We start from the raw sequence: 144179 nt of genomic DNA on the forward strand, positions 1-144179 counted from the left end.
TTTTTCATTGTTTTATGAAAATATCACTTGTCTTATATTTAACCGACAGAAGGTCTACTGTGGCACAAGTCACAGAAAGTTTTAATAATGGTTATGAGAGGAATGTTTCACGATACACAGTGCACCACACCCTGCTGTTTATGAGGCTACATAGTCCACCGTCGAAAGCACCTACAATGGGTACGCCAGTGTTGGAACTGGACCTTGGAGCAGTGGAAGAATGTCCGATGAATCCCGTTTTCTTTACATCACATGGGCGGCCAGGTACGTGTGCACCGTTTACCTAGGGAAGTGATGGCACCAAAATGCACTGTGGGAAGACGTCGGTGTAAGAAATGTGATGCTCTGGGCAATGTTCTGTTGGGAAACCCTGGGTCTGGCCATTCATGTGGAGTCAATTAGACACGTGCCACCTGCCTAAACATCATTGCAGACCAGGTACACCCCTTCATGGCAATGATATTCCCTGTTGACTGTGGCCTCTTTCAGCAGGATAATGCGACCTGCCACAGTGCACACATTGTTCGGGAATGGCCTCCAGATTCCCAGATCTCAATCCGATTGAACGTCTGTGGGATGCCAGATCCATGCCAGCCCCACCTAGCAACTTACAGGACTTGAAGGATCTGTTGCTAATGTCTTGGTGCCAGATACCACAGGACACCTTCAGCGGTCTTGTAGAGTCCATGCCTCGGCGGGTCGGCTCTGTTTTGGCGGTACACAGAGGACCAACAGCATATTGGCAGGTCATAATAAACTAAAAACTAAATATTTTTATAATTGTTTTTTCATAGTTTAATATTAAAAGTCTGGGACAAGGCTAAACCAGTCAAATCAATATATAAACAGTATTTGAAATGTACCAAAGTGTTGAAGACCTCGTAAAAAGTTTACCATTTAATTTCAGTGTCGCCTTCATATAACAAAAATAAAAAAAGTTTAAATCTGTTTGTTTTAATAAAAATCGGACTCTATCATGACAGTGCCTGAAGATGAAGAAACATCCATACATGTGTAGAAGCAAAATGCAGTTTCACAATATAAAGAGGGCGAAAACAGGCACACAAAAAAAAATCCCATAGACTTACATGGAAGGAGGGACATGAGCCATATAGACCAGAATATTATAGAGACTTTGGGGTGGGCTCATTTGACTAACCACCTAGTAACACCCCAACAACCACCTACAACACCCTAACATAGTGGCGGCAACTTTGGGCAAAACTTTGTAGGCACAGACAATTGTGCAATGCTGTGTGTGTATATGTGTGTCAGCTCCCTAAAAAGCATTTAATGACTCTTGCAGGAGTTCGTTCTTCGCTCTGCCTATCACCCCATTACCAACAAAACGCTTTTTCAATCTGCTCAACAGCTGTGGATCTCTCTGATTTTTATTCACGAGAATGTCCCTTTAGAAGTGTGTTCCCGCTTCTTTGTATCAGAAATATAAAATACCCACCCACTTTTGTCATGTTCGATTTGTTCTCCTCCAAGTATGACATGATACACCTCATCTGGTTTTAGTTAGGGTGGGGTACCCAGCTGAGAAGAAATGAACACAAATGTTATTACACAATCGATAAAAGCCGGCACATGATAAAACTGGTTGTTGATTGGACCTACATGATGCCATGCTAAAATGTAAATGTTTGAAATTTTAATACATGTATGTAAATTGCAACATATTGATTGTGAGTTTGGGTTCTGGTGCAAGCCTCCCTCATTCACTCGCTGTCGTTGCTGGTGCATAGCTTGTGAACGCCCCCAGCATCTGTTATCAGGGCTATCAATGGTACAGAGGTGGCCGGATGACCGCAGTGGATGGTGAACTGTTAATGAGCAATGGTTTGGACATTACATTACAATTATCTGTTGCTTTTTTTAATGCCAATGGTAATTGTTTTAAAATAGCTGGTCATCAAGATTTGACCACTCATGAAGATAAAAGCTGAAAGGCTCAGAGGCCTGGTAGCAAATTGCTAAGAGTTAGTTAAGTAATATCACATGAGCAAGAGTGTGATATGGCCCTACATCAGCACTGCTGTGATTCGGCCACATTTAATTACAGCAGTGCTGATTTAGGGCCATATAGCTTGATTGCGAGTGTGATATTGCTTCAATAAACAAGTAAATTTAAGGAAATTAGGAAAAACCGAGTAAGGTCATAAAAACGCTTTTGTGCATGGAACTACTTTCTTACGCTACGGATCAGAATCTGCCGTTGCTGGTTCAAAACAAACAATGCATCCAAACCTCCATTAGTAATTCAAAAAGTTATCTTCAGAAATAGTATCATGGCTTGTGCTGTTTCTAACAAGTTATTGGATAAACAAGGATGGATTGATGGGTGTGTGCGTGTCTATGTGTCTGTGTGTGTGTGTGTTAGAGAGACAGAGAGAGAGAGAGAGAGAGAGAGACAGAGCGTGTGTGATCACCTGTTGCCACTCCCAAGCAGAGATGCAGTCAGCGTTCTGTAGGTCAGCTTTCTCAGTGGAAAAGTAGTGTCCAAGCGGGAGTATTTCTCCCTATTTCGTGGCAAGAGTCATTCACTATAGAAGCGATGTCCTCCACCATTTTAAACAGTGTGTATCCAATGTGGAAACTCCGTAAGCACCTCAAGTTCTGTAATCAAACGGTCCATTGTGTCTCTCAGCTGCAATAATCCTTAATCCTGAAATTGTTCATTTAAAGCCATTTAAAACAATGTCCTAGCTTGAGTAATGTAGTGGTATTACGAGCGATCATGGAGCGCTGTTCTATGTAAACAATGACTAACGGATTCACTTTACGTCACAAACTGGCTCATATTACACACAAAATCTTTTGCCACCACCTGCTGGCTAACATATGTTATTTCAAAAAGAAAGTGTTATGAAGGTAAGTGAGGACCCAAAAGCGGTGTATGAAAAAACAGAGTCTTTAATGAAGCTTAGTAGATAATGTCAACACAAAGTCTTCTCCTTGAGAGGAATACAAACAAAAACAGCCCGCCGAGAGGGCGATAACAAACAGCATAAGCAAGTGCTTCCTACGAGCTGGAGTAAGTCCACGGGTAGTAGACAGGGCAAGTGGAGAAGCGACAACAGGCTGCGGGTCTCTCCCAAGGCAGAGGGTAGCTGTAGAATACCACTCTCTCGTGGCGTCAGGTAACTGGGCACAGAGATAGGAGATGGTCTTTAGCGGTGAACAGTTTAGTGACGCGGATGCCAACAGGACAGGACTCTGGACAGAGATAAACAGGGCTGTAGTAGCTTCTAGAGATAGTATCACTGAGTGAGAATCCGACAGAGAATGTAATGAGAGCGAGGAGAGAAATAGAGAGCTAATCAGAGGAAAGAGGGAACAGGTGGGCAGAGGATTAACGAGGAACTCAGGGAAGATGAGAAACAGCTGGAAGGGGAGGAAAGGAGAGGGAATAATAACATAAAACGACCAACAGAGGGCGACAGAGTAGAGGGAAAGAACAGAAGTGAGACATAACATGACAAGACAGGACAAGACATGACAGTACCCCTCCCTCAACGAGCGCCTCCTGGCGCTTCCGAGGAGGAGACCTGGCGGCGACGGAGGAAATCATCGATAAGTGAACGGTCCAACACGTCCCGAGAGGGAACCCAACTTCTCTCCTCAGATCCGTAACCCTCCCAATCGACCAGAAATTGATGACCACGACCCCGAGCGCGCATGTCAAGAATCTTGCGGACCCTATAGATAGGAGCGCCTTCAACACGAACGGGAAGAGAGGGGGGACAAGTGAGAGCGCGAAGAGCGGGCTTTACACAGGAGACGTGAAAATCTGGGTGGACGCGGCGCAGATAGCGGGGGAGAATAAGTCGCACCGCGACGGGGCTAATAACCTGCGAGATGCAGAATGGACCGATGAAGCGCGGAGTCAACTTACGCGAGACAGATTTAAGGGGAAGGTTGAGGGTGGAAAGCCATACCCTCTGGCCGCGACAATATCTGGGGCTCTTAGTTCTACGCTTGTTGGCCGCCCTTACAGTCTGTTCCCTATAACGGCAGAGAGCCGATCTAACACCCCTCCAGGTTCGCTCGCAACGTTGGACAAAAGCTTGAGCGGAAGGGACGCTGGAGTCGGCGATTTGCGACGAGAACAGCGGAGGTTGGTACCCGAGGCTGCTCTGAAAAGGAGACAGGCCGGTAGCAGACGACGGAAGCGAGTTATGGGCGTATTCTGCCCAGGGAAGTTGTTCGGACCAGGACGCGGGGTTACGGAAAGATAGGCTGCGCAAGATGCGGCCGACAGTCTGATTGGCCCGTTCGGCTTGACCATTAGATTGAGGGTGGAAGCCGGACGAGAGACTGACGGAAAACCCAATTAGGCGACACAACTCCTTCCAAAACTGGGACGTAAATTGCGGACCTCTATCCGAAACAATATCAGAGGGGAGGCCATGAATCTTGAAAATATTCTCGATGACTATTTGCGCCGTCTCTCTGGCGGAAGGGAACTTAGTGAGGGGAATAAAGTGGGCCGCCTTAGAAAATCGATCGACGACAGTGAGAATGACAGTATTGCCCGCCCGGAGGCCGGTGATGAAATCTAAGGCGATGTGTGACCACGGCCGAGAGGGGATGGGAAGTGGTCTGAGAAGTCCGGCCGGAGGAGAGTTCCCGGATTTAGTCTGCGCGCAGACGGAACAAGCAGCCACGAAACGACGCGTGTCACGTTCCCGAGTGGGCCACCAAAAACGCTGGTGAATGGAAGCGGCGTGCCCGAACGCCGGGGTGACCAGCCAATTTGGCCGAGTGAGCCCACTGAAGAACGGCCAGGCGGTGGGGGCGGAACGAAGAGGAGGTGTCTAGGACAGGCGCGGGCGAGGGAGTGAGAGCGAGCTCGTTAACCTGCCTCTCTATTCCCCAGACAGTTGACCCAACGATACGGGCCGTAGGGAGAATCCCCACGGGGTCCGTGGAGACTTCGGGGAATAGAGACGTGACAAGGCATCGGGCTTAGTGTTCTTGGAACCAGGGCGGTAGGAAATAACGAAATCGAACCGGCGAAAAACAGAGCCCAACGAGCCTGGCGGCGTTGAGTCGTTTGGCGGAGCGAATGTATTCCAGGTTCCGATGGTCAGTCCAGACGACAAAAGGAACGGTCGCCCCCTCCAACCACTGTCGCCACTCGCCTAGAGCTAGGCGGATGGCAAGCAGCTCACGGTTTCCCACATCGTAGTTACGTTCAGGCGGCGACAGGCGATGAGAAAAGTACACGCACGGATGGACCTTGTTGTCCGAGAGAGAGCGTTGGGAAAGGATGGCTCCCACTCCCACCTCTGACGCGTCAACCTCAACCACGAACTGTTTAGACAAATCAGGCATAACAAGGATGGGTGCGGACGTAAAGCGGGTCTTGAGGAGATCAAAAGCCCCCTGGGCGGAACCGGACCATCTAAAGCACGATTTGACAGACGTAAGGGCAGTCAGGGGGCCGGCCACCTGACTGAAATTACGGATGAAACGTCGATAAAAATTTGCGAAACCGAGCGCTGCAGCTCGACGCGCGACTTAGAAGCGGGCCAGTCTAAAGCGGCTTGGACCTTAGCAGAATCCATCTTAATACCCTCTGCAGAAATGACAGAGCCGAGAAAACTAACGGAGGCGGCATGAAAGGTGCATTTCTCAGCTTTAACGTAAAGACGGTTCTCTAAAAGGCGCTGGAGGAGGCGACGCACATGCTGGACATGAACTTGGAGAGACGGAGAGAAAATCAGGATGTCGTCGAGATAAACTAAAACAAAGATGTTTAGCATGTCTCTCAGGACGTCATTAATTAGTGCCTGAAAAAACGGCAGGGGCGTTAACGAGGCCGAACGGAAGGACCCGATATTCAAAATGCCCTAACAGAGTGTTAAACGCAGTCTTCCACTCGTCCCCCTCCCTAATGCGAACGAGATGGTAAGCGTTACGCAGATCCAATTTGGTGAAAAACTTGGCTCCGTGCAAGATCTCGAAAGCTGATGACATAAGAGGGAGCGGGTAACGATTCTTAACTGTTATGTCATTCAAGCCTCGATAATCAATGCAGGGGCGCAAGGAACCGTCCTTCTTCTGCACAAAAAAAACCCCTGCCCCGGCAGGAGAAGAGGTGGGGACAATAGTACCAGCCTCGAGAGCTACGGATAAATAATCCTCGAGAGCCCGACGTTCGGGAGTCGACAGCGAGTAAAGTCTACCCCGGGGGGGGTGGTACCCAGACGAAGTTCGATACTACAATCATAAGAACGATGGGGGGGAGGGAAGTGGCCTGGGAACGACAGAACACCGTCCGCAGATCGTGATACTCCTCCGGTACCCCCGACAAATCACCAGGCTCCTCCTGAAAAACAGAGACAGAGGATACAGGGGGAACAGCAGACATTAAACATTTAACATGACAAGAGACATTCCACGAAAGGACAGTATCTTTAGCCCAATTAATAGAGGGATTATGTTGAACTACCCAGGTATGGCCTAAAACAATGGGGGCGAAAGGGGACTGAAAAATAAAAAAAGAAATGGTCTCGCTGTGATTACCGGAGACAGTGAGAGTCAAAGGTAACGTCTCACGCTGAATCTTGGGAAGGGAACTGCCGTCCAGGGCAAACGGGGCTGTGGGCTGACATAAGTCCATGAGAGGGATACCATGTTCTCGAGCCCAGGTGTCGATCCATGAAGCAGCCCTCCAGCCAGAGTCCACCAACGCCCTGCAGGTGGCAGCAGAGCCAGTCCAGCGGAGATGGACAGGAAGAGTGGTGCAAGACCTCGAAGGAGAAACCAGAGTAGTAGCGCTCACCAGTAGCTCTCCTCTTACTGGCGAGCACTGGCTTTTACCGGGCAGGAGGTCACGAAGTGTGCAGCAGAACCGCAGTAAAGGCAGAGACGGTGGGTGATTCTCCGCTCCTTCTCCTTAGCAGAAATGCGAATGCTCCCCAGTTGCATGGGCTCGGGAACCGAGGCGGTGGAGGAGGGTGGTAGTGCAGCGGAGAGGGGTGCACAGGAGAATGTGGACTACTGGTCGCGAGCTCGGCGACGGCGATCGAAACGCCTCTCTAGGCGAATAGTGAGCTCGATCACGGCATCCAGACGGGAGGGTACCTCTCGGGAAAGAATCTCCTCCCTCACCTCCATGCAGAGACCATCCAAAAAATGAGCGAGCAACGCCGGCTCGTTCCAGTCACAGGAGGCTGCGAGAGTACGGAACTCAATGGAGAAGTCAGTAACAGAGCGCTTACCCTGACGCAGGGACGAAAGGACCCGGGATGCCTCCTCCCCAAAAACAGAGCGGTCAAATACCTGAATCATCTCCTCCTTGAAATCCTGATAACAGTTAGTACATTCAGCCTCCGCCTCCCAGATGGTTGTTCCCCACTCTCGAGCCCGTCCAGAAAGGAGAGAAACAACGTAGGCGATACGGGCTCTGCTCTGGGAGTAAGTAGTAGGCTGGAGAGAAAAAACCACGTCACACTGGGTGAGAAAAGCACGGCATTCAGAGGGCTCACCAGTATAGCACTGCGGGTTATTAATCCTGGGCTCTGGAGGCTCGGGGCCCCTGGAGGAGACCGGTGGCTCTGAACGAAGGAGAAGAAACTGCCTCGAGAGTTCGGTGACTTGGGCAACCAAGCCCTCAATGGCGTGTCGTGCAGCAGACAGCTATGCCTCGTGTCTGCCCAACATCGCTCCCTGGAGCTCGACGGTTGAGTGGAGTGTGGCCGGGGTCGCTGGGTCCATCTTGGTCGGATTCTTCTGTTATGAAGGTAAGTGAGGACCCAAAAGCGGTGTATGAAAAAACAGAGTCTTTAATGAAGCTTAGTAGATAATGTCAACACAAAGTCTTCTCCTTTAGAGGAATACAAACAAAAACAGCCCGCAGAGAGGGCGATAACAAACAGCATAAGCAAGTGCTTCCTACGAGCTGGAGTAAGTCCACGGGTAGTAGACAGGGCAAGTGGAGAAGCGACAACAGGCTGCGGGTCTCTCCCAAGGCAGAGGGTAGCTGTAGAATACACTCTCTCGTGGCGTCAGGTAACTGGGCACAGAGATAGGAGATGGTCTTTAGCGGTGAACAGTTTAGTGACGGCGGATGCCAACAGGACAGGACTCTGGACAGAGATAAACAGGGCTGTAGTAGCTTCTAGAGATAGTATCACTGAGTGAGAATCCGACAGAGAATGTAGTGAGAGCGAGGAGAGAAATAGAGAGCTAATCAGAGGAAAGAGGGAACAGGTGGGCAGAGGATTAACGAGGAACTCAGGGAAGATGAGAAACAGCTGGAAGGGGAGGAAAGGAGAGGGAATAATAATATAAAACGACCAACAGAGGGCGACAGAGTAGAGGGAAAGAACAGAAGTGAGACATAACATGACAAGACAGGACAAGACATGACAGAAAGACAGTAACTCTGAACACATATACACTTCAGTTTAGAACAGCATGAACACAAGCGGAGTGATACACACACACAGTGAAGTGTCCGAGTGCTGATGGTGTCACACCATCAGTGCTCATTGAACGTCTCTCGTCCAATTAGATTTGAGAAACGGAACTAACTGTTGTATATTTTATAATAAGATTCAAGATTTCCAAATCACTTCAATATCAGAACTCAGAACTGTCAAGCCAATGCTTTATATATGTAAAAGTATATATTATATATACACATTTGAAGAGTTTCAATTGCTCAAAGCAGGTGTTCTCTAAATTTAGATTTTAACCTAATTACCTCTTGGATTTTGTGTGAGCCATACTACTATGGACGGAAGAAAAGTAGAATTGTTTAGGAAAATAAAATGATTTCACGTGTTAGTTGTTGCACTACCCTGCTGAAAAGACCAGCAAAGCTACATATGTTTTGGATGTTAGTCACCAGCTTGAGATGTTGGTGTGCTGGTGTCCCTATCAGGCTTCTTAACCAAATGAACCAGCAAGAGTTCCTCGGTCAACCCGCTACAGAAAGACTATTCTGACCCTTACAAAAATTGACAAATATACGGTAAAAAATGTTAATATATTTTAAAAGACAATATATGTAGTTTTTTCGGTAAATTTTTGTTTAATGTAAAAGTATGATTTTCTGTATAATAACAGTAATAATGTATATTATGTTTAACAAGATAGTACATGTACTTTTACGGTAAATTATTGTTATAATTACGGTAAAAAACAATAATCGGCGTTCCCAGAATTCCCTGCGTGACCCATTACATTTCATGACATTTTATGGGAATAGTTATGTTTCTTCTTATTTTTAATATCAGTTATTTACTTTGGGGTGTTCTTTAATATATTTTATGTAGTTTAGTTTATGTTTATAGCATAATTGTGTTACCTGTTGGTGTTTAGTGTTTGTGTGAGTGACACTGAGCACCGTCTCTACATTCTTATTGGTCATTGCTCCAGGACGGGCCTCTATTGATAAACTTCATGTCATCTTGTGCACTTTTGTAATTACTACAGTGATCAACAATACATTATAAAGTGAAAAGCAGATTTTTACAGCTTCAGAAGGTTAATATCAAGTTTATCATTTAATAATATAAATGACGGTAATGCACCGTAAAATATACAAGCAAATTTACATACCGTGAAGCCTGAAACATGGTTACCGTATTTTTATGGTGAATTTCTGTCAACCACAGCTGCCAGTTTTTACCGTAAATTTAACAGGATTTTTTTTTAGGGGTCCTGGGTAACTCAGCAAGTAAAGACGCTGACTACCACACCTGGAGTTGTAATCGAATCTAGGGTGTGCTGAGTGACTCCAGTCAGGCTTCCTAAGCAACCAAATTGGCCCGGTTGCTAGGATGGGTAGAGTCACATTGGGGTAACTCGTGGTTGCTTTAATGTGGTTCTCGCTCTCGGTGGGTTGTGTTGTGCGTGGATGCTGCAGAGAATAGCATGAGCCTCCACATGCGCTAGGTCTCCATGGTAACGTAATCTGAGATTCGTCCCCCTCCACCCAGATTGAGGTGTCTCTATGCCCCACGAGGACCTAGAGCACTTTGGGAATTGGGCATACCAAATTGGGGAGAAAAGGGGAGAAAATCCAAAACAATTTAATAAAAGGATTGTTTTGTTTTTTACAGTGTACTCTGATGTCCATAGTTCTGCCAAACCACAGGAAGTAGCACAATACAACTGTTGTAACTTGTTATTAGCCACCACTGTCATAAAACAAGAAGTCTTAACAAAACAAAACAAAATAATTAATAAATAAATGACAAAAATGTCAGAATGACTGTGAAAACACACTGCTAGCATGATATCCCCTATTAATTAGGATTGTCCAGTAGAAACAATAACTGGAGCTGTAATTTAAACAAAAACTAAACAAAATGGAAAAACTTCTTACACTGTTTGAAGGAGATCCTATATTCAATTATATACATTTTACAGTAAAACAAAATAGCAGTAGCTGTAACTTGAACAAAACGTAAACAAAACAAAATTGTATAAAGATTGTGTAATCCTTTTAAACTGTTTGAATTTTCCAGAAAAAAAGCAATAGTTATAGCTTTAACTTAAACAAAACTTAAACAAAAATCAAACAAAATGACAAAGATTGTAAAAATCTTTTAAGATTAAGGTTCAAATTTATTGTCATTATGCAGAGTACAGGTACAATGAAATGCAGTTGTTTTAACATATCCCAACTAAGCTGGAGTCAGACATGAAACAGGACCCCTGGAGCAGATAGGGTCAAGAGCCCAACAGTGGCATCTTGGCAGTGCTGGGGCTTGAATCCCTGACCTTTCGGTCAATAACCCAGAGCCTCAACCGCTGAGCCACCACTGGCCCTTTTACACTGTTTGAAGGAGATTGCATAATAGACACAATAACTGTAGCAACTTTAGTATTTAGGCAAAAACTGTGGTTACCATGGTAACATTTTCGTAAAGGGGCTAACTCTCAGGTTTTGCTAGTGAACAGCATTGCTATGCTAGTCCAATGCTGACCACTGAAAGCAGCCTGGAAAATCATACTGATTCAAGCTGGTCTTGACCTGCTAGGCAACAGTTTCAAAATCATGTTAGTACAGTACATCTTGATTCATATGAGGGATGAACTTTTTAACCAAAGCGATTAGCATGATTGTAGACACAAGGTCATGGCTTCCTGCGACACACTAATTTACATATGAGATAAATCTACTACGCCTATGTGAGTTAGATGTTGATAAAGGGTGTTGTTTTATTCATTCTGATTAATCTTCCAGTTCCGTGTCAGGGTTATCAGTTTTTATAACTTAGTGTGATAACTTTTCCGGCCAGCGGTGGGATTTACACATGCAGAGGTTTTACATGAAAAGTTTTTAGTGAAAGAAATAAAGATGTACTGCCAGCTGGGCTTTTTAGCTGCACGTTTTATATCCATGTAATCATTTATACTAGCCGACGTTGAGGTATTATTTGAATAGCTGACATTTTCCATGCGTCCTGTCTGATTATGTACTAGAGAGGCTAATGAGAGACATCAAACTTGTTTTCTGTCCTCCAAGTTCGCGAGTTCCAACGCGAGATTCGTACTCCCAACTACCTTTGATGCCAGCAGTGAGCAATCATTGTAATTGGCCATGGCAATACTGATGAAACATTTCAGAGCAGGGGAAAAAACACAGGATTGGAAAATTGAATCAATATCATTAATCACATGCAGGAATCTTATATTAATTATGTCTGCTTTCGATTAGCATCTACGCAGACATGTGCATGGTACAGTTAGCATCATGTTCTCAGAATTTGTTCTCAGCTGAGTTCAGAGAGAGAGAGCTGGAGTATAACCTGGCCAAAGCAATTAATTACAGGCTGAGTATACCATACGGTCAAGGTTTGGCTGGTTAGACCCTGCTGGTTGCGGATATCCGAAAAGTAGGATGGAAGTGGATGACTCATTCATATTTCTGAGGGAAGCGCTACCAGTTGGTAATTTCTCTTACCAATCAAGTAGCACTTTCCTAATAAATATTACCAGAGATGGATTGACAGGGCAGTTTCTGAGCATAAGGTAGGCCCTAGGCGAAATCCTACTTGGAGCCCCTCTTAGACTGCTTATAGCTGAAAACTGTCCTGAGGACTGGCCATCAGGAGCACTGGGACTTTTCCTGGTGGGCCGGTATAGAAGTGGGCCACCCTCCCCCTGTCGGACTACGAACGGACTGCAAAATGATCAAGGGTCAGACGCTTAACCTTAAAGGAATATTTTGGGTTCAATACAAGTTGGAGTGGTGGTGGCGTAGTGGGCTAAAGCACATAACTGTTAATCAGAAGGTTGCTGGTTCGAGCCCCACAGCCACCACCATTGTGTCCTTGAGCAAGGCACTTAACTCCAGGTTGCTCCAGGGGGATTGTCCCTGTAATAAGTGCACTGTAAGTCGCTTTGGATAAAAGCATCTGCCAAATGCATAAATGTATCTGATGAATCTTGATTTCTGTTGAGGTACACAGGTGGTTGGCCCACTGCAGCCTCAGCTTTCTGTTTTTGGCTGACAGAATTGGAACCCAACGTGGTCTTCGGCTGTTGTAGCCCATTCACTTCAAGGTTCGACATGTTGTGCATTGTGAGATGCTGTTCTGCTCACCACAATTGTACAGAGGGGTTATCTGAGTTACCGTAGCCTTTTTGTCAGCTCGAACCAGTCTGGCCATTCTTTGTTGACCTGTCTCATCAACAAGGCATTTCCATCCACAGAACTGCCCCTCACTGGATGTTTTTTGTTTTTGGCACCATTCTGAGTAAACTCTAGAGACTGTTGTGTGTGAAAATCCCAGGAGATCAGCAGTTACAGAAATCCTCAAACCAGCCCATCTGTCACCAACAAAATCCATGCCACGGTCAAATCACTGAGATCACATTTTCCCCATTCTGATGGTTTATGTGAACATTAACTGAAGCTCCTGACCCGTATCTGTATGATATTATGCATTGCACTGCTGCCACATGATTGGCCAATAAGATAATCTCATGAATAAGAAGTTGTACAGGTGTACCTAATAAAGTAGCCAGTGAGTGAATAACCATCAGGTGATATTAGTTAATTCTGCATTCAGAACTTCTGGAAAGCTGGAATGATAAAGGTTTGTTCACTACAGATTAAATCAACTTTCATAGGGAGGATGTGATGAGATTTTGAATTGACTTTGGCATGGGTTTGCACTTTGACACCATGGGTTTCTTTCTCCCCTCCGGTACAGATATGACACAACAACAATTTCTTTAAGTCAGTCCATACAGCGGTTTATCAGATCCCAAACAGGCATGGACGTCCTTCCTTTTCATATTCTTAAAATAACGTGTTTGGTCCTCACGTTTAGGTTGGGTTGACTTTGAGTTGTTATTTCAGTAGTTGATGTGATTTACAGTGCCTCGCATTTCAACAGGTTTATGTCAAATGTTGACCTAATGATCCAAGTGATACCTCATCATTAGGGATGCACTGTAAAAAAGAGTGGTATCTCTCAAATACAGAAGCGCTTGAGACAACAACTACATTTTCCATTGGGATTGAGTCATTAAATGTATTCCTTTAAAGTCGACATGAAAGCAAGATTGAGAATATTTACTTGCTTAATACACATTCCTGGTCTTACTGTGCATCATCGATGCAAAAAAAGTGCAAAGAAAAAAAGTGTTTGTTTTCATAATGGTTTATTACATTGTAATAACTTGTAATAACCTATTAAATTACTTTCTCTGTGTCTCACATTGACTTAAAAAGCCAAAAGGTTTATGTGTGTTATATTGCGTCACATTTTTTTAGGTTTATGTCAAATGTTGACCAAGTGATCCCTCATCATTAGGGATGCACTGTAAAAACGGACGCATCTCTCAGAATACAGAAGCGTTTGAGATAACAAATCACTCTCTATTGGGTGAGCCACTCAATTTCTTCTCCAAAGCTAGAAAGCACACAGCCGTTACAATGATGGAGAAGAATAAATTGAACATGGCAGATTTTGAGTAAGGCAGTGAGAAATAAAACAGCAAAGCTCTTGAAGAAGCAGTTTTATGCATGTGTGTTGGCTCGAAAATGGGCAACCTCGTCCAATGTGACATGGTATTCCTAAGAGGCAGCTGTACCCGTTAGAATTTGTCTCTGAGCTGATGCCAGTCACAGAGGTAGCCGAGAAGTCATCCGAAAAGACATCTCTGGGCACAAAATGCCAACCATATTGCTTGCAATCAAAATACTTTTTTCTGAACACAAAGAAAGTTGTTTGTGTTCGGAACAACAGAATGTGAGTAAATGTTGACAGAATTGTAATTTTTGTCCCTTTAATTCGGCTTGAAAATGTCAAAGAACTGGGGAAGCTGAGAAAAAAATCCTACTGGTATGCAAATGCACCACGAGACGGGTGCGTGCCAGCCAAACTGGGCAACGTGCTTTTTGCATGTGCACAGGAGCAAAAACCCGCCTTTGAAACAACACTGTTTTTCTTGGCAATTGTCTCGGCATGGAAAATACAATGCAACATCTTGCTCGACACAGCAGAAGCGAACAGAAACACGGAGAAGCTCTTTTAACATGACATTGACTCTGTAATTCCCCTTAATCACCAACAAATTTCTTGTTGGATCTGGTCTTCACCTTTCTTCCCTCCCTTTATCTGAAGGCCTTGACATCATTTAAACATTATTATGCGTGTTCACTATGAGAAGTCTCATGTCATGAGAGACAGCGGTAATCACACACCTGTTGTCATAGCAAGAGAGAAATCACCGCATAAACAACCAGTGGTATTTTTCTAACGCTGAACTGGCTTTGACAGAACATGCGAGACTCTTGACAAATTGAAATCCAAGCTTATATGTCATCGTTTTATAAGGTGTTCTCACATGCATTGCAAAACAATCTTATTCTTAATCAGTATCTTCATCTAGATTTCCAGTAAAACTGTCTACAGTATGCATCCTTAAAGCAATTTAGCAGAGAAGTGAAATTCCATGAGATGATATGTCATTTTAAAATAGTTTGTAGTGTAAACCTATGCTTCAAGTGAAAAAGTCAAAATTTTCCAGTGGAAGGAAAAAGTATGTGAACCCTTTGGAATGATCTGGTTTTCTGCATTAATTGGTCATAAAATGTGATCTTATTTTCATCAAAGTCACAAGTACAGACAAACACAATGTGCTTAAGCTAACAACACTTAAATAATTTATTGAATACATCCCATTTAACATTTACAGTACTGTGAAAAAGGTAAGTGATCCCTTGGATTTAATAACTGGTCGATCCTCCTTTGGCAGCAATAACCTCAATCAAGTCACTCCAAAAGGTGGATTGTCTTTTTTGAAGCCATTCTGTGGTGGATTTACTAAGATGTTTTGGGTCATTGTTGTGATGCATCACCCAACTTCTACTGAGCTTCAGCTGTAGAAGTTGGCACACAGCCATCCTGACATTATCCTGTACGATATCTTGAGAAACTTGGGAATTAATTTTTCCCTCGATGATGGTAAGCAGTCCAGGCCCCGAAGCAGCAAAGCAGCCCCAAATCATGATGCTAGGGCTGGGCGATAAAACGGTATCTGTATTTATTGACGGTACACCTTTATCGATAACGATATAAAACATTTTCAATATAAATGCATTCAAATGTAAATAGACATGAAGTTTGGTTGCATGAACAACCCTCAAGCATGTGCCGTCCCTGGATCATAAACAGCCTGGATCATATGGCTTGATAAAGGAGCATGCTACGAGTGACAAGCATATAACAAGTTGCGTTGCTGTGGGGTTCGGTTGCTCCATCGCCATGTGACATCAGAACACACGAACACCTGTAACTAATTATTTCATCACTTTATCCGCTTTTGTTTTTTGGAATATGCAGCATGTCGTCCGCCACAACCTACATCTACCTCACCTCAACAAACAACCCACATTTGTTTAAATGTTATTTTGTTTTTGACTGTTAAACCTAAAATTATTTTTTGTTGGTATTAATAGAGTGGGTAAATTACAAATACATTGGTTAAATTCAAACCTTTTTTCTACTGGTGTTTGTTTAAAAAAGGTTATTAAAATATATCAATAATTATCGATACCGAATTATATGAAATATTATACCGTGATACCTTTTTTAGCTGTATCGCCCAGCCCTACATGATGCTGTGTGTTCTTCCCAAACATTTCAGCCCAAGTACCATCAGTCCACAAAACCTTTTCCCAGTAGTGTTGTAGAGTGTCAAAGTGGTCTTTGGCAAACTTCTGGCATGCAACAATGTTTTTGTTGGAAAGTAGCAGCTTCCTTTGTAGTGTCCTGCCATGGACACCATGACTGTTTAATGTTTTCCATATAGTAGACTCATGAACAGAGATGTTAACCAATGATTCCTACAATCTTTAGCTATCACTCTAGGGCTCTTTTTTTTACCTCATTGATCATTCTGCAGTGTGCCCTTTCTGTCCGACTGAGCAAATAAAATTCTCTTCATTCTGAGATAACCTTGGAGGAGCTTGGCGAGGTAATGATGGCCTTGCCTACAGGCAAGGCTCTGGGGCAAGATGGCTTTGCCACTGAGTTTTGTTTAAGATCTTATGCTACAGAATTGGCTCCACTATTATTAGAAGTTTATATGGAATCATTGAAGAATGAAAAACTTCGCCAACCATGACTCAAGCCCGGATCAGTCTGATTCTTAAAAAGCACAAAGATGCAAGCGAATGTAAGAAATACCGTCCAGTTTTCCTGATCCAGCTAGATGTAAAGATATTGTCAAAAATTCTGGCTAACCGATTAAGTAAAGTTATGACATGTCTTATACATATAGATCAAGTGGGGAGTTCTTCTGATAACATTAGGTCTTTCATCAATATCATGTGGTCAGTGGCCAATGATCAGACTCCAGTTGTTGCCATCTCACTTGACGTCGAAAAGGCATTTGACATGGTAGCATGGGATTAACTTTTTAAGATTTTGGAAATATACGGGTTCGGGAATACTTTTATTGGATGGATTAATTTACTTTATAGACACTTGTTAGCGCGGTACAAACAAATAGATTAATTTCAGATTATTTTACTCTGGATAGGGGCACCCGGCAGGGTTGCCCTCTTTTGCCATTATTGTTCTGTCTTGCCCTGGAAACATTAGTAGCCTTGATAAGAAGGGAACATGATTGGTGGGAGGGGGTGGTGGCGGGAGGTGTGATGCAGAAGCTTTTGCCTTACGCAGATGATATTTTATTATTCGTCTCCGACCCCATATTATCTATGCCTTGCTTACATAGAATTATTCATTCTTTTTCTAAGTTCTCAGGATACAGAGTCAATTGATCTATATCCGAAGCTTTGGATCTGACAGGGTACTGCCCAGTAACAGCTTTCCAGCTGTGAGCCTTCCAGTGGCCCAAACAGGGCATTAAAGTATTTGGGCATTTTATTCCCAGCAAATGTGTCTGATTTAATTAGAGGGGGGTTACTACACTCTGTGATCTTTATGAGAGTGGAGTGTTGAAATCTTGTTTCAACGTGCTCAACAATTCATGTGATAAGATGCGCGGATTGATGGTCTCAGATGCCACTACGCCACTACAAGTACTTAGTGCACATTGGGAATTGGGCGTACCAAATTGGGGAGAATAAAATAAAATAAAAAAAGATCCAAGAATTTTGGTTGAAGGTTTAGAGTTGTATATGTGCCATATTTGGCTCTCAAATTTTACCTTGCCCCAGACTCTATTTTGGGTGATGGGGCAGTCATAAATTTGGGGGATAAACATGTAAAATATTTGATTTTGACCAGTATAATGATTGGTAGACAAAATATTTTAAGGGGATGGAAGTCGGATGGAGCGCCCTCGTTTTGGGAGTGTGGAGATGGGTAGGGTGGCAGCTTTCGAAGAGGTGGCAAGTAGAAGGCTGGGGTTTGAGGACTTGTTAGTTAGGAAGTGGGGCAGTTATTTGCTGTTTTCGGTGGACTCCCATGGAGGGGATGTGGAGAGAGAAGTTTAGTTAATTATTTTTGTAAAAAAACTTTTTGGGGGGTATTATGATTTGCGACCACAGGGGTGTTCGTTGGGGGGTCAGGGTGGGGTTGGTGATAAGGGGGATATTAGTGGGGGTTAAATGTTAAATGTTGATTCAATGTGCATGTGTTGTGTTTTCTCTGTTGTGTATTTCTGAATCAATAAAAAATATTAATTGGATAATATAGACCAATTAAAGCTTTTTTTAATTATTATTATTTTATGCACATGAGTTGAAAATGAAATGCTCTTTTTTTTAACAGCCAGGAATGTTCTTTGCAATAATATAATGGTGCTGTATGGTTTATGTATTTATTGCACCCTCTTGTGGACTAAGGAAACAATGTCAGTTTAAGAATCAACTGACTTTAAAATTGTAATATTATTTAAAATAATTTAGAAAATATTTTAGGTAATAATTAAAATTTAGTTTCTCTGCCCTAATGCAAAGCAACAACTCTTGATCGTTGGTCATCTGAGATTCCCTTTTTGTGAGGCATTGTCCACGTCAACAGATGCTCAAAATGTTTGATTTTTATAATTCAAAGTAGCTCTAACCCACACCTCCAATCTCATTTAATTAATTGGATGCCAGGTTTGCCAACTCCTGATTCTAATTAGCTTTTGTTGACGTCATTAGCCTAGGGGTTCACATACATTTTCCAGCCTACACTGAATGTTTGAATGATGTATTAAATATGTACAAGAACAATACAATAATTGTATTATTATTATTAGTGTTATTAGTTAAAACAGATTGTGTTTGTTCATTAATGTAACTGAGATGAAGATCAAATCAGATATTAAGACAAATTTATACAGAAATGCAGGTCATTCTAAAGGTTTCACATACTTTTTCTTGCCACTGTTTCTTGTTTTAAGGATAAAGTTATATCAGAAGCAACTGCGTAATATATAAAGACTTGTTTTAAGATAATATATCTTGTATACAAGTGAACAAAATAAAATTTTCTTGTTTCGCTTCATTTTTTTATTACAATTTATTTTGTTTTAAGGATGTTTAGATATTTTTATTGCAAAGATTCTGATTAAAATAAGATTTTTTGCCGTGTGGATTCCAAAACACCAAGCGAAGAATGACGCATATTGATGTGTTCAAAAACAACAATGCATGACAATCTTTGTGCGACAGCCAGTGTAAATAACCCACAGCGCTTGTTCGCATATATAGTGACAACACATCCAGAATAAATTACCATAAGCAAATATTCACAGTACGTAGCATTTGCGCTATTATAGTGTTAAAGACATCTGGCCATTGTTTGTCATTTCTGTATCTATCTCACTTTTCTCGCATCTCTATCACTTCACAGCTGTCCAAAGAAAACACATTGATGCATGCTGAAAATAAGATAAACTCGGTTTCCCATCCATGAATCACCGGCATATTCAGAAGTGTTTGTATTTATAGTAGATGTGGACTTTTTGGACAGTGTGCCATGGTTGATCTCCACGCCTGGGATAGACCTCCATATTGTGGATGAGAGACAACTGACTTTGAGGGTTTGTGGAAAACTAAACGCTTCTATTTGTTTAAGAGGGATCTAGTCATGTCACATGTCTATATATTTCTAATGTCAAGGACACAATCACCATCAATGAAAAGCCATGGGAAAAACAAATCTGTGTGCAGACAATGACAGATTGGAAAAAAGATTAAAGCTGTTAAAACAGAAAAAAAACTATGATGTGTATGACTTATAATTATAAAAAGTGCTGTATTCTGGTAACAACAACACAGTTGACAGCCAGATTTGATCAGAGGTTCAAATGCAAAGTTTCAATACTGATAACACGAGTAGCACAGAAATAAATGAGTACAGTTTTTCATTTCAGGGGTATTCTGTTGTGTTGAGATTACACCTTTATAACTTTAAAGCAGCTTTAGTGTAACGTTGTTGCTGACAAAACAGGCAGAGACGATGAAGTTACGATGAACCCAAGTGCAGTTTATTTCTTCAAATATGAAACCAGAATCCCGAATTATAAATGTGAAAGGAAACAAAACCAAGAAACCATGGACCTAACTAAACCTGACAAAACTAGACTTGATATAACTTGACTATGCTATGACTAAGAGCAAAGCTTACAAGGTCTGGACTATGGCAAGGCTACAAGGCTACAAGGCTACAAGGCTACAAGGCTACAAGGCTACAAGGCTACAAGGCTACAAGGCTACAAGGCTACAAGGCTACAAGGCTACAAGGCTACAAGGCTACAAGGCTACAAGGCTACAAGGCTACAAGGCTACAAGGCTACAAGGCTACAAGGCTACAAGGCTACAAGGCTACACGTACAATACCAGACACCCAACAAAGGCAAACATGAGGGTTTAAATACACAAGACATGGATAACAAAGGCCAATGAACAAACAGAACTTTAAAATAAGATAACAAGACAATTAACTAAGACCAATGACAAACTACAACTGAATCAAAGTAATAAAACAATGAACCAATGAAAACCAGACACATGAACAAGAAGGGAAAACAGGATATGACAAGACTAGGAAACAGGAAATTAACAGGAAATTTCAAAATAAAAGTACACAAACTAAAGTCAACTGAGGCCCTGTCCCAAATGGCACACTCCGGACTTGTGGACTTCCTCAGAGTCCACACTTCGGTGACGTCATGTAGTGCAGACTTATAGGGCCCCTCACGCAAGTCCACAAGGGAGCATTGAGAAGTATTTTTGGGACAGACTAGATCGTGAAGCGTGGTTATTGTTGGACAGGAGCTGCAGGTTCGGTTCAGGGAAATATGCTGCCTATTGTTGTTGTTTTTACTATTGTGTTTATGAGATGGCTTGCCATGCAGAGAAATCACATTTATACGCTCCGACGTCAGTAGAAGACAAGATTATTTTTCATGCATACAAATGCTGATGTTATGCACGGAGGAAAGGGTAAGCAAGTAAATGTTACTGACTTTGTAGATAAACATATAACTTGTCAAAAGTCGTTAATGCATTAAGTCATTATTATTTGATTTTCTGTTTAATTTTCTTTTGTCTTTATATACATATATATATATATATGTATTTTACATTTTTTATGTGTACCTTGTTTTTTTTATGTCGTTTTTAATTTACAGGTTTAAATATCCATACTTCACTTACATATGACTCAGTAAAGCCCTGCCATTCGGTTCTATATAATGAATCGTTATGCGATCAGCCTATTATTCAGCCGCTATTACTATGTTTGAGACATCAACCACTGGTCGATGACCATAATGTTTGTATAAACTGTAGGTAACAACTGGTAAAATGTACACAGTCATAAAAACCATAATGATACTTACACTTAAATATTTTCTTCTCAGCCATGTTATCAATTGTCTGTGTCCGTGAGCGAAAGCGCTCTTCACACCAGTTGTCTGATTGGCCTTTCGCAAGGACTCCTGGGTACTTGAAGTGCGTGAAGCCTGGATCTATGCGGGCTTCGCGGAAGACCGCTTCAAGGGTACAAAGGGGGCGATGCTGAGCACACTTCAGAGCATTAAAATGCTAAATGGGACGGCCTACGGACTCGTAGACTCAGCGAGCACGCGCAATTTAAGTCCACGAGACCGAAAGTCCGCATGAAGTGCGCCATTTGGGACAGGGCCTGAGAATATCACATTTAGTGCACTTGTTGGTGGTACAAAACTAGGTTTGACAGAGTGAATTGGATGACAAGCTTTAATATAAACCTATATTCAAATATGAATAAAGGAGAATATCAGATACTAGAAGGGGGCAAGTGAAATAAAAAATGAGACCGATCACATCACACAAATATTGGGTACAATTGGGTTAAAGGCCACCCAGGGTAATAGGCAATTTTGGTTTTATTTTCTAACAAAACACTAAAACACTAAATAGCAAAAAAAAAAATTTTTTTAATTATATATATATATATAAAAAAAATCATTCAATGATGTAAGTTGTACTTGATTTTGACACAGTTGTAAATGCTGTATTAGTGTCTTTATCCTGAGCTGATCTTCTGACACACTGCCAAACAATTTTACACTTCTAGCTGCAACAGACACCCTCTGCGGAAATGATGCTTCCCACATAACAGACGATTCCCAAGAGCAACCCGAGACAGATGCGAGTTAAGGGTTGAGTGCCGCTTCCCCGTCCAAAATTCTCAATATATCTGTCGTTGTTTGCGATATAATGATTGCGATGATGGTTCTCCCCCGCACAAATACTAAAGTCAAAGGCGTAGGATGGAAAACTGTCTCATTTGTGACATGCTTACGATTATTTATCCAGAGGCATTAGCATGACATCACCATGACTGAATCATTAAGATCAAATGAGGCCTGTTACAAACAGCTGAGGAAATTCCTGCAGGGACTTCAATAAGCAATACTAGCATAAATTGCTAGTGTTTGTTCATCTCTGCGATAGCTATTCTTTTTGCTACTATATGAATGAAATAAAATGTAAACATGTGGTCAAATAAACTAGATCTTTACATTTTCCGAAGAATGTGTGGTGCTTTACCTTGCAAAATGCTGCACCGTGATACTAGGGTTTTTTGCTATGTTGTTGCTAAGGTGTTTTAACCTGTTTTACTTGGTTGCTATTCAGTTTTTAGGGTGTTCTGCATGGTGATTAGGTGGTTGTTGCTTATTGGTCAAAGTCAAAAGAGCCCACCCTCAAATATCTAATATATTCTGGTCTCTAAATATGGATCGGATCACTCCATCAGTTTAAGTCTAGGCAGGCAAAAATGTAAGGTCCTATTGCTTCGAAGTACTAGCTCACCTCACATTAACAAGCCTAGTGGTATAATTTATACTGTAATACAAACAGTGTAGGGTGAGTTATGCACTAATATGAATATTAATGACTTCTACATAAATATAGTCGCAAGCAGTTTGGAAAAGTGGAGAAAATGAGCATAATTGCCAAATTTGAAGGAACACATCTGTCAGGGTCAAAGTCATTTCAATATTACTCTAGTTATTTTGAAGGTATGACGTCCACCAATTTGAGTTTGTCCACCATTTTTAGTTTTCTGAAAACCTGTGACAGGGCGGAGGTCGGGGCTGGGTCATGATGCTGCACACCCGGACCCGTATCAGGCTAATTAAGCCACAGAGAGGGATAAAGGCCGACTGCAGACGGTGGTGCGAGAGTGAAAGAACGTTTACGGGCAGCTGACTGTCATGTGTATGTTTATGTCTTTTTGTTCAGTATTATATTAAAACTATTATTTATATTGTCAAGCTGGTTCTCGCCTCCTCCTTTCCCTTATATCCCTTTACACTGGTGCCGAAACCCGGGATGGAGGAGGGATACGCCGTAGTGGAGTTCTCGCCACTACCATCCACCCCAACGGAGCACTCGCAGCTGTCTGGTACTACGCTGTTACAGGAAGTACCCCCTATTTCAATTTTTGTTTCCCTCCCCCTGTCCCCTCCCAGATTCAGGAAGGTGAGGATGACCTGCCGGCAGACAGGGCATCGTTCATGCACTCCCGAAAGAGGAAAGGGGGTGTACGTCATGCTGGGGGCTCCCTGGCCTGACAGAACGAGGGAGGAATATGACAGGGCGTGATGCTCCACACCCGGACCCGTATCAGGCTAATCAAGACTCCGAGAGGGATAAACACCAACTGCGGATGGTGGTGTGAGAGAGAGAGATTGTTTACGGGCAGCTGACCGTCGTGTGTGTTTGTGTCTTTTTATTCAGTTTTATATTAAAACTATTATTAATATTGTCAAGCCGGTTCTTGCCTCCTCCTTTCCCTTATATCCCTTTACACTAAACTTTTTTTTACTGCTTGTATCATCCCTAGAGACCTTAGAAATAATTTTGGCTGTGGCCCAATTCACCAATATCTTCTGAAATATTTGATCAATTAATATGGTGGAAAAACTAGACAGATAAGAAATCAGAGTTTTCCATTTGACTTGGGATCAGAGGAAAAAAACGTTCTAGCCCATACGGTTGCGGAGATATGAGCAAAAACTTAAAAGTGTGTAGTATAGCGTCACCTAGGGTCGGATGGGTGTGTTTGTGCACCTGAGTAGTGGGGGGAATTTGGAACCATACTGATAAATTTGGTGTTTCTAGGACTTACGGTTTTCGCTGCCCAAATACTTTTAGGGCAGAACAGACCTTTGGTGCTTGAACCACCTAAGAATCCTTTTAAGGTTATAGCACAGACAATGCCCTGAGGTCTTCACCTATTTTACATGTGCACAATAATGCAAAGCAACTGATTCAGTTGCAGTTGTGTTCTTTTGAAAGGCATGCACTTGTAAAGTTCAACATTTGTTTATGCTTTCAGGAATGGTGTTGATTCAACAATTATGTTATTTCCTCAATTGTCTCAATCTTCATCATATCCACAGCGTGCACAGCGCTGTCATTCTAAGGTCACCCCATGACATTAGAGGTGTGGAAACGCGCATGAGCACAGGTAAGTCATGCTGCCGAGTCACAGTGCTGGCAGATAATATAAAGGAAACATTTTGTAAGCCTCCGGTATAATGGTGTTTCCATCTGCCCCACCCCCACTTTTCCTGTGTATTGCCTACTCGGTCGCATGATGAATACTTCCTCGTCACTCAACAGAGCTGCATGCATTAGCGATACCGGAGGTATTTATGGAAACATGATCAGGGGTGTTGAAACCACAATAAATGAGCAGATTTCTCTTTTGTTCCCACTCCTCGCGCACAGGAGACAATATTTAGGCCTCATTTTCCAATTGGCCTTTCTATTAACAAAGACACCGGTAAATTTAGACCCAAAGGCACAATTGGTGTGTGAACAGGTTTTGGAAAAATGTGAGCGTTGTTATATAAGGCATACACTTTGAGCTCCATTATGATAGCTCCATTCTTACATCTAATTATACATTTCTAGTGGAAAGGTTTGGACACACGTCACTGAATGCATAGTGGGTCTCAAAAGTACATTGGAATACGAAATCTATTTTAAACCTGGAAATAAACAGAAAGTTTAAAGGATTTTGGAAATGTAAAGAAAAACTTTTGAAATATTTAAGAAATATTTATTGGTCACTAATCAAAAAAAGTTTAATGAAATCAAATTTGTGACATGGACATGTTAACTCTTTAGTACAAAAGGTCAGATGTCCTTGCTTCCACTGAGCACACAAGATATCTTTCATAAATACTACCCAGATAGTGTAAAGTTTTTTAATGTTTTCAAGACAATTAGAAAAAAGAACTTAAAATATATTTTGATGTTTTATTTTTCATTTATCAAAGAGATAATGCAAAAAATCAGGACAAAGCTAGAAAAGGATTCATGACTTTTTGAGACGCAACTGGCTGTCAAACAGGTATTGAGCTTCACATAACACATAATCTACATTTAAGCTACACAGAAGTATTTTCTTAGGCCCTTATTGAGGCTAAATAAACATAACTCAAATTTAATTTAAAAATCATATCACACTGTTTGTGTGTTAAACTTGCTATAGTTTACTATCAAGCAGGGCTGGACTGGGAAGAGAAATCGGACTGGGATTTTCGCTGTCATTTTCTACATGTTGCGGCGGCGTTTTGTGGTTCAATCTGCATATCGTTTGAGCTTATCGCGACCCATTTGGCCCGTTTCGTGGCGACACCGCCCTGCTCGGTTTTCCCGATGGCCAGTCCTCTCCTGGTCGGCCCCAAAGTGCATCGGCCCACCGGGAAAATGCCCGGTATGCCAGATTACCAGTCCAGCCCTGCTACCAAGTTGTTTCTTCATCAAATAGTAATGTCAAATGTAAATCAAGACAATCGCTGAAAAAACAGCGCCACCTAGTGTAGAAATAGCATGTATAATATGTGTACACACATATGGAATACTGATAATTTTTTTATTTATAAGAAATAGATTGAGGAATACTAAAGAGATTTGGGCACAACTTCAGACATTTATTAGGCACAGGGGTGAAATGAGGTCCCGGGTCTCTAAAGACCCAAAGTATGCGTTAAAGGGTTAATGTATTGTGATTCAGAACACTGATATATTGTAATCTTTTACTCGTTTGTTTCTCATCTATCTGTACTAGTCTTTCACTGTGGCTCCAGCCTCTTGATTTACCCTGTCCTTCTAAAAATAAATGTTACTTACACATACCATATGTATGAAATGATTTATATGAAATGTATGCGTTATAACTTTTGCATCAAAATAAATCTGAAAAAACATTGTAATGATCGCTTGGCAATGACTGGTAGACGATGATGATGTGAAGGACCCAAATTTGACCATCCGCGAATACTCCCACTTCTTTTCGACTGTTGCCATCCACCTCGGCTTCGACGACACATCTCTGAAGACCATCTACCGGCTCGGGCTACCAACACACCGGCAGAGGGAATTGCCGGACTCCGGAGACCTCACGTGGAGGGAGTATTTGAGTCTGGTCTTGAGGGAGCTCGCTGCCGGGGAGCCACCTCTCTCGATCCCGGTTTCCGCCTCTGGGCTTTCCGTGCCGGCCATGGCCAACGAGCCAGCGTTGCCAGCTTCATCTGCCTGGAGGAGGAGGAAAAGAAGAAAGGCTTCTGCTCTCCAGTCTCCGCCTGCCACGGTCAGCGAGCCAGAGCCCACGCCCGCCACGGTCAGCGAGCCAGAGCCCACGCCCGCCACGGTCAGCGAGCTGTTAGCCCCCGATGTCAGTGAGCCAGCACCTGTCGCCTCAGCCGTCAGCGAGCCAGCGCCTGTAGCTTCCGACTTCAGTGAGCCAGCGCCTGTAGCCTCCGACGTCAGTGAGCCAGCGCCTGTAGCCTCCGACGTCAGTGAGCCAGCTCCTGTAGCCTCCGACGTCAGTGAGCCAGCGCCTGTAGCCTCCGACGTCAGTGAGCCAGCGCCTGTAGCCTCCGATGTCAGTGAGCCAGCGCCTGTAGCCTCCGACGTCAGTGAGCCAGCGCCTGTAGCCTCCGACGTCAGTGAGCCAGCGCCTGTAGCCTCGACCGCCCCTGAGCCAGCGCCTGTGGTCTTGTCCATCTCAGTGCCAGTAGCCATGACCGTCCAAGAGCCAGCGCCAGTAGCCATGACCATCCAAGAGCCAGTGCCAGTAGCCATGACCGTCCGAGAGCCGGCCCCGGTGGCCATGACCGTCCAAGAGCCAGTACCCCTCGAGCTTTCCAGGGCTCCGCCTTCCGAGCTTTCCAGAGCTCTGCCTTCTGAGCTTTCCAGAGCTCCGCCTTCCGAGCTCTCCAGAGCTCCACCCTCCGAGCTTCCTAGAACCCTGTCTTCCGAGCTTCCTGAGCTTTCCAGAGCTCCGCCTTCCGAGCTTTCCAGAGCTCCGCCCTCCGAGCTTCCTAGAACCCTGCCTTCCGAGCTTCCTGAGCTTCCCAGAGCTCCGCCCTCCGAGCTTTCCAGAGCTCCGCCCTCCGAGCTTTCCAGAGCTCCGCCTTCCGAGCTTTCCAGAGCTCTGCCTTCCGAGCTTCCCGAGCTTTCCAGAGCTCCGCCCTCCGAGCTTCCCAGAGCTCCACCTCTCAAGCCTCTCGAGCCTTCCAGGGCTCCGACCCTCCAGCCTCTCGAGCCCCTCGAGCCTTCCACGGCCCTTCTCCCCGAGCCTCCTATGGCTCCGCCTCCCGAGCCTCCTACGGCTCCACCTCCACAGCCTCCTACGGCTCCACTTCCCGAGCCTCCTACGGCTCTGCTCCCGGAGCCTCCCGAGCCTCCCACGGCTCTGCCTCCCGAGCCTCCTACGGCTCCGCCTCCCGGGCTCTCTAGGACTCCGCTCCTCAAGTCTCTCGAGCCTCCCAGGGCTCTGCCCCTCAAGTCTCTTGAGCCTTCCTGGGCTCCGCTTCCCGAGCCTCCTACGGCTCCGCCTCCAGAGCCTTCCAGGCCTCCGCCTCTAGAGCCTCCTATGGCGCCACCTCCATCGGTCCCGCCGCCAGAGCCTTCCAGGTCTCCGCCTCTAGGGTCTCCTCCCAGGGCCCCTGACCCTGTTCCTGACCTGTGGCCTCCTCCCAGGCCTCCTGACCCGGCCCCTATCTTGTGGCCTCCTCCCAGGCCTCCTGACCCAGCCCCTGTCCTGTGGCCTCCTCCCAGGGCCCCTGACCCTGTTCCTGACCTGTGGCCTCCTCCCAGGCCTCCTGACCCAGCCCCTGTCCTGTGGCCTACTCCCGGGCCCCCTGACCCAGTCCCTGTCCTGTGGCCTCCTCCCAGGCCTCCTGACCCTGATCCCATCCTGTGGCCTCCTCCCAGGTCTCCTGACCCAGTCCCTGTCCTGTGGCCTCCTCCCAGGCCTCCTGACCCTGTTCCCATCCTGTGGCCTCCTCCCAGGCCTCCTGAACCTGCCCCTGTCCGGTGGCCTCCTCCCAGGGCCCCTGACCCTGTTCCTGACCTGTGGCCTCCTCCCAGGCCTCCTGACCCAGTCCCTGTCCTGTGGCCTCCTCCCAGGCCTCCGGACCCTGTTCCCGTCCTGTGGCCTCTTCCCAGGCCCCCTGACCCTGTTCCCATCCCGTGGCCTCCTCCCAGGCCTCCTGACCCTGTTCCAGTCCTGTGGTCTCCTCCCAGGCCTCCTGACCCGGTCCCTGTCCAGTGGCCTCTTCCCAGGCCCCCTGACCTGGTCCCTGTCCTGTGGCCTCTTCTCAGGCTCCCTGACCCAGTCCCTGTCCTGTGGCCTCCTCCCAGGCCTCCTGACCCTGTTCCCGTCCTGTGGCCTCCCCCCAGGCCTCCTGACCCTGTTCCAGTCCTGTGGCCTCCTCCCAGGCCTCCTGACCCGGTCCCGGATCTGTGGCCTCTTCCCAAGCGCCCTGACCCAGTCCCTGTCCAGTGGCCTCCTCCCAGGTCCCCCAAACCTGTCCTTGCCCTGTGGCCAGCTCCCAGGCCTCCTGAACCTATCCTTGCCCTGTGGCCAGCTCCCAGACCTCCTGAACCTATCCTTGCCCTGTGGCCAGCTCCCAGACCTCCTGAACCTATCCTTGCCCTGTGGCCAGCTCCCAGACCACCTGAACCTGTCCTTGCCCTGTGGCCAGCTCCCAGGCCTCCTGAACCGGTCCCTGCCCTGTGGCCAGCTCCCAGGCCTCCTGAACCGGTCCATGCCCTGTGGCCAGCTCCCAGGCCTCCTGAACCTACCCTTGCCCTGTGGCCAGCTCCCAGACCACCTGAACCTGTCCTTGCCCTTTGTGCCCCCCTGGACTTCCTGCCTGCCCTGTGTGCCCCCCTGGACTCCCTGCCTGCCCTCTGTGCCCCCTTGGACTCCCTGCCTGCCCTCTGTGCCCCCTTGGACTTCCTGCCTGCCCTCTGTGCCCCCTTGGACTTCCTGCCTGCCCTTTGTGCCCCCCTGGACTTCCTGCCTGCCCTTTGTGCCCCCCAGGACTTCCTGCCTGCCCTCTGTGCCCCCTTGGACCTCCTGCCTGCCCTCTGTGCCCCCCTGGACTTCCTGCCTGCCCTTTGTGCCCCCTGAACTTCCTGCCTGCCCTCTGTGCCCCCTTGGACTTCCTGCCTGCTCTCGTGCCCCCCCTGGTCTGCCCGTCTGCTCCTGGTGTTTTTTTTTTATTATTTGTTTCTGCCCAGATCGTCTGGAATCCGATCCTTGAGGGGGGGCTCTGTTAGGCATACCTCGTCTTGTTTCACCGTTGCCCCTTTGTTTACCATTTTTGTCACTTTTGTAATGCCGTAGTTTTCACTTTTGTCCCTTTTGTAGCTCCACAGTCTCCCTGTTAGCGTTCGTGTTCTCATTCATTGTTTTCACCTGCCCTCGTTAATTTGCCATTGGTTTCTGTTTATCCCCTTGTTATCCTGTTTGAGTTCTGTTTGTTCATTGGCCCCTTTGTCCTATGTCCATGTATTTAAACCCTGTCTGTTTGTTCAGTCGCTGTCTATCGTTGAATGTTGTTAGCCTGGTATGTGTTCCCTGCCCGTTTTCTCAGTCTTGTGTTTATTTCCCCATTGAGGGTTTTTCTTTGTGTTTATTCATTTATCTGTTCCAATAAAGTAAGCTTGCATTTAGACCTGCTCTCCTCGTCTGCCTTCGCTGCCTCCGTTCGTAACACCCGTCTACCTGGAATAGGGAGGGGAAAAGGGGAGGGAAAAATAAATAATAAAAATGGGGGGGGGTATTTCCTGTAACAGTGTTGTCCCCCCCAAAAAAACACTGTAAAATTTAAACGAGAGGGAAAAGGCAAACGCAGAGTGGCAGTGAGAGAGAGATGAAATAAAACCTACTCGCCTGTTCTCCGATACACCATAGCTTGTTCCTCGGCCACTCCTCCACCCTCTAACGGACGACAGCCGTGCCTCTCTGGGCGGATCGGAGGCAGTCCTCCAGCCACTGGCGGACGGAACGCAGTCCTCCCCTGCCCCTAGCAGCGGTTCTCCCGCTCCAGGCGGTGGGCAGCGAGCCCCTCCACCCTCACGGTCAGCGGTCTCAGACCCCACCACGTTTCAGCGGCTGGTAGGGGACTCCTCCGCCCCTGGCAGCAGCCCTGACCGTTCCAGGCGGTCGGTTAGGAGCCCCTTCTCCCCTCGCGGTTGGCGGCCGTTCCTCCGCTTCCAGGCAGCCTAATTTACATATGCTTATCTGCATATGTAAATTAATAGTACAATTTAGAAATGTAAATATATGTATATATATATATATATATATATATATATATATATATATATATATACAAGCATAAAATCCTAAAATAAGTGCATAATTTTATTGCTATTACTTCAAAGAAGAAAATGTATCATTATCATCACCATCATCATCATCGTCATCAAAAATATAAATATAATTACACCTTTGCTGACCAAGAGGACCATAGGAGGGTTGAAGACCTTTTGATCTAAAGGCTTAAATGCATGAAATTAGTTTTTTAGGCAAATATAACTAGTGTTTATTTTAATGGGTGAGTTGAACTGGATAGTGAAACAGAAGCAGCCAACAAGTAGCCAGCGTACATGTGAATCCCTTCAGTAGTTTAAAAAGCCTCATGAAGTTTGTAGAGAGAATACCCAACTGTAATTTAGACAAAGAATGGCTACTTTGAATTAGCCCAAATATCAGATATTTTGGATTTGTGAAACACTTTTGGTTGCTACATAATTCCCATACCTCCATTTGTGTTATTTGCTTGTTTTAAAGACTTTACTATAATTCTAACATGTGAAAAATAAAGAATGAGTTGGCGTGTCCAAACGTTTGACTGGTAGTGTGTCTAACAGTTGCAGAGTCTAATGGGAATAACCCCGAGCAAAGCACACAACCTGAACATAAGAAGCATAAACAGCTGTTAGTTAAACAAAAATAAATAAAAAGTTGACTGACAAAAGTTATAAATAATGATCCACCAAGCAGGTTGCATTTCAGCTTTTTTCTCTCTCTCTTGACAGCTTATTTAAAACACCTGTCACTGATGCAATTTGCCCATGTATGGTCATAGGCCAATGAGAGAATTCACGTAATTCATGGCGCACATGAAACCTTCGACTTGTGCGCCGGTAATTTACTGCTTTTATTATTGCACATATTACCTTCCTAGTGGCACAACCATTTGAAATTTCCATGATTGTTGAAGACACACTCCACCCTGGAGCAGATTTATTTTCACACATCTGGATGAGATGTCTGTAATTTCTCCCCGCCCTGCCGTTGTTTAACTTGCTGTTCAGAGTGAATATGAACAGAGACCCGGGAGCAGAGAAACCCTTCCTCACGGCTCCCCCGTCTGCCTTCGGTTCAATGCTTGGAATGTTGGGAAAAGAAACAGCTTTTCAACAATGTTTGGGTGGTTTCCTTTGTGACTCGTGGTCACTGTGAGATATGTCAACCTGGCATGCGTTGGAGCTCGTGGGAAAGGCCCAAATTTAATGACAGCTTTAACTGTTATGAAGAATATTTTCCAGACCTATTAACACATCTCATGTCTCGTAATTAACCCTGCCAAAAGTCATTTGAACAAAACGATAGTTTCCATTTACAGGATACTCATTGATGCATAGAGATTATAGATATCAGTGTATCCCACGATATATAGCTTGCATGGGATAGTGTTGGAGGAAATGATGTGTGGATGGTATTTGTGGTGTTTGCTATTTCTCACACATAGGTCAGTGATTTAAACAAACCTTTAACCCTATGTATTAAACTTTGGCATGTAACTCGACTTTTGCCATTTGTGCTATAGACATAAATGATGCCTCAAATCATCCAGCTTGTTGAGGAAGAGAGGTGTGCTATTAATTCTCAAACCATTCTCAACCATACTTAAAGAGGGGTGAAAATTTCGACTTATTGTACATTTATGTACTGGTCTGAGCCATATCTAAAGACCAGAATATCATAGACACTTAGGCTGGCCTCTTTTGACTTGGGCCAGTAAGCAAACACCACTTAGCAACCACCCGGATCACCCTAGCAACCTAATATCAACATGCTGAAAACACTCAAGAACACCTTAGAAACTACATTGCTATGTCATGGCAATGATCCACAACACCCTAGCATCACGGCAGCGAGTTTTGCTAACATAGATATACATGCGTAGATGCCTCATTAGCAGCTGTTCCTGTGGTCCATGATACGTCGGTGTGGTGGTGGGGACATGGTTAAGTGCCGGTTTGCGAATGGAGAGTGAAATCAGGAGATGAGAACGGTAAGGATCATCACCTGGCAATGATTGTCTCTAACAGCTGTTTGCCATTGCAGTGAGAGTGGAGACGGCTTTAAGAGCGAGCCAGACGCCAGTCCAGACAGAGAGTGACGAGACACAAGCTTCCTCCTTTTCCCTAACTGTGAACTTTCTTACAGTCGGCGTATCCACCAAATTGGAAAGGTCAAGAGCCATTGGCGTAGAATTGATTTGAAGGGGGTGATATACCCCCAATCATGCATCTGTTCTGCTTTATATACTTTTTATCAATGCTGAAAATAATTTATTGTCATTCAAACAAAACGATAGTTCCCAATTACAGGATATGCATTGATGCATAGAGATTATATATATCAGTGTATACCACGATATAACTTGCATGGGATAGTGTTGGAGGAAATGATGTGTGGATGTTATTTGTGGTGTTTGCTATTGCTATTTTTGCTCACCCTATGTGTGATCACATGACTATTTCTCACACATAGATCAGTGATTTAAACAAACCTCTAACCCTATGTATTAAACTTTGGCATGTAACTCGACCCCTTACCATTTGTGCTATAGACATAAATTATGCCTCAAATCATGCAACTTGTTGAGGGGAGGTGTTCTATTAATTCTTAAAGCAACCATACTCAAAAAAGGGCTGAAAATGTTGACTTACTGTACCTTTAATTAGTGTCCTGAGCCATATCTAAAGACCAGAATATCATAGATATTTGAGGCTGGCCTCTTTTGCCCAAACAACCACTTAGCAACCACCCGGATCACCCTAGCAACCTAATATCAACATGCTAAACACCTTTGAATGCAAGATGCTACATCATAGAAACAATCCACAACACCCTAGCATCACGGCGGTGAGTATTGCATGCATAGATATACATATGTAGATACCTTATTAACAGCTGTTCCTGTGGGCAACGATACATCGGCGTGTTGGTGTAGAATTGCTGTGAAGGAGGTGATATACACTGTTATCTAATTGGAGGGTGGCTGTGGCTCAGTTGGTAGAGTGGGTTGGCCACTAATCACAGGGTTGGTGGTTTGAATTCTGGCCCACATGACTCCACATGCTGAAGTGTCCTTGGGCAAGACACTGAACCCCAATGGCAGGCTAGCACCTTACATAGCAGCTCTTCTGCCATTGGTGTATGAATGTGTGTGTGAATGGGTGAATGAGTCACAGTGTAAAGCGCTTTGAATACCGATAATGTTAAAAAGGCACTATATAAGTGCAGACCATTTACCATATCCCAATCATTCATCTGTCCTTGTTTTGTTTTTTATCAACGCTGAAAATTATTTAGTATGAATTAACCTAATTTAAGCTACATTACAGTAATATGTCAGCCACAAATTCTGTACTGATGAGTTTGAGTCAGTTCATTAATGTGATTTAATACTGGCCCACTACATAAACAGACTTCGAGCGGAGCGATGATATCGCTTACTGAGGGGCAAAGTCAATTACAGTACAAGTAGATTTAAGGTTACTTTATTTTTCCATTGTGCATTAGAGCTGTTTTTCGTGGTTGTGAATTCATGCACTTGTTTTCACGTCAGTTTTGGAATCAAATTTTTTTCTCGCATATGTGACTCCCTTTAACGAACTAGAAGAAACTTCAGAGACTCAACTGGAAGGAAAATAGACATGAAATTCTTTGTCTGCCTGCACACATCAGTGACTTTGGACTCTTGGATGAATGCAGAGTTTCCAAAACGTACTGTATTTCATCCAGACTTCAAAAAGTAGCATAGAAGATGAATTTGCTGTGCAGACACTTAAGCATGCAGGGAATTAAATGGGAATGCAATCAAACTCCATACTTCATTTCAGTGTGATTCAAAAAACATCAGTCATGGATGTGAAAACTCACCGTGGAACCACTTAAGACGGACCCGAGGATCCTGGGAATGCAATTAACAGAAGACGCAGAGGGATGCATGCAATGCACTCGCTCACAAACTCACTTACAATTAATGTCTGTAATCTCTGTCTCTCATACACACACCAACACAGAGGCATGATTTGATACTAAGAATGAGAATGGCAGAAACATTGGGTTCAAGGGTTCATAGGTCATATTTCACCCCAAAACCAAAAGAAAAATAGACGAAATGATCTATATTTTGCTAAAAAAATAAATAAAGCCAAGACAAAAATATGAGCGTAACCCAACCAAAAATTGACCCAACCATTAAGATTTTCTGCCTAATTATTATAATATAATTTAAATTAGAATGTACATTATATCATGCGAGTGTTGTTTTCAGAGGTGTTTTAAAAAATCTTAATCGTCCTAAAATCAGCTTTTTTTGTTCTTTAAGCAAAATGTCTTATTTTCCTTTGGATTTAGTTGTAAAATGTGACCTGGCCATGTTTTTGTGCGATTCACCATTAAAGTAGTCCTTTAAGATCTACATAAGATACACAGAGAGCAGAGAGCTAAGGGAGTCTTGACTGTAATAAAATTAGCCTATCATTTCAGCATCTTTCAGCATAATGGACTGATTTAGGGGCCTCTTTAAACCTGACCCTCGATGACCCCGTCCCCGTCTCTCCTGTTGTCTGTGTCTCTGCCAGCCAAACCATAGACACGTTTTATTCCGAGTACCAGATTTCTGCCCCGACCTGCCGACACTAAATATTTGTATTTCACTTTCTTGTGTAAATGTTTTGATTTAGACCCGGTTACTATTTTGATAGTCACAAGCTCTTTGTAGTGCTGTGGCTGCTGATGGATGACTACTTCTAAAAACTAATGCAGCAGCTCAAGAGAGAGGAGCTGTCAACAGCACGCTGCTTTTATAGCGCAGACTACCGGCAACTTCAGGAAACAGATTTCAGCCCCTACCTATTTCTGGTCCTGCCACATTACACACACAGAAGACTAAACATTTGCAGATACACTACAGTGGAAATTAAGGTGAAATTGTCCTGGGATTTTAGTTTCGGTCAGATTTTTACCATCATTGTGGGGACCAAATGTCACCTACGTTATGGAAACCAGCCAAACAGATTAATAAACATGCTAATAATGTGTTAATGAAAATGTAAAGATGCAGAAATGTTTCGCTAAGAGGTAGGGGATATAACATATCATTAGCTCAGTATTAAAACAATAGAAGTCAATGGAAAGGCTCTGCCATGATAGAAAATAAAAGTGTGTGTGTGTGTGTTTGTGTGTGTCACAACAAGACAAGTGAAGTTAATGAACTAAAGGACTGAAGCCGGTCTATTTTATCCATGTAATAAAGCCATATGTGATTTCAGTCAGTCAAGCAGTGGCATCTATTGGCTGAACACTGATAAAACACATGAACACAACTGATTTTGTGCATTATCAGTGCAGATGAGTGGTCTACCTCATGCTGAATAAAAATCAACAGAATTATATATATATATTTTAAATGTTTTACATAGTAACAACATTTATATGTGTATGTATATGTATATAATTAAGAAAACATATTTTTAATGGACACGTCTGATGTAGGCATGGTATTATTCAAGCAGACAAGGATATGATGTTATTACTAAAAAATATATATATTTTTGGTTTTGCATTATACATTTAAATACATCTATCTGTCTGTCTGTCCATCTATCCATGTGCCTTTCTGTCTGTCTGTCTCTCTCTCTCTCTGTCTGTCTATCTATCTGTCTGTCAGCCAGTCTTATTGTATCTGTCTGTCTACTGTATCTGTCTATCTATTATGTCTGTCTGTCTATCTATCTATCTGTCTGTCAGTCTATCTATCTGTCTATTGTATCTATCTGTCTAGTCTATCTATCTGTCTCTATTGTATCTGTCTGTCTATCTATCTATATGTCAGTCTGTCTATTGTATCTGTCTGTCTGTTGTATCTCTCTATCTGTCTATTGTATCTGTCTGTCTTTCTATCAATTTGTCTGTTTGTCTATTGTATCTGTCTGTCAGTCTGTCTGTCTATCTATCTATCAGTCTGTCTGTCTATTGTATCTCTCAGTCTGTCTGTCTGTCTGTCTATCTATCTATCTATCTGCCAGTCAGTCTGTCTGTCTATCTATCTATCTGTCTGTCTGTCTGTCTACCTACCTACCTGTCTATCTATCTATCTATCTATCTATCTATCTATCTATTTATCTGCCAGTCAGTCAGTCTGTCTATCTATCTGTCTGTCTATCTATCTACCTACCTGTCTGTCTATCTATCTATCTGTCTGTCTGTCTATCTATCTGTCTTTCTGTCTATCTATCTATCTATCTATCTATCTATCTATCTATCTATCTATCTATCTATCTATCTATCTATCTATCTACATACCTACCTAGCTGTCTGTCTATCTATATATCTACCTACCTAGCTGTCTGTCTGTCTATCTACCTACCTACCTGTCTGTCTATCTATCTATCTACCTAGCTACCTACCTGTCTGTCTATCTACCTACCTATCTATCTGTCTATCTATCTATCTATCTATCTATCTATCTATCTATCTATCTATCTATCTGTCTGTCTATCTATCTACCTACCTAGCTGTCTGTCTGTCTATCTATCTACATACCTACCTAGCTGTCTGTCTGTCTATCTATCTATCTATCTATCTATCTGCCAGTCAGTCTATCTATTTATCTGTCTATCTATCGATCTATATATCTGTCTGTCTGTCTATCTACCTACCTGTCTGTATGTCTATCTATCTACCTACCTACCTGTCTGTCTATCTACCTACCTATCTATCTGTCTATCTATCTATCTATCTATCTATCTATCTATCTATCTATCTATCTATCTATCTATCTGTCTATCTATCTACCTACCTAGCTGTCTGTCTGTCTATCTATCTACCTACCTACCTAGCTGTCTGTCTGTCTATCTACCTACCTGTCTGTCTGTCTGTCTATCTATCTATCTATCTATCTATCTGTCTGCCAGTCAGTCTATCTATTTATCTGTCTATCTATCGATCTATATATCTGTCTGTCTATCTATCTGCCAGTCGGTTTATCTATCTATCGATCTATCTATCTATCTATCTATCTATCTATCTATCTATCTATCTATCTATCTATCTATCTATCTATCTGTCTGCCTGTCTGTCTGTCTGTCTACTAAATGCTAGTAAACCCCTTTTAAGGATTACAAATTAATTTATACCATTTATACCATGCAGAATTATAATGCATTTAAAATATATTAAGTTTAAGTATCAATATAATTAAAATATATTAAGTTTAAGTATCAATATAATATCAGTTTATAAATCCTTAGGATTAAAATAATACCATCTGATTTAACAAACGGGGATGAATTGTTTGGTTTCGAGAGACAGGTTTACAAGTGGATTTCAGAGCAGATTTGTTTTGGTAATGCCAGGCTTTCTAGCAGATGCCAGAGCGTTGATTGTAGTTTGTAGCGGCAGGCTCAGCAGCAGATGTCAGAGCGGGTGATGATGGATCGGGTTGATCATGGCTCTGTCGAGGGGATTGAGATGGTGTCAGAGGATTTTCTCCTGGATTCCCGTTATCATTATTTCATCTGTAGTGCTTTGGTCTTATTACGCTTATGTTTTTGAACTTTGCTTCGGTAAGATTTCACATTTTATATTTGTTATAATTGAAATGGAAGAATGTCTGTTGGTCGTCTGGAATAAGGAAGTAGATGACATGGAACAGAATAAAACAATAATGATTCAAGTCTGTTTATAATTTATTTATACTGATTTAAAACAAAATTATTCTGTTAGATTCGTTTCAATGTATATCAGTTTCAATCATATTACTGTTGTCTTTATCCTGACCCGTTTAAATAACCGTGATATACTGTTTATGTACCTTTAATCTCACACTCAGTGTGTTACTTACTGGAAATTATTTATTTAGTAACGTAGCCTCAAAACCTAGTGTCCTGCCTACTTGGACAGCATTTTTGGCCATCATAGTCCTAAAATCTAGTGAACTGGCCATTGTAAGTCTCAATCCTAGTGAGCTGCCTACTTATACTGCACTTTTAGGCACTATATATTTTCAAAACCTAGAAAGGTACCTACATAATCAACGTCTTTAGGCATCAAAGTGTCATAACTGAAGAAGGCTCAAAATTGCTGACAGCATTTGTGGACACCACAGTCTCAGAACCTAGTGAGCTGCCTATTTAGACAGCATTTTTGGTCATCATGGTCTCAAAACCAAGTGAGCTGCCTACATAGACAGCATTTTGGCCAGCATAGTCTCAAAACTTAGTGCACTGCCTACCTAGAATATTTTTTTTTTGGCCATCATAGTCTCAAAACCAAGTGAGCTGCCTACGACAGCATTTTTTTTTTGCCATCATAGTCTCAAAATCTAGTGAGCTGTCTATCTCGACAGCATTTTGGCCATTTTAAGCTTCAATCCTGTATGCTGCCTACCAATACTGCAATGTCAGGTGCTATATTTTTCCAAAACCTAGAAAGATATCTACCTAGTAAGTGTTTTTGGCCATCATAGTTTCAAACTCTAGTCAACTGTCATCATAGTCTCAAAATCTAGTGAGCTGCCTATCTAGACAGTATTTTTGGCTATTGTACATCTCAATTATAGCAAGCTGCCTACCTATTCTAAACTTTAGGCACTATATAGTTTAAATACTTAGGAAGGTTCCTACATAGACAATGTTTTTAGTCATAATAGTGTCAAAACCTATCATGGAAGTATGATGCTCAAAATTGCTGACAGCATTTGTAGCCATCATAGTTTCAAAACCTAGCGAGCTGCCCTTCTAGACAACATTTGACTGCACTTTTAGGCACTACAGTGCATTCAGAAAGTATCCAGATCCATTTTGTTTTCACATTTTGTTATGTTGCAGCCTTTTGCTAAAATGCTTTAAATATATATTTTTTCCCCACATCTATCTACACTCTATACCCCATAATGACAAAGCAGAAACCAGATTTTTGCTAACTTTGCAAAATGTATAAAAAAAAACTAAAAACTGAAATATTCAGCCATTTTCAGGTCTCTCCAGAGATGTTTGATTGCGTTCAAGTCTGTGCTCTGGCTGGGCCTCTCAAGGAAATTCACAGAGTTGTCCCTAAGCCACACTTGCATTGTCTTGGCTGTGTGCTTAGGGTCATTGACCTGTTGGAAGGTGAACCTTCGGCCCAGTCTGAGGTCCTGAGTGCTCTGGGCCTGGTTTTCATTAAGGATATCTCTGTATTTTGCCTTCAACCCTGACCAGTCCCCAAGTCCCTGCTGCTGAAAAACATCCTCACAGCATGATGCTACCACCACCATGCTTCACCGTTGGGTTGGTATTGCGCAGTTGATGAGTGGTCCCTGGTTTCATCAGACCAGAGAATCTTGTTTCTCACAGTCTGAGATTCCTTTAGGTGCTTTTTTTTGCATATTCCAAGCATACTTTCATGTGTCTTGCACTGAGGAGAGGCTTCCATCTGGCCACTCTGCCGTAAAGCCCAGATCAGTGAAGTTTTGCTGTGATGGTTGTGCTTCTGCAAGTTTCTCCGATCTCCACACGTGATCTCTGGAGCTCAACCTGATTGCTCAGTTTGTCCGTACGACCAGATCTAGGAAGAGTACAGGTTGTTCCAAACTTCTTCCATTTAAGAATAATGGAGGCCACTGTGCTCTTGGGAACCTTCAATACAGCCAAAAAATGTTGTAGCTTTCCCCAGATCTGTACCTCGACATAATCCTGTCTCTGACCTCTGCAGGCAGTTCCTTTGACCTCATGGTTTGGTTTTTGCTCTGATATGCATTTACAGCTGTGAGACCTTCTATAGACAGGTGTGTGCCTTTCCAAATCATGTCCAATGAATTGATTTTGCCACAGGTGGACTCTTATCAAAGTGTAGAAACATCTATAAAATGATCCAGAGAAATGGGATGCACCTGATCTAAATTTCAAGAGTCATAACAAGGGGCCTGAATACTTGTCAATGTGATATTTCAGTTTTTTCTTTATCAAAAATATATATTTTTTTGGCTTTGTTATTATGGGTTATGGAGTGTAGATTGATGTGGGAAAAATAATAAAATGAAGGGGTCTGAATACTTTCTGAATGCACTGTATATAGTTTCAAAACCAAGTAAGGTACCTACATAGACAGCATATTTGGCCATTGTCAGTCTCAATCCTAGTGAGCTGCCTACCTATACTGCACTTTTAGGCACTATACAGCTTCAAAACCTTCTGATGTACCTACCTTGTCAATGTTTTTAGGCATCATAGTTTCACAACCTAAGCTGGAACTATGATGCACAAAATTACTGTCTAGGTAGGCAGCTCACATGGTTGTGAGACACAGCCAGTGGGTTTCACATCACTCATCCTGATCTCGTCTGTGTTTCAGTGACTCTCACAAATCATCTGGAGAGAGGTAAGTGTCTCACTATTAACTTTACTCTGTCATAGCACATAAGACTCAAACCAGCCTAATTCATATCACAATGATTTACCTGTTGTTTAAAAACAAAGTGGAAATGTTATATTTAAACAGCTTAAGTTTAAGATTGGATTTACTAATTGTCAATGGGAAATATAGTACAACATAGCAGCAACATCATAAAAAATGAGTTCACACATTATACATACACATAGTGCAGTTAAACTGTGGATAACAAGCATGGCACATTAGCAGAGCGCATTAACTAGTGTTGGTGGAGTATATGTATAAACTCTTGGTGACTTGCCATTTTAATCCATGTATTAGTTTAATCTTCTGCACTTTCGCTAATCTTATGCAGTTATCTGTAATGTGGCAGCATATGTCAACAACATCTTTATAATTACTTAAGTTACCCTGAAGTGTGCTGAAAACATGGAATGTGATTTTTCTCCACAGTGGCCTATCTATTGATATTCCATGTGTGCTTTATAATGTTCTGTTGGACGTATTGGAAGGCCATCTTCACCCCACCCTCTACGCCATCTAAAAAGGTTTGTGTCACATGCTTATGCTTTCTGCTTGTGACACTTCCATAGCTCAGGATGCTAGATCATATTATGATCATTATTTGATGCCTATTATAATCAGAAAACACTTTCATTATGCTGTATGCCTCTACTGCCGTGACATCATCTTAAACATGACACAAACTGACCAAAACAATAACATGACCGTTAGCTGTTAGCTACTAGCTCATTGTGCTGCATAAAGCAGTTGTTGCATGGTGATTTTACACAAGTGTAACCGTTATACTAGTGTAGCCTGGTTGTTTTAGAAGCTTCCAGTAGCTGGTCAACTAAATAAAGTGAAGCTTTCAAGCAGAGTATAGAGTTAACGTAACAAAACGTACCATCCTCCATCGTGGATCAACGCAGTCCAGAGCACTCTCCCTCCCATTGCTCGCCGGTTAAGATAGCGTCCATTTGGTCGAACTACTTCCACTTTTCCTTGATAGTGCTGTAGGCACTTGAAGTTTTTTTACTTTTCCTTACACTGTTGGTAGGTCCGGTGGTAGCCGTGTGCGGCCAACAGCTGAGACACTTCCTGAGAGACTTTATTGTTTCGCTCATCGCTAACGAGTGGACCGTCTGCACCTCGTTTATTGACCACGCAGTGGTTTTGCGCACAGCCATTTCTTTTTTCACAATTCGAAAGTAATTTGAACAAATGATACTGTTATCGCTGTTGCTAACTTTAAAACTAGCGGGTTGAAGTAGTGTGTCGGAAATCCAGTGACGATTCTCCCTGACCAATCAGTGATCTGCAGGGTTTGACGTCACATTTAGTATCGACTCCGCTCGCTTGGTACTAAAAAAAGTATCAGGTACTAGGTACTATCCACAGTGGAAAACCCCAAAAAAGCGAGTTGAGTTGTGTCGAGTTGTACCGTGCCGTGGAAAAGCCCCATAATACTGTCTTATAAACTTTCTTAGTTCCAGTTATCATACACTGATAAAGAGCGATACGAGCTGGAGGAGAGACCGGATGTACAGAAGCAAATCCTCGCTGACATTGCCAAGAAACTCCCCATCTTCACACGCGCTCAATCAGGAGGTACGGTTTCATTTCACACACCTCTTGCCAAGTCTTAAATGTAAAGTGTGTAATATTTTAGATTTTAAAGGGATAGTTCACTCAAAAATTAAAGGTAAACTAATGATGACAGACTTTTCATTATTATAAGAGTTATAAAACCTCACCCTCATACAGCAACACGTAATTGGCAGTAAATCCAGCCATCTGTCATGTGTAAATTTGCACAGCAGCGAGGGGACTATAGTCATTTAGCAGCGTGTTGTGAATGGCAGTGTTTGGCAGTTAAACATGTGATCGGATGTAACTGCAGGCATCTGAACGTCTTTATCTCCATGTCTTCAGCTATCAGATTCTGTGATCGTTGTCAAGTGATAAAGCCGGACCGATGTCACCACTGCTCCGTCTGTGAAACGTAAGTCAACCCCCACACCACCCCCACTTCCTGAAAACAGATATCTGTACACAAAAAAACGTTCTTTATTTAAAGTTTAGCTCTGCAGTTGGACAACATGACCTGTTTTCATTCTCCACTCCTGTGATTTTATAGATGTGTTTTGAAAATGGATCACCATTGTCCATGGTAAATAAGATTTTATTATAAATTAAGTCGTTTTATGTTCTCAGTTCTATTCATCGTATGTCATGGGATACAGTATTACATTATGAACAGTTTGAAATTTGGTAACATGCTTGTCTTATTCACTCAGGGTTAACAACTGTGTCGGCTTCTCCAACTACAAGTTCTTTCTGCTGTTTCTGTCTTACTCCATGCTGTACTGTGTGTTTATTGCATCAACAGTGTTTCAATACTTCCTCAAGTTCTGGGTGGTGAGTTTTAGCAAGCAGGTTTAGCTCTAAAATGAACTGAGCTCTGATAAGTTTATAAGGCATACCTTATTACCTGTAAAACATGTAGATATTTAAAAGTTCATTTCTAGAATTTTTTTGGGTGATTCTAATTAAAATTAGATAAATATCTAGGTCATTTTTCATCCCAAAATCAGAAGGAAAAAAATAAATTAAACAAAAATTATAATATTATATATATATATTCATTGCAGTGGGCATAAAATCTCTTAAACTCTCATCCTCCACAATATTAGTAGACTGTGGCTATCATGATTTGCATCAAAACGGCAACGCCAGTGTTGAGCACCGCTATGAACTCACCATGAACTCAGTCAACAGCGTCTAAACAAAAACATCTCAATCTGAGTTTTGGTGATAGATAAGATTTGGTGTGCTTCTGTGGTTATTAAAATGTGACTTACATAGGCTGAACAGTACTTGATAATACTTTTAAATTAATCGCATGCATTAATTCTGACAGCTCTAAATATATATATGGATGGATATATATATATATATATACACTATACAGTGCATTCAGAAATTATTCAGACCCCTTCGGGGGTGTTTTCCCCACATTTTGTTATGTTGCAGCTTTATGCTAAAATTCTTTTATTTTTATATTATTTAATATATTTGTATAATAATTTTTTCCACATCTATATATATATATATAAATTGGTTTTGCTTAAAGAAAAAGCCTATCTTTAGAAGATTTTTTGGTATTTTGATATTATTTTCATGACAATTATGCACAAATGTACAACTTGTATACATCAGATTAGTATTTCTTGTAGTAGTTTCAATTTATGGTTATTTTAAAGGGATGGTTCACCCAAAAATGTAAATTCTCTGTATTTATTCAACCCTTATGCCATGTGTATGACTTTTTTCTTCTGCTAAAAAACAAACAATGATATTTAGAAGAATATCTCAGCTATGTAGGTCCATATAATGCAAGTTAATGGTGGTCAGAACATTGAAGGTCCAAAAGCACATAAAGGCAACATAAAAGTAATCCATAAGACTCCAGATATGAAAAAAGAATGTGAATCATAAAAAAAAAATAAGTATGTGAAAGTGGAGATTTTCTCACCCACAGTTATCATATTACTTATGCAGACATGGAGTCATATGGGTTACTTTTATGCTGCCTTTAAATGCTTTTTGGTCCTTAAAAGTTCTGGCCATCATTCACCATTCATTCTGCATTGTAAGGCATACAGAGCGGAGGTATAAAAAAATAAAAAAAAGGGATGGCAAGAGATGATTTTCATTTTTGGGTGAAATATCCCTTTAATTAAATGTATATATTATATATAAATAATAGTGTATACACTCACCTAAAGGATTATTAGGAACACCTGTTCAATTTCTCATTAATGCAATTATCTAATCAACCAATCACATGGCAGTTGCTTCAATGCATTTAGGGGTGTGGTCCTGGTCAAGACAATCTCCTGAACTCCAAACTGAATGTCAGAATGGGAAAGAAAGGTGATTTAAGAAATTTTGAGCGTGGCATGGTTGTTGGTGCCAGACGGGCCGGTCTGAGTATTTCACAATCTGCTCAGTTACTGGGATTTTCACGCACAACCATTTCTAGGGTTTACAAAGAATGGTGTGAAAAGGAAAAACATCCAGTATGCGGCAGTCCTGTGGGCTGAAAATGCCTTGTTGATGCTAGAGGTCAGAGGAGAATGGGCCGACTGATTCAAGCTGATAGAAGAGCAACTTTGCCTGAAATAACCACTCGATACAACCGAGGTATGCAGCAAAGCATTTGTGAAGCCACAACACGCACAACCTTGAGGCGGATGGGCTACAACAGCAGAAGACCCCACCGGGTACCACTCATCTCCACTACAAATAGGAAAAAAGAGGCTACAATTTGCAAGAGCTCACCAAAATTGGACAGTTGAAGACTGGAAAAATGTTGCCTGGTCTGATGAGTCTCGATTTCTGTTGAGACATTCAGATGGTAGAGTCAGAATTTGGCGTAAACAGAATGAGAACATGGATCCATCATGCCTTGTTACCACTGTGCAGGCTGGTGGTGGTGGTGTTATGGTGTTGGAGATGTTTTCTTGGCACACTTTAGGCCCCTTAGTGCCAATTGGGCATCGTTTAAATGCCACGGCCTACCTGAGCATTGTTTCTGACCATGTCCATCCCTTTATGGCCACCATGTACCCATCCTCTGATGGCTACTTCCAGCAGGATAATGCACCATGTCACAAAGCTCGAATCATTTCAAATTGGTTTCTTGAACATGACAATGAGTTCACTGTACTAAAATGGTCCCCACAGTCACCAGATCTCAATCCAATAGAGCATCTTTGGGATGTGGTGGAACGGGAGCTCCGTGCCCTGGATGTGCATCCCACAAATCTCCATCAACTGCAAGATGCTATCCTATCAATATGGGCCAACATTTCTAAAGAATGCTTTCAGCACCTTGTTGAATCAATGCCACGTAGAATTAAGGCAGTTCTGAAGGCGAAAGGGGGTCAAACACAGTATTAGTATGTGTTCCTAATAATACTTTAGGTGAGTGTATATTCTGTAATTATTAATTTTTTTATACATGTATATTTTAATATATATAAATTAGTAAATAAAGAATTATATATGTTCACTGTTTTATATTAATTTTCTATTTTTAAATTATAAAGATATCTTATAGAACATTGGTAACTATATTATATATTTGTAATATATGTATTATTTAATTGAAAAATACTACTCGTTGTCATATGATAAATGTTTCACGATAATATTTAAGTACACAAAGCAGTTCTTGCTTATTTAGAGTAAGTTAATGAGTCAGATGCTAATTCAGTAACCGCTCTGACTGATTCAGTGAGGTCATTCAGTGAAGGATTCGTCCGACTGATTCAGACTTGTGACTTGTTGGTGAGTGATTCATTTAAAGAACCAGATCATAAGAGTCACTTGTTCGCTAACCAGACTACAATAGTCATGTTTTGTGTTGGTGTATGAGTGCAGCCAGCGAACGTAATGCAACAGAAAGACATGTTGTTTTTTCAACTTTTTTGTAAAACATCTCATCACATTCAATTCATACTGCAAGCTCACAACTTCGATAAAATATAGTTTATTTGTCATGGTGCAGGAAACACTGGAATGAGGCTTTTTTGCATTGCAGTAATGAGAATGTTGTGGGGAAATGCACGTAATTGTCATGAAAATGATGCCACTATGCAAAAATCTCAATAGTCCTAAAAAACAGACTTCTTTTTCTTTATGCAAAATATAAAATGTTGTTTCCTTTTTATTTCAAGGAGAAATATGACCTTGGATATGAATAACATAGCGGTCGCTTAATCACAGTTGATGTTCTTTTTCTGTGACATTTGTTTGTTTTTTGTTCTCAAAAATGTTCGAACAATTTTTGTTTCTGTGTTTTAGGGAGATCTTCCCAATGGCCCTGCCAAATTCCATGTGCTTTTTCTGTTGTTTGTGGCTCTCATGTTTTTCGTCAGTCTCATGTTCCTCTTTGGCTACCACTGCTGGTTGGTGGCTAAAAACAGATCAACGTTAGGTGAGAGCCACTTTCTGAGTTCTCATACAAAATGTTCCATTGGATTAGAATTTGAAAGCATTTAAATAAAACGCATAAATCAAGTATTATATTCATGTGACTTAATGCTAAATTTTTCAACTTTGCCTATGTTATCAAATGTATTGTACATGTTAGACCTACATAAAGAGATTTTAAGTAATTTTGGTGTGGAGAGACAGACTAATGCAGTGTTCTGTATTGTTAAATGTGTGCGTGTTTTGTAGAGGCGTTTTCTGCACCAGTGTTTCAGAACGGTCCTGACAGGAATGGCTTTAATGTTGGGCTCAGCAGAAACCTCCAGCAGGTGTTTGGGGAAAATAAAAAGCTTTGGTTTGTTCCAGTGTTCACAAGGTGAGCTCATATCAGTTAACACTGCAGTGCAAATGTCACAATAACAGTTGGGCTCAAACACAATTGTCAATCGTACACACACTGGCATATTTGAAGTTACGTGTAAATGGACAGAAGTACAGCACAGGTGCAAAACTTTTTGCATAAAATTGGCAAGATTACAGCTTGATTGGGGCAGCTGTGGCTCAGTTGGCAGAGATTATCATAGTTTGGTAATATGAGGGTTAATAATCATTTTTGGCTAACCGTAGTGGTTATTCAGGCAACCCACAGATTAGTTGATTTTGAAAATATGTTAGTATGTAGTTTTGTATATCATTGATTTTTCATATGTTTCATATGTTCTGTATGAATTTGTCTCTATCATAGTGAAGGGGATGGGCACTATTTCCCCCTGCAGACCATGCGTGAATCTGAGAATCCTCTATTGGCCAATGAGGAGAAATGGACGGAGGACGGAGGATCTGATGAAGAAAGTGCAGGTGAGATGGACATAATTGCAAAGAGCATCCGACCTGATCTGGTGAATTAATCCGAGTTCATTTACACCAGCTCATTTAAATGTAATCTTTGTTTTGTGTTCATTTTGTGCTAGCATTTTGTAGTCCCAGTCAAAAATGAGCGGCCCACTAAGACTTAATAAATTAATTCGTAAGACCAAAAAAGATGAGATAGCCATGTGTTATATATCATCGGGTCTCTATTTGAAGAATGCAATGAGTACATTTGTTTTACTCAGAGGACAAACTGCAGTGAGTTTTAGTGTATGAAATACCCACAGACAGATAAATATAATAAACAGAAGTCTTTTTGTCATGTTTTTCTTATTACTTACTGAAACATATATATAACATAGAAAATGAGATATCATAACTTACAGCAGACTATCCCGATTCAAACAAGCCCAAACACAACATAATATGATGAAATATTCCTCAAAGAGTGTACATGGAAAGATGACACACAAAATGGCACTCAACAGGACTGGGAAGAGAAATCGGCCCGGGATTTTACATAGCAACTGGCCCAAAAGTTGTAGGGGGGGGTCCTTTTCAGCATATCGCGGCGCAGTTTTGTGGTTTGATCTGCATAATGCTGCGGCTCATTTTAGCTTATCTCGACCCGTTTCGCACCCGACCCACCAGCCGGCTCGGTTCTCCAAATGGCCAATCTGCCCCTGATCAGCCCTAAAGTGCGTCGGCCCACCGGGAAAATGCCGGTATGCCAGATTACCAGTCCAGCCCTGGCACTCTACACACTGTGTGCGTGCGTGCGAGCGAGTGAGCGAGCAGATGTCCGAGGACTCCTCTAAAGGATTCTTAATCTACTGTAAAGCATTGGGATGCTCATGAACACTTAATATTTCTGTATTTTGTAGTCTAATTCATTCATTTTTGACGGGGAACACAAGTGAAATAAAACCAAAAATGTTTTTTTTGGTGTGTGTTTTCAGATACCATATGTGAACTAAGTTAAGGAATTTTATTCCAATTTAATTTGGTAAAAAAAAGTTGTAAGAATGAAGAAGTTGTACACAACATAATCAATTAAGAGACATGCTTTAGTCAATCATTCTCTTGTCTCAGATTAAATGGTAAAGAAATGACTTCTGGTGTGCTGTTGCACTGATTATATGGTGTATTCAGCTATAGCCACTCATTGGGGATTTTGGGGTTCAGCAGTATTTAAAATTTAGTCATTTAATATCTGTAATAAAATGTTGAACAGTTGTTTCAGTTAAATAAATAGGAGAAACTAGGGCTACTTGTAACATTTTTTACCCTGCTAAATATTTCTCAGCATTGATTTATTTCTGTTAGTTTCTGTATAGACACATACTTTAAAGCTGCGACTGAACCTTTCTACCTTTCTACCATTTTTGTTGTAAATGTAAAAACAAAACATACAGTTCATTTAAAAAACTTTGACCCTATAGTAGAGCATGTTGACACACTTTATGGGGCAAGTTGTCACAGTGGGAACCTGACGTTTATTGACTCTAAGAAGAATACCTTTGTCTAAAGTTAAAAAAAAAGGCCCTTGTTCAAAACATTTGTATTTAAAGTGTGTCACATGCTATCAAAAAGCTTTTCAGCAATTAAACAATTCTTGAAACAGCTAATATTGAAAAGTTAGCTTACAAAAATACCATTGTTTGGCAAACAGAAATTGCAATTGAATTAAAATTGTAATCAGTGATTGCATAATTGCATGATAGCATACATACTGTACACAAATGAACAAAATGAATGCACATTAGTGATGAAACAATAATCCAAACAATACTTTAACTTCGTAAATGTAAACTTGTGTTTGTCGTCTGAAGACTTAAAAGTCTATAGACTTTTGGGACTGCTGTGGCTCAGGTGGTAGAGCGGGTTGTCCACTAATCGCAGGGTTGGTGGTTTGATTCCCAGCCCACATGACTCCACATGCCGAAGTGTCCTTGGGTAAGACACTGAACCCCAAGTTGCTCCCAATGGCAGGTTAGCACCTTGCATGGCAGCTCTGCCGCCATTGGTGTGTGAATGGGTGAATTCATCTAGAAGACAAAAAGTTATTTCTGTTAAATCAATATAATGAGCAGTCGATCCCCACTGGTTTCGTGGTAGATTTTATCAAATGAAATTGCATACTGTATGTGGAGTATTACTCTTCCCTATCAATGTTTTGTTTCAGATGAAAACGGCCCTTCACTCACCATCAGGACTGAATCATAATTATTGGAGAGGATGTCTACTAGGTAAGTATTGTTTTTATTATGAATCACTGTCATCATCTGAATCCATTTTTACTCTAACATCTGCTTCTTCTTTGTTTTTTTACTAGTGGCAACCATCACATATCAAGAGTAGTTTAAGAAAAGCACCCATGCTTGAATGAGACAACAGCATTCCAAATCCTAGATCATTCCAGGAAAGCATGTTTTTAGAGAGCCAAATATATTGGGAACATTGATTTTTCTTTTGACGCTGATTATTTAGAACTTGTGCTGAATGTTAACAAACATATGACTAATCTTTTATGAAAAGGATCAACTACAGCACAAAAACTGACATTATACATGATTCATGTTGTAAACCTGTTGGACTGTTTATTACAAATATACTGAGATGTATGTATATTGAGAATAGACACACAGCAACTGACGTATCTCTATTGTAAAATAGGATAGACCAACATGATGTATTTCTAGGACGTTTTCGATCAAACTCACGAAAACTATTACAAACATGTCCATGGCATATTACACCCCAACATCAAAAGAAACAAGTGAGAAATAATATTGTGCATAAGATCATATTTAGAACCATTTAAATGCATTGTGACATTATTATCAAGACAATTAATCATATTTTCCCAACAGTTCTTATTACCGTAATGCAAAAAAAATTATAAATAAATCTCATTCTCATTTCTGCAATGCAGTTATTTTAATTAATAAAGTATTGAAATAACTTAGTACTTTTAGCTTGTTTTATTTATGCTAATATAAACATTGTATTACAGTAATTAGAATCACCATTAATAATAATAATATTTAATGTATTAATAATAATTAATAATATGTCTGGATGCATTATAGTAACAAGAATTTTGTGTGGGGGGGGGTTATCATGAAAAACAATATGCACAATGCAAAACATCCATAATGGTTCAGAAATACTACAAATTTCATTATGCAATATATCATTTCTAATTTATTTTTATATTCATATTAGGGTGAAATGTGACTTGGATATGCTTTCATAAGATTCAGTTGTAAAGAAATGAATCCTATGCATTTATCCACTTTATACAATTAAATCACTGATTTTTCCTGGCACATTTATTTTATGTTTTATTCTTAATGACTAATTCGGACTGTGACTGTTTTCCTGTTGTTAATAGAGAGCAGTTTCATCAAATTTTTCGTTTGCATTGTGATGCAATATAAACATATTTTCATACCTCTCTCTGTATATAACTAGGAAGGGACTTCTGAGATCGGTATTGATTATGACTTAGTTGTCTCCTTCCATGTAAAACACAATACATGATATTTAATGTACTACATGGACATATAAAACCCATAAGGCTGTTTTAAGATCGACTGTGGAACTGTCTTGTGAGGTGCTACCACAAACAATAACATTGTTGTCCTGTAGTACAACAGAAATAGCAGTATCTTATTATGTCCTAAGTGGGTGAGTGACGCTTATGAAATGTGTCCAAGCTATCCTGTTTGAAAGTTATTGTATGTATTTTTAAGAGTCATGTATGTGTCTTCTTCCAATACTGTAATTGTAATGAATTGATTTGTTCTTCATATTGTTCTCACTTATGAGAATCCTAATTAGCCAATGCTTATTGGGTGATGCTTACTAAACCTGTCAAGAAAATGAGCCGCTCCTATTTGACTACAAAATCACAAGAAACAAAGAAGAAATTATATTTTTGCAAATAGAAAACTAATAGAAGATTCTTTTTTTTACATTGTGACATCATTTTCATGACAGTTACACACATTTTACACCCCCATTAAAAAATGACTGTAATTTAAAAAGTTATATATTATTTAAATTGTGAAGAATTTATGCACAACGTAGTATTCTTGATATCTTTGCAATAAGGGGAATAATATAAGTAAAACATCCAGACATGTTGCGATAATGAGAATTGGGATGTATAATGTGCTTAAGAGTCCTGAAAATAATGTTACAATGCAAATAAATATCAAATGTAGAGTTAATGTTCTCAAATGTAAACTTCATTTTCTTTATGCAAAATATAATTTTAGATTTTATTACATTGATTTGGTGTTAAATATGACCAATGATGTTTTCTTGACCGGTTTCGTTCTATTGCTCTATTGTTGATTTGCACTGACTTTATAATCTGAGGGTAATTATTGCTTTATTTTACTGTTTTCTTACAAACACATTTTTGAGACTTATTTAACTCCATATTCACTATATGTTCTGATTGTTATATGCTAATGTTTTTCCCAATGGTTCAAAATATGTATTGTTTAAATGTTCTGTCAGATCATTAAATATCAAGATTCTTTGCAGTCTTTTCTTACTTAGTGAACTTTACTTAAGCCAATTTTTTGGGAAGAACTAAGACTTAAAGGAATAGTTCACACAAAAAAATACAATTATATAATAATTTACTCACCCACATGCCATCCCAGATGTGTATGACTTTCTTCTGCAGAACACAAATTAAGATTATTATTAGAATATTTCAGCTCTGCAGGTCCTTACAATGCAAGTGAATGGGTGCCAAAATGTTGATGCTCCAAAAAGCACATAAAGGCACCATAAAAGTAATCCATAAGACTCCAGTTGTTAAATCCATGTCTTCAGAAGTTATTTGATAGGTGTGGGGGAGAAACAGATCAATATTTAAGTACAGTTTAGCATTTTTGCTAAAAATTCTTCTCCTTGCCCAGTAGGGGGCAAATGCATGAAGAATGTGAATCACCAAATACACAAGAAGAAGAAGGTGTAGTTAAAGTGGAGATTGACTGAGCAGGGAGGATAATTTATCATAAAAAGTGACTTAAATATTGATCTGTTTCTCACCCACACCTATCATATCACTTCTGAAGATATTGATTTAACCATGTGATTTCTGGCACCCATTCACTTGTATGGTATGGACCAAAATAACTGAGATATTCTCCTAAAAATCTTCATTTGTGTTCTGCTGAAGAAAGAAAGTCATACACATCAGGGATGTCATGAGGGTGAGTAAATGATGAGCTAATTTAAAATTTTGGGTGAACTATTTCTTTCAATCTTGAGAATAATGTCACAATACATGTTAATGTTCTCAAATGTAAACTTCATTTTCTTTATGCAAAATATAATTTGAGATTTTATTACATTGATTTGGTGTTAAATATGACCAATGATGTTTTCTTGACAGGTTTTGTAAGAATCGCTGAGGTTGATCAATGCTTCATTTTACTGTGTTTTCTTTCAAACACATTTTTGAGACTTATTTAACTCCATATTCACTACACGAATGTAACGCGTGTTTTTCCAGTGGTACAAAATATGTAGTGTTTGAATGTTCTGTCCGATCATTAAATATCAAGATTCTTAGCAGTCTTTTCTTACTTGGTGAAACTTATTTAAGCTTCATTTTTGGAAGAAATTGTACTTAACTCAAAGGTGCACTTGGTAACTTTGGTCTTTGTGTCATTTTGGACTGACACCTATAGTGGCTTGGATGCAGCATCGTTTAAAATCAATAGTTTTCAGTTTCAGATGACATTGTAGAAATGCAGTATTCACAGTCAGCCATGATTACTTTAATCAATGAGTGAAAGTGTCCAATATCAGGAGCGGTCACTGAGATTAAGCGAGAAGTGTTCGGCTGGTCGTGTGATTCTAACATGGCAGCCCCCATGTGCGGACCCTCTCCATGTAGAATAAAACAGCTTTTATAAGCTTACTTTTTATAAGGTGAAATTCTGCATAACATGGAAGATTTTCAGAATGACTCTTCAGAATGAAATTGCTTTTCTGAACACATTATTCATCATTCTTTTGAGTGAATTAACGTTTTTAGAAGGAGTCGCTAAAAGACCGTTTACGAAGCCTTTCGACTTCAATCGTCACTGAATGATTAGGTGTAATAATGACAAGCGGAAGACCATCTTTGTGCCATTCAGCACTTGGCTATCTACCAGGCGCTATGTAATTTACTTAGGAGGTCTAGAATTATCCTCAATGGCTGTATGTTGAATGAGATTGAAATGTGGAACAGATTGCAAAGGTTAGAACAGAACAGAGAGTTGGAGAATTTGTGATTTGACATTTCTAATGGCAGGATCTGAGGAAATTACATCGGTACCCAGCAGGACACAATGAACAGGATGCTCAGTGAAGACAATACTGAATTACTCAGCACTCTTTTCATGGCATGGTGGGAATGGATTTAGACCAGCTGTATCACTCGTAAATGGTATTATTCAATCTAAGTGTAAGATTGATCAAAATCAGCACTGAAGAGAGCTCAAAAAACTGCTGTTTCTCAAATAAACTTATGAATAAAATAAACTCAAATAAAATGTATGTCGTAGTTTACAAGCAGTTTGTCTATCTGTTACTGGTTAACGTGCTAACTCCCTGTAGTTGGTGCTGCTCTCATTTGCAAACTGTCATTATACACGTCAGATCTCATGACTTTGCACTCATTGACGTCTGTATATATTTAATATTGACATTCAAATTTGCTGCGGTTTTGCTTAAATTAAGACAGACATTTTAGTATGAGCTATTACAAATAAACATTGCTGTGAGCAGTGTCACTTTTTTATATATTCTATTATTAGGTGTTTTATAAGTGTGTATGTAGGCAAGTAAAACATTTTATGTAGTGTACAATGGGGCTTAAGGGACATTTGATTTTATTCTCTCCCAAAACATTAAAGAAATCCACAATTTTGTTTTTTTGCCACCTTAAAAAAATATTTTACATTTATGCATTTGGCAGACACTTTTATCCAAAATGACTTACAGAGCACTTATTACAGGGACAATTCCCCCGGAGCAACCTGGAGTTAAGTGCCTTGCTCAAGGACACAATGGTGGTGGCTGTGGGGATCGAACCAGCAACCTTCTGATTACACTTATGTGCTTTAGCCCACTACGCCACCACCACTCTTCCGTTATTATTTATTTTCACACAAATGATGTTGCTCCATCATTTATTAATACAATGATATTTATGTTTTCTATCTGGACACACTTTGTTCATAGAAAAAAAGCTAATTTTCCAAAGCAGAAAAAGGTTTATGTAGCACAGAAAGTATGTAGCCTATATACAGAAAAAACAGAATAATGTAAGCCTTGTGACTAAAAGCTAATTCACATTATTTTATTAAATGAAGAACTTTCCATTATTCAGCAAAAGAATGCTTTTAGTTTTCATTGATTCATTTAAAAACATATTTTCTTTATTCAGAGAGTAACACGAAGCTGAAAGAACAAGCAGTTCTTTATAAGCAGTTTTTCAAATGAAAAAACTTTGAACATGATTTTTACATTATTTTACAAATATCAATATTTCGATATTTTCTCTGTAACATAACTGAGAAATAACTTTCATTAATAACATTAACAAACATAATTAGTCCTAATTAGTCCTTGCCATGTTCTGCATTCAGTTTTCATTTGTTGCATTGAAAAGATGTTTTAAAGTATAATTATCCCCCGTATTGATGTGCATGTTTTGTATTCAGCATATCTGAGAAGCAGATTTGAATATATCTAACGCTTTATGAATGCATTTATAAAATCAACAATAAAGATCATATAAGTAGAAACATGAAACTAGTAAACAATAAACAGGACGTAAACAATACACACTTAAGCTGCTACACACAAAGAACAAGAAAGAACAGGAATTTATGAACAAACTATTCCTCATGAGATACCAAAAACTAAATGAGGAAATAAGTCTTAACTAACTAACTACTCACAAACTATCCAGGAGAAAAAAACAGGAAACAAGACAACAAAAATCTGAAATGGGAAACAGGATTCAATTAACAGCACCCAGCAAGAAAAAATGGCTTATTATTTATTAACCCTTAAAGTGTGCATGTTTTATCACATAGCAAATTGTATAATGTTTATTTATCTAAGGTCAATCATTTGTTTACTGTGAGTTGTAATACATTGTTTGTCTAAACAAAAACAGCTTCATAAAACATTGATTATTAAGTGTGATCTGATATTTTAGGCATCTGGACCCCAACTGCACATGAAACAACTATAAAGGTACTGTCGCTTTAATGACATTTAAAAATATCATATATTTTCAACTTGTATATTTTATTTGTCACTTAACAAAGTGTGCAATGAATATGATTAATATCATCAAAAGTGTTCAAAAACAGGGCGGTTATGAGATTTAGTGGGTAGTTATTCGGCTGGTCATGTGACCTCAACATACCAGCTCGACTGGATTCATCTCATCTGAGAAACTGTCTGTGTCCTCACAACAATGAGGACCAAAGGGTTTGTGTGGAATGTAGGGGGCGGGGCCGGGTCGGAATATCACGCGCCGATTGGGGACCGGGCGCGCGATATTCCGACCCGGCCCCGCCCCCCTCCGCTCCACACTTTGTTTACTCATTTAGATTTAGCGGTTTCTCCAAGTGAATCAGTAAGACGAGGTTGATTTACGGCAAGTTTCTGATTAGTTTCCGATCAAAAAAATAAGTCTTTGTCTGAACTTGATTCAGATTCTTGATTCAGTCGGGAACAGCTGTTCCACATGAAACTGAAATGAGTTTTCTGAACATAAAATTACTATGTAATCTCAATATTTGTGTAGAGGGAACCGAATTGAATTGAATTGGTAAACTCAATGATATTAGACATGTCAAAGTAACTTTTTATATACTAGCTAGTGATAGTGAATGTTACACATGATGGTGGTAAGCACTAAAGAGTGCAGCATGGTAACCATGCAATGGTTAGCCCAGGAATTGTTCAATAAAGAGAGGAATAAATATTATGCACCAAATGTCCTCATCGTAAGCTCAAGCGACACTCTTCACCATAACGGTAAGCCCCAAAAACTCATACATAACAGAAAAAACACATCAAATAACACTTTAAGGCATATTAATAGTTCAATACAAGTTAAGCTCAATCGACAGCATTTGTAGCGTAATGTTGATTATTATCACAATAATTAATTTCGTCTCTTCTGTCCTTGTATGTAGGTTACAGTGAGGCACTTACAATGGAAGTGAATGGGCCGATTTTTAGAGGGTTTAAACACAGAAATGTGAAGCTTATAATTTTATAAAAGCACTTGCATTCATTGTTCTGTTGAAACTCAAATATTATTTCAGCTGTAAAGTTGTTTAAACTGTAATTTTTACAGTCATTTTAATATTTTAGGGTTTGTTGACATTACATCAGCAATGAAATTGTAAAATTGGATATAGCCTAACTTTACACAAATATGGTTAGTTAGCGATTTTATCACACTAAAATCATGCTAACACACATTTGTTTACATCTTGTACTTTTGAAATAGTATTATTTTACTTTTAATAGTATTTATTCCAGACTATCGTCTACAAATTGGCCCCATTCACTTCTATTGTAAGTGCCTCACAGCAGTGGCGGAGCTAGGGGGGGTGGCCAGGGGTGCCAGGTGACCGAAGCCTTGCATTGGCCACCCCACTCGTAATTGCTATTTTAGTCTTTTTTTTTGTTGTAATTTTTTGGTACAATTTAGTTCTTCTAGTCGCCAAACCTCTCCGTCCCGGGTTTCATTTTACCCCCCACAGTCCAATGATATAAAAATGATGCCCGGACATTTCTGTGCCACCACAGACTGATGGCTTGCCCCTCCTGACCACCCATTTGAAAAACTTCTGGCTCCGCCCCTGCCTCACCGTAACCCAGATTTTTGCTTATTTAAAAAAACAAAAATGATGGACGAGTCCAAACTGATTTTTGTGGTAATCAACATTATGCCACACATGCTGGCAATTGAGCTTAACTTGTACTAAACCCGAAATGTTCCTTAAATGTTAACAATTATTCTCCCTGTCGAGTCCCATGCAAAGCATGATGAGAACTAGAAATCTCCTGCCCTGTTTCAGGTAACCAAACAGTAAATATTAATGTTGTCCCAACACAATTTGGTAACATGCATTTTTGGAGTAAAATGAACATGGCAAGATTCAGTAAACCTAACGGAAATGAAAGTTAATTGTTTTGAGTGCAGAAGAATGTGTGATTTGAGCCTTGACATTTATCGCAAAGGTCTTTATTATATAATTATATTGAGCTAGATGTTCAGAATAATTCCCAATGACATTAAGACGATAAATCATACTGTACTGTATATCTAACTTCACCATTAGAAACCACAGATGAACACTCTCGTGTCTAGAGGTACAAGATGCTTAATATGTCTCATTTTGTAGAACTGTGTACCATAATCATCTTTACAGTGTATTCATCACGGCTTTGTCAATGAGTCACAATTGCAACTATGCTAAGGAAAGAAGTTGGGAACAGATTTGAGATGAGATTGGATTGTTACAGGAGCTGCTAAATATATATTGCAACCTTGTTTAGAAGGATTTCTAAACACAAATTCAGCTGTCCTTAAAGTTTCCAAGAGAGGTCAGATCTTCTAAATCTTTTCTTACTTTAAAATGAGATTTAACAGATTCATACTGTGCTGTACGTGCAGTTTAGAGAGTTTCTATGGCAGCAGATTGTGTGCGCATTTAGTGTTTAAAGGTGTTAATATTTAACTTGCTCTTTGTTATAGAGGAACAATATGAAGACTGTGGTGTCCCTGATGTGATTGCTGGGCTACTCACTTGTGACACCTGTAAGAATCATCACAACTCTACATCTCAGTTCAAGGGGATATGAAGTCTTATGTCTCTGACGGTGTCATTTACTGTTCACTGTTGTTGACCATTAGTTAACAAGAACTATTGTTTAGAATTCAATTAACATAATATGACCAATGTATTTGCAGGATCTGGGACATTGTTTGTGCCCATCGCAGTCCAAGAGAGGGTAGTTCTTTTACTGTCTTGCATTGTTTGACCTTCATATTAAGATTTAACAGATGCAAGAATATTGCAATAATATGACCGACATATTTGCAGGATATTGATGCTGCTGCAGATGGCTGTATGCTAGGCTGATGCAGATGGCTATAAGGTCACTCATAATTACTGTTAATGGGTTACAATTTCAAATACACAAAATTATTTCATAATTGCTGACATGTGATTGGATTGTTCCAGTGCCTCAAAGTGCAGAGGATCTGTAATAGGGAACTACGCACGCGGCATCCAAGAGAGGTATGAATGTCACAATAACAATCGCTCTAAAATTACATTTACATTTATGCATTTGGCAGACACTTTTATCCAAAGTGACTTACAGTGCACTTATTACAGGGACAATCCCCCCCAGAGCAAGCTGGAGTTAAGTGTCTTGCTCAAGGACACAATGGTGGTGGCTGTGGGGATTGAACCAGCGACCTTCTGATTAACAGTTATGTGCTTTAGCCCACTACGCCACCACCACTCCACATTTTTACTACACTGGTTTAGGGTTGTAGTTTACATTGGGGGTAGAGTTAATATAATATACATTCCTGTTCACTGTATTATATTATTTGCAACTAAAAATTACAACTTGCTTTTGGCGCCACCATGTGGACATTTCGCCTGGACACTGGAACTCACACGTACCCATCTGTTCAACAACAATTCCAGTTTTGGCCACTGGGGGCAATGATGCAAATTTCAGTGAGCACAGACCAATTTCAGCAACAGAACTTTTGACATACTATCTGTAATGTAGCTAAACCATAATCAAAAACATAAACATGGACTAGACTAGACTGGACTGGACTGGACTGGACTGGACTGGACAACCAAACAACTTACATTAACAATACCTGACCAAGGACCATGGCAAACATGACGGTTTAAATACCTGGACAAGGGTAACAAGACAACCAATGTACAGACAGATCTATAAACAAGATAACAAGACTAATAAACTTAAACCAATGACAAACTAGAACTGATAACGAGTTAACAAGACAATAAACCAATGAAAACAAGACACATGAACATGAACATGAACATGGAGGAAAACAGGATATCACATGACTATAAAACAGGAAATCACATGACATGAAGCACATGACTATAGAACGGGAACTAGACTTCCAAAATAAAAGACTTGAACACAAAACATGAACAAAAACACATTAATCGTGACATTATTGCCGAATTCACAGTGTGATCGGTCTGGTAATTGACACACCTATCCAACGTTTTCCTGAACACGGAAATGTTCCACGATTCGACTGTTTTCAATTTCCGGTCTCCAGTGATTTCACTCCTATTGATGTATATTCTTAGCATGTAAAGTGATGTTTAGAGAATTACATTTGCAAAAATGGTCCAAAAAACACTTGGCTGTATAGTGCCGATAATTCACAGAGTCAAGATTTATTTTTTCAGTGTCTCACCTGAGTGTGTAGATTGTCTGAGCTTAGTTACGGTGATATCATTAAATACTGTGAGTTGTTATGATAACAACAGCACAATTCATCTTTACTCCCAAAAAATAAATTCAACGGTGGTTGTTCTCCATCTAAATCGCTCATTTTGGTAGTTTTTACATTGTGTCTCGAGACCAGAAGCAAAAAACAGATGATTAGAATCATCATGGTGCCGCCCAGTGGTTGCTCAGGAAAACTGTGGATAGATAGTATTTTATTTTATTTCTTTATAATGAATAACGGCTTGATGAACTAATCATTTGAGTAACTTTCTCAGACAAAGTGAGTGAATAGTTATAGTTGGGACATTGGTCCCGTGGTAAGCCATACTGCTAGTAAACATAGTGACCTGGATTCATATCCTGTATAATCAGGACACATTTTATGCTTTGCTGTATATTATGATGTATTTTTAACATGTCTATTGTAAACTATTTTGTAAATCACATACAGATAACACATCACATAAGAACTTTCTCATACTTTCTCAGAGTAACATTTATTCTTACCCATTGGTCAATTTGGCCTTTGTACTTGCTCTCCACCAAAAATGTCAGTGGTAGTGTCATGGGTTGTCAAACATACGACACTGTCATGCACAGAACCTTTGAAAAGTAAAAGATGCTATTATAACAATAATAATAATTTAAAAAATGCAGGTACTCACAAGGAATTGAACCCAGGTCTGTATGCATGATTAGCAAACACACTATCCCTAGAGTAACAGGCCTTCCATATGAACAGTAACAATTGTTTTAATCAAGCTATTGTTTTTTTTTATATATAAATAATAGTCATTTAAGAGTATAGGCCTATTGTTGGCACATATAAGCCTATGATGCTTTAGTGTTGCAAATAAAAGTCTTCCACATAAGATTTACTACTCTGACAAGTGTAATCGCCAGTTCCCATTCAAACCAATGTCCCATGTTAACACGGGCAACCATGTTAAAATCGCTCTTAAACTGTGTCAAATTCATTGGAACAGACATCGATCATACAAAGCGGGTTAATAATGATTCCAACATTTGTTATGATAAAAAGGTGTAAAATGACTTTTCTTGGCTCCTTGGCAATTCACATTGAACGGATCTGCTGAAAATCCAAGTAAAATTATTCACGTGCATGCGCACATCCCCAGTTAACACAATCCCCAGTTGATCCATAACACCGGATATTAAACTGAACATTTACAAGTGGTAAATATCAACTAAGAAGATGACCGCATTAGTGCCACCATGAAATTATGTTATCATCAACAACACACTGTTGCACACGCTAAATAATTTGGCTAAACTTTTCTTAAAAATTGTAAATGTGAGGGGGCCTAAAGACACTGACTATCACACCTGGAGTCTCGAGTTGGAATCCAGGGCGTGCTGAGTGACTCCAGCCAGGTCTCCTAAGCAACCAAATTGGCCCTGTAACTAGGGAGGGTAGAGTCACATGGGGTAACATAGTTTCCACATATTTAACCAATTAATCGGTTTGGCACTAAAAACACAATTTTAAAAAGTTTAGCAGGTGGAATTTTACATCAAATAATGTCCTGTTGTAGTATTCGTAATATAGCACAGAGTGAATAGAATATACAAAGCACTCCTTTTTTGTTTTCATCAGCATTTTTCATATGGTGCCATCTTTTCATTTTTTTCCTTTTTTCTTTTAAATTGGGGCTTTAATATGAAAACTGAGAATATACCTTTTTCACAGTATATTTGAAATCTTTGAACAAAAAGTATACAAGAAAAAAAGGTGAAAAAGTCACAATGCATTTTCTACTTAAAATGTAAATTAAAATCAATTAAAAATCTTGACCTTTATGGCAATTTTTATTTATTTTTTTATTAATGCTTAACACAATACACAAATAATAACAGATAACAGAATACAAAAACAACACCAAAAAAAAACAAACAAAAAAAAAAACAACAACAATTGGGGAATGATATAAATTAAATGTACATTATAAGAATTACATGACACTGAAAAAAGGAAAAGAATTACAAACAGATAATGTTTTTAAGGCTTTTTTGTTCTCAGACAACTTAATTGAAAATAGATATTTTTCAAGTTCTTTAACAAATATAAGAAAGAGAGGTTTGGCATTTAGAAATTTAGATTTATGAATATGGAATTTTGCTAGTAATAAGATCATATTAATTACGTAAAAATGATCTTTTTTAGATTTATCATAATCAACAAAGCCTAGGACCACATCCTTCCAATACAACACACATTCATTATAGATTTCAGACCTAATAAATCCTAAAACGACCTTTATGGCTAATGTACGACGACCCACTATACTACTTTTATTGGCGAAACTGCCGGAAATTACGTCACGCGTGACGTTCCCTCAGCCCTTCAGTGCAGCATGGCGCCGCTCTTGGTCCCGCTGAAATGTGGGTTTCACATCCAAAAGCGTAAATTATCGCTTTTACTACAGCAGAGCAGCACTTTTCACGCGTGGAGCCATCACGACCACAGAGGGGCGAGTAAACGGAAACACCTGAGCACGTATCAGGTACATTCAGCTCTGTCAGAGACTTTCATACACGAGACTGTCACACAAGGGCAGATGAATAAACTCTTAAAGAGATATACACATTCGTTTACAACTGCACTATTAAACCGTGCATTGTCAGATACAGGAAGTGAATTATAAATGCACTTTTGCTTTTGTTTTGTTGAGTTGTCTACTAGCTGTTGATTCATACTAGCTGTTGTTTGCTCAAGTAGGAAGTTGTTATGGTTCACGTGACTAATGAAATGTCAGTGTTTGTCATTAGTTGGGAATGGATTTCTATTGGTTTGGACCTTCAGTATTCTGTTCTGTACATTTTTAAGTCAGCCACAATATTATGCACTGTGAAATAACGTCTAGTACTGACAAAATCTTTAGTTTGAGAACTAGTTTTGGGTGGTATTTTGTATTTTTATTTGTTTAAAATAATAAATAATTATTTAGTTTTATTGTATTTACTTTATTTATGTCTCATAATTGACTTGTCATGGGTCTTATGATAAACTCTCATACTGCAGCATGTGTATGTAGATAATGGTGAATCCAACTCTCTGTCCACCTTATATCACAACAACATGTGACGAGCGACCCCCGTTTTCAAAGAGTCCTGTCTCAAACTCCATGTTAATATGACATTACGTTCAAGATAGTCTTTTATAACTTTTTAAAAAGTCATTGGTGGAGTTTATCATGGAGTTAAAAGTGTCCAGTACATCCAGTGTTGGGTAAGTTACTCTAAAAAGTAATTACTTACTAACTACTAATTACATGTTCTACAGTGTAATTAGATTACTGTACTAATTGCTCAGTGTTACGTTCCTGTATTGTGTGTGTGTTCCTTTGTGTTTCTCTTCCCGCTCTCTCGGTTACTTACGCTTTGCAGGTACCCGTGATTGGCCAAGTGACCTTTCAATCATCGTTAGTGCTGACGTCATCCCTTCTCGCTGTCGCCAATGGGAACAGGCCACTGGGGGAATAAGAGGGCACGCTGATGTTTCCATCGAGGGTCAGCTCGCTGAGACTCAGACCACGCAGCTTTCTGTTTGCGATTTTGTATACCCTGTTAAGACTGTGGTTCCCGTTCGATCTGTGTGATGCTGAATTAATGTATGAGTGAACTCTTCCTGTGTTCGATTCTCTGGTTTTTATGTAACTTGTTATACAGCAGACCGCTGAAGGTTACTAGTGCGGAGAGAGAGGTAGGCAGGTAAGCATGTCACGTGACATACACTGCAACACGCAGGGGTTTTCGTTTTGTTTACATACACTAGGTTAGGGGCGAGTGCCATTCCCTGTATTTTTGTTTTCTGATAGTTAGTGGAGATTAGGTAGGGCGTCTTGGACGCTGAAGATTATTTGTTTTCTTCTTTATTTTCTTAGTGAGGATCAGAGGTTATTTAACAGCTAGACTTCGTTTGGTTTTGTTATTTCTTTTCTTTGGCGCCGTCCACGTCTATCTTTTTATTTTTGTGATGATCAACTTATCTTACATAAATTCTGCATCCCTATATATATATCTATCTATTAATCTATGTTTGTCATAGATTGGTTCACTTCACTTTTGCCATTGACCTTGTTATACTGAATAAAGGTGTTGGCTTTTTGCACAGTGAGTTGGATTCTTGGGTCTTTTGTACAAACCATGGCTTATATATATATACCTCTTTAATGTCGCATCGAAATGTTGGACTCCCGAACCCCTAGACTAGTTCGGGGGTCGTAACAATTGGGGGCTCATCCGGGATATTTAACACCCATCACACGACATTGAGAGGAATATGTATGGACTGTGTTTGTATTGGTAGCAAAGTGATTTGTGCTAAGACTCTGTATTTTCCAGGGTAGCCGGATGCGTGGTATTTTGTTAACTGTGGTTTGGTTCGTAACGTTAGTAATGATGGTTTTGTTTAATCTACAGTCGTTTGTTGAGCATCCTTCCTTAGAGCAGTTTGATCATTGTCGAAAAGATGACTTACTGAAGATTGCGGACCACTACAAAATTCCTGTGGGGAGGCAAGCTCTCAAGAAAAATATTAAGAGTGCTATATTCGAGAGGTTGGTGGAGATCAACATTTTTCGAGACCTGGCGTAAATATTCGAGAGACCGGGCCACTTGGTGCTGGCGCTGGTTTCTAGTGAGGGGGTATCGGATCTAAGAGCGGAGCGAGACAGTTGCCGAGGTTGATGTCGGGCGGATACTAAGGCCGCCTTGCCGCTTTTGATCCGGCCCTCCCTGCTTCTGTTGGGTCTGGGAACGGGCTTGAGAGTCCGTCTGGCTCGTTTACAGTATGAGGCACAAGAAAGGGCCCAGGCGCATCAGGCTGAGTTGGACTTGAAGCTCGAAATGCACAGGCTTGAGGTAGAAGCTGAGAAGGAGGTGAAGCTGCGACAGCTGGAGCTAGAGGCACGGAAGGTGGCCTCTGAGTCGGCTGGGCGGTCACCCCGTGCTGAGGCTTCTGTGGCGGTATCTCTGGGAGATCATTCTCCAACCTTCGATGTTAGCAAACATATTGTTCTAGTGCCTCCATTTAGAGAAATGGAGGTGGATACGTACTTCAGCGCATTTGAGCGTATCGCATCTTCCCTCCATTGGCCTAAGGATGTGTGGTCCCTTTTGCTTCAATGCAAATTAATTGGTAAGGCTCAGGAGGTATTGTGGTCAAAATGGGCCAAAATGGGTCAAAAATTACCCAAACGCCAGAAGAGGGTTAAAGTGTTTTGGATCGTTCTGCTGACAAAACACTGAAAAATCTTTACAAGAAATTTCAGTTGACAAAAAGCATCTAATTTACTTGTGGTAAATTAGATGCAATCTAGGTTTTGCATATAGATTAAGGATGTAAATCGCAATTTTCATCACCATACGATCTTATATCGATTCTCTTAGCCAGCGATCAGATTTTTTTCGGATACCTCAAAGTCCGCCACATTACGATTTCGATTCAGGGGCCTGTGATTGATATTATGTGCTTATATTTTATGAATCAATTACATTTATTATCTCACAAATGCAACCAAATTATAATTTGAATATTTTATTGAGCTCTCTGGAAAGTGCAAATCAGTATCCTGATTAGGACATCCACTACAAAATAAGGTACTTCAGTTGTTGAAAAAATAATGCAGAAAACGTAATAATACAAAAAATAGTCACATGAATGTGATCATAAATTATTTGATTGATCGATGGAATATCACATGGTTGCTGCATCGCCTGATGGAAATGCGTACGGACGTGTCTGGAAAGAGAATTTCAAAATAAAGGTGCATCTTAAAAACAAATATACATCGATGTTTACTCTTACGTTGAATCAATGCATCATATCGTTGGTGATTTGATCGATGCATTGATCTATGTCGATGGATCGTTACACCCCCTAATACAGTGCATGTCATTGAGGGACTTCAAGTCTATTCCTCACAGCCTCGTTTTCATTCATGTCAAAATTCAAAGATGGCGCTACTGTGAATGTCTATATTTAAAGAGTTAGTTCACCCAAAAATGAAAATTGTCCGGAGTTATATTAAAAAATATCCTGGCTCTTCCATGCTTTATAATGGGAGTGGATGGTACCTTAGATTTTGAAGCCCAAAAAAGCACATCAATCCATCAAAAAAGTAATCCATGTGGCTCCAGGGGGTTAACTCTTTCCCCGCCAAACACAGAATTTTCCGTGTTTTATGAAAAAACGCTTCCCCGCCAAACACAGAATTTTCCGGGTTTCCGTGTTTTAGGTGTTATACGGTAAGGAAGACCCCTGCGCATGTTTTGAAAGAGTACGCAACTCTTTGATCAAAGAAACAGACTGCGATCGTCTCAAACATGAAGAAGTGGAGTATGAGAAGCTCAAAATATCAGACATAAACATGCCTTTTTATCAGCTTTTTGTCTGAAATGTTGTTTTTTGACAAAACCTACCTCTGTTCAAGTCGCAATAAAAAAAGAACAAATGAAGATAAAAAAAAATCGTTTTTTTGCCTAAAAGCAGAGGCCCAGATCTTTATTTTGATATATAGCATCTTCATATATTCATGGAAGAAATTATTCTGCGGGCCATTAAAATTTAGCGAAAATCGTCAAAAACCCTGGCGGTGGCTGGCATCTTTTTTTTTTAAAAACGCTGGCGGGGAAAGAGTTAATAAAGGCCTTCTGAAGCAAAGCGATGCGTTTTGGTAAGAAAAATATCCATATCTATAACTTTATATACTATAATCACTGGCTTCCAGTAACGGCCGTCCGCGCATTCACAAGAGAGTCCAGTTCTGGCGTATGACGTAGGCGTAGCGTAAGCTCCTGTGAAAAGTCACAAAAGCGGAAACTAGAGAATAGAGCAAAACAAAACTTTGGTCAAGAATTAGAAGACAACGACGAGGATTTTTAAAGAAAAATGTTGGAGGATTGCGATATAAGAGAAGAGGAGATTACATTTTTTTGCCCAACCAGGAACTCTGGGAGATGGTGGAGGCAGCAGCAGCGGCTGCACAAACAAATGAATCTGGTTGACGGAGAGTACGGGAGACATGGTGGCACTCATGCAGGAAATTCGAGGTAATGCCAACAGGTGCTGAGAGTATTTGCTGCCATGATTGGACGATTGGAATGACTGGATAGAAGCACGAATGCACCATTTTAAGACTAATACAAATCTATAGTATAGGTAAAACAACTTGTCTTTTTGCCGTTTTCCTTTGCTGTAAACAACGGAGCTTGTGCTACGCCTGTATCAAACAACGGAACTGGACTCTCTTGTGAATGCGCGGATGGCCATTACCGATTTATAGTTTATAAAGTTATAAATATTTACATTGACATTTATGCATTTGGCAGACGCTTTTATCCAAAGCGACTTATTACAGGGACAATCTCCCCGGAGCAACCTGGAGTTAAGTGCCTTGCTCAAGGACACAATGGTGGTTAGTGGCTGTGGGGATCTTCTGATTACCAACCCACTACACCATCACCACTTTGTAAGGAAAATATTGATATTTTTCTTACAAAAATGCATCGCTTTGGTTAGTTAACTCCCTGGAGCCGTATGGATTACTGTTTTGATGGATGGATGTGCATTTTTGAGCTTCAAAATCTAAGGTACCATTCACTCCCATTATAAAGCTTGGAAGAGCCAGGATATATTTTAATATGACTCTGATTGTGTTTGACTGAAAGAAGAAAGTCATATACACCTAGGATGTCTTGAGGGTGAGAAAATGATGGGATTATTTTCATTTTTGGGTGAACTAACCTTTAAGTCCCACTGAAGTATTGAATGTGCTTTAGAGCGCTCCACTACAAACATAAACTTAATCTCACATCTCTTCACTTTTTTAAAGCTATCAAGTCCAAACCTTGCATCATCGACATGGGCTGTCAACAGAGGTCACAACAGTCGACAGATCCTGGAAACAGTAAAAGTAAGTGACATAATGTATATTAAGAAAATGTTATTTATTTATTTATTTTTTCTTAAACTGTATATCTTAACTGTCGAATCTCAGTGTCTGAAATGCAAAGTAGTGAAATATTATAGGTATTTGGAAACTCATTTGAATCAGTGTTTTCCAGCATCTACAGGTCCTAGAGAGACATTGCTGGCATGGACATGCAGGAGGTGGACTCAATGCAGATCCCAAAAATGTGGTAAGATGATTTCTGAAGCTCCTGTTCAGAACACACTTTAAAGTCAACATGGAATTGGGGTCAAAGTTGACCCTATTTACTTTCTAAATGTACATTCCTAGGCTACTTGGTGAACAATTCATCAATTCATGTTATTTTAAACATAAAACTTGCTCTGCCTTTGCAAGAACTTTCCTTTTTGGCTGATGTCACAAAGCCCTCTTACTTTTCAGCCCCTCCTCTACAACTACAGGATCTGTCAATTACAATGGATAAAACCAAGTCCGGCCCTACTTTTTTCTTGTTTAATATCTTGTTTCACTCTGAAGTACGTCACGTCACTGAAGTTGCCCCCGACAACAGATGCTGATGCTATCACGGTTTAAAAAATTTTTTTTTACATTTACTCTAAAATACTGGCTGCTGTGATTGCCAGAAATTTAGTGAAAAAAAATACAGTGACTGCTTCAGGCTTTATGGGGTGTAATTTTGTTAAAATTTGTAATATTATTAAATGAAATAAACTTGATATACTATCCTTCTGGAAATATAAAAGTCTGCTTTTCACTTTATGCAAATGTATTGTTTATCACCGTAGTAAAATGACAAAAGGCCACATGATGACTTAATTTCATTCATGAGTTCATTTAGAGAATAATACGCATGTAGAAGTGGTGCACAGTGTTATTTACACAAACACAAAGCACCATCAGGGTAACATGTGACACTAAATGAATGAACTAAACTCATCAAATATAACACCGAACACCCTCATGTATATAACTGATATTAAAAATAAGAAACATAACTATTCCCATAAAATATAATTAAAAGGGTCACGCAGAGACTTCTGGGTATGTCTGATGATTGTAATTTTAACAATAGTTAACTGTAAGAGCACATGTATTCTCTTGATAAACATAATATACATTTTATGATAAAGTCTAAAACATTTTTTTTAATGTTTACCGCAAAATTACATGTATTATCTTGTTAATCATTTGTATTCGTTTTTACTGCATATGTTAAAGTAACTACCCATTAACCAATTCATGTTTTTACAAATTTTTATATAAAATATACATTTTACAATTAAATTTTTTATCATTAGTTTTCAATCAAATTGATCATGTTTTGGTTTTTATTTTTGTTTTAAATTCAGTCTATTCCATCAATTATTGTCTTGAAATTGCATTATTATGTTGCATATTTTTTATTTTTTTTGTGCTGTCAGTCGATCAAAATGTATTGCGTTTTAATTACTTTTATAAAAAAAAATGTTTTAGTTAATCACGACTGAAAATGCTGAAATTTGACACCATATATACATATTTTCCTGTCAAAATGCATTTATTTCCATCTCAGGAAATAAAACAAAACAAAATATAAAGGAAAAATAACATTTTACAAACAAAGCCTTCAACAATATAATGTGACGTATTAAAGTAACATTAAATGTTTCCCAAAGTCTAATTGGGAGGTTGAATTATTGAAAGAATTATTCCCCATAGGTTTAGTTTATTAAATCTCTTAAAATCTCATCATCCACACTATTAATCTGCCAGTAGACTGTGGGTATCTGCTTTCCTACAACAATACTGAAGCTGCGTTCATGATTTGCGTCGATACCAGCATCCAGCGGTGCTTTGAACTCCATGTGAAAAGTGGAGTGATCATTAAGACTTGCCGTGCTTGGGCCTGGGTAACTCAGCACCACTTTGTAAGGAAAATATTGATATTTTTCTTACAAAAATGCATCGCTTCGTTTAATTAACCCCCTGGAGCCGGATGGATTACTCATCGAGTAAAGAGTTCCTTGGCATGCCTCCATCCAGGTCTCCTAAGCAACCAAATTCACCCGGTTGCTAGGGAGGGTAGAGTCACATGTGGTAACCTCCTCATGGTTGGGATTAGTGGTTCTCGCTCTCAATGGGGCGCATGGTAAGTTGTGCATGGATCGCGGAGAGTAGCATGAGTCTCCACATGCTGTGAGTCTCCATGGTGTCATGCACAACGAGTCACGTGATAAGATGCGCAGATTGACTGTCTCAGAAGTGCCGGCAACTGAGACTTGTCCTCCACCACCCGTATTGAGGTGAGTAACCGTGCCACCACAAGGATCTGCCAAGAATTGGGAATTGTGCATTCCAAATAGGGTGAAAAGGGGATAAAACATTTTTGTGGTTTAGTGGTAATTAAAATGCACTGAAAATACTTTGATTTCTATCACAAGTCCAATCTAGGCTTGTTTTGTACAACAAATAATAGCAATAAGAGGTCCATTCTCCATCATTTTATCACTGACAGGGAAGCGCTGTTGTGGTGTGTCAGTGTAATGACTCCAGGCTGAGACATTACAAAGGTGTCGCCCTCCTAACAAGTGTTTATGCTGTATTAACGGTAAATGAATTAATCGCGATTAAGAAAAATTTACGTGTTAAAAGTGTGATTATCGCGTTAATTCCAACAATCGCATGTGATTATCGACTTCCAACAACTTTAACATTTTTGTTATATTTGTATTATTTACTTGCATATTTTGTACTATTTAAAAGTATTTACATTGAAATGTAGAACATGTGCTAATCGGTTACTGTCTCTTTAAGACTAGCAGCATCAGCCAGTGAGCGTATATAACAACTGTTGTTATATACGCTCACTGGCTGATGCTGCTTGTCTTAAAGAGACAGTAACCGATTAAGCACATGTTCTAATTTTCATGCACACGTAATTTCTGTAGTGCATCCCTGTGTGATTACAATTAAATGCTTTTTTTCGTTCGTTTTTACTCAACAACTGACTGTAAAAACAGAAAGGGTATTAGAGGAGACATTATTCAATGACATAAGGGTCTGTGGATCTCATCTTTGGACACAGAACAAGTTAAACCAAACTTTTACTCTCAACATGCAATGAAAGGACCTCTGTGCTTATAACTTCTCCATTATACTACTAAATCACTGCTGAGTGAAGTCTGAACATTTACTAGCGAGTGGCTAATAGTAGACATTTTTAGTTGCATAGCACGAGATTTGGTCCCATGCGAGTGATTTACTTGCATTATAGAGGGTTGCCACATACAGGGAAAGATCGATCTTGGGATTTAAGAATCAAGGTCGTTCAAACGGAGATCGTGATGAATCAGAAACTAGATATTTTTACCTATTGAATGTGTAATTATTGTAGCTTATTATATTTTAAAAGTGCACTCAGTACTTTTTTTTTCTACTTGTAAAAAGCATTTTTCTCCTTAAAAAAAAAACTTGTAAAAGCATGACCACTCACATGGGATGAAGACTCCAGTCACATCAGTAACCTTATAAAAGCTGTTTTATTCTACATGGACCATGTTAGTATCACAGCCGAATACTCAATCTCAGGTACAGCACATTGTCACTCATTAATTATATTAGTCATGACTGTGAATTGTGAATTTCTACAATGGCACTGATAACTGAAAATTACTGTGTTTGAGTGTTAATGCATCCAAGCCACTAGGTGTCAGTGTCCAAGTCCAAGATGACACAAACTAACAAAAATGATTAATGCGCCTTTAAGTTTTCAGCTGATAAAGGAAAAGTCTTTGATATCTAAAAATGTTTAATTGATACATTTTGTTATATTAAAACTATTATATTTTTGTCGGCAGCTCAAGGAAGTGAACTCAACAGATATTCTGGGAGCAATGATGTCGTATGTTTGGCCCAAAGACCGACCAGACCTCCGAGCACGTGTGGCCATATCACTGGGGCTGCTTGCTGGAGCCAAGGTGCGTTTATCCTACCGCTATATCATTGGGAAAGTTTGTTTTTTATAGAAGTTTTACTATAAACGTTTTGTGACAGTAACAACATTTAGGATGCAGATTGCAGGGCTCAAAAAATAAGGATTTCCTGTAAGTAGTTCAAATTTTTACCTGTCCTGTCAATATATTCAACAGTCCCACAAATAATTTTTTTAGCAACTTGTATGTCAAAAAAAATAAATAATTGGAAACAATTATGATTATTATGCCATCATAGCATTAATATAATTAAAAATGAAATGTTTTTAAGTTTAAAATGTTTTGATAACTTATGCATTAACTAATGTTAACGAATGGAATCTTTTTTTTTTTTTTATTGCAATCATTATAAATTTAAGGCAGTACACCAATTTTCCGTTCTGTTTCCACTAATTTGCTGCCCGGAAAGAAAAATCTGATTAAAATATGACATTTCTTTCCATCTCCTAGTGTGATATTCTTAAATGCAATCAATATTTTTGTACTGCATTTTCATGTATTCGGATGGTCAATCAAATTTTTGTTTTGATCATTTTTCATACATTTGGGCTCTGTCCCGTGAGGCACCTATGATGCCTTAAATGCTGCCTACGGAGGCAGCTTACTCTGTTTTGAAACAGAGCTCTGGTGACGACCTGTTTGCTGAGATCAGTAATTAAAAATGTTTAGATCCAGTTGCCTCCAAACTAGGGCTGCACAATTTGGGAAAAATGTCATATTGCGATTATTGAGGTTAATATTGCGATATACGATTGCGATATAATAAACAAAAGGTATCACGAGTCAACTTGCTTGGTTATCAGGGAATATGCACAAATAGATGACTGATAATGCTGAAATGTGTATTTCTCAACTCAAACATACAAACTAGCAACAACAACAACTATAAATGCACACTGTTTTCAAATAAAAATATATGTACAAAATTAAATGATATATTTGCATTACTGCAGACTTGTTATTTTCTCAATATTACACCTAAATAAAATAGAACAATAAATAAGAACATACAAATATTCATGAAAATAAGATTGTCCAAACAAACAGGGACATTTAGTCAAGGATGTATAAACTCTTTTGAAAAGGAAACTGGATATAAAAGTGTGGTTCACTCAATCAAACCACTAAAACTGTTCTTGTTGTGTGTAACTCTGTCCTCTTGTTAAAGGGCATTGCTATGGCTGGGTGCTGTTTGAAAGTGAAATTATCACTGAGGTGTTGGCAGCTCATTTTTTTTCTTCCACAAATGAAGCTTCAATGCAGTAATTAGGAAGTTAAAGATCCTTGTTTTGGACATCCTGCAAAAGCAGCGCTGCATTTCCTGGGGGAATCTCACGGAAACACACGGGTCACGTTTCAGCCCAAAAACAGAAGAAAAGAAAAAAACAAGAATTATGTTTTGCGAAGCCTGTTTTTGGGACCTTTTAGAACTTCATGACAATTAAATATACAAATAGTAACAACTTAAAATAAGATTCCATTTTTTTAACATTAGTTAACATGAACTAACAATGAACAATATTTTACAGCATTTATTAATCTTGGTTTATGTTCATTTTAACGTATAGTAACACATTTTTCAAAGTTATCAATAGTTAATTCACTATGAACTAATACTGAACAGTTGTATTTTTATTAACTAACATTTACCAAGATTAATGCTCTAAATCTGTACATTGCATTCATGAAACTTTCGTAAATGGACCTTCCCACCAGATTCACAAATGCCCCAGATTTGTGTATGACAAAAAATCTAGGGTATAATTCCAAATATTCGTAAAGAATGGGCATGTGCACGCATTCATTCACAATTGACAATCCACGGCCATGAAAACGCCATATAATGAAGGCACCAGACTCGCTAGTGAATTCATTTAACATCTATACGGAACAGTAATGAAATCGTTTTTTTATTAATTAAGTGCATTTTCATCGTAATATTTTGATTTGGCAAGAACAATAGCGTAGTTTTTGCTGTCATACGATGCTTTTTTTTTGTTTTATTAAATTTTTTTAAATAATTAAACCATTCAAGAAGTCAATAAAAAATGGTTTTACATGAGTGTAAACATTTTTTAGTTCATGCCAGGAGTAGGATGTCCGCCACCATTAACCTTCTCTGGTTCAGTTCGCAGCTCATCGCCATCAGCGTCATTTGTGAAACTTCTCTGGTATATCATGATGGTAATAATAATATACTTGCAACTGGAAGAATCTGTAGAGAAATTAAAAGAATGCATGAAGAAGATCTTTGACCGAAACGCTGTAAGATATTACAGATTTGTTAGTTAGAGATTTCATTGTTAGTTAATGATGACTAATGCATTAACTAATGTTAACGAATGGAATCTTGTTGTATTACCTATTTTTTTTTTATTGCTGTTATGACGTTGTGGAAGTAGACACAGGACGAGGATCTAAACACAGCAAGGTTTATTAAAATAAAAGTGCAACACAAAATAACATGAACAAAAGGAAACATCCACGATGGGAAAAGGTAAACAAAACACGAAAGGCAAACAAAGGGTTAACATAACACGGAAGGCATACACGGGGATAACTGTGGCGAAAACAACAACGGAAACATGGGAAACCGGCATCTACATACAACAAAGACCGACAGGGGAAAGGAGGAACAAACAGGGTTAAATACTCAAACACAATGAAGACTAAATGAGACACAGGTGAGAACAATGAAGAGTGCAGGCAGTGAGAGAGGCCAGGGATTGTGGGAATTGTAGTTTTACACACGGACAGTGAGACTCAGGGCGGACAACAGGGAAAACGTGACATGGAACGGGATCGGTGACGGGTGAAACGGAAGACACGGAGCAGACAACACGGAAACATGACATAAACGTGATGGGTGAAACAGAGAACATAGGGCAGACAACACAGGAACGTGACAATTGCAATCAGCATAAATTTAAGATTAAGCTTATATGACAGTGTGCAGGCTTTTTCTGTTTTTCACCGTTGTATTGTGTACATACCTGCCCGCCATGTGTTTATTTATGGATTTAACAGCATTAGCATCGACTGCAAGTTATCAACTGAACGTGATTTACCAATGTCTATACTATATTATGTAGCCTAAATTATAGAGCTCATAAAAAAAAAAAACAGGGGCATTAATTGTTTCCATTAGAGGGCATTAATTTTTTTGTCTCATGCATGATTTACACGTGAGCAGAGAGCAGGTGTAAATGTAATTCTTACCAACTAATGGATAGAAAATGCGGAAACTTTCATGAATCTGAGAATTTACATTAAAATGGCTTTACGATCAATTTACACAAAAAAATTTCTGTTTCATGAATGAGGCCCATTGTTAGATACCTAATGCATTACTAATGTCAATGGATAGAACCTTATTGTAAAGTGTTCCCATATAAATACAGTAATGTTATGTCAAACATGATTTTTAAAACGCTTTTTAACTCATGTTAACACGTTTTTAAAATCAAAAGTTGCACAAGTTATCATTAGTTAATGCACTATGCATGAACATGAACTAAAAATGAACAATTGTATTTTTTATTAAATAAATTAACAAAGATTAATAAATGCTAGGCATGTAATAGTCACATTTTCACATCACAACAATTGCTTTAACTTTTATGGTGGTATACGGTATTATCACTGTATTGAATTACATTACAAAAATGGGTTGAAAGATAAAAAAATTGTTAATTACATTTTCAATACCAATCTTGCCTTTTAAATGACAGATAACAAAGAACTTTGAAAAGAACCCTGAACAAAAATAATTATTGAACGTACATAATTACACATAAGAATTATTATTACAATATGCATAAAGTAAACAAATATCTTAAAAGAAATATTAAGTCAAAAATCTTAGTGCAAAGCTGCAAACATGTAAAGTCCCTTATGATCAATATCTGATCAATATATGAAAATCATGCGTAGTCCTTTTAGTACAGATTAAAGTGCAAATGATTCTCGTCCATGTTGGTTTTGTTTACATCTGAGTGTGCATGTGTCATTTATGCCGTGTTGTGAATCTTGATTTGTTGATGGATAAAAACCTAGTGCGATCAGAAAAATCTAAATAATTTGGCTAAAAGGTTATCTTGAATTATTTGTGGTATTTTTAAGTGCCCACTATAACAATATCATGCATGTTAATTACCGTGATATTCCATATTACTGAATACCATCACATGCCTAATAAATGCTGTGAAAAATATATTGTTCATTGTTAGTTAATGATAACTTATGCATTAACTAATGTTAACGAATGGAATCTATTTTTTTTTTATTGCAATCATTATAAATTTAAGGCAGTACACCAAATACCCCCATGATAAATATTTCACAATACAATCTTTCTTTATTTCCCCTGAATACAGAATACATTTTTGTCTTGCTGTAATGACAAATTGGAGGGGAAATGTGTTTAATTGTCATGGAAATAAGGTATGCCATCAGTACCGGCGCTCCCTATAAGCAGACTACGCAGTCTGCATAGGGCACCAACTCCCTAGGGGGCACCATCTTACCCTAGGAGGGCACCAAAAAGTCCACCGGCTGCCCTTACTCGCACTTTATAAGTTATTCAAGGACACGAAAGAAGTGTAACACAGATGATCGCTTCACGCTCATATCACACGAATCCCCCCCCACTCATATCACGATTTGGCAATGCAAAAAATCCAATGGTCATTAAAATTAATTTCGTTTTCTTTATGCAAAATATAATAGATTTTATCTTACTATTGATTATGAGGTGTAATAACACCTGGACGTGTTCTTGGAAGGTTTTGTGAGATTCATCCTCCTGTGGTGCCGTCACACATGAAATTTAAAGTTAAATCTTGTGAAGTAAAATTGAAACTGTGCCATTCGCCTACAATTACATTACAAGCTGTCTGAATCACATGAGATGACAAGGGTGAGCTAGAGTGGGGCCAAATTAAAGGGAAATGGCGTCTGGCTAATGCCCTGCTGCTTATTGGCAAGACACAGCAGCTGTCCGCGAGCTTTTAATTAGCTTTAATAACCATTTCAATTCCATTAGTGAATGCATCAAGCAAAGCATTTCCAGATCTGTCTGCAGGAGCACACTCGCTGCCCGCCGTTAATGCTGCCTGTCAGTGCACTCTGAAACCTATCAAAACAGTTGGCGCGCACACATCACTCTCACCCTCTCTTCTGTTTGTCCTCCAGATAACCAATGTGACGGTGCCCTTTATGTTTAAATATGCGGTGGATGGCCTCAACCAGATGTCGGGACACATGTTGAACCTGAGCGATGCGCCAAACACGGTGGCAACCATGGCAACGGCTATGTTGATTGGCTGTAAGTCCTGCCCGCTCCTGTCCTGGCAGGTGTTTGGCTTCATTTTGGGAACGCTCTGCATATTAAGTGCTGACTGACCTTTCCCAAAAAGTTTAGTGTCAGAATTGCTTTTACATTAATTGTCATTTGATTTTCATGTAGAAATCTGCTCTTAAAGGTGCTAATGCAGTTTGCAATTTTGTTTAACTTACAAACATACAAATATTTGAACACTGGCAATGTTTAACAGACATTGATGGTGTTGCCTTCTGATACGATTCCCACACACACACACACACACACACACTTTAGCGTCAGACACACACTTGGTTTCAGTTTAGTTCACATTAAATGTGAGTTATATACAGTTGAAACTTGGGATGCACCGGTGTAACAGCAAAAACAAAATAAACAAACAAACAAAAAATCGGCATCGACCAAATTGTTATTTTAAACATCGGTATCAGCCCAGAATTTCACAGTCATTGCATCGGTAATTGAAACTGATAACCAGTATTGTTTCTATCGTGGTTAAGTGAAAAATTTAAAACGCTGCATGGTGTGTAATGAGCATTTAATAATTTTACATTTAGCCTGATAAACCCCGCCCCTTCAGTTACTGATAAAAGTGATGATAAAATAGTAGTTTTGTTTCATTGCTATTTATATAATGTATTTAAATAGTCAGAAATGTAAGTTTTACTTCAAAAGGACATATATTTATTTTTAAATAGTTTAGCATTTTTCTTAAAATATGTTTACCCTAGGTAAACATACGTTTAATGTGATTATACACCGATCAGCCACAACATTAAAACCACATGTCTAATATTGTATAGGTCCCCCTCGTGCCGCCAAAATAGCGCCAACCCGCATCTCAGAATAGCATTCAGATATGATGATATTCTTCTCATTACAATTGTACAGAGGGGTTATCTGAGTTACTGTAGACTTTGTCTGCTCAAACAGTCTGGAAATTCTCTGTTGATCTCTCTCTCTCTCTCATCAACAGGACATTTCCTTCTGAGGAACTGCCCCTCACTGGATGTTTTTTGTTTTTGGCACCATTCGGAGTAAATTCTAGCGATTGTAAAGTGTGTGAAAATCCCAGGAGATCAGTAGATACAGAAATATTCAAACCAGCCCATCTGGCATTAACAATCATCCATGCGATTATCTAATCAGCCAATCGTGTGGCAGCAGAGCAGAGCATAAAATCATGCAGATACGGGTCAGGAGCTTCAGTTAATGTTCACATCTATATATTATTGCCAATCATTACCTGTATCAGTTATATTGAAGTATAGATCTCAACACAGCATAATACATTTCTTATGTATATTTTCTTCTCTGTTATTTAAGACCGAAAGGATGTTATTTTGAAACTTTATTTTGCATAAACTCTTCCCATGTTTTCACCCCATGGGTTAAAGAAGGATGATTGTATTAAACTGAACACCCAATTCTGACAGGCTAATTCCAAAACATTTGCCGTGTACTTAATGGCCAAACTATATAGAGCCTTAGCCTGAAATAAACGTTTTATAACAGGTCATGCTTGATCTAAAATTGAAGAACATTTTAGATCAGTTTTAATCAAATTTTTCAGATCCTGGAGTTTGACCAAACCAAACAAATGCCAGTTAGTTCCTGTCCGAGTTTGGGCTCATTCTGGAGCGTGTGACAGCGAATGGAGTGCACGCTTAAATAAAGAGAAATGAAGCTAATGAGTACTGTAATCAACTACTTAGTAAGTCATTGTGTCTTAGATTGAAAATTAACTTTCTCCTCATAACTGCATGTTCTAATGAGAGTCATTATGTTCTGTGCACACAGACCATTATATACTTCTCTGGGATGCCTTTTGTGCAATGTGTGTGTGCGTGCTGCAAGGTAGTGCAAAATAGACTTTCCACAATATCGTAATTTTCACACTGGTGCGATGTTCACGTTCAAACCGGTATTACTGCTGGTAGGATGCTAAGTGGTACTATGGGGTAATTTACGTTACGTGCCTACACTATAATGGAAGGCAGCTTGATTTCAAACTTTTAATTTTATTTGAACTAAAAATTTAAAAAACAGAAAAAGTGCAATTAAAATGTGTATTGTTCAACTTTTGGAAAGATCAAAGATGGCTTTTCAACAGTTGTGAAGGGCAACATATATTTGGCAACGAACCGACTTCATCCGTACATTCTCTCCGTCATGGGCTACCGGTCGGTTTTTCGTTGTCTGAGCAAATACATCACTTATTGTGGGTTGTTGGAGGTTTAATGTTGGTGTTTTGTTACCTTTCGTCCCAGGACCCAGTTTAGCTGCTTCGGAAGGGTAATGACTTTGAATGTGTGTGAATACATTACATTTGTTACCTCCTAGGGCTTGGCGATATGCAAGAAAATTTTTATTTTTTATATTTTTATAAAAAAAAATAAAAATAAAAATATATGTATATTTCTAAATTCAAATGGCACTTCAAACAAAATGAAAAAGCACTTAAAACAATGACAGTTAGTCAAAAACAAATCATATTTAACCACCTTTCCATTTACCGTCACTCAAGTATCCGTCTATGACAACAGGTGGAAAATTACTAATACAAATTAAGATCTAAAAACTATTATAAATGTAAACATTGTAATGATGATAATAATCACTGAAATACAAATCATGGTTTGAGGTGAACGTGTTTTTGTATTATTTTATGATTGAATCACAGATATATATAGTCTGTATATACACTCACCTAGAACTTTATTAGGAACAGTATGGTCCTAAAAATAGTTCCCAATATGGTCTTCTGCTGTCGTAGCCCATTCGCCTCAAGGTTCGATGCGTTTGCATTCTTAGATGCTATTCTGCACACTACAAATGTACAGAGTTACTGTAGCCTTTCTGTCAGCTCAAACCTGTCTGGCCATTCTCCGTTGACCTTTTTCATCAACAATGTGTTTCTGTCCACAGAACTGCCGCTGACTGTATGTTTTTTGTTTTTGGCACCATTCTGAGTAAACTATAGAGACTATAGTGTCTGTTGAGCATGAAAATCCAAGGAGATCAGCAGTTATACCAGTCAAACCAGCCTGTCTGGCACCAACAATCATGCCACCAATTTTCCCTATTGTGATGGTTGATGTGAACATTAACTGAAGCTCCTGACCCATATTTGCATGATTTTATGCAGCGCATTGCTGCCACATGATTGGCTGATTAGATAATCAAATGAATAAGTAGGTGTACAGGTGTTCCTAATAAAGTTCTAGGTGAGTGTAGAGTGAACCTGCAGAGTTGTGCTCACAACTAACTGCTCTGTAGAAATAAAGTGAACTGAACTGAGAGCACCTCCTGAGCTGAGATGTCTGAGGTCATTTGCAGCAGTCTCATAGAGTCAATGACATAGACGATACTATTCATGCAAAAAAAAATCAGGACTGAAACATGCGCGTTACACGAGACTGCACGCCTCCGAACAAATAGCGCGTCAGACATGCGCATAGACGGCTTATCTGTCATCTGTTCTTAAAAATATAATAAGGCATGTTTCTTCAACTGTGTGTCTAACATCATTTCTTGTGTCATTCCAAATGCGAGACGTCTTACAGTTACCCACCATGCACATTATATTCTCTACTTGCAATTAAACATCTTCTGTCAGTGTGCGAACGTTGCTGCCTGTGTAATTTGATACATTGCGGCGACTGTGGATCAGGTGGTAGAGCAGGTTGGCCACTAATCGCAGTATTGGTGGTTTGATTCCCGGCCCACATGACTCCACATGCCGAAGTGTTCTTGGGCAAGACACTGAACCCCAAGTTGCTCCCAATGTTAGGCTAGCGCCTTGCATTGCAGCTCCGTCGTCATTGGTGTGTGAATGGGTGAATGAGTCACAGTGTAAAGCGCTTTGAATACCGCTAAGGTTAAAAAAAGCGCTATATAAGTTTTAATTTATCATGTGTCGCAAACTCTTCATTGGGCAACTATTCACCTACAGTGACGTGGTGCCTGTTTTGACGTGAGAAGACATCTCAGCATATGGGCTATATTCTCTGAAACAGTTTGACCTACATTAATTTAAGCCAAAAACACTAAAAAGACTCATGATACCTAGGCAGTGTTAATGATGGAAAGTCGCTGTATAGGGAGTCAGATATGCTCATGGGTCAAGAGGGCTATAAACTGGACCTAGGTGTGATGTATGCTGGCTGGTTTAATGAGCATCAGGTCCTCTTTAAGAGAAGAGGATGAAGTCACTGTTGCCTTGTAGTCTAGTGCGGTACTGTAGCTACTTTTCCCGCCTTGGAAACTTGTGGGATTGAAGGAATGTTCCAGATTAAATACAAGTTTAAAGTGCACTGAACACACTTAGAATGGAAGTCTGTTGGTCATGCAACGATTGCCCCATAGACGTCCACTGTAAGTTTGATTTTAAAAACTGTGAACAAGTTATTTTTTTATGATAATTAATTGGATGTTACACATGCTGTACACAGAGCTTGTGTTTAAAGGGCTAGTTTACTCTCATTATTTACTCACCTGGGCTCGACAATAAGGACTGCCCAATGGCCCGGGGCCAGTGTGAGAGAGATTCAGGCCAGATGCTAGAACTGTCACTTGCCCGATCGGGCCAGTGCTGTGTTTATTACATTAGTGCAAGCAAACAACAAGCGAGAGAGTACAAAAATTACACCGAGCAAACACAGTATTGTAACTGACGAGCAAGTGCGATTCTATTTAGCTTGCAAAGATGCATGAGACAAGGTCTGGATGCACCAAGGCATGGTCGTGTACACGCATAAGAGAGTGCGCTCTGTGTCTGCACGCTCCTAGCACTGTCCACACTTTTTTCCAAGTGTCATAGCAGCAGCTGTTACCAATATGAAGAAAATAGCAGGGTTTTTATGTTTATATTCACATTCTCATTTCATACATTAGGCCTACCTACTGTATATTACACATCACAACCAATTTAGTAGCAAGTCTGTTCTCTCAGGGATTCATATGTTTATTAAATTCAGCCAATAATAAAATCTTTAACTCTGTGATTAAATCTTTAATCCTGTGTGTGAAAACACTACACATGGCCAAAAGTTGCATGACTAAACGGGTGACCGAAAACGCATAATCTCCTCCACTTCTGGGGCCATTGAAAAATTTGGAGGGGTCAGTTAAAATCTGAAGCACTGGCCCAACCGGGCCAGTACAAAAAATCCTTAGCGTTGAGCCCTGTTCATCCTCATGATGTTCCAAACCCATGTGGAACACAAAAGGGACGTTTTAATGAATATTGGAGTCTATTTTTTTCAATGCAATGCCAGCTGAAACAAATGGCAGCTGTAAATGCACTTCTATAAACGTGCAATGGATGTCAACATTTTCACTAAACATTTTTTCACCCAAAATCGTTTGGATCACTTCAGAAGACCTGGACACCGGAGTATTATGGGTTACTTTTATGCTTTCTTTATGTGCTTTTTGGAGCTTCAAAGTTTTGGTCACCATTCACTTACATTGTATGAGCCCACAGAGTGGAAATACTCATTTATGTTCTGCAGAAGAAAGTCAGTCATACACATCTGGCATGGCATGAGGTTGATTAAATGAGAGAATTTAAATTTTTTTGTTAACTATCCCTTTAAAGCCATATTCTGATTCATAACAGTTGTCAGCTGAGGGCGCTATTTTGCTACTGTTGTGTTTGACAACCTTGAGAAGGTGACCGTCTCAACACTAGCTTTGGAGGACGGTGTTTTGGAAAGAGGGGAGCGTGTCTAATTCATCTACTTATTCTCGTGGAAGCTCCAGAATGGCTACACTTTCATATGCATTCAGAAGACTTGGAATATGACACACAAATTGCATGGACTTTTTTTTATTTTTAATACTTTTGGGTCCTTTTTTAAGCTTTAAAGTGAGAAACTATCCACTATTGTTGTATTGAAATGACGGACCAAGATGTTCATTACAACATCTCCATTTGTAGTTTGCATAATAAAGAATGTCTTGCATGTTTTGGAAAGACATTAGGTTGAGTAAATGATGACAAAATTTTATTTAATCTCTAGGACTAGTTTTGCCGTTTCTGTATTTAGTTTTGTTTGCCGTGTCAGAAATTTGGCGGGTTTAAATAGTGGTTGTTTTGGCTTAGATTTTAAAATGCTGTTATTCTTCTTCTGTTAACAGCTCTTCAGTGAATGTGTGCAATTGTTACAAGTTACCTGCACACTGTGTGTGCGCGTGTGGTTTTCAGATGGCGTATCCCGGTCTGGAGCAGCGCTCTTCAATGAGCTGAGGAACGCCGTGTTTGGAAAAGTGGCTCAGAGCTCTATCAGAAGAATAGCTAAGAACGTCTTTCTCCATCTTCATAACCTGGACCTTGGTTTCCACCTGAGCAGACAGACAGGAGCGCTGTCGAAGGCCATTGACCGCGGGACGCGAGGAATCAGCTTTGTTCTCAGTGCTCTGGTCTTTAACCTGGGGCCCACTCTATTTGAGATGCTTCTGGTCAGCGGCATTTTGGTGAGTCGACATTGAATCTCAGCCTCTCTCTCTCTCTCTCTCTCTCTCTCGTGTATGTGTGTATATATATATATATATATATATATATATATATATATATATATATATATATATATATATATATATATATATATATATATATATATATATATATTAGGGCTGTTGATTTAACGCATTCATTTTGTGTGATTAATTCGAGAAAAAAAATAATGCGTTAAAAAAAATAATGTGTTAAATATATATATGTGTGTATATACATATACCTGTGTGTGTGTGTTTCCAAAATAAGTGTTTATTGTAATTATAATAAAATTGTAATATTTACTTTCAGTGTCTAACAGCTGTTTTATCGTTTGTCTGCAGTATTATAAATGTGGGGGTCAGTTTGCGATGGTCACTCTGGGAACGTTATCCGCATACACTGCATTCACAATCGCTGTTACACAATGGAGGTACAGTATGTCATTTCACAATAATTGTTATTTGTCTTAAAAGCTGCATTGATATCTCTAAATAATTTTTGTGTCTTTGGTCAGGACGCAGTTCAGGATAAAGATGAATAAGGCTGATAATGAGGCTGGAAATGCCGCGATTGACTCTCTTCTTAATTATGAAACTGTGAAGGTGGGTTACACGTTTATCTGCTGCCATTACTGTAAATATTTGGCACTTTACATGTACAGTATAGAGTATAAAATAGTCCTTTTGAATTACAAAATACAAATAAATCAAATTTATGTTTTTTTTTTAACAAATTACTTGTGAAAGGATCTGCGACACCTTGAGAAAATGTTGTTTGTCCAATATGGTTAATATGTGGCGTTTAGGGCTGTCGATTTATCACGTTAAATCTCTGACCGTTAAGCATGTGTTTTTCTACGTTTCAAACTATGTTTTACTTGACACAGCTTCCTAAATGCTGTGTTTATGACGTGACACAATTGAAATGAGATGCTATAATAAGTCTACCTCGGACAGATTAAATTTAATTGCACAATGGATTCCTAAAAATGGACCAATGAGAGGCTTATGTTCAATAATACGGAAATGAACAACATATTGCATTCTAAAGCTACTTTTTATATTGCCTAATCAATACTGTAATTTTTGGCCACAATAATGTAATATATTTAAATAATTATAAACAATAAATTACTCAATATATATTGATTTGTTATATTATTTTGGGCATTTCTCTGCAAATATTGATATAAGCGATTAATTGCAAATACTTTAATTAATCGGCATATCATGTAATTATTAGTTTTTTATTCATTTAACAGTCCTTATTTTACATTTATTTAACATGAGGTTTGCCATTTTTGGCTCAGGTGGTAGAGCGGGTCGGCCACTAATCGCAGGGTTGGTGGTTCGATTCCCGGCCCACACGTCTCCACATGCCGAAGTGTCCTTGGGCAAGACACTGAACCCCAAGTTGCTCCCAATGGTAGGCTAGCGCCTTGCATGGCAGCTCTGCCGTCATGTGCGTGTGAATGAGACGCAGTGTAAAGCGCTTTGTATACCGCTATGGTTAAAAAGGCGCTATATAAGTGCAGATCATTTACCCCCTGGCAAGTATCACAGCTTGTAAAACTTTTTGTTGCCAGCTAAGTGTTACCCACCCTAGTTGAAAAACCATCTTAAGCTGGTAGCTGTGTTTTGGAACATGGTAGCTGGTTTAAGCTGGTCATGAAATGGTCATAAGCTGGTCAACCAGCTTCCATGTTACAAAACACAGGGCATGGCAAATTTGAGACACCTAACAGCTTGTTTCAGCCCTAATATCTTCTTCCCTTCAGCTTCTGTCTGTTTTGTGTTCTTGTTAAGAGCAGATGTATTTTGTGCATGGCCTTATTTCCTGTCACTGGTGGCAATGCACATGGATTTGGTATGACTTTAAGCTAGTTTGCATACATAATGAGATCTCCACCCACTCCAAATCCGTTACACTCGCTCACACATACCCCTGTATCTCTATATGTGTCTCTTACACACACTTCCTAACAATAGTAGGCTCATCTCTACAGCTGTCTCTCCAGTGCAACAATCCGTCGTATATCTCACTTCCTTTAATAATTGGCTCACACAAGTCTTTGCTGAGTTTTGATGGTGTCTAATGGAATATTCTGAATGTCATGACTCATTACCATCCTGGAGAGCTGTCCGTTTTGTGTGAGGTGCTGAGACAATCGTTAGACACTAACGAGATGTGTCCTCTGTTTCTGTGTGCCAGTGTTTCCTGCATCACTATTCAGGAGCTGTGCTTATATATTATATTGTAAATAATATATTGACATCTAGATTTTCTGTAGAGAATGCGAGTTGTGCTTGTCCGACGCAAAACTTGCTGTCGCAATGCTATGCTGTTCTGGGTTGTTGCTAGGGCATTGCTAGGTTGTTGGGTTTATAGTAGGGGTGGGTAAGAATACAGACTTTCAGATACGGTACATCTAGATTCATGCGATCAGTTTATGAGCTAGGTGATTAAAAATGTCTGTGATTAGCCACTGGCTGGAAAATGTTCAGATTTCACTCACCAGCGATTAAGCAGTATATTGGCAATTTAGTTCAGCATCCTTTCACTGTGTATTGAGAGTCAAATGTTGGTTTGACTTGTTCCGTGTAATGTGTGTCCAAAGACAAGAAGATTTTAAGAGACATTAGAGACGTTCTTCACAGTCAGTTGTTGATCGAAAATAGCACAAATAAAAACATTTATGTGTAATCACACATGGATTTGGTAAAGAAACCATGGGCCAGATTCACAAAAATGTTCTTGAGAAAAACATTTTTAGTTCTTAGGATAAGATATAAGAAGTATAGCCTGTTATGGAGTTGCCTTGTCTAATAGCCTACAATAAGATAAATACATCAACACTGGTAAATCGTAACAATAAATGTATCTTTTTAGCTTTAAATGTCAAGCGCATCGCGATCATTGTTTTGACTGTAGTGCGCAAGATGTGTTAGTTTAGTGACATTAAAGGTCATACGAGAATTCACTTGCTGCTAACCATTTGATAACTTTTAATTTGACATGGAGGAAAAGAAAAGAAGCAAAAACTTCAGTAGACAAGATCTGGATGTTCTTGTTGAGGAAATGACTGCAAGGAAAAAGTTCTCCTTGGGAGAGCTTGATAATGATATCACGTCGGAAAGTAAGAGGCGGGCAAATGGGAAAGGCTGGTGGAGGCTGTCTCCGCTGTGCCCAACTTCGAAAAGGATGTGGATGTGGGTGAAAAAGAAAGTCTCCGCTTTCTAATGTTATTATTATTTTGTTTCTGTGAACTCTAAAGATCACGGAGAGAGGGTGCTAAATGCAGCGCATCTGTTTGAATTAGCATGATTGTTCACCATATTAAGAAGCTTCAAGACAAAATATATTGTTTGAATTTGGTGATAACATTGACATCGACGGCTCCTCTGTGGAGATCGTCAAGAGCACCAAATTCCTTGTTCACCTGGCGGAGAACCTCACCTGGTCCCTCAACACCAGCTCTATGACCAAGAAAGCCGAGCAGCGTCTCTACTTTCTTCGAAGGCTGAGGAAAGCACATCTCCCAAATTGATCCTAAACTAACGATGTTTAAGTAAAAAAAACAAATTCAGAGAATTTGAATTTTGCTTATGTTTTTTCTTAAGAACATTCTTAAGAAGTTTTTTCGGGAATACAAAATATTCGTAACTTTTTTCTTAAGTTAGAAATTAAGTTAATGATAGTTAAGAAGAATTTTCTTAGGAACGTTTCATGAATCCGGACCCATATCATCAATATTGCAGATGCACGCTTTACAACATCAGGTATATCAGACCTTTCCTTTCTGAATATGCTGCATAGCTCCTTGTCCAATCTCTGGTCATTTCAAGAGTGGACTACTGCAATGCTCTGTTGGCTGGGCTTCCAGCTAACACAATTAAGCCACTGCAGATGGTCCAGAATGCAGCAGCGTGTCTGGTCTTCAATCAATCAAAAAGGGCTCATGTCACCCACGGATGGATTACTGACCAGTGCCCATGGGCCCTTGACGGCCCTTGTCTTCAAGGTTGCGTGATCCAGTTTGGCGATCCCCCTGCTCATAAACCCAATGAAAACGATGTCACCTGATGTCACCCCACTCTTGATTTCACTCCACTGGCTACCTGTAGCTGCCTCCATCAAATTTAAGGCTTTGACTCTGGCTTTCAGGACAGCATATAGAACTGCACACACTTAATTCAATTCACTTCTTCAGGTCTATGCTCCAACTTGCTCTCTGCGGTCTATGAACGAGTGACGCATTGTGGTCCAATAACAAAGAGCCTCAAAGTCCATTTCATGATTGTTCAATTTCTCTGCTCCTTTGTGGTGGAATGAACACGATCTGCTGTTACCTTCTCATCATTCAAGAACCAGCTGAAAACACATCTGTTCCACGAGCACTTAACCAATTCACACTAATTGCACTAACTACTGCACCTAACCTGCACTTACTGTACAAAAAAATCCTTGTCTGTATTTTTCTTTTGTGCTAGCATCTTTACCTCTCCAGCCGTTGTGAGAACTTGCTTTAAAAAGCTCAAATGTGGTCAAAATGTTGTAAAACTACTGATAAAATAAAACAAATTGTCAACCTATATTTTCATAATGTACCAAGTTAGAAGTGTTCCTGTATAATTAACAGCTTTAGCTGTGAGAAAATTTCAATGTACTCAAAAAGATATATCTTTTATATCTGAAATGTACATAAATTAATCTGAAACGAAACTAGAGTTTATGAATCGGAATTTAATCAAATCAGGAAATCTGTATCAATCCCCAGCACTACTCTATAGGTGTTTTTGCTATGCCATTTTGTGACGCTAGTGGTGTAGAAATAACACACTTAACCAAGAAACTTGCCTGCAATAGAGATTTGTTGTAAGAAATTTTTTTGTTTTTTGGCAATGCATTACAAAAAAAATAGCATTGGTTATTGTTTAGCATGTTGTTCGGCTCATTTTCGAATCATATCTCTTTTTCATTCGTTAAGTCTGGTGCTCTTCATAAACTATCACTGTCATCCACATCCAATCGGAGCCTAACTGTAGCTGTTTATCTCCTCACCCCTCTTTGTCACATTGTAGAGATAATTAATTGTGGCACACTTCTATTTCCAAACCGTACAGCACTCTCTGCCGCTGTTTTCTCTCTGCCGATGAGTGTCAAATGTTTGAGCCTGTGAAAGGATTATCATTTGCTTTACTTAGCTGGTGATGTTGAGAAATGCAGTAGTAGCTTTGTGACATATGGATACATGATTAAAGCATCAATAATACACGCTCATGTGGCAAAGATTGTGTTACATGCTCAGTGTCACATCTCAGAGGCCTTTAACTAGCTATAAGAAGACAGATATTTACAAAAAACGTTTTATTTCCTTGAGTTAACATGTAAATAGTATGTGAATATGATCATCGTTGGTATACGCTGCCTATATGAATTTCTGTACGAGACTAAAAGTAAACATTTATTTTAAATGGATGATTTGGAGCAGATACTGAAAGAAACGACGTCAACAAGTGTCCAGCATACAGAAGAACTCCTTAAATAGTCCTACTGTTTTAAAAAGTATTTCAGGATGCACCTCATGAAGTTGCTTGAGAGAATGAACAGAGCTGGTATCTACACAAAGGCTGGCGACTTTAAGGAGATTTGATTGAATTTTTTCCGTACTTCCATTTGTGTAATTGCATAGATTAGATGACTTTGCTATTATTCTAAAATGTGTACAAATGTTCATGATGGTCAAATGGTTGAAGAATGGGTAGGTGTGTCCAAACTTTAGACTGGTAGTTAATCAAAGTACGATGGTATTACCATCTGATACCATCTTGAATTGTGGTGCTATGGCACAGACACATTACTTTATTGTAAGGGGCCTTATGTTCAGACTAAGTCCCTTTTAAGGCAGGTCAGTCCACTCTGTGGCCATCTTTGGAACGCTCCCAGGCAGCTATTTTCTATGGATGCAAGTGGCATTAAAAGTACAGCTCCTATCTACTAAAATGGGGAAAGTCCAAATTCTCTGAAATGGTTGGTCAAGATTACAATCAAAGAACATATTTAAATCGGTTAAATCGGACTTATTTGGCTCAGACCACGCCATAAATCTTAATGTTTCAGAGCGGTCCTGCTAATGCATATTTCTGAGATGACTGACAGGCGATGTCTGTATCTAAAAGGCGATTGGCTCTTTTACCTGTAAGGCGGGACCTCTATTTTTACATTTCTATTTCTTCCATTCATTTTATACCAGTGCTCCGTCTCTGGATTAAATGTACATTTACATTTACATGTATGCATTTGGCAGATGCTTATATCCAAAGCGACTTACAGTGCACTTATTACAGGGACAATCCCCCCGGAGCAACCTGGAGTTAAGTGCCTTGCTCAAGGACACAATGGTGGTAGCTGTGGGAATCAAACCAGCGACCTTCTGATTACCAGATTACCAGTTATGTGCTTTAGTCCACTACGCCACCACCACTCTAGATTAAATAGACTCTGGTTCAATTCAAGTCAATTATACAACATCAGTCAAACTTATGGAATGTGTATCTTTCTTTGCACTTCTTGTCAAACGGGTCCTTTTATGTTTCATGCCTTGAAGATCTTCTCTGTTTGTTTCTCTTTCAGTATTTCAACAATGAAAGGTACGAGGCCGAGCGGTATGATGCTTTTCTGAAGGTGTACGAATCGTCATCTCTGAAGACTACCACTACTCTGGCCATGCTGAACTTTGGTCAGAGCGCCATCTTCAGCATCGGCCTCACCGCTATTATGGTACTCGCAAGCAAAGGCATAATGGCAGGTGAAAATCATTGATGTTACATCTTCATTTCTAATTATCCCTATCATGCTATAATTTTTCCCTTATAAAATGGCTTTCAGGCCAAACAGAATTCTGTTACTTTAAACTCCTGATACCCGAACGTGACTGCTGTGTGCATTTTCCATTTTCTTTTTGTTTTGTAATTAGTAACACCTAATAAACATGCAAAAAAAAAAAATCTATTCTGGACCACATAGTTTTCCTAAAAATGTACGTCCACATATGTGGACAAAGGGGTTACGTTGTGAAATTGTAAATGATACCAAGCTATAGAAAGTTGGATTTTTGTTCATCAAATTGTTTATTTTCGCAAGTATAAATCTCAAACTGGGGGTGTTGCGTCTCTTATCTGGCAACCCTGAGCATGTTAAACGCTTGTGGAGACGCGTTAGGTCACAATACAAGTTAACTGAAATATCCAATGGAGAAAAAAACGCTTAATATAAAACGATAAATAAGCCACGGGCCACATTAAACCACGTGGAGGGTCTGTCCGGCCCGCGGGCCATAAGTTGCCCATGTCTGGCCTAGAGTCTCCTGAACTGAGATCAGTCAGTTGAATTGAAATTATACATTGCATATAGCAAAGCCAAAATACAATGTCCACGCATGTGCACAGGGGGTCGCACGAGGTTAAAGGGCTCGTATTCTACACTTGATTTTATATCAATATATATAAAAAAGTTTATATAGCAAAAACTTTCTGTGTCAGAAAGTGGGTGGAAAATGTTTTTCTTTTTTTTTTTGGCATAAGACACAAAAATATAAATAACAATTCATATATAAATATGAATTGTTATTTATATTTTTGCCCTGAAGTCCACATGTTTGTTAATGTGTCTTATGCCGAAAAAACATTTTCCATCCACTTTCTGACACAGAAAGTTTTTGCTGCTGTGGCTTCAAGAATTCAATATGTAAATGACCTCTGTTGTGATTGGCTAAGCTCTTTGCATGTGAAATTTGCTGAATACTGAATAGATGTTATTATATAAATGTTGGTAGTAATATGTTAATAAGCTCATGATTGTTATAACATAATCATGAAGATTTCTGAATCAACTGTTTTTGCTGTATAGTTTTAATAAATGGTCTTCACCTTAAGATAAAGGTTAATTCTTTGCACTGTTTTATTTTTCTCTCTGCAGGAATGATGACAGTGGGAGATTTAGTTATGGTGAATGGACTGCTGTTCCAGCTCTCTATGCCACTCAACTTCCTGGGCACCGTGTACAGAGAGACCAGACAGGCCCTTATAGACATGAACACACTCTTCACACTTCTTAGTGTGGACACTAAGATTAAGGTCTGTTAGACTTCCACTGCAGCCTGTTTTTGTTGCATTACTAGGCTTACTTCTGTAGAATAAAATGGAGTGTTACGTTAAGGCTGAAGTGCGTAATTTCTGCACCATTAGTATCACCCAATGAAAATGCAAAAATAAAGGGGTGGGCTGGTTGTGGCGCTCAAACCAGAGCTGCAGTGTTTACAGTTTGAGGAAATTGAATCAAACGATCAAATGGCTAACTTATAGTACTAGAAGTTACTGATTATAGCCTCTGCATATTAAACTGGGGAAGAAGTTATTTATTATTGTAAAATGACATTGGCTTTATGATGAAAAGAAAAGCTCTCTAAACACATTTGTATTATTTCCTCTTTTTCTTTTGGATTTGAACAGTACAAATGGAAGCATTAAAGCGTGTAATTTGTCGTTGTATTTGTTTTAATTCCAAAAAGATTTTGAGTATTTGCTGTCTTTCATAGTGTCAGTCAGGGAGGGGATGAAATGCATTGGAGGTTGATGAATCTCATTCTTGGTTTGGCTAATTTTGTATGCAGCCTGTAATTAACGTGAATAAAATCTGTCCGATTGTTCGCAGCGATCAGTAATGCTTTTCACCGTGCATGACAGCACTGCCCATCAAGCCATTATTGCAAGACCCTAATTTAATTTCTCAAATAATGTGTCTGTGTGCAGAATTAGTGTAAACGTACAGAGTGCCATTGTTTTACTGACGCAATTACAATCTGTTATTGTTGAAACATGTTTGAGAAAAGAAAAAGTAGATTTTCAATGCTCTGTGGCCTTGTGCAAGAACAATTCTAGGGAAATCAGCATGGATGAGAGTTTTTCATTGTGTAATTTCGTGTAAATAAATAAAAAATAAAAATTAATTGTTTGATTTACTAGAATAGCTCTGTTTATTTATGCATCCCAACCGGCCCAACATGGCCGGTTGACCTTGGCTCAACCAATGGTGTGAGTTTGGGAAGAGAGACTCTGTTTGTTTGACCAATGAAAGATAAAGAAGTGTTCAGAAAACCAGTTTGACAACATTATTCTTACAATTATATTTGGTGATGATAATGGTGCAGAAATTACACAATGCAAAAAAAAACAAAAAAAAAGTAAATCTGTTGTTTTTACCTTTTCTGTATTTAAGGATAAAGACATGGCCCCCTCATTGCTTGTTAGACCCCAGGAAGCCACCATCAGGTTTGAAGATGTGTATTTTGAGTACTTGGAGGGACAAAAGGTGCTTAACGGGGTTTCATTTGAAGTCCCTGCTGGGAAAAAGGTGGCTATTGTTGGCGGCAGTGGATCTGGGTAAGAGCTCATTGAAAGTTAGATTTTGTATCACAGAACTTGTGATTTTGGCATTTAATATACCATGAAAAGTGTATACATTGGAGTCCCATTACTTTTAAAGCAATTAAGGCACAAATAGCATTTTCTTTGGAGTGAAAGTGACTATCAATTATAAAATGCATGACATAGCATGAAAAGTAAATGCATCAAATGTGTTAAAATGGGGAGTTTAGCCTGTGCCACATCTTCAAGTTGATCTGTAACCAACAACTTAAATCATGCAGTAATGTAATTATTTCTCTGTTTAATTGATATTCAATTAATTGTACTGTACATGTATCAAGGTATCCTTTTCAACCCTTTTTTCAAAGTTAGTGAAAGTGTGAAAAAAAATCTTTAATTTATGGTAAAAATTTAGTTTATCATTAAAGGGGACCTATTATGTAAAATTCACTTTTACATGGTGTCTGTACATAAATGTGAGTCAGCAGTGTGTGCACACAACCACCCTACAATGTTAAAAGTCCGCCCACTCCTCTTTCTTATATTTATATTAATCAAAAATAGTTTGACAAAATGAACGGTTTTCGTTTCTGCTCTAAAGTGACGTCATGTTAGATCAGGCCACGCCCACGACTGGTGACAGACTCCACCCTATTATTATAGATCCACCCCTGAGTGATCTACACATTCCGCCATTTTTTTCTGCACTGGAGCAGATACAGGGAGAAGAATAATGTCTCTTAAGCGTCATAAGTGTTCTGTTGTTGCTGTAAAAGTGAACATAAGAGTCTTCATGTACTCCCGGCATCAGAGCCACTGAAGACGCAGTGGACAAGTTTCATTTTTGAAGGAAATGTGTGTGTGTGTATGTTTGTGCAAATCATTTTACACCGGACTGCTTTGTGAATGAGTGTCAATATAAAGCAGGATTTTAAAATAAAATTAGCGATATGATAGGTGTGGGTGAGAAACAGATCAATATTAATCATAAATATTATCACATCACTTCTTAAGACATTGATTTAACCACTGGAGTCTTATGGATCACTTTTATGCTGCTTTTATGTGATTTTTAAAACAATAAGCATAAAAGTGATCCATAAGACTCACCCACACCTATCATATCACTTCTGAAGACATGGATTAAACCACTTATGGATTATGCTGCTTTTATGTGATTTTTGTTCCTTTAAAGTTCTAGCCACCATTCACTTGCATTGTATGGACCTACAGAGCTGAAATATTCATTTAAAAATCTTCCATTGTGTTCTGCAAAAGAAAGAAATCAAACACATCTGGGATGGCATGATGAGGGCGAGTAAACGATGAGAGAATTTTCATTTTTGGGTGAACTATTCCTTTTAATGTGTTTCTAGGAAGAGCACAATTGTCAGATTGCTCTTTCGTTTCTACGAGCCACAGCAAGGCAACATCTACATCGCTGGTCAGAACGTTCGTGATGTTGGTTTGGAGAGTTTGAGGAAAGCTTTGGGTGTCGTTCCGCAGGTGAGAGTTTGATCTTAACTCTAAAATAGTTTTGTCCTTTCTGCTTTACTTCTGAGTAAAATGTTATCTTTGTATTGCTGAAATTCTCAGTATTACGATTAACAATTCATTTTCACCTGACGGATGATGAAATGGATAGACTTGCATTAGAGGAGGTACCTGAGACCCAAATATCATAGACACATTGGGTGGGCTCTTTTGACTTGGGCTAAACATCCTAACATTGTAGCATTGGCTGCTGTACAGGCAGAATATGTACAAATTTAGTTTTCTTATTATTTCTTAAAGCATCTCTCTGTTGTTAACCAGCAGTGAGGGACCATGGGAACAGTGGTCACAGTTAATTTAAGGCTATACAAAAATACAATTCATGACACCATGAGATAATAAAGCATGCAAGTTTAAAAAGCATTTTGCGAGAAATTAAATGGATGATTGGCTTTAATTTCAGGATGCTGTGCTTTTCCACAATACCATATTTTACAATCTGCAATATGGCAACATCAATGCCACAGCAGAGGAGGTGTATCAAGTGGCCAGACTTGCTGGAATCCATGATGCCATTCTGAAAATGCCTCATGGGTATGAAACGCAGGTTGGAGAACGAGGCCTGAAGCTCTCAGGTACCTATACCATCCACTGTTTCACTCTTAGTACTGAACAGGAAATAATGGAATACCTCGAAATATCAAGGCATTTTAAAATTGTGGTTTCCTGGCCTGGGAAGTCATTGTAAATGTCAGTAGAGAGTCTACATTTTTCTACTTCCTCCTAAAAGCTGAATCGTCCACTGGGACACATTCAGAGTTTTTATAGTCTTATTGTGGAGCCGCCAACAAAATTTCGCGGGTCAGTACATTAAAATAGTTGGTTCCATTTTAGTTACATTATGTTCAATAAATTTTGCAAAAACAATCAGTATTACAACACTGTTTCAGTATTGTGACCAGGTATTTAAAAACCAAGAATGCAATACTAACGAATGTTAAATATGTCATGACCCAAAAGGTTATTGCCAGTGACGTGGCCAATAACAGTAGGGTAAACAATAGCCACTTTTCCACCATCGGGATGAACGTATCTCGTCCACCATCTCGTTGCCGAACCGGGACAGTTGGCACGGTGCGGTTTCTTTTCCTCCGTGGTGCTTTGAATGTATTTAATGTTACGTCGGTTGGTGACGGCGTGCGAGGTAAACGCGGAGGATGACTTCATATTCCATTTTTTTTTTAACTCCTTTTCCCTGTGGTTTTTACTCTGCTAAAGCACAGCAAAGACATGTCCCATGTCACAAAAAATGTAAACGAAGAGTAAAAGGCTTTACCATAATTTGCTGAGGGGTTCTGCATGCCACTGGACACAAACAGACTGAAAAGTCAAAGTTCCCAGAGTAGCTAAAAAGGACTTTTAATAACAAAATATATTAAAACTAATATAATTATATATATAATCACATCTGACTATAAGTCGAACTGGGTCAAAATCGCATTGTTTAGAGAAAAAAAATAAATAAATAAGTCGCACTGACAGAGGGTGCATGGGCAGGCACTAGGACCCGGGAGAAGCCACCCGACTTCCCTTCAGATTCTGAATTGGCAACTTTAAAACGTCATGTATATAAGTCGCTTCGGACTTTTAAGTCGCAGGAACTTTCAGATGATGAAAAAAACTCGACTTAGATTACGGAAAATACGCTACCTAGAAACAAATGAATTTCCGTGCCGTTAGCAAATTCCACCAGAACAGTTGAGCACGGTTAGCTGACTATGCAGAGAAATCCGTGGCGAGAACCTTTTGTAAGCGTGCCTTGCCAAAACTGCCCAAGTGGAAATGCTACTGGAACCGTTCCTCATTGTGCTCATAACCGTTCAGCCCGATGGTGGAAAAGCAGCTGATGGTATTCGAAACAAATATCGGGCCAGAATTGGCGGACCCCTAAAATGTGACGACGCCTCCTAGTGGAATTTATTTCTTTTTTTTAAATAAACGCCAATATAAACACAAAGAAAATATTAAATTCAAATAGGATAAACTGGATAAATAAAAGAGAAAGCACCAGAAAATGCAAACCAACTGTATGTCAAGCTTGCACGCTGCACAGCCTATGAGAAAACAACGTTTGAAAAGTTAACTGAAAAACTTTTGTTATTTTAATATAATTTATTGCAAACAATTCATCTTGTGTCATCTTGGAAGTTTCCCTTGGAAGTTCTGCTCTAGAAGAATAGATTTATTTATTTGTTGGGGGAGTGATGTGCCGAATGTTTTTCCTTTGACAGGTGGAGAGAAGCAGCGAGTGGCCATCGCACGGGCGATCCTAAAGAATCCTCCCATTTTGCTTTACGACGAGGCCACGTCTTCACTGGACTCCATCACCGAAGAGGTGAGAGCCTTAGTCTCGTATAGCCAGACTTTTGACTATTGGCTTTAAATGTGGTCCACTTTGTATCTTATTCTGACCAAGAACAGTCCTCTTGGACTGGAAGAGATTGTCTGACATGTAACTTGACCAATAACAGATCTTGTTTTTATGTTGTTGTTGTTGTGTTTCGAAACCTTGTTTACCTGAACACAATAATAGTCCGGGATGGGAAAAATAAATTCACACTAAGACTATTTGTGACTATTTATATAGAGAAAATAGGAAATTTGTGGAAAATATGTTTCATCATTGTAATCAGAATCTCTGTCCATTAAAATGTATTAAGTACTGATTATTTCACGGACATTAACACAAATGGTGCTTTTCCACTGCACGTTACGGTTCGACTTGCCTCAGCTCTACTCGCTTTACTTTTCTCAGCTTGCTTTTCCACTGCAGTTTAGTGCTGCCTCAATGTGGGTGGGATTATAGGCTTATCATCATAGTTGCGCCGCCTCTACTGCCGTGACATCATCTTAAACATGACACAAACTGACCAAAACAATAACACGACCGCTAGCTGTTAGCTGCTAGCTCATTGTGCTGCATAAAGCAGTTGTTGCATGGTGATTTTACACAAGTGTAACCGTTATACTAGTGTAGCCTGGTTGTTTTAGAAGCTTCCAGTAGCTGGTCAACTAAATAAAGTGAAGCTTTCAAGCAGAGTATAGAGTTAACGTAACAAAACAAACCATCCACCATTGTGGATCAACGCCAGTCCAGGGCACTCTCCCTCCCATTGCTCGCCGGTTAAGATAGCGTCCATTTGGTCGAACAACTTCCACTTTCCTTGATAGTGCTGTAGACACTTTTTACGTTTTTTTTTACTTTTCCTTACACTGTTGGTAGGTTTGGTGGTAGCCGTGTGCGGCCAACAGCTGAGACACTTCCTGAAAGACTTTATCGCTTCGCTCATCGCTAGTGAGTGCACCGTCTGCACATCGTTTATTGACCACGGCGTTTTTTTTTGCGCACAGCCATTTATTTTTTCACAATTCGAAAGTCACGTGAACGAATGATACTGTTATCTCTGTTGCTAACTTTAAAACTAGCGGGTTGATGTCACGTGTCGGGAATCCAGTGATGCTGGTAGTGACCAATCAGTGATCTGCAAGATTTTGACATCACATTTAGTATCGGTTCGGCTCGCTTGGAACCTCGACCGAGGTGGTACTAAAAAAAGTATCAGGTACTAGGTACTATCCACAGTGGAAAACCCCAAAAAAGCGAGTTGAGTTGTACCATGCCGTGGAAAAGCCCCTGATGAAAGCAGCATATTTGGTTTTACTCATGGATATCTAGTTTACTTGCTAAATCAAAGATTTGATGCCACTAACCCGACAAACTTAGGCAAATGCATTTATTAGTTCTTCCTCAAAAGTGATAACAGAATCAACAGTTCCTTCTTCCAGACTTCCAGGTACATTCCAGGCGCAACTTGACTCATAGAAGTCAGCCAACAGATTAAAGCTTTCCAGATCAAAAAGTTATTATGACATATTTGGTTCAGCTGCTCGTTTTTACATTCATATTATCTGAGCACTTTTCAAATGCAGTGTCTTTTCATTTTCTTGTGGATGAGGCTTTATACCTACAGTCAAGGAAATATTTGCTCTGTTGACTTTCATCAGTGTTTTAATGTATTTTATTGCGTCAGAAGTTCTTCAGATAAATCCTTTCAATCCTATCAGTGCTTGTTATTGCAGGGGAATGTTGCTAGCTTGTAGTCGATGAGGTCTTAATGAAACATCTGAAAAACAGGAGACTCATTCACAGGAATAAGGATAAAAAGTAGACCGCACTTCAAACATGACATGACATGATATTATGCTTATTTCCTTTCTAGAATATTCTGAGTTCCATGAAGCAGATGGTGAAGGACAGAACATCTGTCTTTATCGCTCACCGGCTGTCCACCATCGTGGATGCAGATGAGATTATTGTACTAAATCAGGTAAGCTCGAACTGAAAGTGTGTCACAGGTGGCGAAACATCTACAAATCACATTTAAGAAGCTAATGCAAAATTCTCATCTTTTCTTAAAGGGATAGTTCACCCAAAAAATTAAACATGAAAACATCTGCTCTTGGGCGTCTTTTGTTGACGCTTGTCTTCCATTCCAATACATTTTGTTAGGGTCAGGGCCGATACAATTCGATTGTTTGCTTCAGTTGCACTTGAGGGAGCATAGGCACAACCTTTGCATGAATGTTTCGCCATTAGCTGCACGAACTTCCGTGTGATTTAACACAATACAAACCATTCTTTGTGTTTCTACACCGTTGTGCTTCTACGATTGCAGTATAACATGGAAACAGTTTCGTATGGAGTTCACAGTGCGGATGAAAGCATTTGTGTATCGTTTGAACTTCTCATCCATTTCTTTTTTTATTCCAATGTGAAGAAGACTGTGTTCTCGTTGTTGTCACTGCCCATGTGGCCTTGTACTTTGTGTAGCTGATGGGAGGTAGGTCTATTGATGAAAAGGACCTTGTGAAACATTGGTCGTAGCTTTATGAGTTGCCCTTGAAATGCGTGTGGATGAGCTGTGTCAATGACGTACATCATTGCACCTCTGAAATATCTTTGGATGAGTCTCATTTAGGGGAAAAGATGATTCCCACTGTTGACAATGATATATCATAGGTGAACTGTGTTCTGTTTGAAGTATGCATCTGAGCATACTTTTTGGGCTAATATTGCTCACAAATCCTTAATTACGAAAGAGGAGTTTGTGACGGCACTCTTTGAATCATGCATTAGTCGATACCAAAACCACTGAACTATCACAATATTTCTAATTTCTCTATACTAATTGCTTCAAAACCACAGCAAAACTAATATGCAATTGAACCCTCTACTTTATTTAAAAATGTAAGTATTTGTATAAGTATTAACCGGTTTCATTTGTTTTTCTGTATCGAACATCAGCAAAAAGTATTCAAGTAAATATTCAGAAATTTAAGAAAGTGTTAAGATTTTTTATTACAAAAGTATATTATATTACAAAAACATTCACTCATATATTTATAGGTCATCACCTAATAGTGTGTTATCATTACCAGTGAAAAGACCAATCATGTAATTTCATTTGTTTTTGTTCAATATCTATAGAGTGCTGCAGTCCCTGCTTGCTCGAACTTGCTTACGCAAGCATTTCATTATAATCTTTTTTTTATTATTAAAAAAATTTGGAATTCCCAATGCGCTTTTAAGTCCTCGTGGTCGCTTAGTGACTTGCCTCAATCCAGGTGGTGGATGACGAATCCCAGTTGCCTCCATGTCTGAGATCGTCAATCCGCACATCTTATCACTTGAGCATGTTGCTACAGAGACATAGTGCATGTAGAGGCTCCATGCCATCCACACTCACCATGCGCCCCCACCAAAAACAAATCGCATTATAGCGACCACGAGGAGGTTACCCCATGTGACTAACCTTCCTAGCAACTGGGCCAATTTGGTTGCTTAGGAGACCTGGCTGGAGTCACTCAGCACACCCTGGGATTCGAACTAGCGAACTCCAGGGGTGATAGCCAGCGTCTTTACCATTGAGCTACCCAGCCCCCAGTTAGAAAATCCTTCATTAATGATTTCTAAGCCATGAACCAAAAAAACCAACTCTGAGGTGAATCACTTAACGTCTTCAATGTGGGAATGAACAACAATCCCACGAAGCACTGCGAATGACGCAAAATGATAGAAAAATATCAACTATTGGTTTTAGGTTGTTGATTAGATAGAAACAATACTTTTAAGTTTATTGCTAAATATTCAGATACACAAATATAGAAGTAGTTTGAGAGCTCTTTTGGTGCACTTTCTTTGCTTCTATTCTCTATATGGTGGATCTTTCTCTTCAGGATTGTGGGTAGTGTAGTTTTTCACCAGAAGTGAAATACATTTTTACCATTGGGATTTTATAAAATCCTCTAAAAGCGTTCTAAGCCATGAACCAATCAACCAGCTTCGAGGTGAATCACAACATTACAAACTTTGATTTGAAGCAAAGAAGTATTTTAAAAAATCTGCAAAAAGATGAAAGTACAAGACTGTGTGCTTACTGTCTTTCATGAGGGAATGGACTGCAATCCCATGAAGCACTGCGAATGACCTAATCGAATTAAAAATGATCGAAAAATATAAATCTATTGATTCTAAGTTGTTGATTTAGAAGTATAGAAACGATGCTTTTTAAGTTTGTTGCAAAATATTTAGATGCATAAAAATATACAAGTTCTCTTGGTGTGCTCTGTTGGCTGCTATTCATACTGTATAAATAATAAAGTCAGTCTTAATTAGAAATAATCAGAAAGCACAGTCTTTTTGCTCTTCCTGGAAAGAGTCATTTTCATAATTGGCGCTCACCAATATTTTCATTGCGTGGCTTGATGGCTTCAGCGTGCATATTCAAGCCCCAACAGCACTCGGGTACCAAATTAAGTCTGGATTACCATTACTGTATGAAGGCCAATATTATATATATTTCAAAAACAAATGTTGTAAGCTTGGCATTTCTACTCATAAGTATGCACTTTCCAATCAATTCTGGAATCATATGCACATTGGGATGCAACCACAGTAATGCTTGTTATGCACATTATAACAGTAAACAGCAGTCTGTCAGTATCTTCAGCTGTTTTGAGGTCAGAGGGCAGTTTGTGGGGGCTGGGCGCTGGGTTTTTATCTCATTAACTGAAACAAAATTACTTTCAGTGACACCTTTCTTTGTCGCCCATGTGTGGAGATCTTTTCAGTCCGGATGCGGTGGGGGGTAGGAGCATGTGATGGAAAAACCTCCGCTGTGGCTAACAGCGTCGTGACCCAGGAGGCCATTCTGTCATTATTTACTCACCCTCCCAAACCCGGATGGCTTTCATCTTTGGAATGCAAAAGGAGATGTTAGGCAGAATGTTAACCTCAGACACCATTATTTTTTCCCCTATTGAACGCATCTCCTTTTGTGTTCTATAGGGAAAAGAAAGTCATACAGGTTTGGAACAACATGAGGGTGAGTAAATGATGACAGAATTGTCATTTTTGGGTGAACTATCCCTTTAAACGTTCCTCACTTTCCTAGCTCCGAGGGGAAAACAATATTCTGAAATGTTGCATTTGCCCGGCAGTATCAAAAAATGGGTCATAACTGCACCGTATGCTGTAAATGACGCAATTACTAAAAGTACTCTCCGTGTTTGAGTTTTGCTTGGCAAAAGCAGTGTAGTAATTGATGCAAGTAACTAGAAAACAGCCGGGAGACATATTCACATGTCATTGTGCAGGCTCATTTCATACTTCGCTTTGTTGCTGGCAGTCTTTTAAGACCCAGTGCTGCATATACGCCCACACCGCTGCATCTCTCAGTTCTCTTAGTCCTTTCTAAAACACAAACACACACGCTCTCTCTCTCTCTTTCTCTCCGTCAGTGCCTCTTCACGGCCCTAAATCTGTTGTTTTGGCCGTTTCTTCCAATTTGGATGCTGCTGCACAGTCAGTCAGTCCGCAGGCAGTGTTATTCTGCATTTCAGCTTAGGTTCTTTATTGATGCCTTGATATTCACAAGCATAACTGCCTCTGGCCTCCTCAAACAATCCCAAGGCAAGTCCTGCATAAAATGTCAGGGTTTTTCCTCTCACATGTGTCCAGGGTTTGTTTAGTGAACGTCTCTGTTCTCTCTAAGCAACCCTTGTGAAAAATACACCTTAGAAATTTTCTTTCACCTTGCCTGCTCTTAACAGGTCTCATTGAGATTAAAATGAATATTCCGGGTTCGATACAAGTTAAGCTCAATGTGCAGCATCTGAGGCATGCTGTCCATTACCAGAGAATATCATTTAATTCATCAGTTTATTAAACAAACAGTGAAATGCACTTATAATGCAGCATGTGCCTTATGGAGCAAAGCATTGCATTGGAATACATTTTAAAATACACCGGTTTTATACAAGGTATAGCCAGAAAACTTCCACTTCAGGCACTTTTATGTCCCAGGGATTGGTTTTTATTAAAACGAGTAGATTTCAACTATGTGAAGGTCACATTGAAACTGACTTGGACATTTTTTACCAGGCCTTCATCACTTATTTTTGATACTTTTCAACTGCTTTTTATTGATATATTTTACTTTTTTAACTTTGCCACAGACTTTCGATATTAAACTATGTAAATCCATTATATATATATATATATATATATATATATATATATATATATATATATATATATACACTCACCTAAAGGATTATTAGGAACACCTGTTCAATTTCTCATGAATGCAATTATCTAATCAACCAATCACATGGCAGTTGCTTCAATGCATTTAGGGGTGTGGTCCTGGTGAAGACAATCTCCTGAACTCCAAACTGAATGTCAGAATGGGAAAGAAAGGTGATTTAAGCAATTTTGAGCGTGGCATGGTTGTTGGTGCCAAACGGGCCGGTCTGAGTATTTCACAATCTGCTCAGTTACTGGGATTTTCACACACAACCATTTCTAGGGTTTACAAAGAATGGTGTGAAAAGGGAAAAACATCCAGTATGCGGCAGTCCTGTGGGGGCGAAAATGCCTTGTTGATGCTAGAGGTCAGAGGAGAATGGGCCGACTGATTCAAGCTGATAGAAGAGCAACTTTGCCTGAAATAACCACTCGTTACAACCGAGGTATGCAGCAAAGCATTTGTGAAGCCACAACATGCACAACCTTGAGGCGGATGGGCTACAACAGCAGAAGACCCCACCGGGTACCACTCATCTCCACTACAAATAGGAAAAAGAGGCTACAATTTGCAAGAGCTCACCAAAATTGGACAGTTGAAGACTGGAAAAATGTTGCCTGGTCTGATGAGTCTCGATTTCTGTTGAGACATTCAGATGGTAGAGTCAGAATTTGGCGTAAACAGAATGAGAACATGGATCCATCATGCCTTGTTACCACTGTGCAGGCTGGTGGTGGTGGTGTAATGGTGTGGGGGATGTTTTCTTGGCACAATTTAGGCACCTTAGTGCCAATTGGGCATCGTTTAAATGCCACGGCCTACCTGAGCATTGTTTCTGACCATGTCCATCCCTTTATGGCCACCATGTACCCATCCTCTGATGGCTACTTCCAGCAGGATAATGCACCATGTCACAAAGCTCGAATCATTTCAAATTGGTTTCTTGAACATGACAATGAGTTCACTGTACTAAAATGGCCCCCACAGTCACCAGATCTCAACCCAATAGAGCATCTTTGGGATGTGGTGATCTATCGGATTGAGGTCAGGGCTTTGTGATGGCCACTCCAATACCTTGACTTTTGTTGTCCTTGCTACAACATTTGGGGTAAGCTTTGGGTCATTGTCCATTTGGAAGATATATACAGGACTGGAAACGTTTTAGGCACTTGGGAAAACTTTTGCATAGTGAGGATGTCTTCAAAAATAATGCCATAATTAGTTTTCATTTATCACTTAATGTCATACAAAGTCCAGTACACACAAAAAAAGCTATATCAATATTGGGTGTGACCACCTTTGCCTTTCAAACAGCACCAATTCTCCTAAATACACCTGGTTGTTGACAGATGGGATGTTCAAGCTTCTTGGAGAATTCTCCACAGTTCTTCTGTATATTTCAGCTGTCTCAATTGCTTCTGTCTCTTTATGTCATCTCAGACTGACTCTATGTTCAGTGGGGGGTTTTGTGGGGGGCGCTACATCTGTTGCAGCAGGGCTCCCTGTTCTTCTATTCTAATCTTTTCTGTTGCAAAAATATGTTTGGGAGTCTAACGCTTGTATTTCATATTGGCACACTAAAGCTGAAGATATAATTAATCATCTGAAGACAAATGCTTTTGTGTAACATCTTATGTGCCTTTAAAGTGTGTGTGTGTGTGTGTGTGTGTGTGTGTGTGTGTGTGTGTGTGTGTGTGGTCAGTGAATAGCATGCTTAAGATGGAATTTGAGACGTGATGTTTGAAGAAAACATGAAAAATCAAAAGATCACTTGTGAGCAGAATATTTTTTTTATTGGGCTTCATTTTCAATCAAGATGTAATTTTGCCAAATTATGCCAAAATTGTTTGTATTAAAAAACACAAAATGTTAGCCTTGGCGAGTATTTTAAAACCATTTTATTTCAAATAAAAAAACTAAAAAAATGTAATTTCCAACAGCCTCATTTCTTCCACAGAATTCTATTCAACACTAAATTTGAGACGTGATGGGAATTTTCATCACTTTCATAAAAAACTACAATAGTCTCCTGTGATGCACGCACATACACTGTTAGACATTGTTAGCTAACAAATGTACACTTTAATGTATACCTCGGGTCTTTAGTGACCAAACATTATTGCGCACTCTGGTCTTTAGCGACCCGGCACATATATCTATCAGAAATGGATCTACGAAATGCCCAGATAGTGTCAAATATCCAAAACATTTTCAAGACAATTAGAAAATGATAGAATATATTCTACCTCATCCATGTTTTGGAGTTACGCCCACACCTCTTTAGTTTTACACCGAATTGTGTAATATAAAAATAATGCACATTTGCAAAAAATACATATTTGTATAACTGCTTAGTTACCAAAATTATATAGACCCGACCTGTATTAAAGACCTGATATATATATATAATAATATATATTTTTTATTTGTATACATTTGTGCTTGAATAAATCATATTTTTGTGATTATTTAATATCTATACAAGTTTATATGAAAGGATATGTAATTCTATGTTTATTACAAGACAAACGAGTACAGTATTCATAATGACGAGTATATCACGTTGATTTCCCGTGAAAATGTAGAATAATACGTATTCCATATGTGTGTGCACATACATTTTATTCATGTTATTTCTTACTTAAGCTGGCGTTGTTGCAGTGATTTACATTTGTATTGCTATTTGACGAAGCAGCTACGTTGAAGTAAACTATAGCAAGTTTAACACATGAACAGGATGATATGACTATTGTTATTTGGGTGTACTACTCAAATTATGTAAGTTGTGTGACTATTTAGACTTAAAAAGTGTGTGTAGCTCATGTGTAGTTTGTGTTAGCACAATGTGTTTGACTCCGGACACTCGCCCTATAGACTTCCATTGTAAGTGCTTTAATGTAAACAGTTTTTGTTCGTGCCCATCTTTTCTTTCTCTCTAACAACTCTCCCTGTATCATCTTGTCTCTCATGGCGTAGGGGAAGGTGGCAGAACGCGGTGACCATCACACACTACTGAACACACCAGGAAGCCTGTACGCTGATCTGTGGAACACACAAAACAGCAAAATACTGAACAACGGCAACAAGCCTGAGCCCGCAGCCGAGCGGCGTGCACAGAAAGAGGAGGAACGCAAGAAACTGCAGGAGGAGATCATGAACAGCGTGAAGGGCTGCGGGAACTGCTCCTGTTGAGACTGACAAAAGCTTCCGCACGCACGCGGCTCCATCATGCCCAGACCTGCTTCACTTGCCATCCACCAGCCCTTGACATGACCATCTAGAGGCGTCCATGACTGATGACCACTGCTGAGCGACAGGAGTCCGTCAGTTATGGCAGCTGGGGTCAAGAATATCATTTAATCTTGTTTATTAATCTGAGAGGGTTGTTATCCCACTGCACGAAACATGTCAAGAACATGCCCGAGCAGGTCATAAATGTTCATAAAGAAAATGAAGGCTATTTTTCATGAAGAGTTTGGCATTGTGACTATATTTTTGGTAAGCACATTTCCCCACCCAATTCTCACTACCGTAATGCATCCATAGGTTGTACTTTTGTTTTTGTTTTTTTTGGTCATTCTCAATGATTCTCATTGATTGTTACAATCAAAAATACTAATTTTTTTTAAATGTCTAAATTAATGGGAGCACTAAAAGTATTGTAAATGCTTTATAAATACAATTAAGAGTGATTGATTGATTAATTTGCATTGCAGTAATGACACAAAACATATTTTCCACAAAATGTTCATTAAAATGTCACAATGCAAAAACAATCCAAAAATAGGCTTCAGTTTCTTTGGGCAAATATAATTTCTAATTTGCATTTGATTTTTGGGGTGAAATTCACCTTCAAATGGGATTTCTGCAATTTTTCCATAACCTCAAGGGCCCATGCCATGAAATGCCTTTTTCACATGTTATCAAGGTGATTCCCGCCTTGTTTTAAATTATTTGTCTGTGTAATTGGGAACTCTTGTAAGCTGTTTTTATTATGGATATGTACATATTACTATTACAATATATTGGTCTATAAAATTGCTGAGAAGCACATTTTATAGGAGCCCACTTTTCGCCAAATAGATCATTTGTCTGTTAGAATATGCAAGTTGTGTCTGGACCATTTTGAAAAGTGTTGTTAATATCAGCACCTTTGTTGCATCATAGATTTTGAGATTTGAGTTTGATGAAGACTTAAACACAAACATTGTACCAAATGCTCAATCTGGATGAGACATTATTACAAGTATATTTGGCAGCTTTTTAATAATAAACTTTCTTCATTAAGTGATTTTGACCATGAAAGATTTGACCTTGTTTGGATTGTCCAGAACTTTACATGATTCAGGCCACAATATCATTCAAGCTGCAGGTCATTATTTGATGAGATGTTTTGGACACTGAATGTGAAGATTAATAAATTGAAAGGATTTCTGTATTTTCCTTTTTTCATTTAATTTTTTTTTTCACTGCTTTTTCATTCATTTGTTTGTGTTTAAGTTTATGATGAACGAGGTACATTTGGTAAATAAATATATAAAAACAAAATACATTAAGAATGTCATTTGATACATTTAATATGCCCTATTTTATGACAATCTTCATAAAATACATTCTGAATTTTTATTAATTTAGACCTTTATGTGTGGCTCAAAAGGGTCATGCCTTTTTTATTATTGTTATTTTAATATGTGCTTTGAGGTTCACTTAATTATTATTTTTTTTTGCACAAAAAGAATTAGTATAATTGTAAAACATGATCATTTTCCATTCTCATTCTGACCCTCTTCCAGAAACACTCAGTTTTGGTGCTGCTTCTCCTTTAAGACTTGACGTAAACACCCGTTGTTATTGTTGGCTCGCTGCTTACAGAGTAAACTCTTGTAGACGCTCATGACTGCATGTCAAGGTGTTAAACATATTTAATTTGACCTTTTTATGATATTGCAATACAAGTTCATATTGTCAAATAAAACTTAATATAAAAAATCCATGATATTTGCCAAATATCACTGGTACAAAGTGAGGTGAAATACAGTGTTTGTAATCTATATTTATCTATTAAAAGTTAATTATTTTTACTTGATAATTTCATCACTTGAGAGATTAACCTTTGTTGAAAATTGTATTTCAAAAACATACAAAACTAACAAATACAACCATGTTTAAGTGATTCTCACAAAACCAGTCAATTAAATGTTCTGCTCATATTTGAGCTCAAATCAAAAGAAAACATTGAAATGTATTTTGCATAAATACATTTATTTAGATTTTCGAGTGAAATAGGAGCAGGACATTTTCTAGACCGGTTTTGTGAGAATCCCATGACAAATGAGTTTTAAACTAAACATTTTTATTTTTTTTACTTTTCATCATCTTGGGCATCCTTGTTTGTCATTTACCCAAATAAAAATTTTTTTTATAATAATATGTAACTTTTAAAAATAAATGTATTTTAACCTTTTAAATGTCATTGTGTGAGTTTGTTACACTTGATGAATTGTTTCTCTTAACCCTTTAAGTTCTGAATGTGTTTTTAAAGATTTACTGTTTCAGTGTCAGGGTTGGGGAGTAACTGAATACATGTAACGGGATTATGTATTTAAAATACAAAATAAAAGTAACTGTAATCATTGGTAATTATAATACGGTTACATTCTAAACGTATTTTGATTACTGAAGAGATTTCTTTGCATTTTATTGTCATTTGTTTAATTGAATATTTCGTCCTTTCAGTTAGAAAACATTTATACACATAAATGATGTGATCCAAAGTGCATTTGAACAGCAGTGAAACACTTTCTGATGATGTGTTACATTCATACGAGCAGACAGAGAAGTACGTTTGAAGTAAGTCTGGAGCAGAAGAAATAGAAATAAAACTTGTGTAAATTGTCAGTTTTACGCTAAGCTAAAATGCTAATTCTAGCCATTTTACATGCACATGTTACCAAACACCATTACATCATATTTTTTTATTAAGACATCCACATTAGAAAATGTATTCTTCTCTAGTACGACCTTTGATATTAGGGTAAAAATCTTATTCTTGATAATAATTTTTGTATTGTTTTCCTGTAAAAATATCTAAAATTCCTTAAAACAAGATCAATTTGATTGATCTTATTTTAGAAACAACACTGCAGAAGATATTTCGGTATTTCAGAGAATGTGTTTTTAACATGTGTATTTTGTGTCACTGTACTGGCAGAGTTTTTATAGTCAAAACAAGTGACAAAATCCACCAGTACTGAAGAAGTAATCCAAAGTATTTAGAATACGTTACAAATTACATTTTACAGCATGTATTCTGTAATCTGTAGTAACCCTCCAAACCCTGTTCAGTGGCATGCCCACAATTAAAGGTTTATAACTAAAATAAAAAATAAAATTCAAGTACATTTTTGGTATCACTTTAAAGAAAACTTTTAAACATTTTTAATGATATAGATTATGATAAATTGAGACGCTCTGTCTAAGAAACAGTTGAAAAATCACAAAAACTTTGGCCAAAAATTTACTGTTTTTCTTATTTTTCTGATTTTATATTATATATCACTGGGTATAAATAAGCGTAGGAAAACTTTTTTTTAGCTTTTATTTTGTTCCCATTCATGTCATCTGTAACTGACATGTACAGATTTGTTATAGCATTACAAAAATAATTTATACTTGTGTCCAAAAGCCTCTCTAAACAAATAAAACATAATAATTGTACATAAGAGCTGACTACACATGCATATACAACAATGACTAAAGGTATGTCCTCTCTGCAAAGCATGCAGGCATGAGTAATGAGAACTCATTCAGTTCAGTTCTGTGCCATTTGAGCCATCATTGAGTCTTTCGTGTAATTGGCGCCATCTCCTGGTGGCCATTTTTTTTATCCTAATAGCGTCCTCCCTCCCCCTCCCTCTCTCTTCTAATAGGTTTAGCATTCCATGATGCTGGACAATGTACTACATAATTTCTGATGAAGCCAGGAAAGCGAACTTTTTTTTGCCAGATTATGTGCCGTGCACATTGTGCTTTGTTTGGATTTTCTAATGACCTATGCATCTGATTACATGGTGTGTGTGCTCATTTTAATGGGAATCACCTCCTCAAAGTAATGGTTTGTGATATTTATGTTCTGTTTATTTTTCATGAAATTATAATAAAAAACGTGGCTTATAAGGAACACCTGCTTACATGTAACATGTCAAAGACATATACTTAGCTATTACTTGCTATATTTTTGTCTGTGAGTAAAAGAAACATGCTGATCAGCAGGAGAGTGAGATAAAGGGGAGCCAGAGGTGCCAGTTTGAGAGAGAGAGATGCACGTGGCCATGTTGCACGTGTGTTTATGTTTGTTTTATGTTGAGCTTCTTATTAAACTATGTTTACTGTTCAGCCGGTTCCCACCTCCTCCTTGTGCATCTTTTTTCTGTTACAGTGGTGCTGAAACCCGGGAGGGAGGAGGGATGTGCTGTTGCGGAGACCTCGCTGCTGCCATACGCCAGGGGAGCTGCTGCGGCCATCTGCCTGGGGATGGAGGGGTCACTGCTGGATGATGAGAGCAGGAGGAACCGCTGCCATCAGCCAAAGAAGGGGAGGAGCGGTTCCATCCGCCAGGGGCAGGAGGACTCGTTGCCATCCGCCGGTGGATGAGTGAGCTGTCATCCACCAGAGGGCGGAGGAGCATTTAAGGACTGGGCGTCAGCATGTCCAGGGGCCAGCGAGAAAGTTCTCTCTCTCTCTCTCTCTCTCTCTCTCTCTCTCTCTGTGTCTTCCCTCACCCTTTCCCTCTCCCCACACCTCCCCTCATCTCTCCCCCAGGTTCACAGGAGGTCTGACAGAGTGGCCAGAAGGGCAGCGTCACCCCTCCAGAGATGGGGGGATTAGTCAGACCAGTGACACCCCGGCCTGAATCAGCTAAACAGTGCTAGAGCAAGATAAAGCGGAGCCGGAGACGTCAGTTTGAGGGAGAGAGACGCACGCGGCCATGCTGAATGTGTGTTTATCTTATGTTTTATGTTCTATATTGTTTTAAGTTAATTTATACCACTAGACTTTATGCTGACTGTTCAGTCTGGTCCCGCCTCCTCCTTGCCTGTCCTTTACCTGTTACAGTGGAGATAAAGGGCAACTGGAGGCACCAGTTCGTGAGAGAGAGAGAGATGCACGTGGCACTGCATGTGTGTCTGTGTTAATTTATGTTTTATGTTGTTTTAAGTTTATTTATATCATCAAACCTTTATGTTGACTGTTCAGTCGGTTCCCGCCTCCTCCTTGCCTGTCCTTATACTGTTACATGGATATATTCTACTCTTTGAGAGGTTTCCAATAACATGTGACATATGGCTATTTGATCAGTTTGATGTTTTTACAAATTACAATAATATGTGCAGTGCAAAATTATTAATAAATTATTAAAACTGAACCCTTCTGATTTGTCTGCAAATTTCAAAGCACTTGTTCAGTTTTGGTCATAATGCCTACATGCATTGTAAATTCCAGATTTGTTGGTGAAGACTGTATTTATTAAGATTTTGATCATTTAAAAAATATATATTTGAGGATCGAGCTTAAAGGGTTAATGATTGATTGTGATAAAATGATATATTTGCATGAGCTTTGATTGGGAGGTTTGTGCTGTGCGCTGCAAAGGTGAGATGCTGCATAGTATTAAAGCAGATGTTCTGTCTTTAATTAGAGTGGCACGCTAGAATCCATACGTTTATAGTGAAGAAGGAAAAACAAATGAAGAAAAAACTGCAATCACTATAGTGGATGCATAATAAAGGCTGACAATTGCATAATTATAAAGGTACTGTGTCTTTAGCTATAACTAGACAAATAAAGTTTGTAGCCAAACTTTGAGGTTGGCTTGATAGAGCATGTTCTGAAAGTTTAAAAAAGATTTAAAAGCTTATTTAGTTTGTCAGTTAGTTAGCTACAGACAGACAGACGGATAGACAGAAAAGAAAGACTGATAGAATGCCTGCTTGCATGTTTTAGCACTTAGATGCTTGGTTGCTAGGGTGAGCTCATTTGGTTGCTAGGCATTTACCAGGGTGATACTCAAAAGGTTCTTTGCTAGCTTGAGTCAAATGAGCCAATCCAGAGTCTCTACGATGTTCTGGTGCAGAGATATGTGTTTTGCTAATTGGTTGATAGGGTAACCCCATCTAGTTGCTAGGCAGTTACCAGGGTGATACTCAAAATGTTCCTTGCTAGCCTGAGTCAAATGATTCTACCCGGAATCTTAGTAATGTTAGAAATTTTTGTCTCAGAATTATAATAATAATAAGTTTAAATAGGAGATCAGCCTGTTCTGAAAGTTTAAAAAAGATTTAAAAGCTTATTTAGTTTGTCAGTTAGTTAGTTAGTTAGACAGACAGACAGATAGATAGAAAAGTGATAGAATGACTGCTTGCATGTTTTAGCACTTAGATGCTTGGTTGCTAGGCAGTTACCAGGGTGATACTCAAAAGGATCTTTGCTAGCTTGAGTCAAATGAGCCAATCCAGAGTCTCTACGATGTTCTGGTGCAGAGATATGTGTTTTGCTACTTGGTTGATAGGGTAACTCCATCTGGTTGGTAGGCAGTTACCAGGATGATACTCAAAAGACTCCTTGCTAGCTTGAGTCAAATTAGCCAATCTGGAGTCTCTACGATGATCTGGTGCAGAGATATTTTTTTTTTTGCTACTTGGTTGCTAGGGTAACTCCATCTGGTTGGTAGGCAGTTATCAGGATGATTCTCAAAGACTCCTTGCTAGCTTGAGTCAAATGAGCCAATCCAGAGTCTCTACAATGTTCTGGTGCAGAGATATGTGTTTTGCTACTTGGTTGCTTGGGTGACCCCATCTGGTTGCTAGGCAGTTACCAGGGTGATACTCAAAAGGTTCCTTGCTAGCCTGAGTCAAATGATTCTACCCAGAATCTTAGAAATGTTTGTCTCAGAATTATAATAATAATAATACGTTTAAATAGGAGATCAGTAGGTTGGCTCTTTCAAGCCAACCTAAATACCTTAGGTGCATGCCAATAAAGTCACAAGTTTCAACAATTGACAATGATTCTCGGAATTTACAATCTAACATAATTTAGCGTAATTGCATGAAATTTTTTTTTGTCTATATCATTAGTATTTGTTTTGATGCAAGTTAAAAAAATGTCAGTTAAACAAACCTTTTTTGTCTTGCTTCTTTCTTAAATGCACATGGCATTAAATGAAAAACTTTCCTTATGGTAGAGCCATTTGGTCTGAGCATTCTCACTCATACATTTACTTGTTTTCCACAAATGGAATCTGCAGGTTTTTCATTGTGGCGTCTGCGGGTACATAATAGCCTGATGAGAACCCCCCCACCCCCCACGCTTTTGTGCGAGCAAATAACACGTCCTGCTTTACGGCTGTGCAAGCTGTTCCCATTAATGCCCCCTCCCCAGCATGCATTCTGTCTGACAAATCTGGTGACAAACTAAAATATATAGTACAAGACAAATTATGTGCACATTATTACAATTTAGTTAATATATCCCAGGTACATTTTAGCATTAATAGCTGAGATTCTCTGACATCCTGGGACAGGCTGAATGCATTCTGTAGGTTCCACTTCGACGTCTTTTCCTCTACGAGCTTTTATGCTGTTTGAAAGGAAATAAGAGGCTCTCAGCATCTACAAGTGCCTTAACTAGAACGGCCTTCCTCAAATCCTGCTTGCTCTCAGCTGGGTGCATTTCACGAACATGACCAAGGCTAAACCAAATGTGCTTCAGCATCGTAGAAATTTTCAGCTCTTCTAGAAAAAATAAGACAAATGCCCTGGCTTTACTTCTCTCTGACTCAGAGTAATGTAAAAGGCAGGTTTATGGGTTATCCTCGCATATATAATTAGGTGCTATACATATTTTCCACTAGATATTATGACCAACCTGAAATTCACATAGTGTCGGTATTATTGAAATTTATGGTATTTTCATGAAAACAGCAACTAAAAAAAATCAGAATTGACCTTGTTGACTTTAATAAACATTCCCAGTCTGTTGATTTATCTGAAAACAAGACTTAAAGGGATAGTTCACCCTCATGCCATCCCAGATGTGTATGACTTTTTTCTTCTGCTGAACTGATTTTTTAAAGAATATCTCAGCTCTGTAAATCAATAATACAAGTGAATAGTGGCCAGAACTTTGAAGCTCCAAAAAGTACATAAAAGCAGCATAAAAGTAATCCACAAGACTCTAGTTGTTTAATTGATGTATTCTGAAGCAATCCCATTGGCTTTGGGTGAGAACAAACTAAATTGTTACTCATTTTCACAGTCTCTAGGCATGATCATGATTTCAAGATTAATTGCACTTCCTGGTGCTTGATGCATGCGCAGTGCTAGATGGCGCTATAGGAAGTGTAATTGAGCTTGAAATCATGATCGCTAAGGAGACTGCTGATGTCAGTGTCTATAGTGAAAAAAATGTGTTGCATTTTGTTCTGTTCTCACCCAAAACCGATTAGATCACTTCAGAAGACATGAATTAAACCAATGGAAATTTATGGATTACTTTTATGCTGCCTTTAATGCTCTTAGGAGCTTAAAAGTTTTGGTCACTATTCACTTGCATTGTAAGGACCAAAAGAGCTGAGATATTCAAAAAATCTTAATTTGTGTTCAACAGAAGAAAGAAAGTCACACACATCTGGAATGGCATGAGGGTGAGTAAATGATGAGAGAATTTTCATGTTACGTCATTGTGTTGTCAAGTATCTTGTTTCAGTTGAGATATTTTTACTGGAAAACAACAAAAAATACAGTTTTTTGCAGAGGTCGAAGATACTGTATTTCGCATTCCCCTGCAGATGAAAGTTTAAGTTTGGTGAACTATGACCTGTGAATTCATATGTAAAGAAGATGTGTGACCAGTAGAAAATCGAAGCGTCACACACTGACCACACTGACCTTGTCCAATACAAAGAATACATATTTCAATATTGCTTGTTTTTATTGATGCTGGAAAGTGAGTAGAGCATATTTAAACATATTGAAGTTAATATGATTTTCTATTTGTGATTTATTATTATAACCAGAAGCCCTCAAACGTGACATCATATCCTGTCTGTTGCGGTATGCAAAATAATTGTGCATGCTCAAAATCTAAAGATGAATTTATTAGACATAACGATTGCTTATCATATCAGATAGAATTAAACAGTGGAAACTATTATAGCTAACTTAGCTAGCAGGCAAATAGTAACTGGTTTAGAGACCATTATTTACCAGCATAACGTACATTTTTTTCCATTGTCCTTCCTTCCTCGAAAATTATATTGAAAGCACTGCAGAATGATAATACAATTCACCAATAGAGTTGCTAACACGAGAGCTACCTGGATCACTATCGGTCCAATAAAATATCTTACCTGCTGTCCAGTAAGAAAAACTCCATCTATGGGTCAGTTTTAAATCCTTTAAATCCTTTTAAAATCCTTTAAGAAGTTGTTGCCACCTCTGAAAAACCAATCCGATGTTATTTTGTGTTTTATTACGGGCTGTTGCTTTCCCTTTTTGCTTGCAGACTCTTCTCGGTTCTTGGTTTCTTTATTATTTCTCATTTGTCGTGGCTACATGCTTTCAGCTTCAAACTACTACCACACCTATCACCGCACATATACACGCGCTGTAGTAGCTGGATCTTACTTTCTTTATTTACAATGACGTAAACATGCACGGACTAATGATGGAAGTATGCAATTTCCCACCAAATCCGTCCCGACAGCTCTAAAATATAAATCATTATTAAAGACTTATCTTCACCATAGTGAATCAGGGTGAAGGCAAAAACATGGTTTGGAAGACGGCTTGTTGGTGTACTTGCACATTAATCAAATTGTATGAATTTCTAACAAAAAAAATCGCACACAGTGTAGCTTTAAAATTTAATAACTTACTCCGTCTCTGATCGTGTTTATTTTAAAGTATTAGTTCACCCAAAAATGTTAATTCCGACATAGTTTACTCACACTCATGTCGTTCCTCAGCCAGTTTTCAGCACATAACGACATAGATTTCAGTCAGCTTCTCACCCAAACAGTAGCGGTTCTAGCTTGTTTGGCGCTCTGGGCGAAACCCGCTTCAACACGCCCCCAAAGATGTTGACCAGGGGGGCGCCCCCCGCAAGATGCCGCCCAGTCGCCCATGCCTAAATCTGCCATTGCACCCAAAGCTTTTGTATGGCTTCAAAAGACTTGAAATATAGCAGATGTAATGGGAGTCAGCTGGTGGATAGCTGTGCAGTGTGTAAAACCTCACTCTCCTGACCTTAAGAGGTGCACTCGCGACTAATGCTAGAGGCTGTAGCCTTTAGCCTCCTTGTTAGTGCACCCATGCCGGAGATGCCGGTTCGAGTCCCGTTCAGAGTGGGGCGACCATGATCGGTTACAATGGTGCCGTGACCCAGATAGGAGTGAGGTTTAGGGGGGTGAGTGTAACGGGAGCCAGCTGGTAGATAGCTGTGCAGTGTGTAAACCGCACTCTCCTGACCTCAAGAGATGCACTAGCGACTGTAGCCTTTAGCCTCCTAGTTAGTGCACCCGCCTCCCACGCTGGAGACACAGGTTCGAGTCCCGTTTGGAGCGGGGCGACCAGGACCGGTTACACAGACAGTCCAATCTTTCCTGGTGCTTTTGTGTTTGAAAGCTTCAGTCCCCATTCAGTGTAATTGCATGGAGCAAAAGCATCCACAAAATGTTCCATGGAGGGGGAAAAAAAGTCAAAGGGCTTCGGAATGACATGAGGGTGAGTAAATGATGACAGAATTATCATTTTGGGGTAAACTATCCATTTAACTATAACAAAATAACTTTTAGGTATTGTTTAAGCAAACTTGCATTCAAGTTAGGCTTAATTCCGAAATGAAACGCCCACTTTTCACAACCCATTCAGTTTCAGATGGATTTAATCAAGTCCTGCACAACATTTTTATTTCTTATTTAATATCCTGTTTTTCTAGTAAATATACCACATTATGCAACTAAAATGAGTTGACATTTTACAGGAGTTCATGTCTGATTGTCTAGTTTGCTCATGGCTAATTATACGGTAAATGAAAGTACAATAAACATTGGCATTCCTAAATTGGCTGGACTGTGTCCTATCCATTTTTTAGAGCATGTTTGGCAGTGCATCACGCGAAAAGCTGAAGTCGTTAAACTGTAGAAGCATTTGTCAGTGACGCTGGTATGTGATGGAAGGCCAAATGAACCTTACCATCCACAGATGTCCGTGTCTACAGTGATATGTGTGTGCTGCTCCCAGAGATCAGAGCTTAATGAGGACTATATTTCACTGTTTACCGGGATAATGCCTCCACGTAGGCTGGGAATCGCACAATGGAAAAGGAGACAGCAGGAGGGCAACACATACACAAACCACAGCTTTGAGCAGTCGCCTCGAATACGCAACCCACAGATTGCATTTCAAGCTTTTTTAATCTTTTTTCTACTTTTATGTAAATAGCCATATAATAGCTATTTTAAATTTTTAAAGTGATAGTTCAGACAAAAATAAAAATTCTGTCATCATTTACTCACCCATCCAAATGCAGCTAATGTAAAGATATTGTTTATAATTATGGACATAGACACCATAAACAGAGGTGAATCTAGGCATTAAGGAGCAGCTTGACACCATTGTTAATGCAAAGGCGTTGTGTCTGTGAGTGTTTGAGATTAATATGCAATGCACCACATGTGTGGGTGTGCAAATTGCACATTTGTTTGTCTAATCCATACACACAATATTGCACATCTGGTCAAAATGGACTGAACATTCACACGTGTCATATTGCTGCCATGACATCAGTTTTATGCTTTTGTAATATTTGACAATGTGAGACCTGATTTACTCCATTGGCTGGCCATTACACAATTTTCAACCACAGTACTTAAATGAATGGCTTTTAATTACATCAAACCAATTTTGTTTAAAGACTATATTGAATCAGAATCTATTGACGTGTGAGTGAACAATGTTTGTGCACTGAAAGAAATGACGTGTACATATGTAGCATTTTTTAATCATACATTTTAAAAGCATTTTAAAGTAAATTCAACATGATTTTAAGTCAACGTAACTAGAAAACCTTTGTTAGATTTACCCAAATGCATCAGTTCATTCAACTTTATTTACTTTGAAAGATATGTCACACAGACAGGATGTAACATCTTATACTATAACAAATTGTTTCAAATAATAATTTACTTTATATAATTGTTTCTGCTTAAACATTTGATTTAAATGTTAAATCTACTATTTACAAAACATCATCAAAAATACTAAAAAGAGCAACAACCTCTATGACTTCTTGGTAAGATCTAATTTAATCCGCACATAAGTTCAGTTTGACCAAGCAAACATAATTAAATAATTCAAGTGCAAAGGCTTATAGGTATTTACCACAACCTCAATTTTGATATTTTGAGTTGTTAACACTTAAAATCTGTTTTTTAAGTCAAATATGTTCAAGAAACATGACGTGCAACTCACAATTATTCATTTAATTTATGCATCACTTTGAGTTCACCTTATACTTGATATTTTGTGTTATACTCATTAATGCAAATTAATTAGGGTTACAAATATGTTCATTTTTGAGTATAAGCAATTTATTTAAAATACATTATGTTTGATTCAGCCCTAGCTTATAAGTTTGTTTTTCCACTTAATTTGTACTTTATTTATGAGTGCAGCAATATATTTTGTTCAGAATCAGATTGCGATGCAAAGTGTACATTATCAACGATTTTACCATTGAACACTAATATCTGCGTGGTCAATGTAAACATTTTGCAATCACTTGATTTTAGTCCCAATAAGCAAAAATCTTAAAAATACCCAAAATGTATCTTGTAAGCTCTACTGAGATTACCATGTTGTACATGAAACTGGTGTTGAGCGGGTAGAATTCAATGAAGCTGTCAGCGGAGGACATGTGAGGCGTCTATTTCTCAAACTAGAGACTCTGATGTACTTATCCTCTTGTTTAGTTGTACATCTGGCCTTCCACATCTCTATCTGTCCTGGTTAGAGACAGTTGTGCTTTGTCTTTAAAGACTGTAGTGTATACCTTTGTATGAAATCTTCAGTTTTCTGACAATTTCAAGCATTGTATAGCCTTCATTCCTCAAAAAAAATGATTGACTGACTAGTATCTAGAGCAGGGGTGCCCACACTTTTTTATGTGATGATCTACTTTTAAATGACCAACTCAATATGATCTACCAACTAAAAAAACACAGTTTTGTTGGGACTACTGCATTTATGCCTACATGGAATTAATCTTCTAATTAATTAAAAAAATATATAATAATGTTCAATGTTGATATCATTCAGTTTTAACACTAAACCCAAAACACCTACAGCACAATATAAACAATAGCCAGGGCATTTACCTGATTCTGATGACTTGCACTGAATTGAATCAGACAGTTTTGTATAATAATAAGCTGCTGGTAGCTAGACTCAAAAACTGCTAGCATCCCCCTTTCTGGGACATTCTAAAACGCTTAACGTGGCTTACTGCACTAAGACAGTGATATTGAAAGACCAAACTCAGTATACATCATATTAATAAACCATAAACCTAAACCTACTATGTATATAAAAAGTAAGATGAGTCCAAAATATGAACGCAACGCGTTTAATTACACGTTAAGCATTTTCTTCCCATAGAAAACCGTTATAAGAAAACGCTTAACGTGGCTTACTGTACTAAGACAGCCATATTAAAAGACCAAACTCAGTACACATCATATTAATAAATATGATTATATGTTTATAATATTTATAAATATAATATATATATATATATATGGAATAATATAATATATATTTTATAGTATATTAGCACAGTAAGCCACGTTAAGCGTTTTTCACGTTAAGCGTTTTCTTATAACGGTTTTCTATGGGAGGAAAATGCTTAACGTGTAATTAAACGCGTTATGCTCATATTTTGGACTCATCTTACTTTTTTATACATAGTATGGTTTATTAATATGATGTGTACTGAGTTTGGTCTTTCAATATCACTGTCTTAGTGCAGTAAGCCACGCTCAGCGTTTTCACGCTAAGCGTTTTAGAATGTCCCCAATTTCAGCTCTGTTCTCAGAAGCCCTTGGAAGGCGCCAACCTAGTTGTCATGGCAACTGAATAAACAAAAATCTCGCCTGGTCAAAATGTACTCGTCAAGTGCAAGTCAGACAGAAACTAAAATATGGGAAAATATTATATTTATTTGTATTAAAATTTAACGAAATACATTTAAATTTTGTACGATCTACCAGCATTGCCTTTGCGATCGACTGGTAGATCGCGATCGACTTATTGGGCACCCCTGATCTAGAGAAAACTGTTGTTTTTTTTTGCCATTTTATACCTAATATTAACCTTAAACATGCCAGTCTATTGCATACTGTGGCAACTTAAAACACAACACACACACACACACACACACACACACACACACACACACACACACACACACACACACACACACACACACACACACACACACATGTTGTGTTTCCATGTTTTATGGGGACTTTCCATAGACATAATGGTTTTTATACTGTACAAACTTTATATTCTATCCCTTAAACCTAACCCTATCCCTAAACCTAACCCTCACAGAAAACTTTCTGCAATTTTACCTTTTCAAAAAACATAATTTAGTATGATTTATAAGCTGTTTTCCTCATGGGGACCGACAAAATGTCCCCACAAGGTCAAAAATTTCAGGTTTTACTATCCTTATGGGGACATTTGGTCCCCACAAAGTGATAAATACACGCTCACACACACACACACACACACACACACACACACACACACACACACACACACACACACACACACACACACACACACACACAGTCTACAAAAACCTTTTTAAGTATTGATTTTCGTATGGCAATGTTTACAAAACTTTTTAGCCTCTTCACCTGTAGCACCTCCCCTTCAGGCACACGTCACGAGCCTCAGAGCGGTCTGAGGGCGCGCGCACTCTCTCACGAGCCGGAGAAGACAAGCGCGAGGGGAGCAACGAGTCACAGAACGAGCGCGCAGTTAAGACTGCGCCCATCATTGAGAGACCAGCGGGCTCTACAATGGCAGCATTCACCATCTGATACACTGATAGAGACATGCTGGAGCTGGTGAGCGCTCTTCAGGGGTGATTTTAAGACGCAGTCTCGGTGTCTGCTGTCATTTGAAATGGAGTAATAGCGGAGGAGAGAATCAACGGGCTGTTCTCCATCACTGACGGGAGGCGCGTCCACCTGCTCTCTGACTGGAGGCCCGGGATGCGCGCAAACATGCACAAGTGCCTCTGTTAAAAGAGATATTACACATATAGCAGCTGTTAAGGAGTGGGGAACACTCGAAATTAAGAAATTAACTCTATCTGAGTGCGTAGAGAATGGGTAAGTGACATGACATGTTGCTCTGCAGGAAATATGGCTTAAAAATCATGATCATGAATGTATGCATTTCATTAATTTTCATGTCAATAATGCACTGATATTGGAAGATATGATGTGGATAAGGGGATGTTTATGGTGTGTACTAATGCTACTTTTGGCTTCATGAAACGCTGCTCACTGCTGACACTTTGGATGTGTTTCAAAACCAACTGACTTGCCTTCCTAGACAGCATTTTTAGGCATCATAGTCTCAAAACATGGAATGCTACCTACCAAGACAGTATTTTTGGCATCTTAGTCCAACATTTTTGGGCATAATGGTCTCAAATCTAGTGAGTTGCCTACCTAGGCAGCATGCTTGTCATCATGGTCTCAAAAGTATAGAATGCTGCCTACTTAGACTGTATTTTTGGCATCTTAGTTTTATATTTGTTGTCATAATGGTCTCAAAAATAGTGAGCTGCCTACCTAGACAGCATGTTTGGGCATCACATTCTTAAAACATGGTATGCTGCCTACCTAGACAGTATTTTTGGCATCTTAGTCTTGTATTTTGCGTAATGGTCTCAAATCATTAGAGCTGCCTAATACCTACCTAGACAGCATGTCTGGGCATCATATAAAACATGGAATGCTGCCTACCTAGACAGTATTTTCTGCATTGTAGGCTTATGTTTTGGGCATAGTGGTCTCAAATCTAGTGAGCTGCCTACTAAGACAGCATGTCTGGGTGTCATATTCTCAAAACATGGAATGCCGCCTACCTAGACAGTATTTTCAGAATTGTAGGCTTATCTTTTGTGCATAATGGTCTCAAACCTAGTCAGCTGCCTACCTAGACAGCATGTCTTTGCATCACATTCTCAAAACATGGTGTCCTGCCTACTTAGGCAGTATTTTTGGCAGCGTAGTCTTATATTTTGTGCTTAATGGTCTCAAATCTAGTAAGCTGCCTACTGAGACAGCATAGGGATCATATTCTCAAAACATGGAATTCTGCCTACAGAGAGTATTTCCTGAATTGTATGTAATGTTGCTACTTACCTTCATAGCCTAGTAAGCTACATATTGATGGTTCTGGGTGGACCTGTAGCATTTTTGGGCATCATAGTCCAACGTTCTGCAAGGTGTCAAGATAGATAGGTCCAACGTAGAATATTAGCACAATGTGAGAGCTGCCTTTTCCCATTAAACGGAAGTTGATGGGGACCAGGGGCTGTCAAGCTCCATGAAGGATACAAATGAACAAGAAAACATCATAAATGCAGTTAATATGTCTTGTGTACACTTTTCCAAGTCTTCTGAAGCCATTATGCACTGAAAATCTTGCCTTACGGCCGTGGTCACCATTCACTTTAATTGCATGGACAAGAGCAGCTTTGGCATTCTGCTGTAAATTACTACATGTGTGTTTCTCAGAAGAAATGAGGGTGAGTAAATGATGACAGAATTGTAATTTTTGGATGAACTACACCTTTAAAACATTGTTAGATCTAGTGTTAATGCGATCTTGATCACTTATGATGACTTTTTGTTTTTAGTCTTAGATAAGAATTAAATCGCATTCTGATTGAATGCATTGACAGTTCTGTGCACTATGTCAGTCCAATCTGTGCTGCTCACCCACTTAGTCACAAGTCTATCAATGGACTTGTGTTTTTCGTTCGTTCTAGTTTTCTAGCATTTAGTCATACCGTCTGCTTGTGTTTTCTCTATGGTCGTCACAACAATGCCCACTAAGATGATGGCTATGAATGTATTTAGAGTGGACCAGATGGCATAATTAAGTATTTGAACAAGGGGCCAATCCGAGAGTCACGTTTTGCAAGAGAAAGAAAGTGAAATAATAGAGGGCCGTCAATGTTTTGAATAACCTCTCGGGTCTAATGCATCCAGTTTTCTTTTCTTTTTTTTTTATCATGTTGTGTTTGTTCTCAACCACATTCCAGTTCTGGCTTCTGAGAATTTCATTTTATCCTTCATGATGCAGCATTCCTTTCTATTTCTGCATCTCTTTATAAAACAGCTCACTTGCATTGATTTGCATTGTACTGCAAGCGTTGTCGTTGTTGTCGGTTTAATGTTATTGTGTGTTTAATTGAAAGACCTTGGCCCGAGGGATTTCTAAAAGCTACTTTACTACTAAGCTACTGCGGCAAGAAAAATCCTTTATTATCCAGGTAACAACAACAGTTTTGTTTATTCATTATGTAGAGTATACTGCATCTGAGGCATGGTTTAATTTGCAATTTTTACATGTACCCTAGCCTAGAGAGCTGCCTACCTAGATGGCATTTTTGCATTAAGTTGTAATTAATGCTTAATTAACTTCTAAGCAAGCTAGCTACATAGACAGCATGTTTGGGCATCATAGTCTAAAAGCCATGCAAGCTACCTACTTAGATGGCATTTTTGGGCATCATAATCACAACCTATTGAGAAGCCTACCTTGATGTCATTTTTGGCATTAAGTCTATTAACTTCTAAGCAATCTAGCTACATAGACAGCATTTTTGGGCATCATAGTCATAGCTAAATAGCCATGCAAGCTACCTACTTAGATGGCATTTTTGGGAATAGTAGTCTCGAACCCTAGCAAGCTACCTACCTAGATGGCATTTTTGGGAATTGTAGTCTAAAAACCTACCTAAACTGCATTTTATGGCAACATGATCTCTAGACCTAGTCAGCTGCGTACCTAGGTTGCATTTTTGGGAACTTTAGTCTCAGACCCTACCTAGACTGCCTACCTTGACTGCATTTTTTGGCATCATTATCTCTAGAACTAGTCAGCTATCTACCTAGATATCATTTTTGGGTACTTAGTCTACAAACATCTAAGAAAGCTATAGACAGCATTTTTGGGCATCATTATCTTAAAGACATGCAAGTAGCTACCCATAAGGCATTTTGGGGAATGATAGTTTCAAAACCTACCTAGACTGTCCACCTAGACTGCATTTTTGGGCATTTAGTCTATAAACCTTTAAGCAAGCTAGCTACATAGACAGAATTTTTGGGCATATAGTCTAAAAGCCAAGCAAGCTACCTACCTAGATGGCATTTTTGGGAATAGTAGGCTAAAAACCTACCTAGACTGCATTTTTTGGGGCATTTAGTCTATAAACCTTTAAGCAAGCTAGCTGCTTAGACAGCATATGGGCATAATAGTATAAAAGCCAAGTAACATTTTTGGGCAACTAAGTCTAAAAATGTAGTGATCTTACTGTATGATGTTTGGTATCGTAATCTCAAAACCTTGTGAGCTGCCTAACTATATGAAATGTTTTGACAATTGTAGTCTCAAACTTTAGCGAGCTGCCTACCTAGATTGCATTTTTGGGCATCGTAATCTCAAAACCTTGAGAGCCGCCTAACTAGATGGCATTTATTGACAATTGTAGTCTAAAACCTTAGTGAGCTTCCTTCATAGATGGGATATTTGGGTATCATAATCTCATAACCTAGCGAGCTGCCTTCCTACCCAATGGCATTTCTGGGCAATATACTCTCAAAATGTATTGATCTTTCTGGATAAACAGGATTTTCAGGCATTAGAACTTTAAAACCTAGTGAGCTGTCCACCTAAAGGGCATTTTCAGGCATTGTAATACCATAACCTATTGAGCTGCCTACAGAGATATCATTTTTAAGCATTTTAGTCTCAAAACTTTGCATGCTTCTTACATAGTCAGCAGTCATAAGCTGCCTTCCAATTGTCTCGAATGTTGGATCTCGGGTCTCGGATCGACCTCAAATCTGTTAAAAAAAACAAGAAATCCCAGTTGGATGTGTTCCATTTACACACAACACGACAAGTCGGAAAAAAAGATGGCCGCCTCCAGGACAGTAATTGTTGCACTAGCTCTTTCGGAGTACAGAGAGCTACAAAATAAGTATGCCCTTCACCTAAGAGACCTCGAGGAAGATGACAGAAAGTGGAGAAGGTGTGTTAATGTTTCCGAGTATTTGAATGCAACCATATTCGTAGGTCGTAACAGCTGTTCTAAACTTTTTAAAAACTTTTTTAATGTGTTTTCCATTATAATTTCCTGCTCACATTTCTGCTCGGTTTGTAACGTTAGGCAGTGTAGCAACATCGACCATGGTTCTCGTAGTAGCAGCGACCTAGCCAATTTTAGCTGTACCAGTTTATAAACAACACATTACGTGGTAATTTATGCATAACAGGATCGTAGAAACATGCCTATAGTCAACGGTAATATAGTATTGTGTATACGACTTACTAAATTGGACATAAAAAGACAAAATTGCTAAAATATTTGTATTTTTTTTATTTTTATGCTCTTTGCAGCCATCTTGCTTTCTGAACTCTGGGTCCTCTGAATTTGTCCGTGTTTCCAAGTAGGAATTCCGACATTGGGGGGTGTTCCATTTGTCAGTTCCGGTCTTGGAACTCGGGAAAATAACTCGGAGCTCTGACTTCCGAGACAAACGGAACGCTCGTGTCACCTATTGAGCTGCCTAAATAGATCGAATTTTTAGTCTCAAAACTTAGCATTCTTCCTGCGTAGTCAGCATTTTTGTATGTCATAGTCTTTAAAGAGCTGCCTATCTAGCCTAGCCAGCTGCCTATCTAGACAGCATGTTTGAGAATTATTGAATCAAAACCCAGCAAGCTGCCTACCTAGATGGCATTTTAGGACATTGTAGTTTTAAACCTTAGCAAGCTGCCACCTAGACTGCATTTTCCTTCATAGATGGAATTTTTGGGCATTGTACCCTCAAACCCAGTTAGGTACTTACTAGCTGCCTACCTAGATATTTCGACATTATAGTCTCAACTTTAATCTCAGAACCTAGGGACTATACGACTTGCCACATCCAACTACTTAATACAGGTTTGTTTTATAGTGTACTTGGTTTAATACTGTATATGCAAGTCATATTGCAGCATGTCTTTCTCTTGTACTAAGGCAGACTGCGGGGCTCTGTAATTAAACAGTTAGGTGAGGTCCATGGGAGATTGTTCAGCTTCTTGATTGCTTTCATGGCCAGAGGGAGAGAGAGCTCAGGCTACTCCTGAGGGACAGACCCAGCGTACAGGCCTCAACGTCTCGGTTTGATACACTTCCTGAGCTCCACATACTAATAGCTCGACCCACTCAACCTTCAAATCATCTGAAACCATAGTTCACGGGCCTGTCTGGCATTTGAGCTCTCCTGTGAATGAATGCACAGAGGCACAGAGCTATTAATATTAATTAACGTGTTGAATATTAAAAATTTATAAAAAGCTCCCTTGTGATTAGACCGTTTCCTGCCATTGACGAATCTGAGTGTTTTAGCAACATTCTGCTATACTCTTATAAGGTTACAGTGTAGTCTTAAAATCTAGTGAACTGCCTACCTAGAAAGGATTTTTGGGCATCATGGTGTCAAAACATATAGAGCTACCTACTTTTATTTTTTTTATTTATTTTGGACATGACAGTCTCAAGATCTTGTGAGGTTCCTACTTAGCATTTTGGGCAGTATTGTCACAAAACCTATAATCTGCCTACCTAGGCAGCATTTTTGGGCATTATGTTCTCAAAACCTAGTGAGCTTCCTATAGGGATGTGAATCACTAGGAATATAACGATTCTGGTTCTGATTACTCTTAACGATTCTAGTAGTTCTTTAAGAACTTTTAAGGAAATGAAAATGGGAAATGCAATTCTTATTGGATTTAGTTTCCTCTGCAGTCTTTTGCCAAATGATGAGATCCTTTAGGATTTCTACAGAGCAGATATAAAATTACAAATACATGTAATACAATTCTTGTAAAAGGTGTGTTTGCTGACTATTTAGAGACATACGGTATCCAATCCGATTATGAAATTTGGCTTACAATTAATTGTCCAACAAATATTCACGATTATGATGATTAATAGTCTCTTTTAGGGCTTTCACGAATTGTCATATAAATTGTCATATTTCTTGAGGTGCATGTGTACTTAATACACCTTAAGAAGTATTTTTTACATACAGTATTTAAGTGCAAAAATATACATCAAATAATAAAAAAGGAAATATGAGTTCCTTTTAAGTCTTTAAAACTTATGAATGACAAAAATTACGTTTAATGTCTTTTTGGTCAAGTTTAGTTTTGTTCAATTTCATATTTACCCTGTTGTTTTTGGATATCATATACTCTATATTATATCCTTTTAATAAAAATTTTAATATATATTTTGTATGTATTTATATTATATTATATAATACTATATTATGCAACAGTAACATATTTCTATCCTAATATCTTCACATTATTTTAATGCTCTTTGATTAAACCCACAAGCCCAAATTTGTCATAAAGCAAAACCTTTGAGATATCATTTCATCACTCCACAGAATTAAAGTGTCTCTTCCTGTGTGTCACCTGCTATGACCAGTATCATTTGCCATTACACGACTGTTTAAAGTGAAACCGGAGCGCTTTGTTTTCACTGACAAATTTTATATTTGTTCCTTTATATTTTCACGGGAGTCCCTGCTGACTGCGGGCATTAGAGCGCTTAAGAAGCAGTTCACACACTCTTCAGGACAGGAACTGATCTGGTTGACATCTGCGGTGCGGTTCAGTGGCGCTCGGAGTGCAACTCAATGAGACACACAAACGTGCCATTCATGACATTTATACATTTGCTTACAATTCCTTTATTTGGGCATTAAAATGTGATTGAAATTTGAAGTGCACAATAATCACGGTTATCTCAAATAACCGTGGTGAGATCAAATATCCACAGTCAGATAATTATTTACTAATCACGACAGGCCGAATCCAATCCAATAATTGATCATAACTAGGCTAAATCTGGTAGGGGTGGGAATCTCTAGACACCTCACGATTCGATTCGATTACGATTCAGACAGCTGCGATTCGATGATAAAACGATTTTTTCAATACAGAATTTTTTACTCACTGACTGCTTTGTACTTTTAACCCTTTCCCCGCCAAACACGGAATTTTCCGTGTTTTATGAAAAAACGCTTCCCCGCCAAACACGGAATTTTCCGGGTTTCCGGGTTTTAGGTGTTATACGGTAAGGAAGACCCCTCCGCATGTTTTGAAAGAGTACGCAACTCTTTGATCAAAGAAACAGACTGCGATCGTCTCAAACATGAAGAAGTGGAGTATGAGAAGCTCAAAATATCAGACATAAACATGCCTTTTTATCAGCTTTTTGTCTGAAATGTTGTTTTTTGACAAAACCTACCTCTGTTCAAGTCGCAATAAAAAAATAACAAATGAAGATAAAATAAAATCGTTTTTTTTTGCCTAAAAGCAGAGGCCCAGATCTTTATTTTGATATATAGCATCTTCATATATTCATGGAAGAAAATATTCTGCGGGCCATTAAAATTTAGCGAAAATTGTCAAAAACCCTGGCGGTGGCTGGCAACTTTTTTTAAAAAACGCTGGCGGGGAAAGAGTTAAAGCAAAATATTTGTAATGATCCATAATGAATTTACTTCCAATAACATTTATTAATACAACAAATGGAAGCAATGTGGCAAGTCAAATCAGACAAAAAAAATAAACATTTTGCTGAGCCAATAATCATACAAAGCTTTCTGTACTAGCAGCTCTCATACAAAAATTATGCTTGTGGCATATTCTTTAACTTGTAAATTGCACTTAAATTAAATAAATAATATAAATTGCACTTATACAATGATAAATAAGAGTCTTAAGCTTCTGACTTTAAACTAAATCCTGAACATAAAAAGAGTCCCTCAGATAAAAAAAAAACAAAAACATTTAGCTTTATACCACAATAAAAAGGAGAGGAAGTCAAAATGTTGACTACCTTTTTATAAATGGCTGACACACCAAGTGGAGGGCAGTACAGTAAACTCTGTAGGATTTAGTAAGACTCTGGGTTTACTTCCAGGTCTGTTTACAGCATATATTGATATGAAATAAGTGACAGTGCTTGACGGTGCAAATGTGTTTAGCTAGTGATGTATGTTCTTGAGTAAGAACAGGAGCTGGTCAACATGTTCAGATGCAAGTGTGCGCCACTCTGCAGTGACTAGCTCTCCTGCTGTAGAAAAAACTATTTCTGCAGAGACACTAGTGCAGGGAATACATAAGTATAATACATAAGTGTGGGGATCGCTGTGTCAGTGTAGTATTTACGAGATGGAATGTTGTATCTCGGCTCCAACGTGCGCAACATACCCCAAAAGCCCTGTTTTCAACAACCAAGTAAGGACGCAAATCCTTGGCAATAAATATTGCAATCTAATTTGTAATTCTCTTAGCCTTTTCGGAGCTGGGTGGAAGCTTTGACATCGCTTGCTCGATTGTCGTCTGGTTCGCAGCTACAACCGGCAGTTTATTTTCTTCCTCCGGGTGGAAACGTGTAATATGGTTTTTCATGTTTGTCGTGTTTCCAAAATATTTTATTTTAGTTTGACACAACTTGCATACAATATCGCTCTTGTCTAACTCACGTTTCCCTTCGTCTTCATAGAATCCAAAGTGCTTCCATACACTTGCTGTTAATCCCAGTGGTCGAATGTCCTGCTGAGCCATCTGTGTCTCGTGTTAAGTGCTTGCCAAAAGACTGTCCCGGCGCTGTAGTTGCACACTTACGAGGTGCGTCTTTTGCGTTCCGTCAACATTACGTTAGCAAGAAACATTCATAAAATCGATGCTTGACATTTGTGAATCGATTCAGAATCGTGCAAGTCCGCATCGTGATGCATCTAAGAATCGATTTTTCCCGCCACCCCTAATATCTGGACTGTATATAAACAAACAAGAAATGTGATGGCATATATTATTAATTCATTTTATTTTTTTATATAAAATTCCTTGTATTGCAAAACTTGTGTATCTTTAATTAAACATTGTCATATGAACAACCATTCAGTAACTGCACTGCTTGATTAAAGTCTCACAGGTCTATAGTCACATGACATAACAGTAACAGTTCCAGCGACAGTTTACACTGAGTTCTGTTGACTGATGTTGTATTTGGCAAGCTTGTAAGATTTCAACAGTTCTTATTTAATTTCGAGTTGGACATTCATAACTTGCACATCAGTGTAATATTAATACTATACCAGAATACACCGGAAGCGCTGTATGTTTCGCGCTGTAGATTCAACAGAGCCGGCTCATAGGAGTAATTTGTTTGTGTGTTTTACACTTTTTACTTAGTAGAGGGCAGCGCTGCTGCAGAAATGCACTGCTGGAAACACTGTCAGAGTATTTCAGGATGGTGTTCCAACCGCATTGGTGGAAATTCACGCATGGGGAACTGTTAACGGAACCGAAAGTCACGAAGATCAGCCATTTTCTGTATTTTGTAAAGAATGGAATGGGGTTCTCGGTTCCCTACCCTAACTGCCTACCTAGTAGGGCTCACTAAATGAACACAAGTGAGAATGAGATTTTATAATTTTCATTGATATGCACTTTTATTTATATTTTATATATAATGATAAATAGTAGCTTAACAAAAAGCATTATTTTTCCTCTCATATTTTTAAAATCTAAATAAATTTTTTGTGAATAAACATAAACAAGTGATTGTATTTCTGGGCATCATTGTCTCAAAACCTAGTTACCTGCATACCTAGACTGACCAACAGTTTTGGGCATAGTAGTTATAAAATCTATATAGAGCTGCCTAGCTAGATAGCATTTTTGGGCAAAGTAGTCTCAAAACCTTGTGAGCTGCCTACGTAGATGGCATTTTTGGGAAAAGAAGTCTCAAAACCTAGTGAGCTGCCTACCTAGATGGCATTTTTGGGAAAAGAAGTCTCAAAACCTAGTGAGCTGCCTACCTAGATGGCATTTTTGGGCAGAGTAGTCTCAAAACCTATTGAGCTGCCTACCTAGATGGCATTTTTGGGCAGAGTAGTCTCAAAACCTAGTGAGCTGCCTACCTAGATGGCATTTTTGGGAAAAGTATTCTCAAAACCTAGTGAGCTGCCTAAGTAGATGGCATTTTTGGGAAAAGAAGTCTCAAAACCTAGTGAGCTGCCTACCTAGATGGCATTTTTGGGATAAGAAGTCTCAGAACCTAGTGAGCTGCCTACCTAGATGGCATTTTTGGGAAAAGAAGTCTCAAAACCTAGTGAGCTGCCTACCTAGATGGCATTTTTGGGAAAAGAAGTCTCAAAACCTAGTGAGCTGCCTATAGCTAGGTGGCATTTTTGGGGAAAAAGTCTTAAAACCTAGTGAGCTGCCTACCTAGATGGCATTTTTGGGAAAAGTAGTCTCAAAACCTAGTAAGCTGCCTACCTGGGATGGCATTTTGGGTAGCTTAGGCTCAACTCCTCGTAAACTCTTACATAGACAGCATTTTTGGGTATCATGGTCTTGAAATCTAACAAGCTTCCTACGTAGATGGCCTTTTGTTGGCATCATGATCTAAAGCCCAGTGAGCTGCCCACCTCGACAGCATTTTTGGACACCATAGGCACGTTTTGAGTCAGCTGTTCTTCTCTGATGCTCAAAAATGCTACCCCCTCATATGGTGTGCTAAAGTGAGGGTTTCAGCAATGTTCTACAAGTAGTGTTTGATGTCAGTCAAGCTGACTGTGGGGTTGGTCATGCTGTTACAGTAAAGCATGCTAACGTAGAGCTATACACTTGCTCTTTCTGGCACACAATGTGTTTCATTACTCATTTTTGGCACATGGTGAAGAGCATGTCTTTGTTTTCCTCACATATAAAAACCTTTTAAAATGCACATGGGATACAGTGTATCCGGTTAAACTATATGAACTATAAGATGACCCACTCATATAAATATAAATGGGAGAAATAGTAGATATTTTACCTATGCCGGCTGTGGGCCCACCTTGAAAGAGCCAAACACCTGTTTGTTTATCCAAGAAAGCACATTTGCTTTAATTGGACCAGCCAGAATATAGTGCTTTTTGCATGATTTAAGCTAAAGAACCAAAATTGTTGTCTGATTTTACTGCTAATTTGAAGAATGTTATATGAATGAAGGTTGGGTCATGACCGAAAGAACTAGGTCGCGAGTACAAGCGGCCGAAATGGGCTTCCTCAGAAGGGTGGCGGGCTTCTCCCTTAGAGATAGGGTGAGGAGCTCAGTCATCCGTGAGGAGCTCGGAGTAGAGCCGCTGCTCCTTTGCGTTGAAAGGAGTCAGTTGAGGTGGTTTGGGCATCTGGTAAGGATGCCCCCTGGCCGCCTCCCTAGGGAGGTGTTTCAGGCACGTCCAGCTGGGAGGAGGCCTCGGGGAAGACCCAGGACTAGGTGGAGAGACTACATCTCCACACTGGCCTGGGAACGCTCGGGTCAGCCCAGTCAGAGCTGGTTAATGTGGCTCGGGATAGGGAAGTTTGGGGCCCCCTGCTGGAGCAGCTGCCCCCGCGACCCGACTTCGGATAAGCGGTTGAAGATGGATGGATGGATGGATGGATTATTTGAATGCAGTCTTGACCAGCTGTTTTCCATATTTCGATCTTTCCCATTCAAGTAGATAGGAGCTGGACTTGCATGACTAGAAAATAAGCATTGGTGTTGGGCTAAAGGAGCTCTTGATAGTACTGTTTTTTTATCCTTCGTGAATGGTGTGGTGGTTTTACACTACATGTAAATTGCAGGACTGTAGTGGCTGTGGTCAAGAGCTCTTTGATGAAATCATATTCTAGTCTTATGAGACTTGGAGAGTTGTCAACAGAGCGCTGATTCACATAGAGATGACTAAAGGTGCAACACAGCAGTTGATTTAATAGAAACAGGAGGCAAATCATGACAGGCTGAATGTGAAGGGGCGTATTCACATTTAACAGTATTAAACTATTAAACAGTATTAAAGTATTTAAGTGCATAACTCAGTGTTATAATTAGTTATGAATAGCTTTAAGCTGCATTAGATGTAGACAGGCTTCATAGAAAGTATTCACGCTTTATTTAATGGCGTTTTAATTGTGTGCTCGGTAGCGTTCTCATTACCCAGCCCCCCATCGTCAGTGATAGGAGAGTCTTTGTGTGTGTGTGTCGGCCTCTTATTCTAGTGGATCTGGTTACAGGATCTGCACCAGGGGTGTTTCTAGGGTCAGTGGATATTCGGAACTCAGTCCAGCCCGCTGTGGATATATAAGGTACCTTTGATGAAATATAGAAATATAAAACATTTTATAGTAAAGGTTTAAAATGTTACATCTGTGAGGTGTCAGGTGTTATGTAATTCATATTTATATATTACTAAAGATAAACTGTCCCACTCACTTTTGTCTCAGATATGCTGCTCAAAGATCAGAAATTGTGTGCTTTTAATACTATGCATTTTAAAACGTGGTTTAAAAAACACTATTTTGTCCCTTATGCCTTTTGTACAATTGACAGTTTAATAGCTTATTATTCATTCGTCAAGTCAAGTCAAGTCAAGTGGTTTTTATTGTCGTTTCAACCATATACAGTTAGTACAGTACACAGCAAAACGAGACAACGTTCCTCCAGGACCATGGTGCTACATAAAAACAACAAAGGACCAACACAGGAGCACATGAGACAACACAACGAAATAAAATACCTATATAAACTACCTATATATACCTATATAAAGTGCACGTGCAAACATGTGCAAAAAGTACGGGACAGTACAACAAATTACTGACAATGAACAGGACAATAGACAGTGCAGCGCTGACCAGTACTCAGTAGTGCAAAAAGATGACAGTTTCTAAAATGTAAACATAACATACTATGAGATAGTGTTCTATGCACATAGCAGTTATTGAGGTAGCAGACAGTTATAAAGTGACAGTAATTAAAGTGCAACTCAGGACACGTGTGTGTCAAACCAGTCTCTGAGTATTGAGGAGTCTGATGGCTTGGGGAAGAAGCTGTTACACAGTCTGGCCGTGAGGGCCCGAATGCTTCGGTACCTCTTGCCAGACGGGAGGAGGGTAAAGAGTTTGTGTGAGGGGTGTGTGGGGTCATCCACAATGCTGGTTGCTTTGTGGATACAGTGTTTTTGTAAATGTCTTTGATGGAGGGAAGAGAGACCCCAATGATCTTCTCAGCTGTCCTCACTATCCTCTGCAGGGCTTTGCGGTCCGAAACGGTGCAAGTCCCAAACCAGGCAGTGATGCAGCTGCTCAGGATGCTCTCAATAGTCCCTCTATAGAATGTAGTGAGGATGGGGGGTGGGAGATGTGCTTTCCTCAGCCTTCGAAGAAAGTAGAGACGCTGCTGGGCTTTCTTGGTGTTAGAGCTGGTGTTGAGGGACCAGGTGAGGTTCTCCGCCAAGTGAACACCAAGGAATTTGGTGCTTTTGACGTTCTCCACAGAGGAGCCGTCGATGTTCAGCGGAGTGTGTTCACCTTGTGCTCTCCTAAAGTCAACAGGGATGCGGAAACGCTACAACAGCAGACTGCTGTACTGCTCTGCTCCTATCACAAGGTGGAGCATAAACATAACCAGACGACTGGTGTCTATTCAGAACTTTGTTTAGAACAATGGTGGGTCGCAGGTCTATTCGGACTGGGTCGCGCGTACAGCAGGGATAGAACAGTGCCATGGTTATCCAATTGAAGATTTTTTGGCGGCTGCCCAAGTGATAGCCTATTTAGGACTAGAGAGGCAAATTTAATGATACTCTCTCATTCAGCTTAAGGCTTCTCATCTGCACTGTGATATTTTCGCATTTCGCATATTATTAAAATACTATAATTTATTATTATTATTACTATTATTTAAGACTAGCTACACTGATCTAACCTTGGTAATGAGGAGCCTTTCCTCCTGTGTAATATGTATGATATGTTTGAAATTAGGATAATAATGGGCTCATATAAGTAAATATGCTCTTCAATTTTTAAAAGGGGAACTTCCTATTGCTTTTGTTGTTGACATCAACAACAAAAATAATGTCACTTGATGCATGGCCATATACTTGAAAACCAAGAACAAATCTATGCAAGATAAAAGGAAATGCGACCCAGGATACATTAAATACAGGTTATGTTTTTACTATAGTGGGTCACCATTTGATTTCCAATGTAAAATCTGGGTCCCGATGCAAAACAAGTTGAGATCCACTGGTTTAGAAGATAACAGGCTGTAAAATATGTGCTTATAAGAAAAATCGTGTCCTGGCTCTTGACTTAAAGTTTGCAAATTCCTCAAACATGTATTACTCTTTGTTTTAAAGGTGCAACATGTTACAATTTTCATGTAATAGTCACCCTTTTTTTTGCCAATGTGTGAACAGCTTGTAACGCAACTTAAAACATTAACCCTGCCCGGACTTTTTAGGTTGCCTATTAAAGCCTGTAGACTGATTTACATGTGAAAGGAGCGGGTCGCTTTTGCCAGGAAATTAAAAAAATCCAAAGCTCCTTTATGCGCGCTCCTTAGAGCCTAGCATAAGTGCTTCTCTTCCGCTATTCAACAGCGACAACTGTCTGCAACACTAGGTAACGTTATCTTAGAGATGGAATCCAGCAAACATCCAGCTCCCAGCACAACACCGAATCCTACGCAAACTCCAAAAAGCCAAAAAAAAGATTAAGCCAAAAAAAACAAAATATGTATCTACTGAATCGTGTCTGGATAAGCGGGAGGGTTATCGTGGTCGATTGAAAACTAGAGTGAACATCGGCAGGGCATTTGAGGTCCTGGAGGGACCTTTATTCGGTTTTGGGGATCAAAACGACCCTGAATTGGCATTCTTCTTATTGGACAGGTAAGATTACATAACTGCAAAGCATGTGAAATATAGTGCCATAAGGATTGATCTGTGTCATTTTAGCTAAACTACAATAACTCTGGAATGCTAGGAAATGTGCAAAATAATGCAAAAAGCTCCATTCATTAGTGTAACGTAACTTGTTTATACTGAAAATATTTGCAATCTATTATTATAAAACAATAGCACGTCGATATATCAAAATGACAGTTGTGATGGACATCAATACTGAATTGTTTCAAAATATTTATAATTTACAGTCTATTTTATAAACAGCTACAAATTTAGCTATTGATAAAGCTGGCTAGCTAGCCAATGGCGACATAGGCTATCATATAAATGCAGTCAATGTATCAGGCAAAGAAAAGTGATTACTTCAAAGTACAGTCTCGCATAGTCAGACCAATATCCACACATTGTTTTAGCCCTGTTCCAGCAAATATAATATACAGACTCAAAGTTTATAGTAAAACAATCATAACTGTGTAATTTTAATTATGCTACCTCATCTGTCAGCATGATGCTGGTGAATCACGTTCAGTCTATTTGTACGTCATTGTTTAGTCCCTATGGAGTGTGTGCGCAAGCATGAGCAACAGGTAGCTGCTGCAGTTCACTTAACGGCCACAGGTGTCATTAATAACAAGGGTTTCTGAATCGAACATACTGCACCTTTAAGGGTTATATAGCTAAATATTTGAGTAATTTTGATCATAACAGCTTATAGTGTGTGTTAAAACAGCTGCTTTAACATAAGACATTTAAATCTAAATAAATACAGCTTCATTCATTCACAAGCTTCGAGGAACTTTAGCACAATATTTTTTTCACCAATACACTCCCACTTTCCATCTCTCATTCAAATGGATTCGTGATGGATGCGTGCAGCAGTGTCTCTTTCCCTGTTTGGAATAGCATCTTATTTGTTCGGCCGTATCTGTATATTGCAGAAACAGTAAGAGTAGTATAGCTGAATACTATTGTGAACACTGCGCTGGAAAATTTCTGCTTGTGGTAAAGCAGGGGAGGGGCGATGCCACAGCTCCTTTCAACCATAGGGACAATATAGACACACGGTACGGGAATTAGGGAGAAAGAGTTCGGTGATAAAGAAAAATTATTCAGGACTATAGCCCCTTAAGCTCAGGGCTGCCTATGCGCCTGATCTGCCCTGGAGCAGAGGAGCTCCTCAGAAACGCTGTCTTTAAACAGCAAGAGCTTGACATCAACGACTGTTTCAAGCTTGTGTCCTTTCTTCTGGTCTGTTAGGGTAGGGGTGGAGATCTGGGCTGGCAACCCAAAGGTTGGAGCTTTACGTTTATGAAGTTGTGAAGTTTATTGGCCTATGTTGGCCAAATACAGTTTTATTTTTTCCCAAATTCCGAGATTTCCATTATTTATTTATTTTAATTCAGTGTTTTAAAGTTTAATTCAATTGTATCATCAAAACTCTGTCAAATCAAATAAATTCATAGAATTGTAATCAAATGAAATCAAAACAATTATCTATACAGATCCTTACAGCACAATTTAAAACACAAAATTGGAGTTATTTTGTTGTCAAATACATTGATTAACAGCAGAGGATAATAATTTTAATGAATGCATTGATGAAAACTTTTATTCAGTACAATAGCATAGAGATATTGCTTAAATATAATGTCATTATTATTTATAGATTATTATAAATATGATTTATTATTACTATATTGAATATTACATTTTACTTTAAATATGTTAAATACTATATGTATTTTTGTGGCATTTTTTAAACTTCATGCATCTAGTTAAATTGAGCTTGTATTTTGGCGAAAAACCGTATGAACACTTTTTTAGTTTGTATGTTTGACGACATCTCACCTCTGCATATGCAGTTTGCTATATGGCCTTATGTGCTAATTAAACTGGAAAAGGCTGCAATTTAATTATACATTTATAGTCTGCATGTTCTGCACACTTCAAGGTTAATGCATACTTTGTTGTCTGTCATCTATTACAAACACAGAGTGCGTGTGATGCTTATGATGAGGTGTAATCAGTGTTTACACATACTCACATCATGGAAATCATAGGGCCCTACTTTCCATAAAACACAAAAGGTGACATATTAAAATATTTTGTATCCATATAATAAAAGTAAATGAGGACTAGGGCTGTGGAGCTCCCCAGTAACATTAAAAAGAACAATAAAAGTACTCTAAAAGGGGCTATGTTACTTTCCAAGCCTTCTAAAGCAATGCTTTGTTTGAAACCAAACAACATGAGTAGGGTAAGTAAATAATGACAGAATTTTAATTTTTAAGCAAACTATTCCTTAAATAATCCATATCAACTGTTCCAACACTTTTAGCACAACCAGGTAATTTTCTATTAGGCTACAAATTAAATGTTGTCATTTGTAGAGCATGCTTTGTCTTTAATGAATCAGTGGGAAGTCAAATCACAAAGAGATGGTGCATTGAGGCTATTCATAGTTATATTAATAACACCAGTCCTTTATTCTTGTGTTTAATGTGCGACTAACTTCAATAAATTGCATATTATGGTCACAGACTGATTCATTTGTACTAAGGCTAATACACTTTCATTTGAAAATTCAGCTTTCAGTTTCCTAACATCATCTTTTTTTCTAAGTATACAGCATTGAGTATGTTTTCGAAAGTCTTCGTTTTCAGAGGAGGGAATTCGTGTGTGGATGATTGGTGTAAACAGAGCAAAATCAGTCCATTTTCAAATAAAAATGGATTAGTGTTGGCGTGGCTTAACAGTGATAATAGGTCAGTTCCAAAACCTAGTAAGCTATCTACATAGACTGCATTATAAAGGCAGTTAAGGTACCTTGTTTTGGCCCAAATTTAAGGCTGCTTTCACATTAGCAATTTTGGTGTGCACCCGGGGTCCAATGATGTCAAAGTTCGGTTTGTTTGGATAATGTGGACGCTGCTTTCTGGGTCTGCTTGAAAAGGTGGTCTTGGGTATGGTTCATATGAACTCTGGTACGATTCGCTGCTGATATGAATGCAATCATACCAAATCGTGGAAGTGAACCGCTTATGATGACGTATCATTTGTGTCTTTGCAGGCTCGCTATCTCAATTAATATGGTTCAATGAATTTCACATATCTGTTTGTGTCCAAATACACCGCCTTCAGAGAACAGCTCAAATTCTTCACAATGCATTTGCGTGCTCACGGCAGACAAATGCTAATATTCATCAAACAATTGCACATTCAGTGCATATGCCGGAGACAAACACAGGAGTCGTTCTTTGCATGGCAAGTTTTCGTAATAAATCCAAAGAGACAAACTTTAATACTGCTCTAAATATGACGCTTTTATGCATGTTGATGACATAATCGGATCGTGATACCGACCCAAATAATATGATGTGAATGGAGACCAGCGGCAGAAGCAGGAGGGGGAGGAAACAAACTCTAGTTCTGTCCAAGCAATCAAACCAAGTGTGAAAGCATCCTGTTCCTGTTGCTGCCGGCACGCTGCACAAGTGTTTGTAGCTTGCTAGCCTGCTTAGCGTTGCCTATTCTTATACGTTCATCATTTTATCCTTTGCCATTTTACTACAAGCTTCGGGTTTTTCCGCTTTCTACTATTTCAACTGCATGTATTTTACCTTGTGCACCCATTTTATCTCTTTTTTATTTTTCCCCTTGTCTACATCTCACATTTCAACTGCATGCATTTGTTTTCTCCACTGTGTTTTACACATATTATTGCATCAAACTCAAACATCTACTGATCAGGAACCACAACAATCTCAAACAGCTGCCGTGTGTTTATGTTTGTGTTTTTTGTTGCATTAAATATTACTTTGACTGTTCAGCTGTTTCCCGCCTCCTTCTTGCCCATTTTACCCCTGTTACATTGGTGCCAAAACCCAGGAAGCTGGAGGAAGGGAGACAATTATCCAATTAGCTTCTGATAGGAGGTGTACTGAACTGGAGGTGTACCTGTGGATGTATTTTTAAGGCCTACCTTAAAACTCAGTGCCTCTTAAAAAAAATAGATGGCATCATCAGGAAGGAAAATTATGTGGATTTTTTTAAGCAAAATCTCAAGACATCAGCCAGAAAGTTAAAGCTTGGTCACAAATGGGTCTTCCAAATGGACAATGGCCCTAAGCATACCTCCAAAGTTGTGGCAAAATGGCTTAAGAACAACAAAGTGACAGTATTGGAGTGGCCATCACAAAGCCCTGAAAATTTGTGGTCAAAACTGAAAAACCGTGTGTGAGCAAGGAGGCCTACAAACTTGACTCAGTTACACCAGTTCTGTCTGGAAGAATGGGATAAAATTCCAGCAACTTATTGTGAGAAGCTTGTGGAAGGCTACACAAAACATTTGACCCAAGTTTGACCCAAGTTAAAGAATTTAAAGGCAATGCTTCAAAATACTAACAAAGTGTATGTAAACTGACCCACTGTGAATGTGCTGAAATAAATAATTCTCTCTACTATTATTCTGACATTTCATATTCTTAAAAAAGTAGTGATCCTAACTGACCTAAGACAGGGAACGTTTTCTACAATTAAATGTCAGGAATTGTGAAAATCTGAGTTTAAATGTATTTGGCTAAGGTGTATGTAAAATTCTGACTTCAACTATATGCATCGTGTTTTTAAGCATGACCTTACTAAAATTAATATTTCAATTTTTTTGTATTTTTTCCTTTTTTAAATACATTTTCTGAACTAGAAAGTTATAGAAAGTTTAATCATCCAAATGGTGTCTAATCAAATAATATTTTGTATTTTTTCCCCAATTTGGAATGCCCAATTCCAACTACTTAGTAGATCCTCGTGGTGGTGCGGGCACTCACCTCATTCCTCTTATCCCGTGACTCGCTGTGCATGACACCGCGGAGACTCAGCATTTGGAGGCTCATGCTTCTCTCCACGATCCACGCACAACTTACCACGCGCCCCATTGAGAGCGAGAACCACTAATCATGACCACAAGTTGGTTATCCCATGTGACTCTACTCTCCCTAGCAACCGGGCCAATTTGGTTGCTTAGGAGACCCGGCTGGAGTCACTCAGCACGCCCTGGATTCAAACTCGTGAAAACTCGTATCTAATCAAATTCTTAGAACTTTTAAAAAGTAAAACATACTTTTCAGCTCACCAATGCATTTTAACAAAATGTTATTCAGTACAATAGTACTCTTATTATATTTATATTACATTATTTTACTATACAGTTGTAATATATTTTGGTGTCAATTTCAGGCGTCTAGCTTTTATTTTTAATCGTGTTTTGTTTTGACATGTGATTTGCCAGAAGCTTTACTTTCATCTTCTGATGGATAAACAGTTCACTACATGGCCCAGTGTGATCGTTAAAGCGCAAATGCTGTGATTTTATTATATAAATATATAGTCTACATGTGCTTCATATTGGATTAGTGCTCTGTTTTTTTTATCTCATCCAACGTGAATGATTCTCATGTCAGTGGAGTTTTCAGTGTATGAGCAGCCTGCTTCACACATTCCTTTAAAGCTCATGCAGCTCGAATGCAGACTAAGATTGCAGCATTTTGCGGTTTAATAATCACACTAGGACATATCACGATTCTAATTTGATTCATTGTGCATTTCAGTGTAAAAGGAGTAACAGAGCACATGCTCAAATAAGCGTGTGAGCATTTAATAGCAGTCTTGTGTCAGTTAGACAGCGTGCTGGGACCGAATTAAGTCGCGGCTCGGTACTAACGGTACTGCACAAACAATGATATTGTAACGTCTTTTTATATTTTAGTACCAACTTGGTATTGAAGTACTGGTACTTTTGACAACACTACTACAGAAGTTATGTAAAGTTCTTCTGATGCGAGTGCTTAGCCAACGCACGACCTGGTTGAACATAACTTGCGTTCTTGTGTTACTATGCAAACCTATGTACTCATGGGGTCAATACTAACCTTCAAAAGCCTGTGCCATTAAACTGGATATATTAGTTGCTATAAATATATTAACTTTAACTTCTCTGCAATATTCTCTTAAATCTGTTGTACTGCCATGACCATTATTGACTTCAAGTCAGTCTAGAAGTGGACGGTTCACTGCATTGTGTTATGAATTGACACTTTAATAATGCATGAAATCAAGGTTGCGTAGCTAGAAATGTTTATGTACTTGCGTATAGTATGTTCTTAGTGAGTTGCAACAGAGTTGTTGCCTATGAAAGTGTTTAAAATCACACATTTCTGAGATTACATGACCAATGATGCTGCCTTAGAAAGTAGAAAGTAGTGGAACGATGCTACCTATGTAGACGGCTACCTATGTAGACGGCTGTCTACATAGGTAGCAAAACTTGCTTTTCAAACTGACCTAATGAATCTGCAAGAACAGTCAAATTTAAGTAGTAGCTACACTAGTGATGAGCAGACTGTTCACTTGTAGGCTACCTCTCGTGTTTTTATATAGTCTCTTCTTCAAAACAAGCAGGCATGTGAAATCAGCCTCCTCTGGGGCTTTGACTGGAGAAAAGGGCATGTGGGAAAAGCCTAGACTGAAAAACAATCAGCCTGCCCAGTGCACTCTCATTCCTTCTGTTATTTGTCAGTTCAGTACTTAAATGAAGATGCTCTTTCCCTGAGGGAGTGCGTGCTTTAAGCCCAGTCTGCCGGCAGTTCATCCCCATCTACCTGGATGAGGGAGGGGACAAGGGAGTGAATCAGAAATAATTAAAATGGGGGGGGGGGGATACTTCCTGTAACAGTGTAGTACCCCCCATAAAACACTGTAAAATTTTAACGAGAGGGAAAAGGCCAATGCAGAGCGGCAGTGAGAGAGAGAGGAGAGAGATGGAAAAAAAAACTACTCGCCGGTTCTCCGATACACCGTCCCATGGTCCTCGATTACTTCTCCACCCTCTCAGGCGGACGACAGCCGCTTCTCCCCGGGCGGACCGGAGTAAGACTCACGACCCCCGGCGGTCAGAACGCCCCTCCGTGTTCTCGGCGACTCGTGGGGACACTCCTCCGCCCCTGGCAGCGGCCCTACCGTTCCAGGCGGTCGGGGAGACAATTCCCTCCTCCCTTCGTGGACGGCAGTCTTCCTTCGACCCCTCCGTGTTTCTGGGGGATGGCAGGGCTCTCCTCCGCCCCTGGCAGCGGCTCCATCGCTCCAGGTGGTCGGGGAGTCCAGTCCCCACTCGCCTCGCAGACAGCGGCCATTCACCGTTCACACCGGTGGATGGCAGCGGCGCTCCCCTGGGTGGACAGCCAGTGTTGAGGACTCCGCGACGGGCATCCCTCCTCCAGCCATCCCG

General features: G+C 39.2%; 2 protein-coding genes across 2 annotated transcripts; both read left to right on the forward strand.

Moving 5' to 3' along the window:
• Positions 1–37986: 37986 nt before the first annotated feature.
• Positions 37987–53403, forward strand: zdhhc15b (zinc finger DHHC-type palmitoyltransferase 15b). The gene is made up of 12 exons (XM_052149693.1): positions 37987–38128; positions 40896–40922; positions 41388–41482; positions 42425–42545; positions 42870–42939; positions 43075–43107; positions 43235–43355; positions 46809–46941; positions 47187–47313; positions 47683–47795; positions 49993–50056; positions 50143–53403. Exons 1-11 carry the CDS (start codon positions 38011–38013, stop codon positions 50031–50033), a joined length of 999 nt encoding a protein of 332 aa, XP_052005653.1. The 5' UTR covers positions 37987–38010; the 3' UTR covers positions 50034–50056; positions 50143–53403.
• A 9343-nt stretch (positions 53404–62746) lies between these two features.
• LOC127659724 (iron-sulfur clusters transporter ABCB7, mitochondrial-like) lies at positions 62747–109162 on the forward strand. Its single transcript, XM_052149673.1, has 16 exons — positions 62747–62914; positions 68246–68326; positions 68478–68552; positions 72181–72300; positions 77509–77641; positions 83868–84136; positions 84500–84588; positions 84673–84760; positions 90792–90966; positions 92136–92293; positions 93435–93598; positions 94960–95089; positions 95541–95712; positions 97369–97472; positions 99358–99465; positions 106702–109162. Exons 1-16 carry the CDS (start codon positions 62765–62767, stop codon positions 106915–106917), a joined length of 2232 nt encoding a protein of 743 aa, XP_052005633.1. The 5' UTR covers positions 62747–62764; the 3' UTR covers positions 106918–109162.
• The last annotated feature ends 35017 nt before the right edge of the window (positions 109163–144179 follow it).

Source organism: Xyrauchen texanus, chromosome 19 (assembly GCF_025860055.1).
Source record: "Xyrauchen texanus isolate HMW12.3.18 chromosome 19, RBS_HiC_50CHRs, whole genome shotgun sequence".
NCBI classification, from domain to species: Eukaryota; Metazoa; Chordata; class Actinopteri; order Cypriniformes; family Catostomidae; genus Xyrauchen; species Xyrauchen texanus.

What these genes read in the sequence shown, in the direction of transcription:
- zdhhc15b (XM_052149693.1), top strand. Translation starts at nt 38,011, where the DNA reads ATGGCTCTGTCGAGGGGATTGAGATGGTGTCAGAGGATTTTCTCCTGG. An exon ending in TAAAAACAGATCAACGTTAG is followed by an intron (nt 46,942 to 47,186) that starts GTGAGAGCCACT and finishes CGTGTTTTGTAG; the next exon opens with AGGCGTTTTCTGCACCAGTG. An exon ending in TTTGTTCCAGTGTTCACAAG is followed by an intron (nt 47,314 to 47,682) that starts GTGAGCTCATAT and finishes TCTCTATCATAG; the next exon opens with TGAAGGGGATGGGCACTATT.
- LOC127659724 (XM_052149673.1), top strand. Translation starts at nt 62,765, where the DNA reads ATGGCGCCGCTCTTGGTCCCGCTGAAATGTGGGTTTCACATCCAAAAG. An exon ending in AGATCCTGGAAACAGTAAAA is followed by an intron (nt 68,327 to 68,477) that starts GTAAGTGACATA and finishes AGTGTTTTCCAG; the next exon opens with CATCTACAGGTCCTAGAGAG. An exon ending in ACGAGGCCTGAAGCTCTCAG is followed by an intron (nt 95,713 to 97,368) that starts GTACCTATACCA and finishes TTCCTTTGACAG; the next exon opens with GTGGAGAGAAGCAGCGAGTG.